Raw genomic sequence first — 144179 nt, 5'->3', positions numbered from 1 at the left:
TTGTACCAACAAAAGGTAGCTGCCTTCATTTTGAGAGGCTACCAAAGGATATGGGGTTGGGTGATAAGGAAATGCCCAAATAAAGGAACTCCATAATAGCAGAAGGTAAAAAATTCCTTTGGAACTTCATATGGCCATTGGCCTGTGCATGGTGGTCAGTGCACATGCAGAGACAGACAGAGGGCAATGAACATTGCCCATCGATAGTAGGAAAAAACTGAGAGACATGGTAAATGAACAAGGGGTTGACCTGCACATAAAGAAAGACTTCCTTGATAAAAGGGCCAGCAATGGAAGATATTAAAGGGGTTGAGAAAGCAAGTGTGGAGTAAATAATAAATTACAGGTGATCACAACTTTTAATATGATGTAATGCCATAGAGAAACAGGATCAGATAAGTCAGAAATGAAAACAATCATGACAGTGTCTATGGGATAGAATCATTGGTCCCAGTTCTTCACTCTCTTGCTTCATCCACACCCTTTGTCATGTGACTTTACAATTTCTCTCAGGGGAGTTGCAGTATATTTCCCCAACTCCTAATGTTAAACTCAGACATTTGAATGGCATTTGCCAAAGGGATGTGAGCAGAAATGACAACAAGCCAGTTCTGAGCCTAGAACTTAGGAGGCACCATAGTTTTTCCACTTGCTCTCTTTGTTCCTCTGCTATCACGTTGCACTGGTTAGCATGCTGGTTCTAAGACAATGAGAGATGTGCAGAACACACCCAGACCCAATGTGCAGCTTATGGCCTAGCCACCCAGCTGAGCCCAGCTCAAATCATCCAACCAAACACCAGGCAATCTGCAGATGCATGAGCAAAAATGATGTTTACTGTCATGCACCACTGAGATTTTGTGATTTTTTTCTAGGCCACGACAGCTACCTAATACAGTATCACAGGGATGTTCAGAAATATAGATCAGGAATTGAGAGGCAATACACAAAATGGTTAGGAGATCACGTTTTGGGAGTCAAGATCCAGCTCTGCCACTTACTACTTGTGGGAACTTCAGGAAATCACGCTCCCTGGGCCTCAGTTTCCTCATTTTGTGAAGTAGGGATGATGATAGTTTATGTGCGTTTTCATACCTTGTAGTGTTATTGTGATGATTAAAATAATTATATATAGGGGGCTGGCCCGGTGGCATAGTGGTTAAGTTCGTGTTCTCCGCTTTGGCAGCCCCGGGTTTGCCAGTTCGGATCCCGGGTGTGGACCTACTCACTGCTCATCAAGCCATGCTGAGGCGGCATCCCATATAGAAGAGCTACAGCTCTACAACTATGATACAAAACTATGTGTTAGGGCTTTGGGGAGAAAAAAAAACAAAGAAGATTGGCAACAGATGTTAGTGTAGGGCCAATCTTTAAAAAAAAAAAAAAATTATATAGAGAGAGTGCTAAGCATATTAGCTTGCACACAGGAATCACTTAAGTGTTTATTATGATTATGATTGTGATTGTTATCATCATCATCATTAGGGGTTGAAGATCCACTGGAATCTACGACTACTCCTTTTTTTTTTTTTTAGATTTTATTTATTTTATTTTTTTCCCCCCAAAGCCCCAGTAGATAGTTGTGTGTCATAGCTGCACATCCTTCTAGTTGCTGTATGTGGGATGCGGCCTCAGCATGGCCAGAGAAGCAGCGCGTCGGTGCGAGCCCGGGATCCGAACCCGGGTCGCCAGCAGTGGAGCGCACTCACTTAACCGCTAAGCCACGGGGCCGGCCCCCTAAGACTACTCCTTGAACCTGTCAAAGATGTCACAGGGAATTGCCAAAATGTACTACAAATATTCGGTTGCAATGTACCTTCTCCCCAACACAGTATGAAAGTCCTCATTTGTATACACCCTCACAACAATAAGAATTATAAATCTGCTTCTAACTTTTGCCAATCTGATAGTGGAACAACCACATTTCGGTGTTGTCTTTTAACGGCATGTCTATAAGCACTAGCCAGATGAAATGTCTACTTATGTATTTATAGCTTATTTTATTTCCTTTTCTATGAGGTTCCTGATCATATCCATGGCCTATTTTTAACCAGGATGTTTGTCTTTTAATATTTTATTTTTCAGAATCATTATATTATATAAAGCCAGCCTTTGTCTGTTCTTTATAACCCAAAAATTTCTCAAAATTTAGTATTTAGTTTATGGTGTCTTTCACCATAGAATTTTTTTCATCTACTCAAGTTTGCCCAACTTTTATAAATATGGGTTTTCTGTGAGGCTTAAAAGCATATTGAGTAAAAATAGCCAATCAACACAGGGGTTGTAAATACAAACTTACAATCAAGCAGACCCAATGTGGAATCCAGCTCTGCCTCTTGGTATAGGCATGATCTTAGGCAAGTTTCTTAATCACTCTGTGCAACAGTTGTCTCCTTTGTAAAATGGGCGTAGTAATACCTACCTCACACAGGAATGGCCATACTAGCAAATATGACTTGCAAATTAAGCATGAAAACATGCTTCTAATCACTAATATTTTTATTTTTTAAAAAAACACTAAACAAGCACAGTGATATCAGCATCATGGCAGAGTGAGCTCTTCCTTTAGACTCTCCCCTCTAAGATACAATGAAAAGGACATTCATAAACTAACAGAGGATATTCACACAGCACAATAGATGTCTGAGAGATCCATGCAGCCATATGTCTGAAGGTGCAGGTGCTGGACCCCCTGGGAGGCAGTGGAAGGAGGTAAGGAGGTCCCCTCTCCCTCCATGAATGGCAGCGACCTGGGGCGCAGGACCATGTGCAGCAGCTGGTGCGTGAGTCTGAGAGGAGGGGGGGGGAAGGGCAGACCTCTGTGGGAATCCCTTCCCTCTCAGAGTTGCCTCCCATCCTGTGGTAATGCTCCACACTGAGGAGGCTAAGCAATCACAGGGGCATCTTCACCAAGTAGAGCATCCCAGGAGGGCAGACAGCAAAATGAGAGGCGGAGCACCTGGGATGGTGCACTCTAAAGAAAGCACCCCTCCCTGCCTCCTGTCTGGTGCACCAGCTCAGCTGGTAAGCCAGAGCAGGGAACCCCCGCCAGAAACCTGCATGCCTATGTGTGTAAATCAGTGGTGGCCAGTGGGCAAATGCAGGCAGACCCTGTCAGCACAGCTTCCAAAGGACAGGTACAGCTGCCAGGGATCACCGTGGGCTCAGAATACACAGCTCCTGCTGACCCAGTGGTGGCAGGTGGAATCTGCGACCAGATACTATCACTATGCGAAAGCACAAATCCACCCCATGAAACAGCATGAAGAGGTACATTAACACTCCAGAGCAGATGGAAAATGACAAGTATCCAGAAATCAATCCTGAGGTCACAGAAATTTACAGTCTAAATGACAGAGAATTCAAAATAGCTATCATAAAAAAAACTCAAAGAGTTACAAGAAAACTCAAAAAGACAGTTCAATGAAATCAAGAATAAAATTAATGAACAGAGGGAATTCTTCACAAAAGAGATTGAAACTATAAAAAAAACAATCAGAAATGTTGGAGATGAAAAACACAATGAATAAGATAAAGAAAAATCTGGAGTCCTTAACTAACAGAGTTGATATTGTGAAGGACAGAGTTAGTAATTTAGGAGACAGAAATATAGAAATGCTTCAGATGGAGGAGGAGAGAACTAAGACTAAAAAGAAATGAAGAAATTCTCAGAGAAATATCCGACTCAATTAGGAAATGCAACATAAGGATCATAGGTGTTCCAGAGTGAGAAGAGAGGGAGAAAGGAGCAGAGAGCTTGTTCAAAGAAATAAAAGCTGAGAACTTCCCAAACCTGGGGAAAGAGCGGGAATTACAAGTAAATGAAGCTAATAGAACTCATAATTACATCAATGTAAAAAAGACCTTCCCCAAGGCATATACTGGTAAAACTAGCAAAAGTCAATGACAAAGGAAAAATACTAAGGGGAGCAAGGCAGAAGGAAATAATCTACAAAGGAACCCCTATCAGGCTTTCAGCGAATTTCTCAGCAGAAACCTTACAGGTAGGACAGAGTGGAATGATATATTCAAAATTCTGCAAGACAAAAACTTTCAGCTAAGAATACTCTATCCAGAGAAATTATCCTTCAGATATGATGGAGAAACAAAAACTTTCCCAGAAAAACAAAATCTGAGGGAGTTCATCACCACAAGACTCCCCTACAAGAAATGACCAAGAAAGCCCTCACATCTGAAAAAAAAGGCAGTTTACAAAGCCTTCAGCAAGGAGATAAATAGGCAGACAAAATCAGAAAATTGTAGCTCTCTATCAGAACAGGTTAGCAAATACTTAATTATAACATTAAAGATAAAGGGAAAGAAAACATCAAAAATAACTATAATCACTTCATTTTAACCACAAACTCACAACACAAAACAGAATAAGTTATGACAACAATAACTTAGATGAGGAAGAAGAAAGGGGTGGAACCTGCTTAGACTAAAGGAAATAGGACGCTATCAGAAAATGGACTATCTCATCTACGAGATCTTTTATACAAACCTCAAGGTAACCACTAACCAAAAAATCAGAACAAAGACACAAATGATAAATAAAGACAAAACTCAGAAAACAACCAACTGAATTGGCAGTCGGAAACACACGGAATGAGTAACAAGGGAAATACAGAACAACTGGAAAACAAATGATAAAATGGCAGTATTAAGCCCTCATATATCAATAATCACTCTAAATGTAAATGGATTGAATTCCCCAATCAAAGGACACAGAGTGGCTGGATGGATTTAAAAACAAGAGCCAACAGTATGCTGCCTCTAGGAAACATAGCTCTAAAGACAAACACAGGCTCAGACTGAAGGGATAGAAGACCATACTCCAAGCTAATGGCAAACAAAAGAAAGCAGGTGTTGCCATACTTATATCAGCAAAGTAGATTTCAAGATAAAAAAGGCAAGGAGAGACAAAGAGGGGCAGTATATAATGGTAAAAGGGACACTCCACCAAGAGGACATAACACTTATAAATATATATGCACCTAGCACAAGAGCACCAAAGTACATAAAGCACCTATTAACAGGCCTAAAATGTGAAATTAACAGCAACACAATAATAGTAGGGGATCTCAACACCCCACTGGCAACAATAGATAGATCATCCAGGCAGAAGTCAACAAGGAAATAGTGGAATTAAATGTAAAACTAGAACCAGATGGACTTAATAGATATATACTGAATGCTCCATCCAAAAACAGCAGAATACACATTCTTCTCAAGTGCATGTGGAATATTCTCAAAGATAGACCATATGTTGGGAAACAACGCAAGCCTCAATAAATTTAAGAAGATTGAAATCATATCAAACATCTTTTTTAACCATAATGCTGTGAAACTAGAAATCGACTACAAGACAAAAGCTAGGGAAGTCACAAATATGTGGAGACTAAGCAATATGCTATTGAACAACCAATGGATCATTGAAGAAATTAAAGAAGACATCAAAAAATATCTGGAGACAAAAGAAAATGAAAATACATCATACCAACTCATATGAGATGCAGCAAAAGTGGTCCTAAGGAGGAAATTCATAGCAATACGGGCTCAGCTTAACAAATAAGAAAAATGTCAACTAAGCAATCTTAAACTACACCTAACAACTAGAAAAAGAAGAACAAACAAAGCCAAAAGTCAGCAGAAGGAGAGAAATAATAAAAATTAGAGCAGAAATAAATGAATTTGAATCCAAAAAAACAGTAGAAAGAATCAATGAAACGAAGAGCTGTTTCTTCAAGAAGGTAAAAAAAAAAATTGATAAAACCTTAGCCAGACTCACTAAGAAAAAAAGAGAGTAGGCTCAAATAAATAGAATTAGAAATGAAAGAGGAGAAATTACAATGGATACCATAGAAATGCAAATATTTATGAGAGAATACTATGAAAAACTATATGCCAACAGCTTGGACAATCTAGAAAAATGGATAAAGTCTTAGACTCATAAAACTGCCCAAAACTGAATCAAGAAGAAATAGAGAGGGCCGGCCGTGGCTTAGCGGTTAAGTGCGCGCACTCCGCTGCTGGCGGCCCGGGTTCGGATCCCGGGCGCGCACAGATGCACTGCTTCTCCGGCCTCGGCCACGTCCCATGTACAGCAACTAGAAGGATGTGCAGCTATGACATACAACTATCTACTGGGGCTTTGGGGGGAAAAAATAAATAAAAAAAAAAGAAGAAGAAATAGAGAATCTGAATAGATCAATCACAATTAAAGAGATTAAAACAGTAATCAAAATCCTCCCAAAAAATTAAAGTCCAGGACCAGATGGCTTCTCTGGAAAATTGTACCAAACATTCAAAGAAGGCTTAATACCCATCTTTCTCAAATTGTTCCAAAAAACTGAAGAAGACCAAACACATCCTAACACATTCTACAAGGCCAACATCAACCTGATCCCAAAGCCACACAAGGACAACACAAAGAAGGAAAATTACGGGCCAATATCCCTGATGAACATAGATGCAAAAATTCTCAACAAAATATTGACAAATCGAATACAGCAATACATTAAAAGGATCATACACCATGATCAAGTAGGACTTATACCAGGGATGCAGGGATGGTTCAATATCTGCAAATCAATCAATGTGATACACCACATTCACAAAATGTGGAATAAAAACCACATGATCTTAATAGATGCAGAGAAAGCATTTGACAAGATCCAGCATCCATTTATGATAAAAACTCTCAATAAAATGGGTATAGAAGGAAAGTACCTCAACATAATAAAGGCCATATATGACAAACCCACAGCCAACAACATACTCGACAGAAAAACTGAAAGCCATCCCTCTGAGACCAAGAACAAGACAAGGGTGCCCACTCTCACCACTTTTATTCAACATAGTACTGGAGGGTTTTTCCAGAGAAATTAGGCAAGAAAAAGGAATAAAAGCAATCCAAATAGGCAATGAAAAAGTGAAACTCCTGCTGTTTGCAGATGACATGATTTTATATATAGAAAACCCTAAAGAATCCATTGGAAAATTGTTAGAAATAATCAACAACTACAGCAAAGTTGCAGGGTACAAAATCAACTTACAAAAATCAGTTGCATTTCTATTCTCTAATAACGAACTAACAGAAAGAAAACTCAAGAACACAATCCCATTTACAATCGCAACAAAAATAATCAAATATCTAGGAATAAATTTAACCAAGGAGGTGAAAGACCTCTACAATGAAAACTATAAGATGTTATTGAAGAAACTGATGACGACATAAAGAAATGGAATGATATTCCATGCACATGGACTGGGAGAATAAACATAGCTAAAATTTCCATACTACATAAAGCAATCTACAGATTCAATGCAATCCCAATCAGAATCCTCATGACATTCTCCACAGAAATGGAACAAAGAATCCTAAAATTCATATGGGGCAACAAAAGACCCCAAATAGCTAAAGCAATCCTGAGAAAAAAATAACAAAGCTGGAAGCATCACAATCTCTGACTTCAAAATATACTACAAATCTATAGTAATCAAAACAGCATGGTGCTGGCAGAAAAACAGACACACAGATCAATGGAACAGAAAGAAAACCCAGAAATAAAACCACACATGTATGGACAGCTAATATTTGACAAAGGAGCTAAGAACATGGAGAAAGGAAAGTCTCTTCAATAAATGGTGCTGGGAAAACTGGATAGCCACATGCAAAAGAATGAAAGTAGACCATTATCTTTTGCCGTACACAAAAATTAACCCAAAATGAATCAAAGATTCAAAGGTAAGACCTGAAACCATAAAACTCCTACAAGAAAATATAGGCAGTATGCTCTTTGACATTGGTCTTAGAGGGATCTTTTCGAATATCATGTCTACCTGGGAAAGGGAGACAAAAGAAAAAGTATAGTGAGACTTCATCAGACTAAAGAGCTTCTACAAGGCAAAGGAAACCAGGAACAAAATGAAAAGACAACCCACAAACTGAGAAAAAATATTTGAGATTCATATATCCGACAAGGGGTTAATCTCCAAAATATATAAAGAACGCACACAATTTAACAACAAAAAAAGCAAACAACCCAATCAAAAAATGGGCAGAGGATATGAACAGTCATTTTTCCAAAGAAGATATACAGATGGCCAATAGGCACATGTTCAACATCACTAATCATCAGGGAAATGCGAATCAAAACTACATTGAGATATCACCTTACACATCATTAGAATGGCTATAATCACCAACAGAAAAATTAACAAATGTTGGAGAGGATGTGCAGAAAAGGGAACTCTGATACACTGCTGGTGGGAATGAAAACTGGTGCAGCCACTGTGGAAAACAGTGTGGAAATTTCTCAAAAAATTAAAAATAGAAATACCATATGGTCCAGCTATCCCACTGCTGGGTATTTATCTGAAGAACTTGAAATCAATAATTCAAATAGACTTATGCTCACCTATATTCATTGCAGCATTATTCACAATAGCCGGGACATGGAAGCAACCCAAGTGCCCATTGAGTGATGAATGGATAAAGAAAGTGTGATATATATATATATCACACCTACACACACACACACACACACACACACACACACACACAGTGGAATATTACTCAGCCATAAAAAAGACAAAATCATCCCATTTGCAACAAAATGGATGCACCTTGAGGGTATTATGTTAAGTGAAATAAGCAAGACAGAGAAAGACAAACGCCATATGATCTCACTCATATGTGGAAGATAAACAAGCACATGGGCAAAGTGAACAGATTAGTGGTTACCAGAGGGGAAAGGGGGTTGAGGGTAGGCATAAGGGGTAAACGGGGATATATGTATGGTGACTGATAAATAATAATGTACAGCTGAAATTTCAAAATGTTATAAACTAATATGACCTCAATAAAATAAAAAAATAACACTATAAAGCAGACATAGAGATTATGAAAGACAAAGAAAGTTTGGAAAGGGAGAAATATGGGGCCTAGCACCTTTCTCAGAGTTGAGCCAAAAAAAGTGAGGGAATGTCACCAAATTCACTGTACATAAAAGCAATAAAATAATTTTATAAAAGGTTTAGTTTGTTATTTTAAAGTATTATATATTAATTGTCATATTGAGGCATATGTATTAAAGTGTTATGCACTTCCACTTCACGTGTCACAAGTGTGAGAAAATTTAAAAAAAGACCCTTTGGGATTCAGAAGATATATAGGAGACTTTTTATAAATGTTTCAGGGGACAACTTCCATTGAAAAGGTAGTTTATTATTCAATGTTCCCAACAGGAGACGGCATGCTGTGCCATGCAGGGCTACACGGGGAAGCACCAGGTTCAGTTAGGACCTAGAGAGGAAAGGGCAAAATGTGAGCAAGAGCCCTTACTGTGGTTTCTGTGGGAAAAAATGGGTAAGGCAAGGTAAACAGGCTTAGGATTAAGAAGTTTGAATAACTTCAGCAGGCTCTGGGATGTAGGGGATGTCCAGAGGTATCTAGTACCTGACTCTTGGGTGATTAGGGCAGAAGAAAATAGGCCCACAGTGTAAGAACACAAAAGACGTGGTAGAGGGGTGTGGGCTCTGGTTTAGCTGGTTTTCATATAAAAGATGTGCTCTCACTGCTTCACCATGTAATTCAACACATGAGAATTCATCTATGCAAAACATTCAGACACATAGTTTTATTATCTACACAGATATTCTTTTACTAGAAGAAAAATTTAGATTGCTGTGAAGATGGCGGCATAGGGGGACTCTAAGTTCACATCCTCCCAGGGATGCAACAAATTTACAACTACCCTTGGAACAATTACCTGTGAGAAAGAACTGGAAACTGGATAAAAAGAACCCCCACAACAAGGGACAGTGCTGATTGAGGTTGAAAAAGCAGAGATACTTTTGTGGAGAAGTAAAAGCCAAATCCTAGCCACAGCACTTCACAGCTAGGGGGAATCTTAAGGTACAAAGCTTTCCCTGGAATAGCTGGGGGTCTGAGCAGGATGCCTCTGCCACAACAAGCAGCTTTTGAACTCAGCACAACTGAGAGGAGTGTCATAATATCTGGATTTTCTAGATATTAACAACAGGGAATAACCCTAGAAAAGCTATTGAACATAAGAGACAGAAAAGCCTGTTGTTAAAGGGCCAACACACAAATACACCCATTCTGGAAAGTAACACATAGTCACCAGAAAGAAAGGTGCACAGTCCTTTGGTGAAAGAGACTCACTTGATAGGCTCTGAGCACATCTCAGAGAGGCGAGAGGCAGCTGTGACCACCTTCCCAGGGACTGAAACATTGGTGGCAGCCATTATTGTGACCTAGTACAGGTGTGCTTACAAGGATGCTGGCAGACGCCATTGGAGTTCTTCCCCTGGCCTGTTAGCCAGGGGCTTGCCCCACCACTAGAACACTGATTTAATCCAGCTCAAATAGAGCAGGCAGACTGACCAAGGGACTGGACCCACCCACCAGCAAGCCCTCAGGCAACTTGTGGGCCTGTATCAGCAGGGTTCATGGGTCTTCTGCAGCCAGGTGAGTGAGTCCACATCTGTGGGGCAGGGCATGAATGAGGGGCAGGCCTGAGTTGGTGAGGTGTGTGGGGAATCTGCAGTGGAGCAACTGGGTCCACTTCAGTGGGGCAGGGCACGCACATGGGGCAGGACTGCGTTGATGGGGTGTGTGAGCCTGTGGGCAGTGGGGCTTGTCAGCTGCAGCAGAGTTGTGCTTCTCAAAGAGCCACATAGGGGACCTGCCCCACCTTCCAATGCCAGAAATAATTGGGTGCTGCCATGCCTGAGGCCAGTCCCACTCAGCTGCACTCCTCAAAGAGATGACAACAGCCTCACAGGCCAGACGCCTACAGCAATTGTGAGCCCCTGAACCTAGCAACCAGCCACCCTGGGGGCCTACTCACTTAAAAGCAAAACATCAGCAGGTGTGTGCTATTAGACCTTGCAGCCAATTGTACTGGGGCTCCCCCTGCCCAATAAAGTGACTGAAGAGACTATAGCAGCCGTATGCGGCTGAGCCTTATAACCACCCAGCCAGGGAGACAGCCTAGCCTTCCCATGTACCTCCCAAAATAGCAACCCTGCTGCTACAACAGAAGGACACATATAGCTCACACAGGGGACATTCCTGGAATATTTGCAACTGGTGACAAGAGGGCAGCACATAGCTGGGCCTCATAAGGCATCTCTTACATAAGGCCACCTCTCCAAGATTGGGAGATGTAGCTGATCTACCTAAGACATAGATATAAGCACAGAGAAGTAGGCAAAATGAGGAGGCAAAGGAATACGTTCCAAATAAGGGAAGAGGACAAATCCTCAGAAAAAGAAGTAAATAAAACAGAGATAAACAATCTACCTGATAAAGACTACAAACTAATAGTCATAAGGATGCTCACTGATCTTGGGAGAAGAATAGATGAACATAGTGAGAACTTTAACACAGAATTGGAAAATATGAAAAATAGCTAATCAGAACTGAAGAATACAATAATGGAAAAGAAAAATTCACTAGAGGGAATCAATAGCAGAGTAGATTATACAGAAGAATGAATCAGCAAGCTGGATGAAACACTAGAGGAAATCACCCAAGCTGAACAGATAAAAGAAAAAAGAATTAAACAGAATGAGGACAGTCTAAGGGACCTCTGGGACAACATCAAGTGCACTAACATCGACGTTATAGGTGTCTCAGAAGGAGAAGAGAGAGACAAAGGGGCAGAGAATCTATTTGAAGAAATAGTAGCTGAAAACTTTCCTAACCTAAGGAAGGAAAGAGACATCCAGGTACAGGAAGCACAGAGAGCACCAAACAAGATAAACCCAAAGAGGCCCACACCAAGACACATTATAATTAAAATGTCAAGAATTAAAGATAAAGAGAGAATCCTAAAAGCTGCAAGAGAAAGGCAACAAGTTGCATACAAAGGAAACTCCATGAGGCTGTCAGCTGACTTCTCAGCAGAAACCTTACAGGCTAGAAGAGAATGGCATGATATATGTAAGGTGCTGAAAGGAAAATAACCTACAGCCAAGAATACTCTACTCAGCAAGGTTATCATTCAGGATGAAAGGAGAGATAAAGTTTCCCAGACTAGCAAAAACTAGAGGAGTTTATCACCAATAAACCAGTCTTACAAGAAATGTTAAAGGGACTTATTTAAGTGGAAAAGAAAAGACCACAAATAGGAAAAAGAAAATTATCAAAAAATAAATAAAATCACTGGTAAAGGCAAATATACAGTAAAGGTAGCAGATCAACCACCTATGAAGCTAATATGAATGTCAAAATACAAAAGTACTAAAATGATCTATTTCCATGATAAGAGGTTAACGGATACACACATACAAAAAAGAGGTTAAATATGATATCAAAAACACAAAATGGGGGAGGGGAGTAAAAGAGTAGGGCTTTTAGCAAGAGGTCAAACTTAAGAGATCATCAACTTAATATAGATTGCTATTTACATAAGATATTGTATATGAACTTCGTGGTAATCACAAACCAGAAGCTTATAATAAATACACAAAAAATTAAGATAAAGAAATCCAAACATAATACTAAAGAAAGCCATCAGACCACAAGGGAAGAGAGCAAGAGAAGAAGAAAAGAAGAGCTACTAAAACACCCAGAGAAAAGGTAACAAAAAGGCAATAAGTACATGCTTCTCAATAGCTACTTTAAATGTCAATGGACTAAATGCTCCAATCAAAAGACATAGGGTGGTGAATTGGATAAAAAAAACAAGACCCATGTATATGCTGCATACAAGAGACACACTTCAGACCTAAAGACACTCACAAACTGAAAGTGAAGGGATGGAAAAAGATACTCCACGCAAACAGCAATGAAAAGAAAGCTGGGTTAACAATCTTTATATCAGACAAAATAGACTTTAAAACAAAAACTCTAATAAGAAACAAAGAAGGGCACCACACAATGATCAAAGTAACAATCCAACAGGAGGATATAACACTTGTAAATAGCTATGCACCCAAATAGGATTCACCTAAATACATAAATCAATTATTAACAGACATAAAAGGAGAAATAGACAGTAACCCAATAATAGTAGGGGACTTGAACACTCCACTTACACCAGTGGATAGATCATCCAAACAGAAGATCAATAAGGAAACATCAGCCTTATATGACACATTAGATTAGAAGGACTTAGTAGATATATCAGAACATACCATCCAAAAACTGCAGAATACACATTCTTTTAAAATGCACATGGAACATTCTCCAGGATAGATCACATATTAGGCCACAAAACAAGTCTCAATAAATTTAAGAAGATTGAAATAATACCAAGCATCTTTTCTGACCACAATGGTACAAATCTAGAAATAAACTGGAAAAGCCACAAATATGTGGAGATTAAACAAAATACTACTGAACAACCATTGGGTCAATGACGAAATCAAAGGAGAAATCAAAAAATACCTGGGGACAAATGAAAATGAGAATACAACATGTCAAAATTTATTGGATATAGCAAAAGCAGTTCTAAGAGGGAAGTTTATAGCAATACAGGCCTATCTCAACAAACAAGAAAAATCTCAAATAAACAATCTAACAGTGCAGCTAAAGGAACTGGAAAAATAAGAACAAACAAGGTCCAAAATCGGTAGAAGGAAGGAAATAATAAAACTCAGAGCATAAATAAATGAAATAGAGACTAAAAAAAATAGAAAAAACCAATGAAACTAAGAGCTGGTTCTTTGAAAAGATAAACAAAATTGATCGGCCTTTAGCTAGACTCACGAAAAAAAGAGAGAGGACTCAAATAAATAAAATCAGAAATGAAAGAGGAAAAATTACAATGGACACCACAGAAATACAAAACATTATAAGAGAATACTATGAAAAGATATACACCAATAAATTGATTAATTTAGAAGAAATGGATAAATTCTTAGAATTATACAATCTTGCAAAACTGAATCAAAAAGAAATAGACGATTTGAATAGACCAATCACCAGTAAGGAGATCAAAACAGTAATCAAAAACCTCCCAAAAAATAAAAGTCCAGGACTTGGTGGCTTCCCTGGTGAATTCTGCCAAACATTCAAAGAAGACTTAATACCTATCCTTCTGAAACTCTTGCAAAAAATTCAAGAGGGGGGGAAGCTTCCTAACTCATTATACAAAGCCAACATTACCCCAATACCAAAACCAGACAAGGACAACACGAAAAAGAAAACCACAGGCCAATATCACTGATGAACATCAATGCAAAAATCCTCAACAAAATACTAGCAAATTCAATACAACAATACATTAAAAAGACCATACATCATGATCAAGTGGTATTTATTACAAGGATGCAGGGATGGTTCAACATCTGCAAATTAATCAATCTGATACCAATTAGTCTGAAATTTCCTGATCAACATTAGTGAACAAAAGACGGCCCTTGAATCTCCTTGGAAGGGACTATACCAGGTCCTCCGCATTACCCAGATGGCAACCAAACTTCAGGGACTTGAGCCTTGCATACATATCTCACAGCTAAAGAAGGCTCCACCTGACATCTGGTACTCTACAGACACTGGAGACTTCCAAATCAAATTGATGAGAAAGAGAAGTAGCTGAGATAGAGGCAGACTGCTTCCTCCCAAGATGCTAGATCAATACTTCATGCTTTAACCAAACAGGAAATCCTCTCTTCTTTTCTTTCCTTTACTCTGGCATTGGCCTGGAAAGATAACACCTTCATCCATATCTCCCAGGCCATTGCTAAGGGGGGGTAACCCTTTCAGATTGCTGGATTTGTCATGATGCAAAAGATCCCCTGGTGCTCCCTGTGACCGATTTCTCTTCTATTCCCAATGTCACTGCAAACTATAATTGACCCCTCTTAGAAGTCTCTTACCAAGTTCAACTTTTACGGCCAGAACAACCTGTATCGATTATAACTGTACATACTCAATTAGACACATTTACCTACATGAATCTTAGTAGTCTGCCTGATAAGACCCGCTGCCTTCCCCTAAGGGAAGGTGACCTTGCCTGAAATAATCCACTCTTTTAACCTCTTTGCCCCACCATCTTTCTGCCTATAAAAACCTTCTATTTTATACAACTCCTTGGAGCTCCTATCTATTTGCTGGATGGGATGCTGCCCAATTCATGAGTCACCAGATAAAGCCAATCAGATCTTTAAATTTACTCAGTTGAATTTTTGTTCTTTAACAACAGACACAGATTCAATAACTACTCATTGTGCCAGGAAACCAAGGTCCAAAGAGGCTAAATGGCTGTGCCATTTTGAACTAGAGTGGCACAGGATGGATTCATACACATGGGGGTCTCATGCTGCAAATCCTTTACTCTGTCCATGCTGTAAATGGACTTTTCCATTTTACCTTAGGGTGGAGACCAACTTGACCTGTAAACCTCCCAACAGTTGATGCTTCTAGACTCCCTGCCTCAGTGCCAGCTCCAACTCCCCTTCTCTGGGCCTGTCCAATTTCAATGCCAATAAAAGTGAGCTCAGTACACTCCAATTCCTTTCCCAGCTGGAGGTCAGGACCATCCTGACCTGGTTTCTGATTTATTCCTGTTCTCTCAAGTTTTGCCCCTGCTCAGATCCTAGAGGATTAGTTCCCCTCAATGTCCCAGCTCCTACCTGTGAACAGATTTTGATTTTCAAGTTCAATGCTTGGTGCATCAAGCTCACTCCCCTGGCCCCTGCATCTCCTGGAACTCCACAATTCTCTATGGCCTTCTAGGACACAAACTCTGGGCACTTCAAATTTGGCTGCACCCTTGTAGGTGGTGGGAGAGGCCTAGGCTGGTGAAGACTGCTCCTAAAATCTACATGCTCACCTGTTGTACTCTCAGAACCCTGCTGCCTGAGTGTTTTCCATCATGATTTCAAGAAGAACACCCACACACATAGTCATATACGGTTAGAGTCAAAGGGAACCTCAGCCTCAAGGTCAAATCAAGATCTTTCCCAGGTTGAAGACTTGTGTTTTGCCCCAAAGGCAGACCATTTTCCAAAAGTTTAAAGTGCTCCTTGCAGGGGCCAGCCCCATGGCCCAATGGTTAAAGTTCCGCACGCTCTGCTTCTGCAGCCGGGGTTCGCAGGTTCAGATGCAGGGCATGGACCTACACCACTCGTCACTCATGCTGTGGTGGCGACCCACACACAAAATAGAGGAAGATTGGCACAGATGTTAGCTTAGGGTGAATCTTCCTCAGCAAAAAATAAATAAGTAAAGTACTCCTGGCATCTTAAAATAGATGAAGCTTTAGTATTATTTCGTCCAAGCACCAGGAGCATGGTGGACTTGGGGAACTCCATCATAAGCCTTCAGTTCAATTTTAAATAAGCAAGCAGCACTATGCAATTTGGCCACTAGATGGCAGGACCTCTTTAACGTGAGTATAACATGAAACTGGCTCAGAACAACTCTAAGTAGTCGTTCTGGCAAGCCCCAGACAAAGCAAGAGGAATTTACCAAGTTTTTGTGAAAGAAGCTCTTCTCAAGTTTATTCTTATCTTGATAATGATGTTAGCAAGTGCAATTTTGATCATCTAGTTTCTTTCCACATTGATAAGTTTGTCCTCTTTACATCCTTTCTCCACATTTAAGAACTCTTCTAAGGAAAACTACTTTAATCAGGAAAGAAAATCTGAGACTTTTTATGGAAATACAGGCAAACACAGAGGCTCCACTTTTGTGGAAAAATGTTTTTCAAAAGAAGTCTCTAGGAATCCTCAGCAAGCTTCCTGAAAATGAGTCATTTCAAACACGGAGAAGAACTGATCCAAATTGCATTTGAAGCAATTATTCACAGTTAGATGTTTAAAATAATTAGTTTCATGCTAAGTACTTTGAACTTTTTCCAAGGGTGAAGTGGATGTGTTGCAAGATTGTATTCCTCTTTTTAGAAGATAAAGCCAGAGGAGATGAAGGAGTGGGCTGAAGGAAAACTAGAGACAAGGAGACCAGTTCTGGGCATGCGAGTAGGGGTGAAACTTGAGTGCATATTTTCATTGCTCTTCTTACAAAATACCTGGAGATGGAGGCAGTTGTTTCCAGTGTCAAAGAACGCCAGGAACCACCCATCTCTGTGGTGAAACATGTGGGGTTTATTGCCTATGAAGGAACATGGATTGACTCCATAAGAGGGGGTTAAAAAGACAGGACTTAAGTTAGGGTTTGGATTTGCAGGTGGTTTTAGAGAGGGTTTAAAGAATTAGTGCTTTGCTCTGGATTGGATGCTGTGATATAACAAGAAATAAGTATTTGGTCTTTGTCCCTGGTTGCTGGTACATAGCTCCTAAAACTGTTGAAGTCTCTCAGGTGGTAAGAGTGTCTTTTGTATGCTACTGAGATAACTGGTGTCTGGGGGCCTCCAGATAGCTTCAGGAGGTGGGGGGTGGGGGGTGGGGGGGCTGGTCCCAGAAAGACGGAGGCATGATTAGAGGTTGAAAGTTTCAACCTCATCCTCTGACCTCCAGGAAGGAGGAAGGGACTGGAGAGTGAGTTCAGTCACCCTCACCAGTGTGAGCTGGCGTCATCCAATCTGTTGGAAGCCAAAATAGAACAAAAAGGCAGAGGAATGGCGCACTCTCTTTCTCTTCTTGAGCTGGGATGTCCATCTAATTCTGCTGTCAGACATCAGAGCTCCTGGTTCTTGGGCCTTCAGACTCCAAGACTTACACCAGTGCCCCCCATTTCCCCCTGCTTCTCCTGTCTTGGGCCTCAGACTGGGAGTTACACCATTGGCTCTATTGCTTCTCAGACCTTTCAATTTGGACTGAATTATACCACTGGCTCTCCTGGGTCTCTAGCTCGCAGATAGTAATTAGTGGACTTGGTCTCTATAACCATGTGAGCCAATTCCTATAATAAACCTTCTCTTATATATATCTATATTTATCCCATTAGTTCTGTTTCTCTGGAGAACCCTGACTAATACAATCACCAACAGCCAATGATTCAATCAATCACACCTACATAATGAATCTTCATACAAACCCCTAAACAATGGGGTTCAGAGGGCTTCTGGGTTGGTGAACACATCAAGATGCTGGGAGGGTGGCATGCCTGGAGAGGGCATGGAAATTCTGCAGCTCCCCCCAACCCCTGCATCTCTTCCATTTGGCTGTTCCTGAGTTGTATCCTTTATAATAAAATGGTAAATGTAAGTATTTTCCTGAGTTCTGTGAACTGTTCTATTAAGTTATCAAACCTGAGGAGGGAGTCGTGGGAACTTCCAACTTATAGCTAATTGGTCAGAAGTACAGGTGGCTACCTGGGGACTTGTACTGGTGTCTGAATTAGGGGAAGTCTTGTGGGTCTGAGGTCTTAACCTATGAGATCTTTGCTAACTCGGGGTAATTAGCATCCAAATTGAATTGAATTGTTGGACACACAGTTCGTGTCCACAGAAAATTCGAGAATTGCTTGGTGTGGAAAATTCCAACACATTAAATGTCGGAAGTGTTGTGAGTGAAAATAGTGCAGAAGATGCTATCAGAAAGTGGAGTTAATTCTATGATTGGGAACCTCTTTTTAAAAAATTATTTTATTGAGGTCATATTGACTTATAACATTGTGTAAATTTCAGGTGTACATCACTATATTTCAGTTACTGTATAGACTGCATTGTGTTCGTCACTAATAGTCTAGTTTTTACCCCTCACCATACATTTGTGCCCCTTTACCCCTTTCACCCTCCCCCCACCCCCTTCCCCTCTGGTAACCACTAAACTGTTCTCCTTATCTGTGTGTTTGTTTGTCTTTCACATATGAGTGAAAATATACAGTGTTTGTCTTTCTCTGTCTGGCTTATTTCACCTATCATAATACCCTCAAGGTCTATCCATGATGTCACAAATGGGACAATTTTGTCCTTTTTTATGGCTGAGTAGTATTCCAAAGTGTATATATACCACATCTTCTTTATCCATTCATCTGTTGACAGGCACTTGTGTCACTTCGCATCTTGGCTATCGTGAATAATGCTGCAATTAACATAGGGATGCATAAATCTGTTTGAATTGTTGATTTCATGTTCTTTGGATAAATACCCAGTAGTGTGATAGCTGGATCAATGAGATTTCTATTTTTAATTTTTTGAGAAATCTCCATACTGTTTTCCATAGTGGCTGCACCAGTTTACATTCCCACCAGCAGTGTATGAGGGTTCCCTTTCCCTAGACATCCTCTCCAACACTCATTATTTCTCATCTTTTTGATAATAGCCATTCTGACAGGTGTGAGGGGATATCTCATTGTAGTTTTGATTTGCATTTCTCTAATAATTAGTGATGCTGAACGTTTTTTCATGTGCCTATTGGCCATCTGTATATCTTCTTTGGAAAAATGACTGTTCACATCCTCTGCCCACTTTTTGATTGGGTTTTTTTTTGTTGTTGAGTTATATGAGTTCTTTATATATTTTGGAAATTAACCCCCTGTTGGATATATGATTTGCAAATATTTTCTCCCAATTGGTAGGTTGTCTTTTGATTTTGTTGATGGTTTCCTTTGCCTTGCAGAAGCTTTTTAGTCTGATGTAGTCCCATTTGTTAATTTTTTCCTTTGGTTCCCTTGCCTGAGTAGACATGGTATTGTCTGGTATTCAAAATGGTATTCAAAAAAATACTGCTAGGGGCATGCCTGGTAGCATAGTAGTTAAGTTCACGCAGTCCACTTCAGTGGTCCGGGGTACACAGGTTCAGATCCCAAGCACAGACATACGCACCGCTTATCAAGCCATACTGTGGCAGGTGTCCCACATATTAAGTAGAGGAAGATGGGCACAGCTGTTAGCCCAGGGCCAATCTTCCTCAGCAAAAAGAGGAGGATTGGCAACAGATGTTAACTCAGGGCTAATCTTCCTCACCAAAACAAAAAAAAGATGCTGATAAGATCAATGTCAAAGAGTGTACTGCCTATATTTTCTTCTAAGAATTTTACAGTTTTGGTCTTACTTTCAAATCATTAATCCATTTTGAGTTAATTTTTCTATAGGGTGTAAGATAATGGTCTACTTTCATTCTTTTGCACATGGCTGTCCAGTTTTCCCAACACCACTTATTGAAGAGAGTTTCCTTTCTCCATTGCATGCTCTTGGCTCCGTTGTTGAAAATTAGCTGTCCATAGATGTGTAGTTTTATTTCTGGGGTCTCAGTTCTGTTCCATTGATCTGTGTGTCTGTTTTTCTGCCAGTACTATGCTGTTTTGATTACCATAGTTTTGTAGTATACTTTGACGTCAAGGATTGTGATGCCTCCAGCTTTGTTCTTTTTTCTCAGGATTGCTTTGGCTATTCGGAGTCTTTTGTTGCTCCATATAAATTTTAGGATTCTTTGTTCTATTTCCCTGAAGAATGTCATTGGGATTCTGAGTGCATTGAATCTGTAGGTTGCTTTAGGTAGTATGGACATTTTAACTATGTTTATTCTTCTAATCCGAGCATGGAATATCTCTCCATTTCTTTATGTCTTCTTTGATTTCTTTCAAAAATGTCTTACAGTTTTCAATATATAGGTCTTTCACTTCCTTGGTTAACTTTATTCCTGGGTATTTTATTCTTTTCGTTGTGATTGTAAATGGGATTGTATTCTTGACTTCTCTTTCTGCTAGTTTGTTATTAGTGTATAGAAATGCAACTGATTTTTGTATGTTGATTTTGTACCCTGCAACTTTGCTATAGTTGTTGATTATTTCTAATAGTTTTCTGGTGAATTCTTTAGAGTTTTCTATATATGGAATCATGTCATCTGCAAATCAGTGAGAGTTTTATTTCTTCTTTTCCAATTTGGATCCCTTTTATTTTTTTTCTTGCCTAATTGCTCTGGCTAAAACCTCCAGTACTATGTTAAATAAGAATGGTAAGAGTGGGCACCATTGTCTTGTTCCTGTTCTCAGAGGAACGGCTTTCAGTTTTTCACCATTGAGTATGATGTTGGCTGTAGGGTTGTCATATACAGCCTTTAATATGTTGAGGTACTTTACTTCTATACCATTTTATTGAGAGTTTTTATCATAAATGAATGTTGGATCTTGTCAAATTATTTCTCTGCATTATTGAGATGATCATGTGATTTTTATTCCTCATTTTGTTAATGTGGTGTATCACAGTGATTGATCTGTGGATGTTGAACCCTCCCTGTGTCCCTGGTATAAATCCCACTTGATTATGTTGTATGATCCTTTCAATTTTTTGTTGTATTTGATTTGCTAATATTTTGTTGAGGATTTTTGCATCTATGTTCATTAGCAATATTGGCCTGTAATTTTCCTTTTTTGTGTTGCCCTTGTCTGGTTTTGGTATCAGGGTTATGTTGGCCTTGTAGAATGAGTTATGAAGCATCCTGTCCTCTTCAATATTTTGGAGTAGTTTGAGAAGGATAAGTATTATATCTTCTTTGAATGTTTGGTCTGACTTTACCAGAGAAACCGTCTGGTCCTGGACTTTTATTTTTTGGGAGGTTTTTGATTACTGTTTCAATCTCTTTACTTGTGATTGGTCTATTCAGATTCTCTATTTCTTCTTGATCCAGTTTTGGAAGGTTGTATGATTCTAAGAATTTACCCATTTCTTCTGGGTTATCCAGTTTGTTGGCATATAGCTTTTCATGTATTTTCTTATAATCCTTTGTGTTTCTGTGGTGTCTGTTTGTATTTTCTCCTCTTTCATTTCTGATATTATTTATTTGAGTCTTCTTTTTTTTCTTGGTGAATCTGGTTGTTTGTCAATTTTGTTTATCTTCTCAAACAACCAGGTCTTAGTTTCTATATTTTTTTCTATGGCTTTTACAATCTCTATTTCATTTATTTCTGCTTTCATTTTTATTATTTACCTCCTTCTACCAATTTTGAGCTTTGTTTCTTCTTCTTTATCTAGTTATTTTAGGTGTACTTTAAGATTACTTATTTCAGATTTTTCTTCTTTGTTGAGATATGCCTGTATTGCTATAAAAATCCCTCTTAGTACTGCTGTTGCTGCATCCTATAAGAGTTGGTATTTTGTATTTTCATTTTCATTTGTCTCCAGGTATTTTTTGATTTCTCCTTTGATTTCTTCATTGATCCAATGGTTGCTCAGCAGCATGTTGTTTAGTCCACATATTTGTGACTTTCCCAGCTTTTCTCTTGTGGTTGATTTCAAGTTTCATAGCATTGTGGTCAGAAAAGATGCTTGATATGATTTCAATCTTCTTAAATTTATTGAGGCTTGCTTTGTTTCCCAACATATGGTCTATCTTTGAGAATGTTCCATGTGCACTTGAGAAGAATGTGTATTCTGCTGTTTTTGGATAGAATGTTCTCTATATATCTATTAAGTCCATCTGGTCTAGTGTTTCATTTAAGGTCACTGTTTCCTTTCTGCCTGGATGATCTATCCATTGATGTAAGTGGGATGTTGAGAGCCCCTACTATTGTGCTAGTGTCAATTTCTCCCTTTATGTCTGTTAATAGTTGCTTTATATATTTGGTTCTCCTGTGTTAGGTGCATATATATTAATAAGTGTTATGTCTTCTTCGTGGAATGTCCCTTTGTTCATTATATAAAATGTCCATCATTGTCTTTGTTTATCTTCTTGTCTTGACGTCTGTTTTGTGTGATATAAGTGTGGCTATACTCACTTTCTTTAGCTTGCAATTTGCTTAGAGTATCATCTTCTATCTTTTCACTCTGGGCCTATGTTTGTCATTAGAGCTGAGATATGTTTCCTGAAGGCAGCATATTGTTGGGTCTTGTTATTTAATCCATCCAGCTACTCTTTGTATTTTGATTGGTGAGTTCAATCCATTTACATTTAGAATGATTATTGATATATGAGGGCTTAGTACTGCCCTTTTGTCACATGTCTTCTGTTTGTTCTCTATTTCCATTGTTTCTTTTTCCTTATATTTCTGTCTGCCATTTCCATTTGGTGGTTTTCTGTGATGGTTTTCTCAGTTTTCTCTTTACTTATGATTTGTGACTCTGCTCTGATTTTTTGTTTTGTGGTTACCATGAGGTTTGTATAAAAGATCTCACAGATGAGATAGTCTATTTTCTGATAGCCTCTTATCTCCATTAGCCTAAGCAGGTTCCATCCTTTTCTTCTTCCCCTTCTATGTTTTTGTTGTCACAAATTATTCTTTTGTTGTTGTTGTGAGTTTGTGACTAAATTGAAGAGTTTGTAGTTATTTTTGATGATTTATTTCCATTTATCCTTTCTGTTATAAGTGTTTGCTAACCTATTCTGATATCGAGCTGCAATTTTCTGATTTTGTCTGTCTATTTATCTCCTTGCTCAAAGCTTTGTAAACCTTTGCCTTTTGGTTTCAGGTAGGAAGGCTCACTTCAACATTTTTTGTAGGACAGTTCTAGTAGCAATGAACTCCCTCAGCTTTTGTTTGTCTGGGAAAGCTTTTGTTTCTCTGTTGTATCTGAAGGATAATTTCACTGGATAGAGTATTCTTGACTGATAGTTTTTGTCTTTCGGTATTTTGAATATACCATTCCACTACCTCCTAGCCTGTAAGGTGTCTGCTGAGAAATCCATTGAAAGCCTGATGGGGTTCCTTTGTAGGTTATTTTCTTTTGTTTTGCTGCCCTTAATATTTTTTCTTTGTCATTGACTTTTGCCAGTTTTAATATTATATGCCTTGGAGAAGGTCTTTTTGCATTTAGGTAATCAGGAGTTCTATTGGCTTCGTGTACTTCTAAGTCCAGTTCCTTCCCCAGGTTTGGGAATTTCTCAGCTATTATTTCTTTGAACAAGCTCTCTGCTGCTTTCTCCCTCTGGGATACCTATAATCTTCATGTTGCTTTTCCTAATTGAGTTGGATATTTCTTCCAGAATTTTTTCAATTTTCAAAAATCTTAGTTCTCTCTCCTCCTCCACCTTAATCATTTCTATATTTTTATCTTCTAGGTCACGAATTCTCTCCTCCATATGATCTGCTCTATTTTTAATGCTTTCTACATTATTTTTTGTCTCTTTGATTATGTTCTTCATCTTCAGAATTTCTGTTTGGTTTTTTTTAGAGCTTCAATCTCTTTGGTGAAATCTTCCTTCTGTTCATTAATTTTATACCCGAGCTCATTGAACTGAGTTTTCCTGTAACTTGCTGAGTTTCTTTATGACTGCTATTTTGAATTCTCTGTCAGAGTTTAAATTTCCATGACTTCGGATTTGGTTTCTGGGAACTTGTCATTTTCCTTCTGTTCTGTAGTGTTACTGTAGGTGTTCATTGTGTTCGAAGAATTGATCCTCTGCCTGCACATTTGTGGTAGTAGTCAGCTTCTCTTATTTGGGTATGGCTTTGGTTACTTTGGCTCTGATCACCCGGGTCTCATGTTCCTCTGCTGTCTCTCCGCAGGCTCAGATGCTGTTGTCCCATGTACCACCTGTGTTGCTGTTCCCTAGTTGTTTGGGGGAGCTGGGTTTGTGGGTGTTGCTGTCACTGATGGGGGCTCAGGAACCCATGGAGTTGTACGCAACCCCCTGCTAATGATATTGTTTTCAGGGGTGCCTGTACTGGGGACTGGGTGCTCCTGCCATGTCTGCTCATAGTTGTGTCAGTTGGGTCACTGCCTCTGCTGCCACTCCACCAACTGTTGCAGGGTGAGGTCACCGCCACACCCCTGCCACTGCCTCTTAGGCATTCACATGCACACTCGCTTGCACAGGGCCACTGCTGACCTCTGCCACCTCCCCAGGGGCATTTGCATGCACATGGGGTCGTAGCCAGCCACCACTGGCCACCACTACTGCCTCCCTGGGGGGTTTGTACATGAGTAGGGCCACCACCACTTTGGGTGTGTGGGGCTGGGCCGCCCTTGCCTTCACTGACTGTCGTGTGGGCTACTGCATAAGGATCCATGTCCTGGATCGCTGCCACTGGGAGTGGAGGAGGGGGCTTCTCCTCTAGTTCCACTGCTTCCCGGGGGTCCACTCCACCCACCTTCAGATGTATAGCTGCCTGGATCTCTCAGGCGTCCTGTTGTGCTGTATAGGGAATCCTCTGTTGGTCAGTGGATGCCTGTTTGGATGTAATTTAGAGAGGAGAGACAAAGGGACCTCTCATTCTGCCATGAAGCTGATGTTACCTATGATTGAGAATCTTAATAAGTCTATCTAGACGGAGGCAAGAATATGGAATTTGTTAAAAAAAAAAAAAAAAGGAATAGTCACTCATTGTGATGGTTAATGTTATGTGGCAACTTGACTGGGCCATAGGATGCCCAGATATCTGGTTAAACACTATTTCTAGGTATGTCTGTGAGTGTGTTTCATGAAGAGACTAGCATTTGAATTAGTAGACTGAGTAAAGCAGATTACCCTCCCCAAGGTGCGTGGAGAATCATCCAATCTGTTGAATGTCTGAATAGAACAAGAAGGCAGAGGAAGGAAGAATTCTCTCTTTCTGTCTGAGCTGGGATACTAGTCTTCTCCTGCCCTGGGAGTGGGACTTATACCATCGGTGCTCTGGATCTCAGGTTTTTAGACTCAGACTACTAGAACTACATCACCAGCTTTCCTGTGTCTCCAGCTTGCAAACAGCAGATTGTAAGATTTCTCAGCCTCCATAATCACATGAGCTAATTCTCCATAATAAATCTCTTTATTAAGAAGTAAGCAATTGTGGGCTGTCTGTTACACTAGCATTCCGGGGATTGGCAAATTTATAAATACATTTCATAATTTCTAGAAGTATATTCTTCCTCACAGTAAATTTTTCAATGTGGCACAAAACATGTTTACTAATAGTCCCAAATATCTTTAGTTCCTCTTAAAAGGAAGCCAAAAGTGGATAAACTTATGTTCAGTAATTAATGTTTCAGTATTTTATCTTATTTGGAAATAATCTAGGTATTCAATGAATATCCATCATTTAACTTATCTCAGTATAATTTAAAGGTTCAAATTGCCAAAAAGATTTTGGAAACTATTTTCAAGTAGAGATAACATAAAGCATCATTACTGCTGAAAAGTTCATTTACAAAATTTTATCTTTCTTACATCTCTTTAATTGTTCTTGACAATTATGTTTAGACTACTCATGAAAAGTTTCATAAGACATTAAACAGTTAACCATCATCTTAAGTTACCTTTCTCACTGACAAATTCTGTAACAGAGATAATGTGAATTTATTTGTTGTTTAGTAAATCTTGGTAGAATAAAAGTTTTATGTTCAGCATTATATTTTTATTGTATTGTATTATCAGCATTACATTTAATGCTGATAACTCTAAAGAAGATGCCTGTTTAAATTAAACCAACAAACTTAAACTAGCTTTTATTTATTAAAGATTATCCCATATCATGTGAACTTGAAAAACATTGGGTTAGTTTCTGTGTTTCTGAGAGTATACTTGATTTATATAAATATTTAATTTTCTTTAAGCCAATCAAATAGAGCTCTTTATAAATTAATTTTGGCAATACCATCTGGAGGTAGAAAAAATCACACATTTATAACATACATACGTAGACATAAGTAAACATATAGACAGATGCAAACAGAGATCTTATAGCTTTGTTTTAAAAGTTTTAGTCATGAGGCCGGCCTGGTGGCGCAAGCAGTTAAGTGCACACGCTGCAGCGGCCCGGGGTTCACCAGTTCGGATCCCGGAGGCGCACCGACGCACTACATGACAAGCAGTAGAGGAAGATGGGCACGGATGTTAGCCCAGGGCCAGTCTTCCTCAGCAAAAAACAGAGAAGGATTGGCAGATGTTAGCACAGGGCTGATCTCCTCACAAAAAAAAAATTTTAGCCATGAGACAGGTACGATAATGCAAAACTTGCTGGTTTATAAAACTGTGTTTCTGACAGATGGAATAAGTTAAGTTTACCTGCTCAGACGGCTTAAACTTTTTACTAATATTTGTCAAGAAGATTTTTAAGACTTTTTTACGGCTAGTTTTCAAATAGTTTTTCCTTTTTTCGTGTTTCTTCTGATAAGAATTACCTCCCTGAAGTTTGCATTTCAAAGAGAGGGCCCTCAGTTCCTAGAGAAGGCCAGGTAGAACATTTACATCTCAAAGGCACAGAGAAAGAGTGCATGTTCCTTCAAGAAGGACATTTGTTTCCTAAGGCTAGAACTTTTATAATACCTACAAGCCTTTTGAGATGAATAGGGGAGATTTTGTGGTTGGTAAAAAGGATAAGTGGGCTTTGACTTGCTTCTAGAGCTGCATTTCTGTTCTTGTAAAGACTCAGTTTATCAGACAAAGACAGTTGTTTTTAATTTCTCAAAGAATTGTGTTGCAACTTGAATGACATGAAAAGGCTGCCCTACCCATCCAACCACATCATCTTAAACTTGCTTCCTTATATCAGCTGTTTGTCTTCAGAATGTTCTTTCCCTCTGGGTACATAGTTTCATTTAACCCAAGAGTTGTCCCCAAAAAGAGTGCAAAAGATACTACCCTCCCAAGACCCAGAGCTACTCCCAAGATGGCCAAAAGAAACCTAGACAATTCTCCTGAGAGCTGGCAAGTGGTAGGACCCCAGACACAAATGTAGTGCAATCCACATTTCTGCCTGGCCATATTTTTGGGGCTCCCAACCTGATGGTTGCCAAGCCAAGTTCTTAGGACACAGAACAAGACAAACAAGAAGGTAATAGCTGTCCCTAGGAGAGAAAGGATCAATAACCAATGGGTCTGGATTTGGAAAGGAAAGGATAACATGAAATTTACATTCCTCTCTCTCAACTGAGCACTACAAACAGAGATCTGGGACAGCTGACTTTTGTAAGAATTCTCACCCTTCACCAGTTTCAGCCAGTTTTCCCAAGATCCCATCTGCAGGCTCGGGAGCAAGAGGGGCTTATAGAGTGTAGCTCTGGTATGTACCAGAATTTTGACAAGGTTTTCCATTAATTTTAATTTTTGTTTTCCCTTGGCAGTGTAGGGGAGGAAAAATTTTCCCTTTTTCTCTTCTAGGTTCTTTGGCTTGTCTAATAATCAAATTGACATAAGACAGACTAACAGGAGAAAAACAAATTTAATTTTGTACATAGGGGAGCCCCACAAAGACACGAGACTCAGAGGCAGTCAGGCAATTGAGGCTGACATGCCATCTTGAGCTAAGGAGAAGGGGTAGGGGTCTGGAGCTTCAAAGGGGAGGAAGACAATTCACAGAAAGATGAGAAGAGCAAATGTTTGCTATGCTATGCAGATAAGTCTTCCTGATATAAAAAGTTATCTCTGGTAATAGCTCTCTTCCTGGTACAGATCCCCTATCTAAATTTTTTTAGGCAGGTAAGGGAGAGGCAAAAACTTTTCCTGAGTCTGTTGGGTTTTAATTGCCTTCAGCTCAAAACAATCCATATGCCAAAGTGGCACATTTTGGGGGTGGTATATTCTGCTCCCCTTCAGCTGTTTAAGGGAATAACTGGTAGCAGTTTACTGAAGAATCCCTCAGAGTCCTGTCAACCCTGGGAGAGGCCCATAAGAGGACCTTCCTTCAAGAGTAAATATGGGGGCATCTGTAAGGCCACTGACTTTGAGAAGACTTTTATTTATGGTCTTGGGGTATCTTCAGAGTGGAAAGGCCATTGAAATATAGGATTAGTAGACTGTGAGTACTCAGGGAAAGGAGGATGGACGGGAGTAGTAAGAGTCACATCAGTCTTGTAGTCTTATGTCTTTAATTTTTCATTAGCCTTTTGCAATGAATCTTTCAATGAAGCTATTTTGGAATTTCGAAGGCTTTTGTATGCCATTTAAATAGGTATCCCATTCTGTTTGATTTGGGAACCCTTACTTTCAAGTGCACTTCTTAAATGAACGAGCTTGTCTAATTGGAATATTCCCCATAATGGCCATTGTAATTCTAGGTTGTCTTAGTAAGATTTTTCCATTTTTGCTGTTAGCTACAGCTTCTGAGACCACAGTTCTAAGACATCAAATAAGCAATTGTGCCAGAAGGTGGCACACTCAATTCCTTGAAACTTGAAGATCCCATTTTTTTAGCTAAGCCTTGGATGTCTGAGCCAAAATAACACCTAAGAGGAATGTTCTTCTGGGTTTGGGATTTTGTGGTGTTTTACAGTGTATTTCATTGTACTGAAATTTTCCTGAGGTTGGCAGGTGACCTAGTATCAATCTAACCTGTTCCATGAACAACTTATCCTAGCATGGGAGTCTTAGATTTGGGTGGTGAGCTCTCTAACAGCTTTTAAGTGCTCAACCTGGGCCCACCAATTTTGTGGCTTTGGCTTCCAAGATTCCCATTGGCAATAGATCTATTATTTCTTTCATGAGAAGATTTCTTTGTAATGGCAGAGATCCTAATAGCTTTTAATAATCCAACTTGTGCCTATGTAGATTTTGATGTGCAGTTGGTCAAAACAGTCAGAAGTTCTTGTTTTAATTTATTTGCCAAGTCCCCCAGTGGTTTATGCTGTGGACTTACCTAGAGACTTTGTGACTCCCCTAATGGCTGCCATCTTGCTTTCTTAGGTGAGGGGCTACCCATTATTTTTTCTTGTTGAAATAATCCTCCCTAATTCAACCAGACTTACTATTTCTATCTTCTTGTGCACAGTCCCTGAGACCTGTCAGGACTTCTCAAAGGCAAGACTTACGTTGTAGATGAGGTTAGCTACAAACCCAAATGTTGTGGCCCATTAAGTCTTAACGTGAAAAATTTGGAGTCTCTCACACCCCAATTTTCCACCTGGAAGGATCAGGATAAACAAACTCAAAGAGCTCAGAACACAAAATAAGCAGAACTCCATCCAAGAGACACTTACCAGAGATCCTGGAGAGCAGCTGATGCGGCAGCGAACCAACGGGGCTCTGTGGGTACCTTCACCTGCGTCTAGGGGTCATTCTCGGAATCTTCAGCAGCTGTCTTCATGTCCCATCTCATCGCCAAAACTGTCAAATGACAAAACTGAAACAATTTTGTAATGAGTTTGATGTCCTTTACTCAAGAGAAACAATCCATGGATTGGGGGAGTGCAATGCCTCACAAGCAGTGGAGCACTCTTCCCAAGGGATTTTGGACAAGAGCAAGTTTCGTATAGCATTAGAAGGGGCATCGTATAAACAGCTCATGATCGGCTAGGAGGTCGGAGATTTTTTTATAAGGCTAGCAGGTCCTATTTTCTGGGGTAAATAGCTAAAGCTGAGTTGGAGCATTGTGATTGGAGTATGTTCAGTTTCCTTGACAGGTATTTCCCGTAAGTAAGTGCAGGCTGACTTAGGTTTAGATTTGCAATGTGGGCTGGGCCACGGGGGCAGCCTCCATTTTGTGGGTCCTGATATACGAATTAACTTGATCAACAGGTACAGTAAGGAGTGCTTGCCATAGCATAAATTCCCCCTTGGCTAGTTAAGAGGTAATCAAGGACTATGTGATTGTCAATAACAATCCTAATTAATGAGTTTAGACTAGTTTTCAGAGTTGAAGTTGTGTTATTTATGATTTTTGTTAGGGTCTAAGGTAAGTTTTGGGCCATGTTTGCCAGTGATATTATCTCTAATGGGGGAATTGCAACTTACATAGTATTCACGAAAGCAGAGTCAGTTATGCCTTCTGGGAGTTTTGTGATTTTTTTTTTTTTTGGTGAGGAAGATTGGCCCTGAGCTAACATCTGTTGCCAATCTTCCTCTTTTTTTTTGCTTGAGGAAGATTGTCCCTGAGCTAACATCTGTGCCAATCTTCCTCTATTTTGTAGATGGGACACCGCCACAGCTTGGCTTGATGAGCGGTGTGTAGGTCCACACCCGAGATTTGAACCTGCAAACCCCAGGCTGCTGAAGCAGAGGGTGCAAACTTTACTACCATGCCACTGGGCTGGCCCTTGTGATTTTTAAAATAAGCTTATATATACTGCATTTTGGAGATTTCTGGGTAGTATTTTTTTCTAGAGAAACATAATCCACTGGAGGGATGGTACTTTTAAATATTTAAAAGTGTCTCACAGTTATCCTGAATACACAGGATAAATTAGTGTGTGGCAGACAGGTGTAAGCCTATCCATATAAAATGTAGTACTCTATTTAGAGGTAAACTATATGGAAATATAAGCATCATTTATCACAACAGGAGTAAGCCTGTTTGGTGTCCCTCGAGGTAGACAAATTTTTTGAGTGGAGCTGAATAGTTCAGCAAAGCAGGATGAAATGTTTTCTGAAGAGAATGAACTGACTATAGTGGTCAGGAAAGCCTCAATATTGTTGTCTACTCCTGATTGGCTAGGTCTTCCTGATAATTTTATAACAACCTGAGCAGAAAGCATTCTGATAATGTGAGGTCAAGTTCCATTTTTACAAGGCTGAAGGTCAGGATTAATGATATGAGGGAAGCTTAAGTACCAGAAAGAGCCTATAAAAGGGAATCTACCTTCTGAGATGTTTAAAGGAATTGATATTAAATTATTGTCAGTAGGATTTGATGGAGGATGTTACATCCAGCAATCAGTTAAATTCAGAGCAGTAGCTATGGCCTGGGAAAGACATAGAGGAGAATTTTGTTTTCTCTTAAGCGGCAAGAGAGGACCATAGGGCTTCAAAAATAATAGGATAAAGATAAGGGAGATCACAGTGTTCTAGAGGGTATAAAAGTATAATAATAGATAATATTAGTAGAAGGGCAAAGGGACAGAAAAAGAGTGTTGAAAAATCAGAAAATTAGTCTCATTCTGTCATGTTGGGTGGAACCTATCCACTTCGGCTGTCAGCAGCTTTTGGAGGATTCCTAACAGCCTTCAGTTTAAAGTCTTCTGATGAAATGCATGTCCAGTAGTGTGGGAGGAAGTAATGTATATCTTTTAAGTTAAAAGTTTTATATACTTATAAAAATCTAAGTATCAATACCTTTACTGACATGTCAGTTGTTAACAGTATCAAGTAACAAGATATTTTTTATCAAATCTCAAGGGAAGTTTTATTTCTGTTGCCTGTTTCAGAAGACCAAATCTCCAGGGGGCAGATCATGCAGAGGACGTTTAGGTGTGTATTTTGAAAATGTACTGTGTATCCAATGGTCATAAAGCTGGAGATATTTTATGAGTCTCTTGGAATATTCAGTCACATTAGCCTGTAATATAGTAGAATCTGGGATTGAAAGTGAAATTCCCAAATGCATGAGGTGTCCTTTTATTAACATATAAGGAGATAGCTTATGGATCCTTGAAAGGTTTGACCTTATTGTCATCAGAACTAACGGCAGTACTTTGGGCCCAGGAAGATAGAGGGTTTTTGAGAGATTTGATAATTATAATTTTAGAATTCTGTTAGTTTTCTTTATTTTTTCGGAATTTGAATATGGTAAGCAGATGAATTGCTGAGTAAAATATAATAGTTTAAAGGGTTTTTAAATGAAAATACCATCAAAATGTGTGTCACTGTTACTAGAGAAACACTTTGGGATTCCCACATCAGAAGTGGCAAATCCTTTCACTCAGCTCTCCAACAAGGAGAGTCCTCAATCCACCCTAAGAATAGACAACAACATCCAGAACACTCTCATAGCCCATTTAGAGGTGTTTAAAGAGGCCCCAAGCCTTTGGTTCCTGTCCACATCCTACAGTCTTTCAGAATTGCACAATTGCAGGTCAGACTTGCACTGGAAACATCCTCAGCAATACCTCTTAACATTCCCCCATTCCCCCACTATTGTTGCTTCAGTATTGTGGCCAAACTATCTCTGCTATTGAGGGTAATATCACGAAGCATTTTGCTAAAAGCTGTTTTTATTATGGTTATCTTCTTAAATAATGGCAAAGCACCTCAAGGTCTTTTAGTTCACCATTTATTTTATTGGGGTTCCAGGAGAAGTCAGGAAATCTCTTTGTTTTTAAAGCATGTTGATGTCATGGACTGAGCTAAAATTATATGTTTACTATCAATGTAAAATATCCTCTTTTATATTTTGTCAACTGGTAAGTCTGGGCAATGGCAATTAATCTAGCCATCTGAACTGATTTAATTTCTATGAGAAGCTATATTTTAAGGGGAAATTTAAGTCTCTGATAACATATCCTGTTTACCACTTTTCAGTTTTACTTTTTATGTTTGAACCATTAACAAATACAACTAAATCATAGTTATTCAAGAGAGTCTCTAAAAGGTCTATCCAGGACATAGATAATCTCCTAAAAGAGATAAGCGGCCCTGGGGCTTTTCTGTTTCAGGTAAAGAAAGGACAGTGACTGGGTTTGGAGTATTGCAAGAATGGACAGTGTCGTGTGAAGTAGAAAGCAATAATATTTCTTAGGCAGGTAGGTAACTAGCTGAAAAGTGGCGAGCACTTTTCTTCCACAGAAGAGTTTACACAGCGTGGAGAAGCATTATGCTTAGTGAAGACCTTGGAACTAAGCTTATTGAAGTTCTTACATATTGTACTGCTGCTGTTATAGCTCACAAAGTGGATGTGTCTTGCTTACTGGATCTAAGCAATAGATCCCTCCTGAGTCCTAAGTAACTGAGTCATTACCGCCAATGCCTATCCACAAATATTTTGAACAGAAAAGAAAAATGGTTTGTGAATCCAGAATCCTGGAAAAATTTTTGGCAGCTAGTCATCGCATCAGTCTTCGTGCTTAAATGTGAGTATGTTTGTTTTAACTCAAAATGTATTTCATCCTTAAAAGATATTTAACTACTATATTTTATTTATGCATAACTATCATAGGAAGCTAAGCTCTTTTAATTTGTCAAGTTTATCATCATTATTATTATTACATTTGGCAGACAGAAGCTCTCATAACAGTTTTGACTTAACTAAAAGTTAGAAAAATTTATTCTTATTGTCCTTTCTTTCATAGGATTGAAGAGCAAATCTTTTCCGGAAACCCAAAGATAGTTTAGGCATAAAAGACATTTTCATAATTTTATTATTCTGAATTTGAAGCCTGGATTTGGGAAAGACAAAATCAAGAATAGTTGCTAGAGGAGACAAGGTGTAAGTCATAAGTGTCTAAAGACAAGAAATATTTATAATCAACATTGCGAAACCGCACTAGATTATACGGAGACTAAAGCTGTATAAAAAGACAAAATCAGCAGCAGTGTCTCCTGTTAGCCAGGAGAGGGGGAAGTTTGGTCATTTCTGAGACTTGGACAACGTTCATGTTTTGTCTGTGTTCAAACATGATAATGCAGTGGTCTTGTTTTTGTCTCCCTTCATCACCATCACAGAGCCTTGTCAGATGTTGCTGTTCTGTGAATTTGTTTATGATCACAGGAGAACAACAAGGCCTCGCTGTGAGTACCAGGTCAGCTCCCATATGTCAGAGGCTATTTTCCTCTTTCTCATCGGTGATATTGGACTGTGAGAGGAGAAATTGGTGATGCTGTTTAAATCTGTCTTACATATATTTTAAGTCTAAGCTGGCAAGCTTTATTGGGAGCGAGTTCCATGAAATCTAATGAGCATAGCACAGTTTTGAAATAAGATTTTGGAACCAGGGAGCAAGTATGGGTCAAATTTGGACCTCAAGAAGAAGCCTGCAGGATTTTTATTTTTTCTTTAGTTTTTTTGTTTGTTTGTTTGTTTTTCTTTGTTTTTTTTTTTCCCCCAAAGAAAGGCAGACTGCCACATGCAGTACCTCATTTGGATGTGTCTGGAGTCTTGGAAGCTTGACTACCCTAACTTCTACAAATGGACCTTGAGAGCTTGTTTGGAGGTTCTAGCAGGGGAGCGCAGCTACTCGTATACCCTTGACAGAAGAACGGTCCTCCTCTCTCAGGGAAGGTCGTCCTCTTCGCTGAGTGCACAGCTTTGGAAGGGACACACAGAACAGTGAGGGAGGAAGGGGACACTCGCCTAGCCAGCCAGATCAGCTGAATCAACCCTGGCTATCAGTGGGGTGACAGATGTCACAGCCAGATCACCCTCACATCTCCTGCAGGATTTTAAAAAACCTATCTGGGTCCTTTTAGCTCCAGTCAAACTTGTAAGAAACTACCAGCTGAAGCATCACTTCACACAGGGGATTTTGCAGACTACCACCATCCCTAACCCATATACATTCTGTCTACCACTGTCAAAATTTAGTCTTTCTGACTTTCTGCCCCTACTTGGTACAAACTTCCATTGTTACACTTTACTATGATAAGTGTTTGTGTCTCAGATACACAACTACAGAACTCAAGGAAAAGAATGTGTCTCATTCATCTTATTCAGGCCTTAGACAAAAGCCTGAGACAAAGCAGGCTCTCAATAGTGTTTAATTGATGAATTAATTTTTAACAAAAAATATTTTAACAGAAGACTCAATAGAAAATGTAACTTTGGAAACTTCTCCATTCACAGGAAGTATGTTAATAGAAAGTGACAAAAGAGGCAGACTGCAGTCCTAAATTCTTCACTTAGGGGCATTTCACAAAGTGAACAAAATCTGATAAATCCTTCATGAGTCACTGCAAGTTCCTATACCTGATGTTTAATGGTTTTACATAAAGATCTTTCACAAAAACTATTTGTTTTTCAGTAAGTGGTTGTCATCTCCATCTTGTTGGTCCTTTAAATATACCTTCCCATGCAGTGTTCCCAGGAAGATATATAAAGGACATAGGACGACTTCCCGTTAAATAAGCAATGATTGTTTTTTTCTTCTTAAAAAAAATATTTTATCGTGGTAAGAACATTTAACATGAGATCTACCCCCTTAACAAATGTTTAGATTGGAAGGGAAGAAATAAAACTTTCCCTATTTGCAGATGACATGATTGTCTATGTAGAAAATCCCAAGGAATTTATTAAAAAATTCCAAATAAAATGAAATACTTAGGTATAAACTTTTTAAAAATGTACAGACTCTGGATACTGAAAATTTTTAAATGTTGGTTAAAGAAATCAAAGACCTAAAGAAATGGAGAGATATACCATGTTCATGGATTGGAAGAGTTAATATAGTAAAGATGTCAATTCTCCCCAAATTGATCTATAGATTTCACACTATTCCTATCAAAATTCCAGCAAAATTTTTTTGTAGACATAGAAAAGCTTATCTAAAATGTATATGGAAAAGTAAAGGACCTAGGATAACTAAAACAATTTTGAAAAAGAAAAATAAAGTGGGAGGAGTCACTCGATCTGATGTTAAGGCTTATTATGTAGCTACAGTAATAAAGACAGTGTGATATTGGCAGAGGGATAGACATAAAGATCAATGAAACATGATAAGGAACCCACAAATAGACCCAGGGGTTAAGGATGAAGGGTGGTGGGTGTGGCTATAAAGGGGCACTAGGGAGCATTGATTGTGGTGATTGTTCCATGAATCTACATGATACAACTGCACAGAACTATATATACACACACACATACAAATGAGTGCATGTAAAACTGGTGAAATATAAATATGCTCTGTGGATTGTACCAATGTCAATGTCCTAGGTGGATTTTTGTTTTTCACATTTTTCACTGTACTCTTTCCCAGCTCCTGTTTTTTTTTTTTTAACTGAGCTATAATCGACGTACATTGTATTAGTTTCAGGTGTACATCGTAATGATTCAACATTTGTATATATTTTGAAATAATCACCACAATAAGTCTAGTTATCTGTCACCATATATAGTTACAAAAATTTTTTCCTGTGATGAGAACTTTTAAGATATACTCTCTTAACAACTTTCAAATACGCTATATAGTATTATTAACTATAATCACCATGCTGTACATTACATCCCCATGGACTTATTTATAACTGGAAGTTTGTACCTCTTGACCCCCTTCACCCATTTCACCCAACTGGTTTTTGATATTGTGCTATAGCTATATAAGACGTAATTACTGGGTAAAACTGGATGAAGGGTGCATGGGATCTCATGTTCATTTTTTTTTTTTCGTGAGGAAGATCAGCCCTGAGCTAACATCCATGCCAATCCTCCTCCTTTTGCTGAGGAAGACCGGCTCTGAGCTAACATCTATTGCCAATCCTCCTCCTTTTTCTCCCCAAAGCCCCAGTAGATAGTTGTATGTCATAGTTGCACATCTCTCTAGTTGCTGTATGTGGGACGCCACCTCAGCATGGCCGGAGAAGCAGTGCGTCTGTGTGCGCCCGGGATCCGAACCCGGGCCGCCAGCAGCAGAGCGCGCGCACTTAACCGCTAAGCCATGGGGCCGGCCCTAGAACTCTTAACATATTAGTGATTTTGCCCATTATTTAGAGGAAGGAAGAAATGGTTCAAGCCCACTGCTTTATATGAGCACTTAACTATCCAAAGGTGTATTCCTACAGACTGTGGGCCTTGTACAGTGAACCACCCAAGAAATCAGCTCCGTTTTTGAAGAAAGGGCAAGACAGAATAAACCTTTTCTATATTGCTTCAAAGGCATTTCAAGGTATTAGGGCCACAGTTACTTACAGAGAAGAACCTTTGTACTTGGAAGAAGAGAAGTGTGGGTAAGCACAGAAAATACAAGGCAGAAGACAGGTGATAAGATGTGATTGTCCTTACCTCATCAGTTAACCTGGCATATGTTTGCAGAAGACTTGTCTTTTATTTATTCATAAAAGTTGTTTTTATATTAAAAAAATTAAGAAGAGTGACGTCAGCATTATGGCGGAGTGAGCTTTCCTGTGAATTCTTCCCCCACAAGATACAACAAAAGCAACAGCCACAGACCAACAACGGAATCCCAGACAGTGAAAACCTAGAGCGGAGGGATCCACACTGCCGCACATCTGAGAGCGGAACGTGCTGGGCCCCCAGAGGAAGTGGGGAGAGGTAAGGAGAACTCCGCTCCCTCCCCATCAGATCAGCGATCCCGGTCCGCGCGGCTCCCAGAGAGGGGGGAGGGGCGGCCCTCGGCGGGAAACTGTAGCTCTTCGGGCTCTCTCAGCCAGTGGGAAACTCCTGCACAGAGGACTCAGAAGAGCCACAGGGCTACCATCAACATCTGAGCACCCCAGAGAGCATATAAAGAAGGGCAAAAGAGAAACCTCCCACGTCAGGGACCCAGAGGGCAAAAGAGAGAGCTCCCCCCTCCCTGCAACCCGGAGTCTGCAGCTCGACCAGACCTAGCGATCTGAGGCAGACCTGAACAAACTGGACTGGACCCGTGGATCGCAGTGGGGAAAAAACAAAACAAAACAAAACTGCGGATCGCAGCAGAAAAACTGGGGCAGCGCGCAGGGGGCTTAGACTACACAGCCCTTTACCACCAGACAGTGGCGGCAGGTGGAAATTGCAACCAGAGACTTCCAGGATGAGGAAAATCAAAACCAACACAGGAACCACAATGCAAAAATATATGAAATCACCAGACCAGAAACAAAATGACAAGCACCCAGAAATCAACCCCGAAGACACAGAAATCCATAAACTAAATGACAGAGATTTCAAAATAGCTATCATAAAAACACTCAATGAAATACGAGACAACACAGACAAACAATTCAACGAGATTAGGAGTTTCTTCACAAAAGAGATTGAAATCATAAAGAAAAACCAATCAGTGCTGATGGAGATGAAGAACACAATGGAGGAGATAAAGGAGAATCTGGAATCTTTAAAGAACAGAGTTGACAATATGGAGGAAAGAATTAGTACTTTAGAGGATAGGAATACAGATATACTCCAGATGGAAGAAGAGAGAGAACTAAGACTAAAGAAATGAAGAAAGACTCCGAGAAATATCTGACTCTATTAGAAAATGTAACATAAGAATTATAAGTATTCCTGAGGGAGAGGAGAGGGAAAGAGGAACAGAGAGCCTATTCAAGGAAATAATAGCTGAAAATTTCCCAAATCTGGGGAAGGAGCAGGAAATACCAGTAAGCGAAGCCAACAGGACGCCTATATATATTAACAGACAAAGGCCTTCACCACGACACCTAGTGGTAAGGCTAGCCAGGGTCAACGACAAAGAAACAATATTAAGGGCAGCTAGACAAAAACAAAAAATAACGTACAAAGGAACTCCCATCAGGCTCTCAGCGGATTTCTCAACAGAAACTTTTCAGGCTAGAAGAGACTGGAATGATATATTCAAAATACTAAAAGACAAAAACTTTCAGCCAAGAATACTCTATCCAGCAAAAATATCCTTCAAATATGATGGAGAAATAGTAACTCTCCCAGATAAACAAAAGCTAAGGGAGTTCATGGCCACGAGACCCCCACTACAAGAAATACTCAAGAAGGCCCTCAGGCCATGAAAAAAAGAAGAGAAAGGGAACACAAAGCTTGGAGTAAGGAGAAAAGTAGGTAGACAAAATCAGAGAAATAGTAGATCTTTACCGGAATAGGTTAGCAACCACTTAAATACTAAACTCAAAGATCAAAGGAAGAAATTCACCAAAAATAAATTTAACCTCATCACTGTAAACACACAGCCACAACACAAGATAGAATAAGGTATAACAAGAGCAACTTAGAAGGGGAAGAGGAAAGTGACTGAATTGACTTAGTATAAGGAAATAGGAGGCTAGCAGATAATGGACTATCTCATACACAAGATTTTTTGCCCAAACCTCAAGGTAACCACTAAACAAATAATCAAATTAAAACCACATATGATAAACAAAGAGAAAACTAGAAGAATCATAAGACAGAACAACCAAACTGAATTGGCAGTCCAAAACAAATGGGACAAGAAACAAAGGAAATGCAAAAGAACCAGAAAATAAGTGACAAAACCGCAACATTCAGCCCTCATATTTCAATAATTACCCTAAATGTAAATGGATTGAACTCTCCAATCAAAAGATACAGAGTGGCAGGATGGATTAAAAAGCAAGACCCAACAATATGCTGCCTTCAGCATAGTGCCTTTAGCACTAAAGACAAGCACAGGCTCAGAGTGAAAGGATGGAAGACAATACTCCAAGCTAATGGCAAACAAAAGAAAGCAGGTGTTGCCATACTCATATCAGACAAAGTAGACTTCAAGATAAAACAGGTTAAGAAAGACAAAGAAGGGAAATATATAATGATAAAAGGGACACTCCATCAAGAAGACATATCACTTATAAATATATATGCACCCAACATAGGAGCACCAATGTACATAAAACAACTATTAACAAACCTAAAAGGAGAAATCAACAACAACACAATAATAGTAGGGGATCTTAACACCCCACTTACAGCAATGGATAGATCATCCAGACAAAAAGTTAATAAAGAAATATTAGACTTAAATGAAAAACTGGACGAGATGGACCTAGTAGACATATACAGAGCACTCCACCCAAAAACAGCTGACTACACATTCTTCTCAAGCGCGCATGGAACATTCTCTAGGATAGACCATATGTTGGGAAACAAAGCAAGCCTCAATAAATTTAAGAAGATTGAAATCATAACAAGCATCTTTTCAGACCATAAGGCTATGAAACTGGAAATGAACCAGGAAAAAAAAGCTGGGAAAGTGACAAAAATGTGGAGATTAAACAACATGCTACTGAACAACCAATGGATCATTGATGAAATTAAAGGAGAAATCAAAAACTATCTGGAAACAAACGAAAATGATAACATGCCATATCAAACCATATGGGACGCAGCAAAAGCGGTCCTGAGAGGGAAACTCATAGCGATACAAGCCCACCTTAACAAACAAGAAAAAGCCCTAATAGGCAACCTTAAATTACACCTAACAGAACTAGAAAAAGAAGAACAAACAAAGCCCAAAGCCAGCAGAAGGAGAGAAATAATAAAAATCAGAGCAGAAATAAATGATATTGAGACCAAAAAAACAGCAGAAAGGATTAATGAAACAAAGAGTTGGTTCTTCGAGAAGATAAACAAAATCGACAAACCCTTAGCCAGGCTTACTAAGAAAAAAAGAGAAAAGGCTCAAGTAAATAAAATTAGAAATGAAAGAGGAGAAATTACAACGGATACCATGGAAATACAGAGGATTATAAGAGAATACTATGAGAAATTATATGCCAACAAATTGGACAATCTAGAAGAAATGGATAAATTCTTAGACTTATACAACCTCCCAAAATTGAACCAAGAAGAAATGGAGAATCTGAATAGACCAATAACAAGTAAAGAGATTGAAATAGTAATCAAAAACCTCCCAAAAAATAAAAGTCCAGGACCAGATGGCTTCTCCAGTGAATTTTACCAAACATTCAAAGAAGATTTAATACCCATCCTCCTCAAACTATTCCAAAAAATAGAGGAAGATGGAACACTTCCTAAATCATTCTATGAGGCCAACATCACCCTGATACCAAAACCAGACAAAGACAATACGAAGAAAGAAAATTACAGGCCAATATCGCTGATGAACATTGATGCAAAAATCCTCAACAAAATATTGGCAAACCGAATACAACAATATATTAAAAAGATCATACACCATGATCAAGTGGGATTTATACCAGAGACGCAGGGATGGTTCAACATCCGCAAATCAATCAACGTGATACATCACATCAACAAAACAAAGAATAAAAACCACAGGATCGTCTCAATAGACGCAGAGAAGGCATTTGACAAGATACAACATCCATTTATGATAAAAACTCTCAATAAAATGGGAATAGAAGGAAAGTACCTCAACATAATAAAGGCCATATATGACAAACCCACAGCTAACATCATACTCAACGGGGAAAGACTGAAGGCCATTCCTCTGAGAACAGGAACGAGGCAGGGCTGCCCACTCTCACCACTCCTGTTCAACATAGTACTGGAGGTTTTGGCCAGAGCAATTAGGCAAGAAAAAGGAATAAAAGGAATCCAAATAAGTAACGAAGAAGTGAAACTCTCACTATTTGCAGATGACATGATTGTATATATAGAAAACCCTAAAGAATCTGTTGGAAAACTGTTAGAAACAATCAACAACTACAGCAAAGTTGCAGGGTACAAAATCAATCTACAAAAATCAGTTGCATTTCTATATGCTAATAATGAACTAACAGAAAGAGAGCTCAAAAAGATAATACCATTTACAATTGCATCAAAAAGAATAAAATACCTAGGAATAAATCTTACCAAGGAGGTGAAGGACCTATACAATGAGAACTACAAGACATTATTGAGGGAAATCCACGATGACATAAAGAAATGGAAAGATATCCCATGCACGTGGATTGGAAGAATAAACATAGTTAAAATATCTATATTACCTAAAGCAATCTACAGATTCAATGCAATCCCAATCAGAATCCCAATGACATTCTTCACAGAAATAGAAAAAAGAATACTAAAATTTATATGGGGCAACAAAAGACCCCGAATAGCCAAAGAAATCCTAAAGAAAAAGAACAAAGCAGGAGGCATCACAATTCCTGACTTCAAAACATACTACAAAGCAATAGTAATCAAAACAGCATGGTACTGGTACAAAAACAGACACACAGATCAATGGAACAGAATTGAAAGCCCAGAAATAAAACCACACATATACGGACAGCTAATTTTTGACAAAGGTGCTAAGAACATGCAATGGAGAAAGGAAAGTCTCTTCAATAAATGGTGTTGGGAAAACTGGACAGCCCCATGCAAAAGAATGAAAGTGGACCATGTGCTATCGCCATTCACAAAAATTAACTCAAAATGGATCAAAGACCTGAAGGTGAGACCTGAAACTATAAAACTCATAGAAGAAAATATAGGCAACACACTATTTGACATTGGGTTTAAAGGAATCTTTTTGGATGACATGCCTACCCAGACTAGGAAAACTAAAGAAAAAATAAACAAGTGGGACTTTATCAGATTAAAGAGCTTTTATAAGACAAATGAAACCAGAATCAAGATGAACAAACAACCAACCAGCTGGGAGAGAATATTTGCAAAACATACATCTGACAAGGGGTTGATCTCCATAATATATAAAGAACTCACACAATTGAACAACAAAAAAACAAACAACCCGATCAAAAAATGGGCAGAGGAAATGAACAGACACTTCTCCAAGGAAGATATACAGATGGCCAATAGGCACATGAAAAGATGCTCAACATCACTAATCATCAGGGAAATGCAAATCAAAACAACACTAAGATACCACCTCACGCCCGTTAGAATGGCTATAATCACCAAGACAAAAAACAACAAATGTTGGAGAGGATGTGGAGAAACAGGAACCCTCATACACAGCTGGTGGGAATGCAAATTGGTGCAGCCTCTATGGAAAACGGTATGGAGATTCCTCAAAGAATTAAAAATAGAGATGCCCTATGATCCAGCCGTCCCACTACTGGGAATCTACCCAACGCACCTGAAATCAACAATCCAAAGAGGCTTATGCACCCCTATGTTCATTGCAGCATTATTCACCATAGCCAAGAAGTGGAAGCAACCTAAGTGTCCCTCGACTGACGATTGGATTAAGAAAATGTGGTATATATATACAATGGAATACTACTCAGCCATAAAAAAAGACAAAATCGTCCCATTTGCAACAACATGGATGGGCCTGGAGCATATTATGTTAAGTGAAATAAGCCAGAAAGAGAAAGACAAACACTGTATGATCTCACTCATATGTGGAATATAAACCAACACATGGACAGAGAAAACTGGACTGTGGTTACCTGGGCAGTGGGGGTGGGGGGTGGGCACAAGGGGTGAAGGGAGTCATATATGGGGTGATGGACAAACAAAAATGTACAACCCAAAATTTCACAATGTTAGAAACCATTAAAACATCAATAAAAAAAAAATTAATCCATCATATGGGTACCATAGACCAAATGTTTGTGTCTCCCCTAGAATTCATATGTTGAAACCTAATCTCCAAGGTGATGGTATTTAGAGGTGGGGCCTTTGGGAGGTGATTAGGTCATGAGGGTGGAGCCCTTGTGAATGGGATTAGTGCCCTTGTTAAAGAGACCCCAGAGAGCTCCCTTGCCCTTTCTACCATGTGAGGTTGCAGCAAGACAGCCGTCCATGAACCAGGAAGTGGGCCCTCACTAGACAGCAAATCTGCCGGTGCGCTGATCTTCCCAGACTGCACGACTGGAAGAAATAAATTTCGTTGTTTATAAGCCACCCAGTCTATGATATTTTATTATAGCAGCCTAAATGGACTAAGACAATGGGACTAAACTTTTTTCATGGTCCTCTATATTTTGACTTTGTTTATTCTATTTATTTATATACTTTTTTGCAAAAGCAGAATTGTCAAATTTATCATTCTTTTATTTTATGTCTTTGGGGTTTGTATCATACTAGAAAGGTCTTTCTTACTCTTAGACTATAAATGCAAAATATTTTATAATATCACCATGCAGTTCCTCAGAGCACTGCATTTCCTCTTACTCAGTCACACAAAGTCTTAAAATGGTACCATAAACCACTAGTTGTCAACTAGGGATGATTTTGCCCTCCACAGGACATTTGGCCATGTCTGGAGACATTTTTGGTCTACACACTAGAGTGTGGTACTGACATCTGGAGGGTAGAGGCCAGGGATACAGCTAAACCTTCTGCAATGCACAGGACAGCCCTCTGCCTCCTCCAACAAAGAATTTTCCAGCCCGAAATGTCAATCAATATTGATGAGGTTGAGAAAACCTGCCATAAACCATCTCTCCTCACTGGTTGTTCAGATCCCCATTGTTTTGGTCTTCTGTATATCAGAGAACATTGAAAAGATTGAGTGAGATGGGAAAAAAAGAAAAAGGGAGGGACTGGAGAAGGACATTTTTGGTAAGTTGAAGAAAACCATCTCATCCCATTGGTACTATCCTTAATTCAGTCCCTCTAATTTAGCTCCAAAAGCCTAAATTTAACAAAGATCATTCTACACGGTACACCAGAAAAAAGAGTTAGAATACTGGAGGAAAAAAAACTGGGAGGCCAGCCCGGGGTTTGCAGGTTCGCATTCCGGGCACAAACCTATGAAACGCTTGTCAAAGCCATGCTGTGGTGGCGTCCCATGTAAAGTAGAGGAAGATGGGCACAGATGTTAGCCCAGGGCCAATCTTCCCCAGCAAAAAAGAGGAGGATTAGCAACAGATGTTAGCTCAGGGCTGATTGTCCTCAAAAAAAAAAAAAAACTGGCAAACATTATTGGCATACTACTAAGGGACAGAAGCATGAAGACACTAATTATTATGTAAATGCCTTTATTTGAACTAATACATTGCTACCAGATTACATCACTTTTCAGAGTTAGAGTAACATTATGATCTTGAAAACTATAGCAAATAGCTTGACAAAGCAAGAGTACATTAAGTCCTACATATATATTTTTATTTTTTAGTGACCACATCTCCTTGTCTTAGGTGTAAAATTAGAAAATTTATTGTATACTTAGCAAACCTGGCCTACCGTATCCTAAGTTCTGAGCACACTCTCTCCTCAAAATGTCATAGTCAACAGCATTTCAAATCTAAAGAGAGAGTTTGATGATACAGGTTTTAAAACAAATAAGCATATATTGAACCAAGTGTTTTAAGACAAAATATGTCAATTGTTTACAGCTTGGGTGTGAAAGGGAAGATGCAAATTCAAGGTACGTTTTTCCTCTACCTACAATGTGTTTTTTACTTACTTGAAGACCCCTTAAAAAAGTAGCAAAATCAGCAGTCTTATTTAATGTAATCAAAATATTCTTAAATGTACAAAAAAGGATCATGTAGAAAGAATACTGTAAAAAGATACTGATTTTAAGAATAAAAGAATATGAAAAGCATCTATTACATTCTGCACAGCCAGTTACTTCTGCAAATTTTCAGTACTATAAAGATAAGCAAAGGATACTCATATCCAAATACCCTCTGACCACAGTCCTCAAATAAGAACTAGCATACTGGGTGGAAAGAAAAATTATTGTAATAATATTCATATCCAATCATCTAAGCAAGTCCCAGGAGCTGGACATTCTAAGAGGGAAAAAGAGAGAGAGAAATAACATACAGCAATGGGGAATGTCAAGGGCAGCAATCTAGGAGAGAGTAAATGATTTGGCTATGAGCATATTTCAGGTGTGCCTGACAAATCCAACTTTGACTATGGGAAAGAGGAGTTGTTTTTATTAGAACTCTTTCCCCGGAGAGCTCTCATGATGAGCTAGTCTTGTTAATCAAAACTAAAAGTCCTTTAAATGAGCAACAGTTCCTTAAGCCATGAGCACTTCACCTGGAAATAGCTGACCTAATCATGCACCTGGGAGCAAGGTTGTTTTTATTCAAATTGGTTATTTTACACTCTCTTCATCCCCCTGCCCATCAAGCATGCAAACACGGTCATGACCATCTTGGGCTTCACTTCCACAAGGTCTTCAGGGAGAGCGTACACCCTGGCTCCAATTCTTCTAGCCATCGACACTGCATACCTATTTTTTGAGGAAACAAAAATTAAGATGAAATTCTTGTCAGTCAAGGACAAAATACAAGACATCTATTTCCTCTTACATAATCATTTGGCTGGGAAGCAAAACGTCCATTTCGAAAGTTCAAATCACAATGATTTCACTTTTTGTTGTTTTGTTTTCTGTTTTATTTTGTTTCTCAGGTCACTCTTAAGTGACATCTGGTTTTTAAGCTCTACTATTTTGGACTCATAATATTTATTCACTCCTTTTCTCCAATATGAAATGAGAATTAATTTTGGAGCACTGATGACTTGAAATGAAAAGGAAAAAAAATATGTAAATATAATCACTCGGATTGGCTGTACAATCAGTGTTGACATTCTTGTTGAGCATGTAATAACAGACACTCTCATGTGATCTTAGAGATATGGGGTGGAAAATTATGCCAAATGTAAAATTCAAGTTGCTTTGGTAGATGCAGTGAATACTTCCAAATATTCAAGGGAGGGGAGAGAGTCTACATGGTACATGCACAGAGTGGCCAGAACAAGGAATGGAAAAGGTAGACAAAGGAAGGGAAGGAAGAACTGACGTGTTCAGCTGGGGAAATTTGCAGGAGCACACCTCCATTAATACATGAGGCATTTCTAGGTGTTTTGCAACAGGAATCTTTAAAGATGATCAAATTTCTGGAAAAAGAAGTTTCAAGAGTTCTCTATAAACTATGGATATTAAATCTGTATCATATATGGTACAAATATTTTTCAAGGAGGGAAGAAATGGTGTCTCGAACTCCAAAGTTTTGCAGTAATGCTTGTTTGCTATCCTATGAAGCCTTGCTGTGGGCTGATTTTCAGTGTATACTAGTAAAGCTTTCATGGGTTGCCCGTAAAACCAGGTCACAGTCTACGTCTTTGTTGAAGAAGAGAAGAGACAGGTGGAAAAGACCTTCTCAATATTGTTGAAATGCAAGAAACTTTCAAGGCATAGTTTTAGCTGAGTGTTAAGCATCCTGCCCACTTAGGGACCAAGACAGTAAACTCAACATATGTAGTAAGAGTGATCTATGCACAGTAAGAGAGACATCAGTGGATAATACAGTTAAAAAAGAGTGAGACAGACAGAAAAATACTCTTATCTGAGGCATCAATATCCTTAGAGCTCATTTTTTCCCTTGTAAGTTTGTAGCTGAGTTGCATTAAAACATACACTACATTATTTCTGTAACCCACTAAACCAACAACTGATTGACCACCTACTAGGTCAGGCACAATGCTAGGCTCTTATATATTTTATTCATTTCAAAATCTCTAAGGTAAGTATTATTGCTCCCATTTTACTGATGAGGAATCTGAATGAGAATGCAGATCTGCCTGGCTACAAAGCCCATGGTCTTGCCAGGATATTATGCAGTATTCCTCACTTGGCATTATTGTGCTTGTCATCTTCTGTTAGACTGCCGCTCTTAACGAGGTCATAGTTTATGCAGCCTGGCTGGATGGCGTCAATTAAATCCACAACTGCCAAACTGGAGCTGATCGTCTTGTCCTAGTGCAAAAGGACAATAAATCTGAGAATTTCCAGATGTACAAATTAACATGTAATTAATTATATAAAGTTGCCAAAAACAAATCCCAGCAAATTAAAGGAGAATCTTGCCATTAGCCCAACAATAATTCTCACTCACAAAGAAACCAAAGGTTATTCTTCAAAATTATAGATACTTTCTAGCAAACATAATGTTTATTAGTCAAATATGAAATTTTTACCTTAAAACTCTGAATGGAAGTTGATTTTCCAGCTTCACTCAATGTTCTGTTCACCCAACTTACAATGATGTCGTCATTAGCTTTCTGACCATCTCCAAGATCTTCCAGGACATTGAGGGTATACCTAAAAGAAGAAGCAAAGAAAAGGTCCCAATCTACTTTATGAGAAAAAATGCAAACATTAGAAAGATGCTTTAACTTCATTTCTTTTATTCCTCAGGGTTGAAGGACTAAAGATTTCATGGAAAGACATTCACGCTACTTACAGAAAAATATATTTCAAGTAGTAGTGGCTTGCCACTGATCTGCCCTTCAGTGGTAGAGGAGAAGGTTTTCAGTGCTTTAATGAGCAAGCCCAACAGTCTACTGCAGGCACACTTTGTACTAGTCCAACAGTGGTAATGACTTAAAATAGGCTATGCTTTGCCTGGTACCCAGTCACAATGAATGCTTTTCAGCATTACAGTTAAGAGATCTTCTTTTTCAAATGGATACACAGGATGTTCATAATTTTTACTATTTTTTTATTCACTGACACTAAATAAGGCTCAACTCTATGTGTCAGGCTTCCTATGAAAAAAAGGAAATATGTACAGTTCTGTGGCCTAACTTTCAAGGAGGCATCTCCCACTGAATATCCAACATATATTCATTATTTAAGCTCACTTCAGAGTCTAAATACAAAATTTTCAAAGGTGTAGTCATTGACACATTTGCTTCAAGTTAATAAGGACTGGATCACAGAACTGTATTACAGTGAAGCTTAAACAGCTAAAATTGTGTACTATACCTTCTCATCAGCTGCCAGACTAAAGCTAAAGTCAGGGTTTGGTTCCCATCATTCAGGTCTTGCCCTCCAATGCCAACCAGGGAGAATTTGGCAGGATGCTTCCCTAATTCAACAGCATAGTTGCAGTTTTCTAGCTGCAAACACACAAAAGTAAATGGTTAAAGATTTTCATTTGTTTAATCTCTATATGTGTAGGTGTATATGTATGTGCATATAAGTGATGCTAGGTGCTTAGCACACAAAAATAAACAAGACACAGTTCCTGTCCTCAAGAAGCTCAGAGTCAAGAGTTTTCAAACAAATAGAGAATCTGAACAGACCAACCACACGTAAAGATACTGAAATAATAATCAAAAACCTCCCAAAAAACAAAAATCCAGAACCAGACGGCTTCTCTGGTAAATTCTACCAAACATCTGAAGAAGATTTAATACCTATCCTTTTCAAACTCTTCCAAAATATTGAAGAGGACAGAATACTCCCTAACTCATTTTATGAGGCCAACGTTACCCTGATACCAAAACCAGACAGGAGCAACACAAAAAAGGAAAATTACAGGTCAACATCGCTGATGAACATAGATGCAAAAATCTTCAACAAAATATTAACAAATCAAATATATCAAAACATTAAAAGGATCATACACCATGATCAAGTGAGATTTATTCTAGGGATGTAAAGATGGTTCAACATCTGCAAATCAATCAATGTGATACATCACATTAACAAAATGAAGAATAAAAATCACATGATCATCTTGAAAGATGCAGAGAAAGCATTTGACAAGATCCAACATCCATTTATGATAAAAACTGAATAAAATGGGTATAGAAGGAAAGTACCTCAACATCATAAAGGCCATATATGACAAGCCCACAGCCAACATCATACTCAATGGTGAAAAACTGAAAGCTACTCCTCTAAGAACAGGAACCAGACAAGGATGCCCACTCTCATTATGCTTGTTCAACATAGTATTGGAAGTCCCAGCCAGAGCAATCAGGCAAGAAAAAGAAATAAAAGGGATCCAAATTGGAAAAGACGGAGTAAAACTGTCACTAATTGCGAATGACAAGATTCTATATATACAAAACCCTAAAGAATCCACTTGCAGGGTACAAAACCAACATACAAAAATCAGTTGCATTTCTATACACTAACAACAAAATAGCAGAAAGAGAAATCAAGAATACAATCCCATTTACGATCACAACAAAAAGAATAAAATACCAAGGAGTAAATTTAACCAAGGAGGTAAAAGACCTATACACTGAAAACCATAAGACATTATTGAAAGAAATCAAAGAAGACGTAAGGAGATGGAAAGATATTCCATGCTCATGGATTGGAAGAATAAACATAGTTAAAATGTCCATACTACCTAAAGCAATCTACAGATTCAATGCAATCTCAATCAGAATCCCAATGACATTCTTCACGGAAATAGAACAAAGAATCCTAAAATTTATATGGAACAACAAAAGACCCTGAATAGCCAAAGCAATCCTAGAAAAAATAACAAAGCTAGAGTTATGACACTCCTTGATTTCAAAATATACTACAAAGCTATAGTAACCAAAACAGCATGGTAATGGTAGAAATACAGACACACAGATCAATGGAACAGAACTGAGACCCCAGAAATAAACCCACAAATCTATGGACAGCTAATTTTGACAAGAGAGCCAAGAACATACAATGGAGAAAGGAAAGTCTCTTCACCAAATGGTGCTGGGAAAACTGGACAGCCACATCCAAAAGAATGAAAGTAGACCATCATCTTACACCATATTTAAAAATTAACTCAAAATGGATTAGGAACTTAAATGTAAGACTTGAAACCGTAAAACTCCTAGAAGAAAACATAGGCAGTATGCTCTTTGACGTTGGTCTTAGCAGTATCTTTTTAAATATCATGTCTCTTCAGGCAAGGGAAACAAAAGCAAAAATAAACAAATGGGACTATATCAAACTAAAAAGCTTCTGCATGGCAAAGGAAACCATCAATAAAATGAAGACAACCTACCTACTGAGATAAAATATTTGCAAATCATATATCTGATAAGTGGTTAATATCCAAAATATATAAAGAACTCATAAACTCAACAAGAAAAAAACAATCTGATCAAAAAATGGGCAGAGGATATGAACAGACATTTTTCCAAAGAAGATATACAGATGGCCAACAGGCACATGAAAAGATGCTCAAAATCACTAATCATCAGGGAAATGCAAATCAAGACTACAACGAGATATCACCTCACTCTTGTCAGAATGACTATTATTAAAAAAAACCAAGAAATAGCAAGTGTTGGAGAGGATGTGGAGAGAAGGGAACTCTCATACACTGCTGGTGGGAATGTAAATTGGTGCAGCCACTACGGAAAACAGTGGAGATTTCTCAAAAAATTAAAAATAGAAATACCATATGATCCAGCTATTCCATTTCTGGGTACTTATTCAAAGGACACAAAAACATTAATTCGAAAAGATGTATGTACCCCTGTGTTCATTGCAGCATTATTCACAATAACCAAGACTTGGAAGCAACCTAAGTGCCCATCAAGGGATGAATGGATAAAGAAGATGTGGTATATATACAATAGAATACTACTTAGCCATAAAAAAGATGAAATCTTGCCATTTGGGACAACATGGTTGGACCTTGAGGGTATTATGCTAAGTGAAATAAGTCTGACAGAGAAAGACAATCACTGTATGATGTCACTCATATGTGGAAGATAAAGAAACACAGACATAGGTACGGAGAACAGATTAATGGTTACCAGAGGGGAAGTGGGTGGGTGGAGGGTGAAAGGGGTAAAGGGGCACATGTGTACATGGACAGATGGCAACTAGACTTTGGTGGAGAACATGATGCAGTGTATATGGCAGGTGAAATATGATGATGTACACCTAAAATTTATATAATGTTATAAACCAACGTGACCTAAATAAAAAATGTAAAAACAAAAATATAAAGTTAACATAGGTTATCTTATTAATGGCATTGAGATCATCAGCATTTGAATGTTTCAAGATCAGGCCAAGAGTGTTTAAGTTCAAAACAGCGTACAGAATTGTAGTTGCTTGTAAATATGATCATACATGCCTAACACATCTTACTTGCTGAGTATATATTTTATCAATCCTTTATGAAAGCAAGACATAATAATAATAAAAACCTATTCTATAAATAAAAAGAAGAGTTTTCAAACAAAATAAACAAATTGAGAATAAAAACAGCCTGTAACAAATACATGCAGCAACTTAATTATCTACCTTTTTCATGTTGGCTCCAAGTTTCGGGTATGGAGGTTTATTAACCTTACTCCAGTCAACAGGAACTTTAATTCGCTCATATAGCTGTAAGATTACCAGGGCATCTTGCAGGTCACTAATGATTTAAAAATAATTTGATCAGTGTTTCCAGGCAGCTAGGTCTTTGTTTCCTTAAAAACATAACACTACACTATTAAACAAGATATATAAAACCATAGATTGATAATACCTAGAACTCATATTTTCTATCAATCTGTGCAGAAAATAGAGCTAACATCATCCAATTCACTCAAAAATATTTATTGAGTTTATTCTTTGCAAGGTACTATTCTAGAAGCTGGGCACACAGAACAAAAATCCCTGGCCTTACATTAGAGTCAGAGAGAAAGATAATAAACAAGTATATGGATAAATGGATAATATGATTTTGAGGTGTATTTAACGGCTATGAGGAAAGAAAGAACTATGGTTAGGGGTTAGGGAGTGGTGGGTGGTGGGTCTGGATCTGAATCAGTTGCTTGAATATAGTAAGAGAGTAAGGTATTTGATGTGGAAAACAACATTACAGGCTGGGAGAACAGTGAGCACATAGGCCTCGAGGCATCATGGATGGTCTACATGGATGGTGTTCCCTGGTCTCAGTTTCAAAATATAAAGTATCTTTTCCCTAGTATGTTAGAAAGACATTTATATATTCTTTTACTTAATGTTAATTATCATGTAAAGAAAGAATCTGGGCTTTTATGTATTTGGAAAATGATAATGGAAGTCACCACTCAACATTTTCCAACATAAATAATCACTCCAAACTAACATTTAGAAAATGTTTAGAGCTGTAATTATTTGTGTAGCATCCATTCCTGATGTTCACAACTGTTTACAATAGCAGTAGGAAGGCTTACGCATAGAGATGGTTTACATGGGGATTAACACCAAGAGAGTTCATCCAGTTACGGAAGGTTCTTTCTTCACGAGTTTCTCCTATTAAGAATATTCAAAATTTATATGTTCATTAAACACCTTGTATATGTGCATTTAAAATCAACCCATATACAAGATTATTTTATTTCCTCTGTACAGATCTAGAGGTTTTCACCAACATGAATCTCCAAGTATTCTCCCTAAATACATTCTCTCTAAATACATGGTTATTTTTTTAATTTTCTTGAATTTATTTTAAAGAATACAACCTTATTATAAGCAGTTACGCAATTTAGAGGTTTATGAACTTCTTATAATCTCCTTCCCCCTCTAATCCTTCTCCAATTATCTCCCCAAATTCCCACACCTCAAAAGTAACTGATGTTATCAGTTTAGTTTATATTTTAAAAATCTGCTATGGTCATATGAACCTCTATATTCATATTAATTTATGGCTTCTCTCTATCCATTTTTAAATACTAAGCTACATATGAATACTCCTTTTACATGCCTATATTACAGCAACAAATTACTTGAAATTTCAAAAGCATAAAATTTAAGGATTTTATAGTAATGCCAGTGGATATTCAACAAACTTATTTACAGTTGTTAATTTTTAAGTAGTATTGTTCATGCATATATAATCTGGAAAAGGTAATCTCTGCCTTTCTCAAACTTAAACAAATAATTACTCTACATTATTATTATTTTTCGAGTAGGTAAGTGTGAAAGGAACTGAGGCTAGTTCCAGTTAGTCTGACTGTGGAAGAATAAAACATAAATACTGTACATTTATAGGTCAAATTTTACGCATATATGCATTTTTCTGGTGTGAAGCTTAAAAAGTGATCTAATTCTAAAATATTAAGATAAAACATTGGTTTACTAACTGGACTTAAACTAAGTGACCCTAGACTACTTGACTTTAAAAGTTCCCTTGTATCATCCTTTTCTATCAGCTGATACTTTTTACTCAGCCCTTGTTTCTACTTCTAGCAGATATTTACTAAAGGAAAGTGGATAAGGAAATTTACTAAGTCAAGATTATGAAATCTTCGTGGCCTATGTATCTCTACTCTGTAGACCCACACGTTAGAATTTGAGGAATCTTTAGTTACCTTCTAACAGAGTCCAGTCAATATCCTGGTTCTCTGGCTTAGTTAGTGCCGGGTATTTATTAAACAAGTTAGCCACAAAGGCTAAGTTCAGTTTGGGGTTTCCACTGACAACATCAGCAGGGGTAACAAACTGTCTGCAACCTAATTTGTCTGCTTGTTGAAGCATACTTTCAGCTCTCTTCAAGTCATCTGTTTCCTGTTGAAGTAAAAGAAGACATTTTTTAAAAAGCCATACTAAAAATATAGACATGTTTCTCGACAATGATAGGCTGGATATACAATTCCACTTTCTCTTACCCAACATATGGCACTTATAAAATTGTTTTGAATGCAAAAAAAAAAAAAAAAAAAGTTGGCTGAGCTGGATATGCAGTACCTTGAAAATACCCTAGGTGGCACTAGATCATACATCTAAGGACAGAATACATTTAACTCAATCGGGATTACATCTCATGCCAAAACTCATCAAGAAAAAAGCTAAAACTGTTCCGATTTTTAAATTAGGCCCTAAAGAAGGTATAAGGCTGAAAAATATGAAGGAATTATGATAAAATATTTTAAACATAATAATCAAGGATACCAGGTTCCAATAATTTAATTTCAGGTTTGCCTATTTCAAAGCGTAGTTTTTCTCTTCAACTATTTTTTGTTTTATTTGACTTAACTTTTCCACCCAGGAAGTAAAGTTGTCCTTTTCTATAAAGAATACTTACTTTCGACTAATTCCTATGACTCCTAACTTGTTACCTTCTTCCTCATTCCATCTTTTTTTTCTGGAAAGATGCATGCTGATTTCTTGATTAACATAGGGTTTGGTGAGGAATTTGTTATAGATACAATGATTTCAGACCAATGTAAAAAATACGGTTTCCCAGGCGCCCGCCATTCCCACCTCCCAGTGCTAAAAGGAAAAAACTTGGAGCTGCAGGAGGAACAATTGCTTGTGGATTTTCCGTTTCCAGTGACCTACGCCCGGAAATGGATAAAGCAGCGCTCTTGGCAGTTACTACAGACATCTCCACCCCAGTCTGCCCGAGGGCAAAAGTAGCACTTCTGGAAAACAGTGTCATGTGAAAAAGGTTTTATAATTGGGGGGAAAAAGAAAAGAGATAAAGGAAATTTGAGGAATGTTCCTTATAAACCAATGCTGCTCAGAATGTATAATTTGACAGTCTTAATTCTGTCTTTAATGGGTGATGCTATCTTTAATTAGTTTTTTAAGGTCCAGTGAGGTGCCTTGATTGTATAGGACTCCAGAACAATGCGTATTTATTGTTAGCCTTCATTGTTACCCTCATCCGTATCAAGGGTAACCTGAGCCGGTGAGTTTCATATTTAACATACAGACAGAAACATAAGCACCCAAGTCAGTTACAAATTCAGTTCTGGTAAGGGCAACGTAAATGGCTTAGCGAGGGTTATCCACTCAATCCTACTGCATAATAGGCTAGAAATGTGGATTTTTAAAATTAGTAGAATGCGTTCCATGTCTAATGGATACAAAGAACCACAGGATCCTAGAAACTTGAGACTAAATAGTGTAGCCCAACTCCCTACTTTATGGATGAGCAAAGTGAGATCCAATCTTGGGAAGGAACTTGTCCAAAGTCACTGAAAAAATGAGTGCTATAACTAGGCAACATGGTCCATGACAGTGACTCCCCAAATTGGATTTCAGGGATCAGGAGTTTGTAAACATTTTCACGTTACCCTCAACACGCGAATACTACAGATGCATATATGAATATGTACTCATTAAATCTATCACTGTGATTATAACCCAAATACTTGGAAAAGGGTAGTCTCTAGTGCTTATTTCCCCACAGTTGCTTTGAATATTTTATGCCATCCATATAAACCAATACCACCATAATTATGGAACTCACTACTAAACTATCAAAATAAATCAAAGCTAGTCTTTCTGCTTCTGAATTACACCTATAGCAATAAATTTTATAATAATACTTAAAACTGTCAACACCACTACACGCAATTATAAAGATTCTTGTTTTTATAAAAAATTGATAACAATTTTGTAAGACTGTAGAATTCAAAAGAAACACCAATACTTACATTGAAACCTGACATGTTAATATCTATCCGTGGTTCACCTTCCTTTTGTCCTTTTGGTGCAATTTGATTGAGGAGATGGAAATAGGCTTTGGAATCCTACAAAGGAATTGAAAATGTCAGTGAGATCACATTTACAAAGAATGAATGTATCCTATTGTCCCATGTTTGGAAGGATACTTGCATTGGATTTTGTGAGAATATATAGCAGAAATCTCGTCTCCTAATTTAACAGATCTTTTCCCCAGAAAAATCCATCTCTCTGGCTTTATGTCTGCCTTGAATATGGATGAACTGGATTTTGTCATGACTTTACAATTTTATTGAAGTCATCAACACAATAATGCTAGTAAACACATAACTAGTTCTGTACCTTCACTGAATTACTGAAGTCAATAAGCTTGGTAGATAACACAAGCAAGAAAAAAAGAGCAGAAATCCCGGAAGCATAGGGAAAGAGAAAATAAACAGGTTACATCATTACAGAGCACAATATAAACTATAACCTACGGAGAAGAGATCAGCTGGGTTAAAAATTATTTAATTGTAAATTTAAGTGACAAAAATTTTTACATGAGGAACATTTGAGTAGGTGAAATAACATTTAACCCTTTATGATCTGAATACACTGATCCAAATAAGCTTCTCTTTTTATTTTAAGCTGCTGAACTCTTTCATCACTTGAACACTTTTACTTGGAATCCCAATACCTAAAACAAAGTGGCATCGCTTGTATCGGGGGTGGGTTGGGTGGACACTCCACAGAACAAACTTGAAAACCATTGTACCAGTGCAAACGCTTAATAAGGGTCTTCAACACACATGTCACGTAAAATTCTGCCTCTCTGGAATACTAGAGGACAGGAACTGGAGTCAAGATTCCTTAATCCTGCTGTATCTAAAGGCTACCTTCCCAGCTATAATGGTTTTCTATTACTGAGCCTTGACAGTCCAGACAGGCTATAAAGGAATGTTTCTCACAGTAAACTCCATAGATTACCTGCATCCTAATCCCCCGGGGAAGTTGTTCAACATACAGATTGCTGGATCCAACCCCAGACCTACCAAACATGAATCTCCGTGAGCTGCCCAGAAAGCTGCATCTTACACGAGCTACCCAAGCTGAGTTTGATACACTCACCATAAGTGATTCTAAGAATGAGGAAAATCCGGTGAGTGCAAGCCATTTCAGAGCAAGTCGTGAAATGCAAACCCAGATCCTACCATTAGTGGGCATGGGATTTATCTCTAAGGAATAGTGCATTACAGTTGTGAAAGTGCTTTCACGTAAACAACTACCTACTAAAGGTGCATAAACAATTCATAATCTAATCCTATGCTCTTGAGAAAAAGAGGTAAAGAGCAGACCCAGCAGTCTGTATTTACCACCCTGAAAAGGGCTTTACAGGTGAAAATTCGAACTTGAACATAGATGAACCGGAAGCTCCTTTTCACATTACCAAACAATCCTTTGCTTTTTAAAAATATTCAAAGCAGGCTTCATTTTTAAATAAGATTTCCTTTTGTACATTTAAAATATGGCCCAGAAATAAAATCCATTTACGAATGGCTTTCAGGAACACATCTAATGCATAAAGCAAAATATACCTGGCCAAACAGGTGTAAGGTAAAAGAAGGTGTGGGGCCAGTTGGTCTTATAATTTTGGGGCTATTCTTAATTTCCACTGATGAAATCAGGAGTGCAAATATCCCATTACTTCCTCTCACCACTAAACAAATTGATATGATCATAGACTATTGTTTTCATAGCGCTGTTGGGTCAGTGATAATCTGGTGAAGATCCTTGAGTTTGTGCCCTGTGTTCCAACATCCGGATTTGAGAGAGTCGAGTCAGTTAATGAGAACTCCACGATATTTGCTCTGGTAACTTTGGCCCTCTCTCCCTGAGAAGCCAAAGGCAACATGTGGTAAATAACTGCTACCAATGTCTCCCTCTCTTGCTAGTTTTTCCCTACTGCTCATCGTGAGAAGTGAGTGCCAAAATTCAATTCAACACAAGAAATCTTTGTGGGTCTTTTATGTGCCAGGTGTTGTGTTAGAGGTGGGCTTTAGTAGGAGGGCACTGGGGCAGGGGCTGAGGAAGGAGACATAGACATATATAAGAGCTCATCACTGTCCTCAAGAACTCAACATCTGAAGGAGGGAGCACACGACAGGAGAGAAGCCACACAAGAAAGGGAAAGGGGAATCCTGAGCCCCTTTCTCTCTCTTCTAGGTCTTTTTTTTTTTTTTTTGTGAGGAAGATTCACCCTGAGCTAACATCTGTAGCCAATCTTCCTCTTTTTGCTTGAGGAAGATTGGCCCTGAGCTAACATCTGTGCCAATCTTTCCCTATTTTGTGCCAATCTTTCTCTATTTTGTATGTGGGATGCCACCACAGCATGTCTTGATGAGCATTGTGTGGGTCCTGCTGGGATCTGAACCTGTGAACCCCATGCCGCTGAAGCGGAGCATGTGAACTTAAGCACTATGCCACCGGGCCGGCCCTCTTCTAGGTCTTTAACTAACAGGTACACCTAGGACTAGGAAAGGCAGTTAGAAATAGAATAGTCATGGCCCATCCTTTCATAGTCCATGTTCAACAGTAGGCGGAATATAAAATGTTAGGACTATAATACATTTACCCTTTTCCAAAAAATGAAAGCTAGCCTTGGTGCTAGGGCTCTTTACTGGTCTCCACCTCTCTACTGAAATCTACCATCAGAGCCAAGAGGCAACAAGGCTTGGTGATTACTGGGAGGATTTCCCTCTGTTAAGCTGGGATGAAATCGCCCAAGTCATTATATCCCCCCAAAGTGTTAATGCTTTCTGCACCGTTACCTTAATGTCAGCACTAAAGTTGTTGATTTTTTGCCAGCCCGAGTTTTCCAAATGAAAGTTTGCCCATCTAAGCAGAAGCTCTTCTGGAGACAATTTCATAAGCTCCTCCAAAGTCTCACCATCTCGAAGCAAAGCAGCCAAGGCTATAAAAAAAAAAAAAAAAAACCCCAAACCAATATATTATATGATAATGGTCACTACAAGTTCATTCAGTCTTTTGACATTTTGTTAAGTATAGAGGTGTAAAAACTAGTATGCCCTAGTTCTTGGTTTTCAGGTACCCATAGTCTAATAAAAAAGATAAATATTTATAAGTAGATAATTATAACATAAGATGATACAGATATTGTATTATGAGAATACACAGCAAATATATAATAATATAATTTATTATTTTATTCTTCTTCACATTCCAAATACCAAATAAGTTATAGCTTTTAAGATTAACATTTTCATATCATGTCATATATTTACATAAATTGTCCCTGTTTAATAATATTAAAGTAAGAGATTTGGGGGAGAATGTTTTTAAACATTTTGGAGGCTTTTACATAACCTTTTGATTAAAGGAGTACAGAAACAGTATGGTATACATATACATAAGTATAATTAACTCTTGAAGGGTTAAACTAATTTTTAAAAGAATATAATTCAACTTTACATTTTCTATGGCACCTAATAGGTAAAGGCTGCTCAATAATTTTTTGTTGTTGAATTGAATGTGTGGAAGAAGCCAAGGGTTTTTTGGTAAATATTCCCATAGGTAATAGGTAGAGGCTTGGGTGTCTGTGTGGAGAGCTGTCTAAATTTAAGCATTGTTTTATGAAGAAGTTGTGTAGTCCTTATGCAATAATTACCTCCCATAAAATAAAAGGAGATTTATATATATATTTTAAAGAAGTTTTATTTTATTTATTTTTTGTGTGTGTGTGAGGAAGATCAGCCCTGAGCTAACATCCATGCCAATCCTCCTCTTTTTGCTGAGGAAGACTGGCCCTGGGCTAACATCCATGCCCATCTTCCTCCACTTTATATGGGACGCCACCACAGCATGGCCTGACAAGCGGTGCGTCGTTGCACACCCGGGGTGTGAACCCTGGCGGCCAGCAGCAGAGCGCGCGCGGTTAACCGCTACGCCACGGGCCGGCCCCAGGAGATTTATATTGAACAAGACGGAAAGTGCCTGATTTACGAAGAGGGCTAAGTAATACCCATATCAGGCACATTTAATCTCTCGTGGACTCCACTTCATGCCACGTCATTTAGGCACTGAGGGATTTAAGCAAGTGCAGAGGCAGCGTGGTCATTTGTGCAGCACCCTCCTTCTGCTCTCCATCTCCACCAAGTCAAAGCCTAGGAAGGATTACACAGCCTGACATTTATGCACCTGAGACCTTGTCAAAGATAAATCATTTCATTTATTACATGAGCCAATGTAATTTTATTTTGTTGTTTCACTTTCCTTTTTCAATGGACCTCAACACCTTTAATAAGACAAACACTGCTGTGAAGAATAATTACAATAATTTTATTTGTTCAAATATAGGTACCTTTGAGTGAATTGAAAGCGTAAATGTAATAAAGTCTTGGGAGTGCAAGAAAGTATTGTAATGGATAAACGTGCAAAATAAGACTGTTGACAGATATTCTGAGTCCTTGAAAATACTGAGAACCCCAAAAGTGAGGATTGAGATAGTGATTTCTGAAATAAAACATGCATATTTGGAGTGATGCTTAATATTTTAAACTTTATATGAAGAGGATAATGTAGTACTTCCTAGGACCCCATGTCAACTGTATTGCATATGCATATGCTTATACATTCTAGAAATCGATACATGATGTGATATAAAAACCTATGCCATAAGAAGGATTATGCTTCTACTGGTTCAGGAAATATGAGACCATCAAGGGCAGGTTAGAATATTTTTAAGAGGTCTAAATCTATGATAGAATATAAAAGGTATTAAAAATAATAGGAGATGGTCCACAGTGGTAGAGCTGAGGGTGGTGATGGGGTGGGGGTTGTATGGGCAGAGCAGAAAAGCATAGAAAACAAGTTTGGGAACCTTGGGAAAGTTCCTTAAACTCTCTGCGCTTTCGTGTCTTTATTGTAAAATGAATTCTAAAGTGCCAGACAAATGTTAATTACTACTAAAGAAGACAGTTATAATTAGGCTGTTTTCCTGAATAACACTATAGCATTACCTTATGTTAATTCTAGTTATCATCTAATCACCTCAATTAAGTGAAAGCATGACAGTCTACATGACTAGAAAAAACAACCAATGAACAACTTTCAAAATAATGACCGTGTTCCATTACCTTCATTTCTGCTTAATTCAATGTCAGCAAACAAACCGATCTTAATGATCTGCCAAAGCAGTCCCAAAACCAGATGAGGTTTCCCAGCCCGCAAATCCTCTGCACCAATGTTCACAACGTGACATCCAATGGCAGAAGCAGAGTTCAGTGCCAAGTTCAAGTTTTCCTGCAAGACAGCCAATTTAAACACTTGCTTCTTGACCTTTCCATCTTTGGGGAGTCTACTTCTCCCTTCACTGAAAACAACATTCAGTGAGGAAATTAATACCTCGTATTAATTTCAGCCATACGTGATCCACAGAAAACAAATTCTAGACTTTGGTGTTAAAGGGATAGCTAAAACAAATCTCAGCCTCATGGCTATCGTCTTTTCCAGAATTCCATGGGAAGTTAACTTGGTATTTTCATTTGGTCCCATTTGAAGTACACTGACACTAAAGGAAAAGGCTGAGTGACTGGAGTAAGTATAGCCATGTGGGTTAGGTTTTGTATTTCTAAAAATGCCTCAATGAGAGGTCTATTGCATACACCTGAAAGAGTTCTATAAGTTCTCAATCTCCGCATCCCAAGAGGTGCTCTTGCCTGAGGGAATTTTGCTAATAGTGTAATACTCACGTGATGGAAAAGAAAAATGCTCCTTTCCTTAAGCATACTAATTAATTAAGAGTTTAAATATTTTTGCATGTTTGAACACAATACATAATAAAAAGAACATAGGGAGTTAGACCTGGATTTGAACTTCAGTTCTAACAGTAACCTCGAGCAAGCTCAGAAACTTGAGTCCCAGCTCTCTTTGTAAAATCTAAATAATAATCCTAAACTCAGAGTTTTTATAAGAATTAAATGAGAAGATACAAAGTGCAGAGCCTATGGTCTGTATAATAGGTCCTCAAATAGTAGTTTCACGGAAGAGGGAGGGGAGAACAAGGCATACCTGAATGATGAAGGGTGTAAGTTTCTTCTTGTTGATTGCTCGTTCATCAATTGTGTCAGGAACTGAAAGGTTGATCATTTTACTGAAACAAAAATTTAAAAATGAGTTGGTTTACTTTTAAAAAGTCTGTAAATATCCACAAATATTTTGTCTTATTATAAACATGTCTCTCATGTAATCTGAAAAAATGAATGCAATATATGACTTTTATCATGGTGATCAGAAAAAACTATACATATGAAAAATGCAAATTAAAAAAAAGACCAAAATGTTTATAGTAGTTCGGTATTTCTGAGTTGGGGATTGGGGCACATTTTCTCATTTTAATTTGTTTGTATTTTCCACATTATTTTAAGAATGTGTAACTTGGATATTGAAAAAAACTTTATTGAATAAATGTTAAAAACAGATAAAATCCCACATTGAAATTGTGTCTCTTCTAGATTATATAATTCGCAATTTAAAATCACCATTTATCCACAAAGAGGTAAAAGTAGTTGAGCATGAGATTCTTTCATTCATCAAATATCTGAGTGCCTACATGATGAGCTGGGTCCTGTATTTGGTGCTGGTAATACAGTGGTGAGAGAAAGAAAGGTTATACTAACCAGCCTAGAATCTGCGACTTATTAAGGAAGAATCTCATTTGGTAAAATCTGGAGCTAGACTCTAACATTTTACATGTTTATAATACTGCCCACAAACTTATTCTGCATAGGGAAAACCATGCTTCTTTCTATGCAAAATTTAAATATTAAATAAATAGTACCATACGAAAATCTCTGGGAATTATTTCTTCAGTGCCTATAAATGGACAAAATAGGGGATATCTTACATTTTTAAAATAAGATTTTCAAACAACCAAAATGATCTTATTGCAAAAAAAGGAATTTTATAGATTGTACATTGTCATCTGAAATGTATCTATTGCACTGCTCTAAGCACTCTATAGGGAGTCACTTACTCAATGCTCTCAACAGCCCTGCAAGGTGAGTACAATAATACGGGGACCATAACAGATAGAAACTGACAGGCAAAGGGGGTGAATAGCTTGATTACAGTTACACAGCTACTGAGTGGCAGAGCCTGAATATGAACCCAGGCAGACTGATTATGGGGCATGCTCTAAACCACTGTGCTGTACTGCCTTAATAAATAGGTGCAAAAACTGACAAAGTGTTGATAATCTTATATTATTTCTGCCACGACACTGTTGGCCCTGGGGCAGTAACAGTGACAAACACATTTTTCAGAAATAAGTAATTGGTGAGTGAGAACTCAAGAGTAGCCTCTTTTTTTCTTTTGGAAGCTATGGTACTTTAGAATAAAGAGATACTGACATACTTAAGTTCAACAAAGTTGTAATGCTCTGCTTGCTCCGTGATGAGAAGAAATTGGAAGCTGAGAGCTTCCCTACAAAGAGGTCCTCAGTCTAAATGACTGAGTTTTAGATTCGTATTTTGATGGTATTTCTTTTTTTTTTTTTTTGTGAGCAAGATCAGCCCTGAGCTAACGTCCGTGCTAATCCTCCGGATTAGAGCCGGAAGACCAGCTCTGAGCTAACATCTATTGCCAATCCTCCTCCTTTTTCTTTCCCCCAAAGCCCCAGTAGATAGTTGTATGTCATAGTTGCACATTCTTCTAGTTGCTGTATGTGGGACGCGGCCTCAGCATGGCCGGAGAAGCGGTGCGTCAGTGCGCGCCCAGGATCCGAACCAGGGCCGCCAGTAGCGGAGCACGCACACTTAACTGCTAAGCCACGGGGCCAGCCGGATGGTACTTTCATAGAGAGACCTAGAGATGAAATGAGCAGAACCTAGACAATTTTCAATTCTAATTATTTCCCGAGGTGAAGCTGTCAAGCATCCAGAAACAAATATATCAATTACGTGGAAGACTATTTTTGGAAATCTGGACATAAAATAAACCAACATCTTACCAAAGCACAATTCCATCACCAACAGCTTTGAACAGGTCATCAGTATTTGGGTTCATTGGTATAACATGTCTGCAATCAGGATCATTTTCCAAGGCTTTGTTTATCCAGTTAACAAAAGCATATTTTTCTTCCTCTAAAATTACGTTGAATAACAAGAAATTAGTTCATCCTCTAGGTTAAATATTTGCCTCCAAAGCCTAAAATAGTTGTACAGTAGTGCTGACTGTTAATGTGTCACAAACATGTGGTTATTCTCTTTGGAAACTCAGACACTTGAATGCAACACAGTGGCTACTGGGAACTACAAAGTTAACAAAAAGAATAGAGCAAGGTTAACTGAGCCTTAGAGTAGTTACATAATTCTTTAAAACTTATATTTATATTACTGTAGAACTCTACTATAACGAAGCCTATCATTGCACATATTGTATTGCGTCTCTTGCAAGCTAACAAAGGCATACAATAAATACTGATAACGCCTTTACAGCAAGTATCAGTCCCAAGTCCAAATACATGTCACAAAAGACTTCTACTGAATTCTTAATTAGGAGGCAATGTTTTTCTAGAGCCCCTCCTTGACATTAGAGCATGCACTCTACTTAGTTCATTGTGTTAAACTAATGCACGTGAAACGATTACCTGAGTAAGAGTGCTGGGTTCCTTCACTGGACAGCTCTGACGTTCCTCCCAGAGCACAAATCCCTTCTTTCCTGTTGATTGCTTTGCGAAAGGTTTTGGCAATATCACTGCTTTTTACCTCTTGGAAAATCTATTAATTAAAATATGTTGTTGATTCACAATTAATTTTAAACCAAGCACAACAATAAGCATGTTTATCTTCTTTATACTCTGATCACCTACATTTTCCTTCATAGGTGATGAGTGTTAAAAGATACAGAAAACTGGGCTTGAGTTTTTAAAATGCTAAACAAGTACTACAATACTGCTCTTGAAAACAAAGCGTCAGCAAGTCAATTGCACACACTTGTTGAAAACATTAAGTGCCACATGCATTGAATTCGCTTTAAGCCGAAAGCTAGCGTGGATCAAAGGCATAGGTACATCTGTTAATTGAGTAAGGCTTTGTCCTTTTCCTGGAGAGAAAAGGCTGAGGGATCTCCTTTGTTTAATCATAATTCTTAGTGCAAAGAAAGATGAAAACCTAGGAATCAATAAAAATAACTATTTTTTGGCATAGTGGGGTAGCTCTGAAAGAGTGTGTTGAATCAAAATGTATAGAATAGGGGCTGGCCTGGTGGCGTAGCTGTGAAGTTCGCGAGTTCTGCTTTGGTGGCCCAGGGTTCTCGAGTTCGGATCCCGGTGCAGACCTACTCATCACTCATCAGGCCATGCTGAGGCGGCATCCTACATAGAAGAGCTACAACTCTACAACTATGATACACATCTATGTACTGGGTCTTTGGGGAGGAAAAAAGGAAAAGAGGAAGATTGGCAACAGATGTTAGCTCAGGGCCAATCTTCCTCAAAAAAAAAAAGAATAGAATAATAAGGTGAAAAAATGTGTTAAGTTGGCAGCAGTAGATGACCATTGAGATAAACACAGAAAAGAGGCTGTCCAGTGATTGTCTTGTGGGAGCATTTACGAAGTCCAGCTTCTCTCCACAATAAGAAACACGGCTAACGAAATTTAACTTGTACCATCTAATTGTACAAGAGCAGGTTGTAACAAAGCAAATTTCACGTGCTACTCTAACCACTTGATTGAATGGACATTCTAAAGGACTGTTTGTATATGTCTTAAATACTGGAACTTACATAACCCCAAATTTGTTCCTGATCTACCAATGTGCATGGTTAAATTAGCCACTGCCAGTAAAACACGAGCAAGATGTAGCATCTTCATACACATTTCTTTAAAAAGTGTTTAGAACACATAAGTGGACTTACCGAAAGAAACTCACGACCCTAATGAAAAAGTTGCTGAACAAATAAAAAATAACTCAAGGCCTTTAGCATTATTGACAAGTACATACTCACACACACACATTTCAGGAGGTGCAGCCTGTGTTTGAAGTTCATAGAACAGGGTCACAATATCTAGCAGTTCAGGGTGAATCCGTGAGAGCAGGCACGAGTAGAAGCTGAAATCCAGCCCATGCTCCACTAACCAAGCCTTGTGTCTTGTACAAGACTGTGTCAGTCCGAAAGCAGGAGTGCCTTTCTATACGTAGTCTTTCCAGGAGGGCTTCTTTTTATAATTAATCCACCCAGAGACAGTGACTTTTTGTAACTGTCAGAAAAGTTGCTGTAGGTGTTGTCAGCGGCCCTATCACCAAGTCATCTTTTCCTGTTACCTTTCTTAAATTCTGACTTTCCTTGGACTTATAAACCCAATTTTATTTAGGAAGATAGTAAACAGTAACTTTTACAAAACCAAGCTTACTCAATTTCCAGAGCTGTGATTTTATGCTATACCTGTAATTTCAGAGGTAGAATTTTAGCATGGATGTGTGTCTACGTCTGTATATGGATATAGACACACATACACAATGACTACTCTAAATATGGCACACAACCAAGGAAATCACTTTCCCTCCTCTCTGGCCATTATACTGACTCTTGTTAAGTATCAATAATGTGGAGCTGACTCACGTACTCTGGTTAACTTTCAAATTATTAAAATTATTTTTACTTACACTCTGATTGTTTTAGTCCAACTTTAATTTCATTTAATTTACCTTAACTTTCAAGCCAAGATTACACAAGAAAATGTTTACCTGGGAATATGGTGATGCTAACTGTGATGCATATCGTTCCCATAGCTCCCCCTGTGATAACTACATATCTGCTCGGTGAAAAAACAATCTTCACCGTTCTACCTCATTCTTCATTTGGTAAAACATTGTCTAGTAAATTAAAATCATAAATGTGTGAATTTTCTCATGACTGACATACCATCAATCACTGGAATGACCAAAAATGTCCAAAATGTTACTGCCTCAGAATAACACATGGAAACTTATTTTTCTTATTATGACTATCTTTGCCTCAAGGATCATTTGCTTCTAAAAATTAAGTGGTTTCCATGATCACAATTTCAGCCGAAAAATAAATCCAATTTGTATACAGAAAAGAGGAATAATACAAATTATAATAAAAAAAGAATATCTGCTGTATAATATCCTAATGCAATTACTTACACAGCTCTCATTAAACTCCTAAGGCTTGGGAATGACATACAAAGTTGCAATTAAATTAGTTAATTTTCAATTGTCTTACAAAAGTTACATGACCTTCATTTTCTAAATATTTATAAATAAATTATTCCAGCCAAGCTCAAATGTTCAGGTTCACAGTATTTTCTTCTGTTCCTTAGATTAAAAAAAATTAAAATATAATAAAAATTAAAATAGAAGGTTTATGTATCTGTTAAATTGATTCACTACGCAGGAATTTGCATTTTATTTTCTACTTGAGTAAAGAAATTGCTCGAGTGGATGATAAAGCTATTTGAGTATAAGCCTTGGCTTAACAAGAATCTCTGAAATCAGAGATACACAAGGCCAACTACTGTGCTGGAGGCTTCTCAATGAAGCTTTTCAAAGCTGCCCGTGGTGATACTAACGAGCTCACTGTTTCGTGCTGTTTTCCCTCCATGAGGAAGGACTTGCTTTATCATGTGTCAACAAACTCTGGGTGGACACTGCTCACGCTGGTCCTGTATATCTTTTCCAGTCTCTTTTATGGAGTACATATGTTTCTTGTTCCTTTTAAAAGTTTCATCACCTTTCTAGCTCAGCACAGGACTAGTGGCCAAACCAAAGCGACCCAGAGGCATATGACTTAAGAAAAAGGAAAGATTTCAGAAAGAATTGCAAAAAAATATTGACTGGCTTCCAGTGTTTGAGGCTTGCTTCCAAAGTGTTTCCAAAGTAGCAGGTTTGAATTTTTCCTTTTTTTGGAATCTGTTGTAGGCCTAAACTTAGTAATAATAGGAAAAGAACACCACTTAAAAAAAAAAAGAAATAACTACTCCAACAACTAACACCTATACTATATAGCATTTGCTAGATAGCTGGCACTGTGCTAAGCATTTTACTTATATGAAGTTATTTAATTCTATGAGGTTGATACTATTAGTAAAAGTCTTAAAACAGGTCAACAACTTATTACCATTATTCAAGGGCAAGTTTCTCACTATGAAAATAAGAGTTTAATGCAGACATCTCTGCTGAAAGAAACTGACATACCAGTCTTTTTATAGATGCAGGAAAAAAAGCCTATTACCTTTTAAGTATAAAAATCCAGTAACTTAGTTTTGAAATACTTAGAAGAAACAAAATCAAGGTATTAAATTTAATTTTAATGTTTGAAGTTTACGTATAATTTAGGGACTCTTTCCACCCTATATATATTCTTCTCCAAAATTAACATAAACTGGTTTTGTTTGTAGTCTGGTTTGCAATTAACACCTCTTAAGCAGTAATTTAAATAAAAACCAAAAACCTAACGTGCAAGAACATGTTTATTTCTATTTCCTTATGTTAATACTTGACAGGAATAACGTGCTTCCTTTCTCAGGTAACTAAGATCTACCTATGCTTTGTATAACAATTTGTAAGATGTTTCATTGATGACAAAGCAGATGGGAGCGGACAGACATTTGGTTAAATGCCCATCTTTCTTTCAGTACAGTCATGGTGGTATCATCCTGAAACTCCAGGCAGGTTATTTTACTGTCCTTCATATTTCAAATTTCTTGAATAGAAAGGAGGTAACTGGAAAAAGCTGTGAGTACCCTGTGTAATGTTGGGCAAGTCTTCCTTTTTCAGGAACCCAGGCTTTTTTTTTTTAATTTGCAAAATGAAGGAGTATAAATATATTGATTCCTTCCAATTCTAAAATGTACATTTTAACCTAAAATGTCCTCATTGCTATCTTATTTTTTAAAAAATCCCTGGCAATGCTAAAATTATTATGCATGTTCTTTACTTTTTAAGAATATACTAAGATAATCACATCTCCTCACTTAAAAGCCACAAACAGCTGTGCAGAAACTGCAACGTTTCAAAACATACGAAATTAAATATTTCCCTAAGATCCTTTTTCTCAAAGACACTTTCATGATTTTGCCCTTAACAACACTGGCACACTGCAAATCTTAATGATTTGTCTGTTCTTTCTAGTAGATTAAAAAATTCTGAGCAGTAAATCATGTGAAAATGAACACTTCATAATTAACTACTGCTCTAAGCTGCTTTAAATTCACAATTAAACATGCAGTTACAAGAGGAGCAAGTTATACACCAGAGGACATGCAAGTGCTCATATTGCAAGTCAATTGCAACTTACTATCGAACACAGAACTCAAAACAAAAGGCTTTGGCAATAACTGGAGACAAAAACGGTGGGGAAGAAATCAGTATTTCAAAAGATGATGAGAAGAACAATATCATTATAATTATGACACATGTCTGCATTCTGAAAACTGGAACTCCCCCCACAACATGCTATCAGCTGAGTAGACATCATTACTTAGTCAAGTTGCTTCTTGAACTCTCGTGGTGTTCTAATGGAGTTAATTCTAATTGGAGAGAACATATCAGAATTGGACTTGCTATAGTGAGCCATGTTTACTGATGGGAGGATATGTCATCATTTCAGGTGTCTTGGGCAAAATAAACCACGGAAAAGGAGGATAAGAGTGCTAGGAAGTTTGTGATAAATATTAGGCACTAATTACCTGTTTGCAATATACTCTGAGGAAGGCCTAATTAGATCTAGTCAAACTCAGCCTTAAATTAATAATACATAAAACCAATGAAATCTGAAGGGTGTCCTTAATTGAGGGAAGAGGCCACAGCTATTCTTTAACATGTATCTCAAATGCTCTGTCAGTGAATACAGACGGAAAATGGCCTATGTCTAGAAAATCTAGACCTCGCTCCCCAGCAGCTAAAAGCATTAGGCTTCAATAACGAGTGCTACACACACACTCCAAGCACTGAGTACAGAACAGTAAACTAGGTGCTTGGGGATCGAAGAATTAAGAAATCAGCCCCTAACCTTTAAGAGTATTTGACGATACTAGAGAAGAAAACAAGAATTTTAAATGCCTCTTCCAATGGACTAAAAAGATATGCTTCTAACTTTTAATTATCAAAATTATCATCCTAGAGAATGGTACAGTTAAATACTACTACCACGAGAGTGGCAAACATCTTTTTAATCAGAAAGTTCAACTCAGGAAGCTTCCAAGACTGTGAGTCAGGGTGTATCATTAAAATTTGGGAGCACCCGTTCACTGAGGTAGATAGAAAGAGCACTTTAGGATGTCAAGCAGCACCTTGAAAACCGCCCTTTAATGATGCCCCCAAAAGAGACTGCTGACCTTACACAGCGAGCAATGTGTTATATTTTTGATTCTTTTTCTCAATTCTTTTGTTAAGATATTCTAATGGCTAAAAGAACTAAAAATGTACTGGGTGGGATGAGAGAAACGTTATTACTTATAACAGTACTAATATGATATATTTAGGAACTTAATATAATAGGACTTATGACTATAAGATCCCACTAGACAAAGGAACGATCATTACTCTTAACAATGGTGGATTTTCACATACTTACATAAACAAATTCGTCAAAGCTTATCTTCCCATCTTTATTCCTGTCACCATCCAGCATGAGTTTCTGAATAATCTCTCTCACTTTATATCCTGGTAATGGCATATTGGCTTCCTTGAAAAGCTCATGGAGTTCATAGTCACAAATGAATCCATTGCTGTTGAGATCTTTGTAAAAAGGGAGAGCAAGCAAAAAAGGAAACGAAGTTTTAGTAGAAATAAGTTAACCTTTTAGAGTATTTTTCTTCATTTGAGGCTCAGCTCATTAGTTCGAGAGCTCACATTCTAATGACAACTAATAAGCAAATAACATATAACATGAGGCACGACTATAAAATTAATATAATGTAATATAACGTAAGTGCTATGACGAAAATTAAAGCAGCGTAAGGGGTTAGACTGGGGGCCTATTGTGCCTCCCAGGGGACATTCAAAAATGTCTGGAGACATTTTTGATTGCCACAACTGGAAGTGTGGGGTGGGGAGAGGATGCTCCTGGCACCCAGTGTGTAGACCCCAGGGATGCTGCTAAATATCCGACAATGCATATGACCCCCTCCGGCCCCCACTCTGCAACACCGAATTATGCAACTCAAAATGTCAATAGTGCTGAAGCTGAATAACCCCGGATTATAGTGACAGGTTGGAGTGGGGGTCATGGTGGGGGTGCTGTTTCGACAGAATGGTCAAGGGTGTCCACTTTGATAAGGTTATATTTGAATGAAGGCTTACAGGGGGTAAGGGGGCAAATCATGTGGCTATCTAGAGGAAGAGATTCAGGTAGAGGAAAGAGCAAATGCAAAGTTTGTGATGTGGAAGAGTGTCTGATGTGTTTTGGGAAAAGCAAAGGTCCAGTATGACTTGAGCAGAGTCAGCAAAGGAGAAAATCACAGATGAAGTCAGGGAGCAGATCATAAAAGCTGTTATAGGCCATGGAACATACTTTGGATTTTATGCTGTGTGATCTAAGCATAATTCATATTAGCCAATTTTTTCCAATTATTAAAATATTAAATCTCCTATATGAAACCATTCTCCCAATATTTTGAAGGTGGATGAAATTATATGTTTAGTTTTAATGTGGTATATTTCTAGAGTCAAATTTTCTTAAACATAGATTACTATATTTTAAATCTATCAATTAAAATATCTATATTTTTAAAACATCATCCCTAAACTACTCAACACTTCTGAAAATTACTAGTATTTCCTCCTGGATAAGGTACTTAATTCCCCTAGGGCACATCTTCACTTTCTTTGCTTTGAATTTATAAAAGGTCATACATCAAACACTTTATTAGAAATCAATCCAGTAATAACATCTGCAGTTGCTAAAAAGAACAAAGTAATCCACATGACACTATGGCAAGATTTTAGCAACTTTTGATAAATAAAATTCTTGGATTTAAACATACCTTCTCCCATGCATATACCAATCTGCTTCTCCTATTTTCTTTAAAGTTAAAATAGAGTGCAGTACTAGGGAGCAAGTGTGGCATAGTGAAAGACACGCAACACAGTTGAAGGGACACAGGTGGGAGTAATGTAACAGGATCTCATTTCATCTTGGCTACTAATTTGCACAATTCATCTCTCCAGGTCTTAGTTTTCTCATCTGTAAAAGGAGTGCTCTGGATCAAATGATCTCTAAGGTCCCTTTTTGACTTGAACACACTATGATTCTAAATTCAAGTACACAGGATTTCACAATCCACACGCGTGCACGTGCGCGCGCACACACACTTTAATAAAAAAAAACCTGGAGATAACATCATAATACATATTAAAAACAAATATAGAGTAATAACATTCTGATCGCTGCTACACCTCATTATCTAAACACAATAGTCCTTCAGTTTTATGATATCTTTATTGAAGGAGATAGCTTATTCTTTGCAATTATCAAAACGTTGTCCACTTCAGCAATTTCCGATAGAAAGATATTTTTAAATGTATTCTATTTTTCCCTGACTTCTGAAACGACATATCTGAGCATAATTTAATTAGGTTATTTACTCCAGTTTAGACCTAGCATACCTAGTAACAGGTTCTTTTTGCATTCTCAGTGATATACTTGAAGTGGAAGGTAGAAATGTTTAAAAATAAATATTGGAGAACTATAATGAATTTAAGAGCTGCATGAAACTGACCAAGGCCCTGAGAGTCTAGTCTATCAGGCAGTTTATTCACATCAGGCAGAACAGAGATGTTGGCAATGGGGACAACTACCACTTGCGTGAGCCCTCTCTGAAATAACCTCTCTTGAGCATTAATTAGAAGCTCACTGATGTGATTAAAAGATGCCAGGAAGTAGCCACCCTAAAATATAACTAACATAAAATAACCACATGTGGAAACTCCATTTTGAAGTAAGTGTAGTAATAACAGATGCTTTTAGTAACTGATAGGAACATTTTAAAGGGGGTTGGAGGAATAAGAACTTGTCATTACATGACAATCTTATTAGGTTGCAAATCTCTTGATAAAGATTCTTCTAAATCTTTTTCTCTCCCAGCCCAATATGTAGCACATAATACATATGTATATAATAAAGCAATGGGAAAAATTATTTTCGTAGAATCATTGATTCTCAAATATTAACCAGGAAAAGAATGCTCTAATCTACTGAGCATTTTAAAAACAAAATTAAACAAACAGTGACAAAAAATACAGAAATAGTACTAAAAGACTGAATAGCAATTCATCAGGAAACCATAACGACAGAAATATCCCTAAAATAACATTCAATCTCATTCCCTTTGTTCTAATCCTGTCCCTACCCAGTAGCCTTCAGATCTGTAATTTGGTTTTCTAAGTGGACACACCCACCAAGGAGTACCCAAGTAGACAGCCAGTGATGGTTGTCAGGTCAGGACCTCTCTCTCATTCTAAATGTGGAAACCTGCTTCGACTTTATTAAGAAATACCATGTGCATTTGTTGAGCATGAGTCAACCTCCAGAACAAACTGAGTACCTACTCTGTGGCAGGTACTGAGCCAGATACCAAACATACAGAAATTTATCAGCAGAACCCTTGGTTCTTACTTGAACCTATGGCTTCAAAATCCTTGTTAAAATGTTGAGTCAATTGGAATATCTATCCTATACCTTTCCTGAGATGGGAAAAGAATCTTGAACATGTCTAGTTTTACCTATTTTAAAAGTTCTACCTATTCTGTAATTTTTCCATATTTTAGCAGCAGATCTAGCTTGTATGACCTCACGTGATCAAAGGCATTTTAGTGTTAGTACTAGTAAATTATAGCAAGCCTTTCTTAGAGCTCCTAAATCATATCTCTTGAAGAAAACAATTTCAATTTCAATAGGAAGGCAGAGGGAGCCTAAAAAGGCGGCTTGCAATTAATTTTACAAAATCTCCCAGCTGGTAAAGTATTTGAAAGACAAAATAGGGTGCAATTATTTTTAAAGAGTTTTATGCTAATTTTATTTCTAGTCTGCAGCCAACACACACACACACACACACACACACACACACACACACATCCTTGAACAATATCAGACATCTAATGTGCTGTGCTTCGGAGGGCCAGAAAATGAGATTGCACAATGGCATTTTAGAAAGATTCTATCTAATCAATGATGTTATTAGCTGGGAGCTCAAAATTATGTTTGATGGTGAACTTTTCCTATTCTGAGTTTTGACATAAACATGAGAATTTAATAATAAACTGACCCAAAAAACACAGACCTAGATTGACAACAGTTTTACAAAACTAAATTCACAACCTCCTGGCATGATGACAGTCCTTTATTTTCTCATTAAAGCTGCCAATATTCTGGAACCCCTTTCTGGCTCACTTGCCACTTTTTCATTAACTACACATTGGCACGAGGTGGAACAGATTCTGCATTTCACAGACTCCTCTGTTCCAGCATCATATTTTCAACTACCTGATAAAGTAGATATTATCGTACAGCCTATGTTATCCAGAGCATTCTCAACGTTTCCTCAAGCACATGCCTCAACTTTTTGGTTTAGAAAATATGGTCAGTATGTGCAGAGAGAAGCAGGCAGCAGGAGAAAAGAAACTCCACCTACCCCTGAACAAAGTTCCTGCAGAAAGAGCTAAATTTCACTAAATTGACCATATGTTCTTATTTTTAAAGAAAAATCACTATACTTAAAAAAAAAATCACTAAGAGGCTCCCAATGCTGTACCAGAGAGGCCCGTCTTTCATATTGGCTACCGAATTCATCAGAAAGGAACCAACTGTTTGTAACAACAGATTCTGTCTGTCTCTGCGTGTGTGTCTCTCTCCCTGATGACACACGTAGGTTCACAGCTGCATTCTGTTTTAAAAGAAACCTCCTTCTGCTCTTGTACTAAGTATTATTTTAAATGCCAGTTAACTCTCCCAACACCCTTCCCCCAAGTAATCTTAAAGTAAATAAACTTATTATACAGCCATGTTCCTGCAGAAGTTTGAATCACACCAAGAATGCATATCCTTAAAAGGAAATGTTTTCCCTCCCCTTGCATCCTGTTATTTAAGCTATTTTAAGTACTTGTCTGGAGAAAGCTGAGCCAGAATTCAAGTGGTTTTGATTTTAGCTGCTGTTTTACACTGCCCATGTCCAGGTGGTATGTGGTGCAGTCGATCACTTCAAACGCATCTTTTGGGGTGCTACTTTGTCTTATAAATCTGACAGTAAAAAAGACTGGGATTTCCTTTGACCTCCAGGTTGTATGTGTATGTTGCTTTAACCAGCCTTGAATCTGTTTAAATCTAGTGTCTTGCTTTATAAAGAGGTCGCATATGTTTGCCCTCATCTGCAACACACATGCAACCTCTTTACTAACCCACTACGGACAGTGCTCATTTGGACTTAAAGAAAAAACCAATTAAGTGCAGATACACATCCTTTCAGAAAAGCTGGGTTTAAAAGTTCCATTTAGTTTAACCAGTATATTCCACAATCTTTTTGTACTAAAAAAAAAATGACAAAAGAAATCTATATGTCTAACAATAATGGATTTACACACACACACACACACACACACACACACGATCTTGAATGCCCATGAAAGCACATGAAACATTGATTTAAAAGACTCAGCCAAAAGACTTGTGCAGAAGAATTTAGATTATATTCCACCCTAAGATCTAAGCAGTAAGGTCAAGCTTTCATTAGACATTAAAACCTTAGAAAAGATAGTTGCTAAATATCTCCAGATGCTTAGCTAAACATGGGTTTTGCCTTTCACAGCTTTTACCTTTTGAGGTAGCTCATTCCAGCAAATATAAGAGGCAGTTTAATGAGACCCAGCTAAGGGTAGAATAGAGGTCGCTACCTAAGAGCTCATCCTAATAGTGGATCCCCAAAGGTGGAGGTCAAGTACAGCTGAATGCTGGACAAGGTTGGAGGGCTGAGACCAGGCAATCAAAAATGTTGTCTATCAATCCTTTTCCAACTCACAATTTCCAGCAATTTGGCCATCATTTTCCACTTGCTGCCACTGTCTCACTTTAAAAATACATACACACGGTGGCCGGCCCCGTGGCTTAGCGGTTAAGCGTGTGCGCTCCGCTACTGGCGGTGCTACTGGCAGCCGGAGTTCGGATCCCGGGCGCGCACCGACGCACCGCTTGTCCCACCATGCTGAGGCCGCGTCCCACATACAGCAACTAGAAGGATGTGCAACTATGACATACAACTACCTACTGGGGCTTTGGGGAGAAAAAGGGAAAAAAAGGAGGAGGATTGGCAATAGATGTTAGCTCAGGGCCGGTCTTCCTCAGCAAAAAGAGGAGGATTAGCATGGATGTTAGCTCAGGGCTGATCTTCCTCACACACACACACACAAAAACATACACACCTACACACATGCTCACATGAGTGCATTCTCACACACATGTGAGCTCTTGCTCTTACTCCCCACACCTGCACACTTGTAGTCCTCCTGTCTTCCATGCCAGCAAAACAAGTTTTTCAGACTATCCCGAGACCTTCATTACTAATATTCCATCGATAATTAACCAGATGGCACAGCAAAAGAGCACTGGTTAGTTTGTTTATTTTTTTGGTTGTGCTATAGTTTTTAAGTCATAATTAAACAAATATGCACTGGTATAGTTTTACTGAATACTAAAAGTAAATTAAACTAAACCACCATGCTTTTTGTGGTGTCATCTTGATGTGGTTTTTATATTACTAGAGAATATCAAATAATTTGAAACAACTCAACTTCCTGAGATGAGAAAATCTGGTACAGCTACAACCACCATAACTAAAATGTTTTGGCTTAGTTTGGTGGGCAGCCTCAAAGGAATATAAAAAATATTATATTCCTAGTCATTCCACACCATTCTTAGTCATTTACAAAATCCCATTATTCTTTTATTTCAAAAGTGCTGAATTCCTGTTTAAAAAAAAAAAGCTCAGTAGCAATTGCTTAGGAGAGAAAAAAAGTCAGATATAAGTATTTATAAGACTAAAGTCAAACTGAAAAGATTTACATTACATGAATTTATCTTTATGCCAAGTAATCAGCCAAATGACCTCTAGCTTCCACAAGATTAAAGTCTCAGAATGTAGAAGACATTTTCTAGTTGGTAAAATATTTACTTCCTAAGTGTTCTGAAAAGTTTTATTTATTCTTTAGAAAGAACTTATGTAGCATTACAGTATTTACATTAAAACAGAAACATTATGAAACAGGAAAAAATGAGAGCAAAGGCTTCTGCTATCCCCCAGTGGGAAATACTGGAAACAAAGGTTGAGAAAATTAAATGAAAATATACTGCTTGGAGCTTAATACTAAGCAGGTGCAGAAAGTGAGTGAAAGGAGAACTTTAAATCCAAATACTCAATTTATTGCTAGTAAAGAGAGTTTCAAAGCACTATTAATTGATTGAACAAAACCTATGATTAGTGATAATTACAGAGATTTTCTCCACACACTATGATTTTGCTGAATTTCTAAAGAGATAATCAAGGCTATTATTGTTAAAAGATGGGAAAAATCATATAATGATTTCCATATTTTGTCACAATTGAACTGAGACAAAGTAGTCCTCCCTACCCCACCCCCCAAAATAAGAAAGAATTGTCCTTGACAGGAAAATAAGTTATAGAGCTTGTTTTTAAAATCTAGTTTCCTTGAATGAAAGAAAAAGGATTTCCATAACACCTTTGATAGTTGCCTGAGGGCTCCATAACTAACGACAACTAAAAACTACAAAGATTTTAAAGGAAAATCAAAAGATTCAGCTGGGTCTCTAAACGCTTTTCTAAAAGACAGACTACACACTAGCCTTGTGCTGAAAACTATATATAAATTTTATGTGCTACAATGTAATGGCCAAAACCTGTAGTAATAAATTCCACCATGAAGAAAATCTTCATAACAAAGCCCTTTGAGTTTACAGTTGATAATGACAAAATCCCAGTAGATGAAAAGACTATGTATAATTCCTTGGGATTCAATCAATTAAAGCTTTATTGAGAACTTAACATGTGTGCAACACTGAGCTAGATACTGAAGGGGGAGTACAAAAGAATAATATGCAGGAACAGGCAGAAATTTTGGATTCCAGAATTTCTATTTATAGCATATAGGGTAATAAGAGTCTGCATATCTTAGGAATATACGCCTGGTGGGGGCTTCAACAAGACATATGGTCCAATCTCCTGCCTTTGGGAAGCTGTTTGCCTACTCTACACCCTCCAAGATGTATGACTTAAAGTAAGACAGTAGTTCCACAATGACTCTTTCTTGCAGTCCAAGCTCTAATTGATCTCTCACTTAGTGCAATTTAGCCCCATTTCCTCCGTGAAGATAATTGCTCAGCTCTCTTTATATCATTAAGCTTTTAAGGAGCAGTTAAGCTCTTTTACTGATAAAAGTATTCCAGTCCCATCAGGTAAACAGTATCTGAATTAGCTTTAATTTTTTAAAAATATTGCACAAAAATATTTCCAAGATTCTGCACATGAGAACAAGGCCTGTATTCAACAACAAACATTTATTTGAGGAGGTGAGGCCTTGAAGACTAAACAATAGCAATAATAAGTTATGGTCCCTATCCCCAAATTCTATTCATAAAGAAACAAATCAGGCTGTCCCCAACACTGAAAGATGAATGTAAATAAAACAGGAGGTTCAAAGGAAATGCAATCTTAAAACACTTAGGATAGTGCTATTTCTACAAAATAACGAGATTTAAAAAATCTTGCAACCAAGAACTCACCTGCTATTGTTTCATAATCAATCTACTATCAGACTGTGTAGTACTCTTCTTATAGTAAGTGGTACCTATGGCAAGTTAATCGACTGCCTTTTTTTCATACAAACACACAAAATTGTGTTAGATGTAGGACTATTCGATTTTTTTCTAATTAGAATTCTGATGGAATTATGAATAGTCATTCTGGCTGGGGGTCATTATTCTTCCCAAGGCATGCTGTTACTACTAAATGCCTTCATAGAAAATATTGATTTTCCACATAGGTCAAAGAGTAGATTCTGATTTAAATAACAAATTATTATGATCTAACTTTATACCCTTTAAACAAGGAGATGCCATATAGTAATAGTCTACCTCTCTAAGCACATGTTGATTTACGTGAGCACATGCATCAAGAATCAGTTCTCACTCTGTTTTCTCATTATCTTCTACTGACTTGACCTGAGTACTGAAATTTGGAATGTAAATACTATAAACTGTTTCCATAGCTACTGAACTCTAAGACATACTATATGATGTTAAAGGATAAACTAAATGGCGTGCTATGCCTTTTCATCTTATCCTGATGCTATAATTTAATGTGAGAAGGTAGAACAGTCTGCTTTATCCAAAGGCACAGATCCATGAAAAAGGCAATAAAGCCAAGCTAATTAGGGAAAGGTAAAAGATCATCTAACGGTTCTTAACGTTTTCAGGGGTCACACATCCCTTTGAAAATATGGTAAAAGCTCCAAATCCTCTCCTCAGAAAATATGATACACCAAATACTATAACAATACAAAATTTGTCTAAAAATTTTAGGAGCCACAGCAGCCCCCAGTTAAGGACTGGGTCCTTGGACTAAAAACATTTGACTACATTAGATACTAGATATAATTAGAAATAATACAGTTTAGGGCCAGCCCCGTGGCTTAGCAGTAGAGTGCGCGTGCTCCACTGCTGGCGGCCCCGGTTCGGATCTCGGGCGCGCACCGACGCACCGCTTCTCCGGCCATGCTGAGGCCGTGTCCCACATACAGCAACTAGAAGGATGTGCAGCTACGACATACAACTATCTACTGGGGCTTTGGGGGGGGGAAATAAATAAATAAAATCTTTAAAAAAAGAAATAATACAGTTTAAAGCATAGCTTCTAAAACTCTATCCCATCAATTTAACTATTTTGCCCTAAGGTTTGTGATTAACCATTCATATAATGTTTTAGATCAATAATTTTGATTAGGGCTAAAGGTTGCTTTACTATAGTTACACCACAAAAAATACTTACCAACTTTTGCAAAGGCCTCTTTGAGCTCATCAAGCTCATCTTTGGAAATCTGAGTGGTAGCCATCTCATCCATTTAAAAAGGATCTAAAGAGAAACCAAAATGGTTTAAGACTTTCAAAAATTTGGGGGATGAATACATTACAGTCACTCCTGCGAAATTCTCTTCTCAGGGATAATTTAAACAGAAATGCAAACTACTAAAACCTCTGAATAGGTTCCCACATTTGTAGCTACAGCCATAATAAAGAAAAATGAGAAGTCATCTTTTATCAAAAGTTATTCAGAGAAAAATATTTCTGAATCTTCCTTCCAAGGCCAAAATCTTATATTACGTTCAAAGAGTGTAAGGAAGGGCCAAGGTAGCCAGCAATGACAGGAAAGAGATACATAATAGAAATTCTTGGTGATATGTGCAAAAACTAAAATTACATGACCAAAGATTTACGTAAAATGTAACTTTTCCATTAAGCCTTTATCTGTCTATCCATCTGTCTATTCATTCATCTATCCATCTATCTATCTTACTGTTTATTTCCATTTTTTCCACTTTATTAAGATATAACTGACATATAATATTGCAGAAGTTTAAGGTGTACACCGTGATGATTTGATATACGTATATATTGTGAAATGATTACCACAATAAGGTTAGGGAACATCCATAGTTACCGTTTTTTCCATTAAGCCACTTTAAAATCATTCACTATGAAAACACTAATTTTCAAACAGCACCCTAACACTTATCAGTCACTCCCATTAAAGGAGTCAACTAAAACAAATTCTAATTGGCTTTGATATAGAAATACACTCAATGTGTGCTAATGAACACAGCCTTGTGCACATAACTTATTATATTATTTGAGTTTACATCCTTGTGATTTGGTCCTATTTTACCTATTTAATTGATAGAGAGGGGTTAGCACACCATGGCCTGTGGGCCATAATCTGGACCACTGCTTATTTTTATATGGCTCCCAAGCCAAGTATGGTTTTTACAGATAAACATTTGCAGTCAATTTTGACGATAAGACATATTTATTTTGAACCTCAATTAAGTGAAATGTTATCTCAGAAAAAAAAGAATTCCATTCTTCTCATCAGTAGATCTGTATTACCAAAAATAAGTACTGAGTTATTAGCATACTTTGAATTTTGTCAGTAAAATAGAAGTAGAAGTAGAAGTATATTACTTTGTAGAAGTAATATACTATATCCTTGATATTAATAATATAACATTCTTGCTTTTGCCTCTGGGCGCACAATGTTTATGATTTGGACCTTCACAGAAAAACTTTACTGAGCCTTGCAATAGAGAAAGGAGGTCTGTATCACAATGGATAATCCCCAAATACAAACATATTAACAGTTTTTGGACAGAAGGAAATGAAAATGATTATGTGTTGCCTTTTTTTCCTCTCTTTTAATCTTTTTTAAGGACCTTACTTTTTAGAATAGTTTTAGGTTCACAGCAAAATTGAGCAGAAAGTACAGAGAATTCAGTTCCCATACACCCCCTGCACTCACACACACACAGGCTCCCCCGTTATTAATACCTCCCACCAGAGTGGCACACTTGTCACAGTTGATGAACCTACATTGACCCATCATTATCACCCAAAGTCCGTAGTTTACACTAGGTTCATTCTTGGTGTTGTACATTCTATGGGTTTTGACAAATATATAATGACATGTATCCACCATTAAAGTACCAAACAGAATAGTTTCACTGCCCTAAATGTTTTGCCTTTTCAAAAAAGTATTCTACGTGTTAAATTTCACAAACTGTACAAACTTACAAAATACAAATTTGAGACCTTATATTTATCCCTTTTAGACACTTTTATTAAAAGTTAAAAAAGTACTCACCAACTCATCATTTTGCCATTCAGACTAATACTCAGTACTACTCAGTACCCAGAGGCTCTCAGAGAGCTGGACCACATCTGTCTTTTCACAGCCACAGCTGTCATCTCTAGAACTTACCACAGCCCCAGGCACACAGTAAGGCACTCAATAAAATAGTACTTTAATAAATTCATCCATGCAACAACTATGTGCCAAGCAATACAGTAGATAAATCCATATTCATATTAATTCCCTGAACACTCAAAACAGCCTAATGAGGTAAATATTCTTACCTCCTTTTTTCTTATTAGATAACTTAGGTTCGGAGAGACCGCGGAACTGGAATTCAAACTCAGATTTCTCAAATCTCTGAGTTTTAAAACGGCCGTATGATACTATTAGCTAAGTTTCCACCATAACGCAATACATGTTCACAATGACTGGTATTTTACAAAATTAAATAAAAATAGACTTTTAAAAAACATAAAACAGAATTTGTCTGTTCATAAACTTTTCTTACCTGTGATTTTAAGATGACGCTAAAGACAGACAACTTCTCAGGAAAGTTGAGTAAAAACACCTTTCAGAGGCTCTATAAGGTAAACAAAGATCTTCAGGTAGCTATCAAGTCATGCATTTTAAAGATTAAGAGTAAAAAGCAGGTTTTCATAAGTTAAGCTGCAACCTAATGACAGTACTTGAAAAAAGTATTCTATATTTTACTAATATGATGTTCAACATTCCTGATTATAAAAATACTATACAAGATTTACTCCAATTTTCTTTACCCATATTTTAAGTAATCATGTTTTCAATACGAAATTATTTCCCATGTCCATGAATTATACCACGTAGAACAATCGCACAGAAAGTCTGAAAGTGACACCGTCTCGGAAAATCCAAAACATGTGGCCTCTCCTTTATCTCTAAAGGTCCTTTCCAGTTTGGGCAGTTTGTGAGTAATAATCTAAAGTATGTGACTTTAAAAAAAAGACAATTGATTTTATTCTCATACTACTGTATTGCTTCTATACAAAAGAGAAAATTAGACAGAGATGGTTCTGGACATAACACCTCCCCATCCTCCCACCCCCCTTTCATCCCTGCTGACTAGTGGGTTCTGACTAAATCCTTCTCTCCCACTTCGCCCCTTTGCAGGCAGCAGGGCTGAACCGAGTAGAAATCTCTCCCTGTTCTTCATACTCCTCCTCAACACACACTCCGCTATCCTCACACAATTTTACCACTATTTTAGGCATCTGTTATATGCCTAGCTCCTGCCCTCAAGGAATTTACAATCTGGGGAAGGCAAACATATATAAATAATTATAATTTGATACAAAGTGAGTTAGTGGCTGCAAAACAAAGTATAGAAGGGAGAAGGCTCTGGAGACTTTCAGGAGTATTAATTCCTTCTCAGGTAGGCCAGGAAAGCAGTGCTGTTGTTCTTCCTACTAAATTAGGAAATACTTAGATCTCATAGAAATGATTTCAAGGCACCTGTTTACTTAAAAAAATATACTAATACAGGGCCGGCCCCGTGGCTTAGCGGTTAAATGCGCGCGCTCCGCTGCTGGCGGCCCAGGTTCGGATCCCGGGCTCGCACCGACGCACTGCTTGTCCAGCCATGCTGAGGCCGTGTCCCACATACAGCAACTAGAAGGATGTGCAGCTATGACATACAACTATCTACTGGGGCTTTGGGGGAAAAATAAATAAATAAAATTATAAAAAAATATATATATACTAATACAACACAGCATTAAACAAAACCCAAAATATACTTCCAAGTTGTCTAATTTCTTATTCCTGTCTAACTTGTCTTAATGAAAGCCTAAAATGACTTCTTTTACACCTGTAACTCAGATTTGTCATCTACAGGAGACATGAAGAGGCACACCTGAATAAGAATAAAAGGAAGAATTGGAACAGGCATATAGCCCCAAAACAACATTTCCAGGCAAGTTTGGTCCAGGATAACAGAATAATTTAGGAGTCTCTCACTTAAATAAATTTCATTTATTTATAATTATTTGAAAGTAAATAAATAAATGCTACCCAGTAATACCTGAGCTAAAACTAAGAAACACAAAGTCAAATTTAAAAGGCTCACAATATATGCTTTAGCTGATAAAAATCACAATTTTTAAATTAGCTATTTAATGCAGATGTTTCCCACACAAGGTTTGTCCTTAAGACTACTCAGAGGTGCTTGTGCTTGAGGGTATCTTTAAGGAAATCAAACAATTAAGTACTATCTTGGGAGAAAACATCACATTTAAATAACTTAGGAAAGACTGCTAGGTAGGTAGCATCATCAGATTTTTAAAAATTAAAATCTTACAAACTAAAATTATGGAAGCTCTATTCCTCTTCATGGGGCAGTCGTACTTTAGGGCCTTTTTCACTCAAAGCAACTAAAACATTCCAGACTGGGGCTTACGAAGCAAAACAGGATTTGACATCATTACTGCCCTGTAGACACTTCATTCAATCCTCACCCAAGGAGGTAGCATGCTATAATGGAGAGACTGTGGGATGTGGATGTGGAATCACAAGACATCAATTAGTGCCCCGACTCTGCTATTTCCTAGCGGTGTGTCCATAAGCAAGATTATTTAATCTCTCTGAGCCTCAGTTTCTTCATTTGAAAATAGTGATAAGTACCTACTTCCCCAGGGTCCTCATGAAGATTAAAGATGGCGTATGTGAAGGCACATTGTAAATTATGTATAAAGTATTATACAGCAAGTTGAAATCCTTAATGAAAGAAAATGGGGAATAAATGAATGTCTAAGTAATTGTGAGAGGCTATATATATATAAGGCATAAGTTCTACTAAGAACTTTTTAAATGGGATATATGAAAGGTTATCCCCTTTGCCCTATAATTATTGACTACAGAGTATAATAGATGTCCTTCATATATAACAATTATAAGCTTTCAATCAAAGTAATTTAAGAAGGATGGGCCTAAAGAAAACCTCTCAGCCACTTTTTACCCATGATTCAATTTGGCTCCTTCATAAGGCCAGTTTCTAAACACAACTTGAAGAGTGGCCAGAAGACATAAAACAAAAAAAGTACAAATTTTACTTCAAATGTTTCGGACCACTTTTAAAAATAGCTAACAGTTTGTCAATATTGTCACATTCCTCCCAATTTGCACATTTTTTTCATGAGCAATGAAAGATAAAAGGTGAAGAGGTAAAAAGTAAATATTACTTGCTGAATAAAAGTTTAACTTCAATTTCACAGTACGTGATTGACAAATAAGAAAGTCTGACTTTCGAAATATGTCCTTTTCCCCGTCTGTCTTCCCACAAAAGTGAGCTTTATTTACATGGAGGAAGACAGAGAGACAGCGTGCTGATATTAAAAAAAAAATAGAAATATATTTTCCCTCCATTTAAATTTAGCAAATGAAATACTAATCAAAAATAAAAGCTGCCAAGATCTCTGCATTTTTCTGAATTCTCTCATCTGCAAAGCACTTTGATCTGTCCCAAATTCTGTTTCCTCCCGAGCGCCTGTGCCTGCCTCCTCTATAAAGGGAAAGCAGCAGAAAAAAAGCAAACTCGCTCACTCCCTAAACATCCAAGACACAGGAAAACAGATTTTCAAATAAGGGAATAAAACAAAAGCAAACAAAACCTTGTTTGTTTGTTTTTTCATAAAAGGATATGGTGTACAACTGGGTCTGAATTCAGGGCGTCACCCATAGAGGAATCTTATGCCTATGAAGTCATCCCTAATTACAGAGTTTGACTAACAATACGGCAATTATGAAACCACTCCACTGGCTCACTTAACTATACTTAAACCCCCGAACACAAATCTTTGCTGAGAAAGGTGTAGCTACAATTAACTACCTGAAACTATTACTCAAATTCAAAAAGGAATTTGATGGAGATGAGGAGGGGTGCCTGTTTTCATCCCCTAAAGCGATTCACCTTAGGAATGCAGCTGACTAAATAATCTATTTACTACTCTGTGTCACTCGGTACCACGTGGGTCAGGAGGCAGGGCATACACATTGGGAAACTCATCCATAGATAATTATAGTTGATTATGAACTTCATATTTTTTTTCTTGAAATCGAAAGGCAACTAAAACATAAAAGCAGGGATATTCACCACAGACTTGATCCCAGCCACCAGTATGCCCGGTAAGTAGAATTGGGCAAGAGAGGCTGACTACTTAAATCAGAGATTTGGCAACACATACTTAAGCTCGTGTCATAAAGAAGAGAGCAACAAAGGGTGGCCAAAACATGAAAGAATACATTATTTCACTACAAATGAGAAAAAAAAAAGACATTGCCACTACTATGTGTGAACAATTCAACAGTGGTCAACAAAAAAAGTGTATTTGTCACCTTCCTCAGTCCAAAACGAGCCGTGCTTTGGAACACCCACACTTCACAAACCTACCTGTACCAACAGAAACTGCCACCCTGCCTCTTCCCTAGTTAGGTAAGTCAACAGCACTAGTCTCCAGGCCAGATAGGTGTGCGACACTCTTGAGTGAGCTAAAGCTCATCTACTCGTACTATGATTACTCAAGCTCCGGTCCAATAACTTTAGAAGATTTCCATTTGAATGTCTACCATATTCACCAACTTACTCATTTATATTCAACCCATAATTGAAGGCTTAGTATGTACGTGGCACTGTGTTGGGTGCTGCCGATAGAGAGAACTAGGACCCAAAGTCCCCTTCTCTCAAAGAGCTTACTGTCTAGTGGGGGAAATAGATAGAAAAACAAAGACATAATATTAGTGCTATCATGCTATTATAGTCATATCTACTGAGTGGTGGGCGTCCGGGAAGGTTTTCCAGAGAAGATGACTTTTGAACTTTATCTTAGAACATAAGTAGAATTCCTCAGATAGACATCACTGTAAAGGCATTCTAGGCACAGAGACATAAAGAGATGATATTCTGGAGCTGGAGAAAGATAGTGTGGTTGGAGCATTGTGCCTAGGGTTTGTGACAGACACAATTGGAGCAGAAGGTCAGAGTCCAATTTAGAAGGGTTACACTCAAAATCTGGACTTGAGAAGGAAGGTAAGTGAGGAGGACTCCAGTCAGGAAAGTCTAAGTGTCTACAACTGAACTTATTGCCACATTATTTCCCCCCTTTGCAACTCTCTCTCCTGCCAAATCAAGTCTCCTCTTCAATTTCCCCACTTTCCTCAGTCTCCACGTTTACAAATTTGAGACCAAAGTTTGCCCACAGGAAACAAAGGGAGGTTGAAGTAAATCACTAAGCACTCTGGATTCTTCTATCACATCCTTCATCATCTCCTGTCTGGCCTATTCCAAAAGGCTTTTAGCTGATCTATCTACAGGCTTGTCTCCCTTCAGTGTGATCTTTACACAGCTAACTTCCTGAGGAGCAGATCTATAACATATTCCATACAAAAGAAAGACCCAGCTTCTAAGCACAACATTCAAGGCCCTACACTTTTCTGTATTGATATCTGCCTATCTTTCCAATGTTACTTCCCATTACTCGCACTGCACCCTTGAATCACACTCCATAAAGATACCCTATTCCCCCCCAAGCAGGCCGTGTATTTTTCCACCTCCATTCCTTCTCCTCTGTGGTTCTCTCCAGTGGAATGCTCTTCACCCACCTCCTATTTACTCTTCAAAAGCATCTTTGAGGAAGTCTCTTCAGATTGTCCCCACTTGAGATAAAAATTCTCTCTTCCCAGTACTCTCACAGAACTGTGTGCTTTCTTTATTACAGCCAGTGCTGGATTCTTTCAGAAAGCTCCAATTTTCAATACCTTGTTTTACCGTCAGACTATAAGTACCAATTTTTGAATGAGAAAATATGTTACCACAAGGATAGCATTTAATACTATTATATAAAAGTCATTGATGGAAGGGACCATATCCCATTCATTTTCATATTCCCAGCCCCTATTCCCAGTGTCTACAGAGTAGGTAATAATAAAAATAATTAAGATAATATAATAACATATCATTGTAAGTTTACATTATAGCAGCTAACATTTATGGAGGACTCATTATTTATATGGACTGTGCTAAACGCTTTATATACATCATGTAAGTTACTTCTCAGAAAAGCTCTATGAACCAGGTAATACTGTTATTCCCATTTTACAGAAGAGCAAACAGGCTTAGAGAAGTTGAGTAACTTGCTCAAAGTCACACAGCTAGAGAGAAGTAGAGCCAGGTCTCAAACTCAGGTCTGCCTGACACCAAAGTCAGTATTCTCAGCCATGATGCTATATACTTAGCCTCCTCAAGAATGGCTTATTGAATGGATTTATTTTCCCAACAAGACTATAAACTTATTAGAGTAGAAATACAGTTTACTCATCTCTGTATTCACCATAGCATTTAGTATAATGCATGGATACAGTGCATTCTCAGTAAATATCTTTTGAGTCAAATATCGTCCACAACCATTTTGATCATGTCAGTCCCCTTTTAGGAAGCTATAATTGCTTATGCCTACAGAGATTAGCTAATCTCTGCCTATTATTCCAGGTCCTCTAGGGTGGTCCTACTAGTCACATCTAACCACTTTTACCTTTCAACAATACTCAAAATTAGCTTTTGGATCACAGCCATCCTCCTGAACATGTCCTGTTAATTCCTACATCAGTACCTTTCATTTTACCCTGCCCCACTTCCTCTTTCCTTCTCTCCCACTAAGGACTCTCTCTGTATCTACCTCTCACACTTATAATGCCCTCCTCTTAATTTTTCTTCTCTCCCTATCCAAATTCTACTCACTCTTCAAGGTTCATCAGAAGCCTCATCCTCTCCCAAACCACATTTCGCAATGAGTCCACCCCCTGCTGATCTCTCTCTTCAACCCCCACAGGATTTAGAATCTTGCCACAAAATTTAGCAATTTAATTACAGACTTTCTCCTATAGTTATATAAGTGCATGTGAGGACAGTCTGGCTGGGACATCCTACTTGCTTCAGTTCATCTGCCTCCTCCACACAGATCCTCAAACTTGGTCAAAGAGAATAAACTTCCCCAATAAAAGAGAACCATTCCTTATCGACAGCACACAAATACTTGTTTAACTACTTGCTCTGAAAGTCTTATTTCAAGATTGTTTGTTTCTCAAAAACAGAGTCTAAACTTCATCTTCTTCTCATACACTCCCACAATAATAATCCATTGCTGGATGCTGGGTACAGAGGCATGGCTCAAAAATGTTCCAACTGACCGCAACGTATCGAGGGTAGTGATAAGTCCCAGCATGTCCAATATCCAATGATTACTGAAATTGTATTAGGGAAGAAACAAGAGCCTAGGGTAGTTAAGTGACTTTGCCCAAGACAGAGAGCTGTGCGGCAAATATAAAATTAAAAGAGCGTGTGAGAGAAGATAATTAACTACTCTTACCATAAAAACAAAAACAAAGAGGCCACACTCCGCCTTGTGGAAAGAAGGCCCATGCCTATTATAGCCTATGGAAGACAATTTACAAGCTCCTGACAAATGTGACCATGATATTGAGAAATATGAACTGTTGCCACAAAATGTAAATAGTGACCCCTCTAGCTAATACTAACTCGTTTTCGTTACTTAAAGGATAAGGGATTCACTTAATTCTTGAACTGAAATCACCAAAACTGTAATTGTGTAAAACAACAGGTTTAGTAAAGACTTTACATTTTAGAGTTCTAAAATTTCTTTCTTCAAAACATTGGTGTTAAATGGGTACTGACAATAAAACAGGTCATACTTCTTAAAAAAAAGGCACACAAATGCTTACGTTCTCTTGTGGCACATTTATTCCTATTTATGATATGCTTTTGCTTCACTGTATTTAATATTGCTTAATTTCTGCTTCTTAAATGCTAAGTACTGTGAACAACCACTCCAATTGTATCAGTGCTAATAACTTAGTATAAACATAACCAAACACTCAAGTATCTATGTGACTTACTTTTTATTTAGGATTTTTTTTTCATGCATAAGCTGTCACTATGGTACCCATAGTTTTTTAGTGATTAGTTTGTAACCTTACAACTGATTTTTCTCAAGAAGCAAGCGGTTGGAGTTCTGTTTGCCTCCTTTGAGAAAATTTTAATGGAATCTCAGTAAAGGAGAAATTTTAATAGCTTAAGAGGCTATATGCTTCTTTCTCAATTTAATGATTTGTTGCTCTGAAAGTCAAAACAAGTGAGTTACACCCTGAATGTCCTCATATATGTCACAGGTTCCTAGTCCTAAAAGTTTAGGAGACGTTAAAGCAGAAGGAAAAGGGGTGAAGGATTTTACTGTTTATGATTCTAGCACCTCAGCATTATTAAAAATTGCTTGTTATAGTCAATGTGGAGAGCAAACTTCTATGAAAGCAATATTTGACATGCACAGCATACTTTACTTAGCGAGGTTATTTTTCAGGCCTACATCTCCTGGTAATTCTACCTGACATTTCAGCCGCAAATTGGTAAAACTAAACAGAGGACACCACTAGATAACCCCAAATAAAACTGACAGTATTTTCCCATGAGGCACTGGTATATACGCTGTTAGGTTATACAGTATTCGGGACTAGAGAATAAAGCAGCTGGCTGATGGAACATAAATCTGGATATATTTAGCAACTATGCTTCTACAGTTCATTTAGATTAAAATAATATGAACACAAAAAAATAATATGAACACAAAAAGTCTCATTTCAGAGATTTCTAAGATGTACTGTTCACTAGGGGAAAAAGGCGAGGTATAGAACAGTGTATATAATATGCTGCTATTTCTGTTAAAATGTGGGGGCAAATTACACATAATATTCACTTACATATGCATAAAAACAGATGGCGAGATGCACTAGAAATTAATAACACTGGTTACAGTGTTGCGGGGGAGGTAGGCAGAAGCAGAACAGGGAGGGAGGGAGACTTTTCAATTTATACCTTTTCAAATTTTTCATTTTGAATCATATGTATTAATTATTTAAATAAAGATAGTTACTTTTTTGAAAAAAAAGAAAAGTCTCATTTCAGGTAACATAGGATACCATTTCAGGGACATTTGTGAAGTGACCCGAAAAACCTTACCTACTATTTCCATGACAAAATATGTTTCAAATTCCAAATAAATCGAGAAACGAACTTTGGAAGGCTCTATCAGTGACTGAAGGCTAACTCTACCCTTTATCCAACCCCAAGTAGCTGCTTACCCATAACTGCAATTTTGCCTTGGATACACCCAAAAACTTTAAGGAGACTTAAACATTAGCTTACTATTTAATGTGAAGAAGAGATTGCTATCTCCCGCATGTATGCTGCTCCAACAATGCCTACAGATGCATGAGAGAGGTAGGAAGGATTATTAAGAAGGGCAGGAGAGCAGAGATGGCTGTTATTTGCAAAGTCACGCATGGGGGACTGCACAGAGTCCAACTAAGCTCTCTCAGCCCTCTTCCTACTTCTCTAATACCTACAACTAATTAAGCCATCTCAAATTTTCTGTTTGTCTTGTTTTAAAGGAGATGCACTATAGAGTCATAGTTGCTAACCAGCAACTCCCTTTCAGCGTGTAATGACCATCTACTCCTCAATCTCCTCCACTAGTCTGTGAGCTCCTAGAAAGCAGGGTTGGGATCTTACCTGACCTTGTATCTTGGCTCACAATGAACACCTACCAAACGTTTGTTGAATAAATAAACTCTGATGGAGGCAAGTAGGGAAAGTGAACGGACTTAAACATAATGCAGGCTAAATAGCTGTCTCACGTGGTTTTAAAAATGCATACTCTACAGAGAAAGCTGTGAACAAAATAGTCAAGACATATTAATGTTCCCACATTCTTCACATGCAATTGGCCTGTTAGCATGCTTTAACTATCTACTCTTGTTTAATACTTCAAGATACCAAAACTCTTCAAGATGTTTGCAACAGTCCTTTGAAGTTAGCTGAAAGTCAAACAGAAAGTTTTTTTTCAGCAACAGTTTTTACTTGCCGTAATTTTGGCAACCAAGCACCACATTTCACCTGTATAATAATATACATTATGCACAAATCACGTTTTGACAAACCTGCAATTTATAGATAAAAGTAACATTTAGAAATGAATGTAAATTGCCTCAAACTAAAGCTATACTTAAATTTTTTGTTATGAAAATTTTCAATATATACAAAAGAGAAAATAGTACAACAAATGCCCATAAACCCATCATCCAGATTTTACATTTATTAGGATTTCCCCACAATTGCTACATCTATTCTCCCTTCTTGTCCTCTCTCTTTTTTTCCCCTCCTTCCCTGTCTCTCTCTCTCTTCTGAATTATTTTAAAGCAAACCCCAGACATCCCTTGATTTCACCCTACATAGCTATTAAGAAATGAGTTCATTTTCTGGAAATATCCCTATTCTATTCTAGAATCTAGCATAAGCTACATTCTAATTGATCTTTTTTTCAAGTACCAATATCTATGAGTCACTTAAATCCCAAAGGGTGCCCAATCCTGTGTCATTTCCTGGAGGACTATCAAATATCTCCATTTTAAGTAAAAGTTTCCCTTTCCTCTTTTGGTCTTGATAAAAAAAGATAAGATCTTAAAGCAATGGCTATTTAAAAATAAGTTAATAACTTTTCCAATAATAGAAACATTCAATTCAATTTAGTCAGATTGAAAACATTCTTTAAATTATTGCCAGGCAAGAGTTTTGCAGATATTTAATGTACATCTCACATTCTAAAAGCCCCTTCTCCTGTGATGAAGAATTCTACATCAAACTCAAAGACACAACAAAATGACACCTCTCCTTCCCCTATCTTTACAAAGCTAAGGTTTATTAACTCCATGGATTTTAAAAGGTCTAATCCCTTCCATATTTCCTAGGTAAACTTGGACACTTTCCAAAAATATCTGAATAATTCATAAAAAAATATATCTGCTGCTAACGAAATTAACTAACCTTCACATCTGAGGGGTATTTCCATTCTCCTTTCCTATGAAAAATAACTTTGAAGCCAAGGGCAACCTTCAGGTATATATATACAGATATCACAAGGCAAGATGAGACTAGTTAACATACTTCAACTGAAAACAAAATATGATGTGCAACTCAGAAATCACTAGAGTTACAATTGCAGCTTAAACTTTGAGCTAAGCCGAAAGCTTATCTAGTAGCCGCTGCAAGTGCCTCCTGCAGTGTTACACACCTTGCTTATACGTTCTCAAATATAGTACTTGTTAACTGAGAAAACTAAACTCTTTTGTTTCATACTTCACTTTTTTTACTTCATACGAGTGTACTAAATACAACCAATCTGAGAGGTTACCTTTAACGCAGAGTCGGGATTTATATAACGAGCTGTATTGAAAAAAGGAAAAATAAAACTTCTATGATCACCATGTGACGGAAAACCCTGGTGAGCTTGTGAGCACTGGAAATCACTATCACTATCATGTTATAGTAACACCACCAAGATTTCAGCACCAATGATTTTCATGTATTTTGTAAAGTATAAACAAACACTAGGACAACTGTGTCATAAGTCATTTTGTAGGAGGAGAATACCAATCTAATCATGACATGCTCTGTCATGACAGCTACCTCAACTTCTATTTCACAGAATTTTGAAAAACCATTTACCAAAAATCAAAGGCATTTGAAATCCCATCTTCCTCTTACCCAAGACAAAAAGTAATAGTTTCTACATTTAAACCTTTGGGTATTTAACTTGATAGATACAGCTATATAATTAGAATCTCAAAACCAATTTTAAAAAAGTACAAAGTCCCTAAAACATTCCCAAAATAAAGAAAAGACAGAATATACAGAGAACAGATTAGCTTCTAAACTTCAAAAATTTCTCTTAAGACAAATTTGATTCTACTTGAATAAATAAGATTTAGAAAGTGTCTCCAAATGTTTAACTACCCAAACACATAATAAGAATTCCAAGATTTTTTAAGTAAATTTCTGCTTTAATATTCAGTAATCTAAAAGTTAGAGCCTAAGAAAATAATATTAAAATAGTTACCCTTCTGTGAGACGAGAGCAAACCTGTTTCTTTCTCTCGAAGCACTAATAGAAGGAACCTCCCACGCCCAGAACGCCAATCTGGAAACCCAACATTCTTCTTACAATTGCAACTTTAGAGAGCAAGTCGTAACACTTCCTGCTAGAAAAAGAGAACACCCTGACAAAAGAATGATACAATACTTACGAATCCCCTTCCTGTCAGCCCCACAGTATTTGCCAAGTATTAATAAATTCTGACTTCACAATATTTAGAGATAGGTTAATTTTTTCATCCCAGCTCCACTGAAATCATGCAAGAGCACAAGGGAATTTAAAGTTGGTTCAGGTCAAACAGCTACAACCCACATACCTATTTAGAGTTTGAACATTAGCCAAGTAACCTGCTTATTTTAGAACACATGGAACCATCTTCTCCCCAGTGCCCAAATCACTTGTTCGTAGTAAAGTACATTACTTAGAAAGGCAAGTTAACTGTCTCAGACCACTTAACGTTCTCTATTATTCATTTCGATCCATACTTATTCACGCCTTCACACAACGTTTACACTCCACATTCTAGGTGTTATAGCATTTATTGTATCTACATCTTGTTTTGGGTTGAAAATGCAAGCTATTAAGTGTAGGAACTATATTTTCTACTGGCATAGCATATAGGAAGTAAGCCAATACTTGCTGAACTGAATTTTCTATTGAGAGGCAGTCCTGCAGAGTAGTTAAGAGCTCTGGAGCCAGATTGGGTTCAAATCTGTTCTCCACAATTTTCTAGCTGTGTGTGTCCTTGGACAAGTTGCTTAAGCTCTTGTGCCTCTGTTTTCTCATCCAGGGATAACAGTAACTACTCTGTACATTGTTGTGACACTTAAATTGATTTAATATGTGTTCAAAATTTAGATCAGAGCCTGGCACATGGTAAGCATTAGATTGTGATAACTGCTGTTCGTATTATTGAAATTTGCTTTTTAACTGGTCTAGCAATTCTAATCAGTTAATTGCTAAATTAAGCAACTGGTTAGTTGTGAGTGCCGTTTATGGGAGAGAACAGAAAATCAATAGGAGTACTGTGCTAGTCTCAGGAGGCCATTTAGAATACCGGCATAGAGCAAGCCAATCATTTGAAAGGAAATGGAATACAACGGCAACATCAGGGTCTTAGGAGTCTGCCAGACTGGAATGGAAGTCTGTGTGACCTTGAAAAAAATTACTTAGCTTCCCTGAGTCCTAGGTTTGTATTTTTAAAAGTGGAGTTAATTCCACATACTTCACAGGGTTGCTATGATGATTAAATGAGACGATATAAGTACATAAGAGCATCTGTCTCCAGCAAGGTGCTCAGTGAGTGGTGGAAATTATTATAATCTGTCTGGGATATAACATGCATAATACCATCTGCTCTATCTACGTAATAAGAATGAAAGTGGGATAACAGACACTCCAGTCCTTTATAAATAATATAAAACAAACAAAATGAAGCACTTTATGATAACATATTGAATTCTCAAAATAAGGAGGCAATCACACTGCACTCACTTGTAAAAAGGTTTGGGATAGTCCACATTATGAGGCAGTGTTCTCCTGTCTTCATCACTAACCACCATTAGCAGACACTGGATTACATTTTGTCTCTTTAGTGGAAGCACTTTAATTTATCTCATCAATAACAAAAACTTCATGAAATATCAAAAAGGCAACACAATTCAGAAACAGAAGGAATACAGCGGCAGGAGCCAGAGGGTGTGTTTTTCCATCTGTTTTCACTGCTGACTTACTATGTGAAGCCTCTTCAACTTTCCCCAGTCCCAATTTCACCATTTGTAAAACAAGCATAGCACCGTCTGCCTGTGATCGTCAGGGAATAACTGAGATAGAAAGTAACGCTCAAGCACTTTGAGCTAACTGGAAGAAAGGATATACATGTACGTATTATCATGCATTTTACAGACAGAGAAAATTGGGGCACAGGAAATTGTCTCGGGTAAGAAGATAGGATCAATGTTAGAGCAGAAATTCTGGGTTTTCCCAGCCTTACCTTTTCTTCAGCCACATTTGTCCCTGCAGACCACTTAGAAGGGTCTGTCCCAAGTGCTACTAACTTCTTCAGTGATAATGCCTCCTAGAAATGGCTTCCATGACTTTCCCTTTCATGGTCATCTGAAATGTGCATGCTTTCTAGCTTTCTGAACTCTAAGGCTAATCTTTGATGGAGTGAAATCTGTCAAGACCAAGTCGCTGATTTTAAAGTCTGTTCATAACAGAATGGAACTCATTTAAACTACAAAACATTGTGGTGAAAGTTCTAGAAATGGATACTCCCTTCAAAAATGCACATCTTCTACTTAGTAAATACTAGGACATTTCCTGAAAGACTGTTCTATCACATCAGTAGTTCAGCCAGTTTTAGTCTGGGGCCCGTTTTGTAACCTTCTAAATGTCTCACTCATCATCTGAGGTCTGTGTGGATGTGTGGGGCTGGGTTGGGGGAAGAGGAGGAGTGTGTTTGTGTATGCTATGCGCATGTGTGTGACTCTGTGTGTGAACTGAATCTCTGTTTTTACTACGGGTAATGAAAATTGGTTTGGGAATAGAAAAATGGTGGCAAAGCTTGTGTAATATGTTTCATATTTTTATAAGCACGTCACAGAATGAAAACAACTTTTACACTGCATTCCAAATTCACCATGATGAATGCTGAGGAAAGCCAATGGAAACCAAACTATGTTTTATCTGCACACGTAAAGCTCTCAAGTTCTCTCTCTCTCTCTCAGATGTTACAAACAAATCCATAAAGTTAAAAGTTCACACACACACACCTGTGTACACACACACACACACCTCAGGTGGATAGGAAGGAAAGAGGCACGCCCAAAGTCGCACGAGTGTTTCATAGACAAATCAGGGTAGTATGCAGTTAGAACACTAGATCTAGGCATAGTATTTTTAGTCTCTTCCAATCTTCATTCAAACATCATGCTCCCCACCACACCCAGTACCAGGTATATTCTTTCCATGTGTGACATACACATTGGAGGCCTCTCCCACACTGCTTAATGACATACCTCAATAACACTGATCTATTGTCCTTTAATGAAACAGGATTTTACCAAACTTCATGACTTATAAAGCAAACAAATAACACCCACAGTGAGTGAAACATTGAAGTACAGGGATCTAACATAAAGCAGGAACCAAATTAACATGCAGCAAACTGCCACTGTAATTTTGGACTATAGTGGAAAGTTTAGGAAATTTATACTAGGAGTAGTATTAGGTACACAAACTTCTTGTTGCATGGATGTGTCAAGTTTTAACAATCAAATCGACCTGGTTTATGTAATCATTTTTTTTCACATTTGAGAAGAAAATAAGCCACAAAAATATCTTAATTTCAATATTCCAAGGAATGTCTTCTCAACAGTAAGTATTTATTAGCTCTGTCTTATTATACACTAAATTATATACCTTGTCCTAAGGCACTAACACAAAAGGCTGAAATAAACAGAAGGTAGTTTTAAGTACAAGTCCTCCAAAAATTATCAACTGAACTACACATGGGGCAAGAAACTGATTTTAAAGACATCTATGGTGACTATAGTTAACAATACTGAATTGTATATTTGAAAGTTGCTCAGAGAGCAGATCTTAAAAGATCTCATCACAAGAAAAAAAATTGTAACTATGTGAGGTGGTGGATGTTAACTAGACTTATTGTGGTGATCATTTCACAATATACACATACATCAAATCATTATGTTGTACACCTGAAACTAACATAATGTTCTATGTCAATCATATCTCAATGAAACTAGGAAAAAAAGGACATCAGTGTTCTGTTCATAGCTAATAAAATCATACAAAGGAATAACTCATAGGCTCTACACCTTTCTATCCTGAGGATGTCTCATTCAAAAAAAGAAGGGGGGCCGGCCCCGTGGCTTAGCGGTTGGGTGCGTGCGCTCTGATGCTGGCGGCCCCGGTTCTGATCCCGGGCGCGCACCGACGCACCGCTTCTCTGGCCATGCTGAGGCTGCATCCCACATGCAGCGGCTAGAAGGATGTGCAGCTATGACATACAACTATCTACTGGGGCTTTGGGGAAAAATAAATAAAATTAAAAAAAAAAAAAAAAAAAGAAGGATAGGAAAGGAAAGGGGAAAGAATAGGAGACAGGAGAGGAAAAAGAAAAGAAGAGGAAACAACAACAAAAAACCCAATTAACTCAGCAGTTCCTAAATTTTTGGCCTCAGGACCTGAGGACTCCAAAGAGCTTTTTGATATGTGGGTTAGATCCATCAATGCATTTATCACGTTAGAAATTACGACTGGGAAAATTTTAAGGTATTTGTCTATTTAAAGACAACAATAAACCCGGTACATGTTAACTTAACATTTTTAAGTGAAAAATCACTATATTTTCAAAAAAATTAGTGAGAAGAGTGTCCTGTTAACATTTTTGCAATTGCTTTATTGTTTAACTTAATACAATGACAGTTATATTTTCATTGATACTGCTGGATTTTCATATCTGCTTCTGCATTCAACCTGTTGCAATATGTTGTTCTGGTTCAAGTATATGAAAAAAAAATGGCCTCCCACAGATACATTGTTAAAAGAAGTATTTTAAGAGCTTTTCCAGATAAGTATGAATATTCTTCTTTATAATACTACACCAAAACTCAAGAAGTGGTAGTTTCTTAAATGTTAGCTGCAGTGTGGAATCTGATACCATATCAATGAATTTTTCATACTCTATTACATTAAAATCCATTGGTCTACCTTGCACTTTAAATGCTTAATTTTTTATCCATGCATGATTTTGTAACATCATGCACTGATCATTTGGAACAATACCGTTTGACAAATGCAAATCTTCCAAATGTTGTGACACTTTATTTTACAATATGTGACAAATCACTTTCATTAAAAACACCACCAATCTCATTAGAAAAGTCAAATTATTGACACTTGGTGGCTGATGCAAGTTTTCAAAACTTTGAATTTTTACTTGAAAGTTCTAATTTTGTCATTGACAACAAATACTCTCAGTTGCTTTCCTTGCAGTGACAGGCACATTTAGTTCATTTTTGATAAAATATCTGCCAAATACTCAGATCTGAATAATTAGTTAATGTGTCATTCGATCTTTCAAGTAAAAATGGTTTTCTATTTGCAAAAATGCAGCTAGTTTAGCTGGCAACTCAAACAATTGCCCAAGTGCTTTTCCTCAAGACAGCCACTGTACATCCACATGCAGCAGAAATGCTTTATGTATGCTTCCCATCTCATCATACAGAACATTAAAAAGATGTATACCCAAGAGCTGAGATTTAACAAAATTAATTTTTCCTGCTTCATCGAGGACATCTGTAAATGAAATGAATGTTGTAGGTCTTTTTTCAATGGTGAGGAAACTGTTCAACACCATCTCTTTCCAGTGGTGTTGAAGACAATGACTAGTAACGCAATGTGGTGCCGCTGCCTTGCTTCCTGCTAAGGCACCAGCAGTGTTACCCACCACTGCTTTTGCACCACCACTGCAAAAGTCAACACAGTGAAAAAGCAAATAACATCTTAGTGTTATTATGCAAGTAATTTTAGGTCCCAAGGGCCCATATGCCACATTTGTTTTTGAGAACTGGTGCTTTATTTACTAATATTTATGATGTAGTCATCCAATTTTAGAAAGACAAAAAAAGTAAGGTCTGAAGGTTTTAACAAGAAATTTCAAAACTGAGAACACATTACCAGAATCACATATATAGGTTTTAATGTGAGTTCTGTAGCTGTTGAACTGTGAAAAGAAAAATTAATTTATTAATATCGATTCTGAGGGGACCGATCTACAGCTTATCTACTCCAAAGCAAATTTTGCAGAATCAGGTTCACGTCCATAAGACATAAATTTATCATGATAGTGCAGCTTAGAAACTTTTAATAAAAATTTTTAAAAGATTAAGAAAGGTAATATATTTGTTATGAAACTACTTAAAAATAGCCAGCTCATATGTAGCAAATCAGATTTTTCTTCTGATAAACGGTAAGAATTTCCTTCTCTATCTTAAACTAGAACAGAAAGGGTTTAAAAGTTAAACTCTGCAGGAATGCAGAGATTATAACTATTTTAAAAATATTAAAAACTAAGTGCACTATAGTATTTGTGGGTAAAATAATACATGGGTTATTTTAAAGCAAATCCCAAACAACAAATAAAAAAGAAGGGGGGAGAAAAGATGAAACAAGAATATCAAATATTGATAATCGTTGAAGCAGAGGTGTTCATTATGCTATTTTGCTTTGTATGTTTGAAAATTTCCATAAAAAAAAGTTTTAAAAAATTCCGTGTGCTTACAAGAATTTGGTATTTTGGAAAGCAAAAATAAAACTCCTGGCTTGCATTCATTCACTAGACAGATACTGACTAGCACCCACTCTGTAAAAGGCACTGTATTAGATGGCATCTGGAAAAATAAAGATTTATGAAACATGCCTTTCACACCCAAAGGGGCTCAGAGTGTGTGTCTATATATGTAATTAATTCCCTAAAATGGGTATAATGCCTCCAGTATGACCATTCTAAGGGGTACTTATGCTATTACAAAGCACAACTTGAGCCAACTGAATTGTAAATCATTATAATGCAATTTTAAGAAAAAAGAAAGAAAAATGGCATGAAAAGGAAACAAAAAAATAAGAAATGAGACTCTCTTTGGTTTTCCTCTATAAAAGGAAACGAACGAGAGATGTGAGCAAATATGGGCATGACCACATCATTTTTCCACCACAACCCATCATCTTATTTCACTTCAGGACAGGAACCATCATGTCATCTCCTTTGAGTCAGCTCTTGTACTACTCACATAGGCAAAAATAACTGAGCAATACATTCATTTTCCGTGGTGAACATTAAATGCATTAAGTATTCGATAATGCTTCAAATGACAGAAGACAATGTTTACAAATGCCACACTGTAACATTAATTTCCAGGACTACTAGGTCCTTTCACCATCCTCCTCCATACAAATTCAGCCCATCATAAAGAATAAATCCACAAGTTAAACGAGTAACATTCCTCAGTTACTCAAGGGGTTCAATTATAACACTGATAAATGACAAATAAAAGTGAGAATCAAAAAATCAGATATTTATTTTATCGGCTTCTAGCTTATTGCCATATATTCCAAACAAAATGTCAATTTTTCCCTATTCAAACTTCAAATAAAATGTGCAAGAGTTCTCAAAACTCATTCAGTGAAAGTCTTTAAAAGCTGAGTGATAGCATTAAATTACTTAAAATGGCTCTAGTGTTTTAATATTTAGTATTTATTAAGCTCTATGAGGGCAGTGATTTGTCTGTTTCATTCACTAATCTATCTCAAGCATCTAGAACATCGCCTGGCACACAGTAGACAATAAGTGTCTGTTAAATCAATATATGATAATGACATTGCATCCTAAAGGAATTAAACTCACTGTCATTTGCTATAGTGGTTGATTACATAATCAAGAGCAAACTTTTAGCACTTTTAATGCAAATCAAATAAACATAAAAGACATCTACATTGAGTAACTCTACAAAATACGTGATTCCTAAGAGCTAATGTGGCCAAACAAATAGTAGGTTACATCTTTCTACTGGCACCGAATCCATGATCATATTGGCAGTTGAAATGATTTTTTTAATTCTCCACTTTTAGAAAACAAAGGCATTTCAGATGAAAGAAGTGGAGTGGAAAGTATAAAGAACTCTGAATTTTAGTGTTTTCTCTGAAACTTGCCACACAAAAAAAGAAAGAAAAATCTCACTTAGGTGTCAAGATATCACTGCTTTAGCTTTCTAAACTTTAAAACGACTACTTTTTGACCTCACAAGGAATAATGAAACCTTCAAAAGAAAGGGCTGCGTTAGCATTTCCTGCCTGCCTACCCTAGTCCAAGATTAACCTTGTCAGTTCTTAGGAAGACATATAAAACCCCTTTAAATGACTAATTCAGATGAAGTGGTAACGTGAAGCCATAGTTTATAAGACGCTGGTTCCTATTTGTTACCAGATGTTGCCATCGCTTCAAAGTGTTAAATGCATTCTTGAAGAGGTTCAGAGATATTTGCATGTGAAATATTTTCTGTCGTCCGCTATTACTGTGGAGACATGTTCCCAGAAAAATTGTTGCCTCATTGTCTAATAAAACGTCCTTAAGATTGCCAATATTCACTTCAAGAACCACCAAGTACCCTATGTCAGTCTAATTCTTCCATGTAATTCTTGAGCAAGCACATATATACACTTTCAAAACACAACACAAATTAATTCCATTTCATTGAGAGTTTGTCATGAACAGCCTACTTAAAGGTCTAGCTGAAAAATCCGAATTTGTGTATGTGTATACTTCTGGAATTGCTTTTTTAGACAAGTAAATAGTCACCAGCTCTACACAGCTGAGGGTTCCTTTGCCAGGTGTAATTCAACAAATGCACTATGTTATCTGCTTCTACCATTCTTCTCTGGTTATGTTAATTTCTTTGGTTATGTTGCCATTAAAGTTTTATTAGCTTGGGCTGGCCCCGTGGCTTAGCGGTTAAGTGCACGCGCTCTGCTACTGGCGGCCTGGGTTCGGATCCCCGGCTCGCACCTACGCACCACTTCTCCGGCCATGCTGAGGCCGCGTCCCACATACAGCAGCTAGAAGGATGTGCAACTATGACATACAACTATCTACTGGGGCTTTGGGGGAAAAAAAAACGAGGAGGATTGGTAATAGATGTTAGCCCAGAGCCGGTCTTCCTCAGCAAAAAGAGGAGGATTAGCATGGATGTTAGCTCAGGGCTGATCTTCCTCACACACACACACAAAAAGTTTTATTAGCTTAATTAAAAATTTTTTAATCTCCAGAGAGAGTTTAATTCAACAACAATGGTTGCTATTTTCTAAACATAATGGTCGTTGTTAAGTTTGGCCCAACAAAGAATCCTGAACACAATGTCAATTTATCCTTAAGATTGGCTGCAAAAACACCATGGTCTCATAAAGTATTATATGCCCTTACCATTCAGATGTATGGGAGATGCCCCATAAATTTTATTAATTTTATTTTTGCTGAGATGCCCCAATTTGTATTTCTTTGAAGATGGAGTTGAATTCATAAATATAACACTATGCTGGCTCAGATTTCTAAAGAGTCAATTGTAACTGACCAATGTTGCTTGCTCAGTGTTTTATTTGGCAATCTGTTACCTGGTACAGCTAAAAAGTCTCATTATAATTAATTCTGCCACAAATCAAACGGCTTTTGTGGGCTTCACTTGCTAAAAATCATCCACGCAAGAGTAATTTCTTCCCTCTCCCAATTTAACCCTCTCCCTGGTGGTGCTATATTGCCTCACAAACTGGCTAAAGCCTTTAGCAGGGTTCTTTTGAAGTTGTATACTGTTCTAGGCTCAGTGGCTCTGAGAATTCACTGCTTTAGAGAATGAGCTTTTAAAAGTCTCTCATTAGACCAAATAAATATAAAAAATGCAGATAACTTATATGTGAAGAAAGAAGCTGGAATATCTGTTTCTGATGAGTACGATTATATTGCATTCTTCCTTAAACTACACTTTTTTCAATTACAGCAAAGGTTATGCTGCAGGTGGAGAAGAAGGTAGGTGGAGAAGAAACAAATTGCTGATATTAGTGGTAGTAAATTTCAATCTAATGATTATACTAAAACTATGACCCCTATGCTTTAACTTACGGAAGTTTTCATTACTGAGAATTCTGTTAACTGTATTTAAGGTAGTATAATTGGACTGTGATTTTAAAATTCTTTCTTTCTAAGTCTAACCACTTAATACCATATTCATAATGTTCTAGGCTACCAGTGATAAATTTTATTAAAACAATAAAAGCCAATTTAGAACATAAACAGGATGGGAAAGAGAGCCAGGTTTTTGTGTGTGTGTGTGCCTCCACCCTGAATCATTAAACAGAAAGAAGGGTGGAAAAGCTTTATCTGGAGAAAGCAAGACAGAAATTAAAGCATGATCTCTTTCACTTCTTCCTCACCCAAAAGCAACAAGGTGACATTTTCTCTTGAGTTCTTCTTCAGCTCTAATCAGTTTAACAGTCTCCTTCTTTTTTTTACACCTAAGAGTAAGTTTCCAAGTGTGCTTTTTAAATTAAGAGGTTTACCAGATTCTTTTCGTAATTTTTCAGATTTTATTTTGCAGAATCAAAGATCAAAGCATGAGAACGCACAAAGTTTTCTCTTAAATCTTTAGATTTACTATTCACAAATAACATAAGCATCCCAAACTCCAATACCCTAAATCCCAATGCTTCAGTGGCATATTCTATTTTGCTATTTTGGGAAAAGTATTTGTTTGAAACAACAGAAGAAGTAAACCATACTTTCCTTGAGGCAGAACAATAGGTTTAGAAACCTTGTAAACAGAAATCCAATGGAGGGAGGGGGTCTTAAAAATTCTGGAAGTAACTCTTCAAAAAATTTTTAAATTCAAAAACAATCAATGATTTACAACTTGAGAGTTATATACCTAAATTAAGGATGTATCATTCCTTTGGGGGGAAAAAAGCTTCAATTTTGGCAATTATAAAAAGACATCCAAATTACATCTGAAGAGAAATGACCAGTTAATATTCATTCAATGATTTAGAAATCATAAAAATAGGCACCATTTAGAAAATAAGACCTAACATGAGATTATAGTAGAAATTAAATTTTCTTCCTTAATGGAATTACCATTTTTAACTTAACATTGCACATGCAATCTCAAAACTCTAATTCATTAATGCAATTCCTATTAACACCCTAACAGAGATTTTTGTAGTCATAGACCAGCTTATTTTAAAAACGTATGTGGAAAGAAACAGGTCTTAGAACATTAGAACAGGTAAAATATATGGAAAAATAAAGCGGGTAGAATCATTCCGCCTGGTGTTAAGTCTTACCTTGTAGCTATGGCAATCAAGACAGTGTGGTATTGGCAGAGCAAGAGACATGGAGCAATGGAACAGACAAGAGAATCCAGGAATAGACCTACACAAATATGCTCAACTGATTTTTGACAAGGGTACAAAAGCACGTAGGTGGAGGAATGCTGCTGGAGCAACTGGACAACCAAAAAGAAAACAACCAAAAAAAACCCCCTTCAACCTAAACCTCATGCCTTTACACAAAAATTAACTCAAAATAGGTCACGCACTTAAATGAAACACAACACCATAAAACTTTTGAAAAAGATTTTGAAAAATTCTTCAGGAACTATGTTTGGAGAAGGGGGTCTTAGACATGACACTGAAAAGATAATTCTTAAAAGGAAATATTGATAAATTTGGCCTCATCAAAATAAATCCTTTTGTTCTGTGAAAGATCTTGTTGTCTTCAACAGTTTGAAAGACAAACTAAGACTAGGAAAATAGTTGTATACTACAAATCTAACAGAGGATTATTATCTAGAATATATAAAGACCTCTCATAACTCAATATTAAAAAAAAACAATCCAATTAGAGAACAGGTAAAAGACATGAACAGACATTTCACCACAGAGGATACAGAGATGGGAAATAAACACATGAAAAGATGTTCAACATCATTAACCATTGGGAAATGCAAAATTAAACCACAATGAGATATCACTACACACCAATCAGAATGGCTAAAATAAAAAAATGACAATACCAAATGCTGACATAAATGTGGAAAAACTGGACCACATACATTGCTGGTAGGAGATTAAATGATATAGTCGTTCTGGAAAAACATTTTGCCAGTTTCTTATAAAACTAAACATGCAACACTCATATGACATACCCATTGCACTCTGTGGGCATTAATCCTAGAGAAATGAAAACTTACATTTACACAAAAACCTGTACACAAATGGTTGTAGCAGCTTTATCTGTAATAGCCCAAACTGGAAATAGTCCAGATGTCCTTCAATGGGTGAAAGGTTAAATAAACAGTGGTACATCTACTCCATGGAATACTATACAGCAATAAAAAAGAGGTACTAATCTACACAACTTGGATGAATCGCCAGAGAATTAAGCTGAGTGACAAAAGCCAATCCCCAAAGGTTACATACTCTATGATTCTATTTATATAATTTTTTTTTTTTGCTAAGGAAGATTCACCCTGAGCTAACATCTGTTGCCAGTCTTCCTCTTTTTGCTTGAGGAAGATTCACCCTGAGCTAACATCCATGCTAATCTTTCTCTATTTTGTATGTGGGTCACTGCCACAGCATGGCCACCAACGAGTGGTGTAGGTCCATGCCTGGGAACTGAACCTGGGCTGCCAAAGCAGAGTGCACTGAACTTAACCACTAGGCCATGGGGCTGGCCCCTATATAATGTTTTTTAAATAACAAAATTAGCGAAATGGAGAACAGATTAGTGATTACCAGGGGTAGAGATGGGGGGCGGGGGAGGAAGGAGGTGTGTGTTGTTTAAGGGTAACAAAAGAGATTCTAGTGGTGATGGAACTGTTCTGCATCTTGACTGTATGTCGACATCTTGGCTTTGATATTGTACTATGGTCTTGCAAAAGGTTACCACTGGGAGGAACTGGGTAAAGGGTACACAGGATCTCTCTGTGTTATTTCTTACAAGTACATGTCTACAATTATCACAAAGTAAAAAGTTTAACTTAAAAATCTAATTCGGAATTAAACACAGAATATAGTATAACTAAATTGATAGGGAAAAGGGAAGAAAAATCTACTTGCAATCATTCCAAACCCTGTTTTAAACATTATTCCCACTAATCTTTCCAAAACATTATTGACATAACTACTGCTATTGCCTTAGCATATATGGTCAATTCATGACTCCATTAGAGTATTTGATCTGGGTAAAAGATATTTTTTTTCTGTTCAATACCAAAATAAAAAGCTGATATAAAGGAGAATTTCAGGGCTAAAATCCATCAATGCATTACAATTTAGGTATCTGTTATTAGAAATATTTCATTGTTTAAGTGACACTTTTCCCTAGATGTTCAAGTGGCTCACTCTTTGATCTCCTTCTGTCTTGCCTCAAATTATTTCCCTTTCAGTGAAGCTGTCTGTGAGCACACGTTTTGAAATGGCAACACCCTTCTTCCCACTCCCTATACCCTTAATCCTGCCTTAATTTTCTCCATAACACATTACCATCAAATATACTATATCATTGTTTATTTTCTATCTCCCCCTTGTAGGATGTAAGCTTCATAAGGGTCGTAATTTTTGTTTGTTCCAGTCACAGGTATAATCAGTCTCCAGTGCCTAGAATAGTACCTGATCTATAGAAAGTGTTCAGCAAATATTTGAATAAGTGAATGAAACAGAAATTTTTATCTTGGTGAGGAGTAATACAAAGGGGAAATACTGGCTCTCTCAGAGTAATAAAACCCAGTTTAGAAGAAATCAAGAGTGATAAATCCTATAATGTATATCCAATATATTGGCATTAGAGTTTTCAAAATCTTTTGAATGCATTATGATATACGAAACTCCTTGAGATCAGTGATCATGACCGTAGCTTTGTCAGCATAAGAATATTCTGGATTAAATATATGACCGAGAAAAATAATTTACCAGTTTAAAACTATTGTTAATGAATTTCCATTAGCTATAGAAGAGTAAAACCAAGCTGCTCAAGTTATAGGTGAAGTGAGTTTCAGAGAGTTCATATCAACTTTAAGGACATGACACCTGCCATTTTGTTAACATCTGAAAGAAAACACCAGTTAATATAAGCTGATTCAGGGAGGAAGAGGCATTCTTATTAAACAAAGTTGGACTCCGGCTGTGCTGTTTAAATTTATGGTGATAATAGTGATGGATTAGGTTTCAGGAGACCCTGTCCTCCATCACTGTCCTCGACCACTGTATGCTGGGGCAAGTCAAAATCAATTAGACCTCTGTCACCTCATCTGTAAAAATCAGTGACTGGATTAGACTCTGAGCTCTTCAAATGATGGCACATTGTTTTATTTATCTTAATGATACCAGTGCCTGGCACACTGCTGATAATTGACAAAGGCCTGTTAAATGAATTAAGTAATTATATAGGAAATTCCAAATGGGTCTCCTGGAAATTGTATTTTTTCTTGACTGAACTACAGCCTTCCTCTCTCAGGGAAGCCTGTCCTTCCCTAATGGGCCTGCAAGGTACTAACTGCTCATAAGAGTAAGGAGATTGGGTCCAGGAATTTCTCTGTGGGTTGAATCCAGAAGATAATGGCCGAGTTGGGTTCTAGGTGTCATTAGCTATTTTGACCTGATGCCATGCAGGTGAATCTGGGGTCAAGGGTCCTTGAAAGAAAAACTCTGATCTGAAACTGAAGGTGATTCTTTTTATCATCCTTTGATAATCCCTCATTCTCACATTCACCCCTAAAAAGTCAAAAGATAAAGACTCCCTCAAACTTAGTGCCATACTTCCCAAATGTAAAACATCAAGCTCTTCTGAAAATGTCAAATGTTAAATGTACTCAATACTATTTCTGGATGGATATGCAAGAAACTAGACTAATGGTCACCTCCTGGGAAGGGAAATGGGGGATTGGGGTCAGGGGTGGGAGGCTTATTTTCTTTTCTTTATGGCCCTTTACAGCTTTTGAATTTTGTTCTATGAATATATTTCGTATTTGAAAAGTAAATTTTAAAAATAAATATATTAGACATGTTCAATAATGCTTTAGGATGACCGAAACCATGTGTTTCAAAGCATTTATCATTTACTTCTGCACTACTTAATACTGCTTACCTTTGCTTCTTACAGTAGGTGTTCAATAAACGTGTATAAACAAGGCATTTTGTATATATGTTATTACAATGTTTTAGAAAAGGTGATTATACAACTTTTACAGGTTTTCCATTATTCGAGTAAAAATATTACTAAGGAAAAAGGTATTGGGAACAAGTTGATAGTAATAAGCTACTAAGCATCAGGAAACAAGAAAAAATTAGCTACACTTAAGATGCAGAAATCAATATTGCTCAGAGTCAATCAAAGCAAGGATTTACATTAATAGCAGAGTAGTGACAAATTGCTATCTTGTCAATATCATCTCTAACTCATTAGCTGACCTGTGGTTAGACATTTAATATTAACATGTCCCATTATTCATAATAGCCCAAAAGTGGAAACAACCCAAATGTCTATCAATAGATGAATAGATAAACAAAATGTGGTACATCCATACAATGGAATATTATTCAGCCATAAGAAGGAATGAAGTATTGATACATGCTACAATGCGAATGAACCTTGAAAGCAATAAACTAAGTTAAAGAAGCCAGTCACAAAAGACCACATAACTATATGTTCCATTCATATGAAAGTCCAGAATCGGGAAATCTATAGAGACAGAAAGTAGATTAGTCATTGCTTAGGTTTGGGGGGGTGGGAGACTGGGGAGAATGATAGCTTTAAGAATTTGGGGTTTCTTTTTGAGGTGATGGAAATGTTAGAAAATTGACTGTGGTGATGTTTTGTACATACTGTGAATATACTAAAATCCATTGAACTGTACACTTTACATGAGTGGTATAGAATGTGAATTATATCTCAATAAAACTGCTTTAAAAAGTGAAAAAATATTAACATGTCCCAATTTCCTCTTTGATTCTAAAGTTAAGCAGTTCTCACAATGAAAGCACCATCCATTACATTCACTCCTGACCATTCATTTAAAACAACTAAAAGAAAAAGAAAACCAAGGAAGCCATTTGCTTAGTCTTCTTATTAAGTTGACATCATTTTGTATTTTATTCAATGTGATTTATAAGTTACTAATTTGCTGATTAGGTTTTCACAATTTAATCTTTATCAGCAAGGACCATTCACGGCCATTTATTTTTCACTCTTTCAAATGCATATAAGGAGACCTGCTGTGCACCGGGTGGACTGTGAAAGAACTAGGGGAATGGGGCTTTCCCCTTAGGGCTTATTTTCTTTTCTCGCTAGAAGTACAATTCTTTCCATGGAACATGGCAAGAATTTAGTACTGTCTTTGAAGAAAACCATATACAGTAAACATAGTACATCCAGACATAGTACATCCATTTGATCCTCTCCCACTAAAATGAAACAACGATCAGATTTGGAACCCCAGGGTTTTCTGCTCGTTTTCAAGTCTGTGACAATCAAGAAGTTCAAGAAATTAAGGTACAGCCATACCTGTAGTGACTTGCTATTATCCTTGAGTCAGATAAAACTGAACAGAATACCATACTATAGAAAGTATGAGAGCCGCATGTACAAGTAATGGTGAATCAATGTTTTTAGGGCTTCTGCATAAATGGATATTTCCACAGCTGCAGAACCAACTACTGCAGAAGTACATGCTGTGCACAACATCTACAATTTAGTAAAGCTGGAAAGAATTTTATTTTTGCAAAAACTAAATGGGGTGTGGCTCATTTTCTTGCCAAAGGGCTATTTTATTCCAAGACACTGGTGTCTGCTGACCTTCATTTATAGGCTGAGCAATGTTCTATTTAAGTAAAATTAACTCATAGTGGGCTCTTTTTTTAGGATGCAATAATTATTGCAAAGAAATAACAATGTTTAAATTTGATTTGTTCTTAGTTTAGATTTGATTATATTGGATTACAAATGAATATCTTTGTTCACACAAGGTTTAAATTTAGAAATTATTTTATGTTGAGAAAAAAGGCCATATTTAAGTTCATTTTCTACATGTACGAATATTTTTAGTTTCATGAAATCCAATATTACTTTTGTGTTTTTCTCTTCTACTAGACTGCAGGAGTATCTTATCCATCTTTATAGCTCTAGCACCTAACAGTCTTCATTAAACTTTTAATTGAATGAATGATGAAACCATTCCACATAGACTGATTAAGGCATTGTCCACGTTACTATCCTTGGCTAACTATTACTCCATCTGTAGTTTGTACTATCTCAACATATACTTGAGAACTCTGAACGCATTTTAAAAGTTTTCCTGAGTTTTACATCTATTTATAAATGGCCTATAGGCTTTCTTTTACATAATACCTATTTCAAGGCGCTTGACATATCAACCTTCTCTTTATCTTTACACAAATCTCTGGTTAGGAAAATTTTCCCCCTTCTGCTAGCACCTGTATATATATTCTAGTTTGCTTTTTTTTCAGAGGGCCAACTAATACAGCAGTACTTTGGTTTAGGATAAGACACCAAATGTATGGGTTTGCTTATATTTTTAAACATGTAAATCTGTCAATATTACTTTTTTGTTACCTACACTTAATGACAGTTTGGCTATATTTGTTTTTTTTAATTATCATAAGACAAAATATAAAATTTTAATTATTCATAACCACTTGCAAAAATGATTCAACTGTGGCTTTAAACTGGAGACCCACAAACCGCTCAAAATATTTGTTGAATGTGTCAATGTCCTTCATCGTTTCCTGGCTTTTGCTTTTGAAAACTTCCACTAGAGGAAATAATGGACATCATAAATTTAAGATTAATATGTTTTGGATTCACCCATTTCTAAAGGCTACATGTCATCTTGGAAAGATATTGATTTAATTTATAACCTTCTGCCTTCCCCAGCATTTTAAGTTTTCACTAATTTATTTTCTCTTTTCTCCTATTTTTTCAAAAGTAAATTTTCTAACATTCACATTTCTACTATTTCTACTATTGTAGAAACACTGAAGAACTCTGAAGCATTTTTTTCCTCCCTCCAAATCAGGCATCAACATTACCTATTACCTTTCATCCTGATCTAAGCTATATTTGTTGGTTGCAATGAGTTTATAATGGTTTTTGTGATGTATTAGAAGAGTCATGTTTCCAATTTTTCTTTGAGGACGAGTTTAGACTGTTGGATGGCATATCCTCACAAAAGGATAAATTAAATGGTAAATAGATTTCTTAGCTAAGCCAAGAAGCTTTTTCAACCTGGAACTTCATTAAAATTCTTCACATTCACAATGAAAAGCAATAGAAGCAAAATTTTCACAATGCCATTAAATAAAACAGAAAAAATAAACTATCTTATTTATCTTGAATGGTGATACTTAAGGAAAACGGGTTTGAATTAGAGGAAAATGAAGAGGTAAATATAGATACCTGACAAAGATTATCTAAGGTAACATTAACTGACCTATAAATGGGGGCATTTACTGAGCACCTACTATATGCTAGTTTCTTTATAAATATTCTCATTTAATTCTAAGGCCAACACTGAAAACAAGTGGTATTATCCCCATTTTATAGATGGCCAAATTGAGGTTTAGAGGAGCTGGGGAACTCTCCCAATGTCAGAGATATAAAATAGCAAAGCCACTGGACCCCATTATTTTATGCTAAAATCCATTCTGACTATGAAACATAGCACGTCCATGATCCCTTTGAGGAGAAGAAAAAAAAAGAAGGTGATGACAACAAATTGTCAGGTCAGATAAACCTTCCACATGGCTTCTGGGTCATCATGGAATGCCCAGACCAACACGGCCTTAGTGAGACTGGTGAACTGAAGGAAGGAGAAAAACATCAGGGAAGGATGTGTGAAGCAGCATGGGATTAGCTTAGAGAGGATGTGCAGTATACAATGAGCCAATCAAATATACAAAATATTTGTTAAGTCAAGTGTTTGTAATTTAGGTAGTCACCATACACTGAAACTAGGCACCAACTAAGTGGTGGCATCAGAATTTTTACTACTATTGGATCTCTGTTTAGTTACTTAGGCAATCTGAATGAAATATAAAACTTTGAGTTTATTGAGTGATGTCAAAGTCATTTAAGAGACAAACAGCCTGAGATAAAAAAGCCTATCAACAAACACAGTCATTTAACCAACTCCAGGATTAAAAGTTGCTTTAGGATACAGAAGGTTTATGGTCACAAATAAGCTCTGTAACTTGAACTGAGTTTTATAGCAACCTGAAATCTAGAGGCTGCTTAAAAACAAACCCATCTCCCTTCCCCCATTAACAGTTCCGTTTTAAAAAATAGAACTTCCTTTGATTGTATACTCCACAGGATTCTACTTCATCCTGCTTTGCACCTGTTAACTAGATCAGAGGAAACCAAAATATTTCCAAGACATATACTTTACCTAAACCAGCACCAGTTTAGAGTCACATACAATACACTATATAAAGAACAGCTTTTTTTTTTTTTTGAGTGCCACTGTTTGAAATCAAGGCTTTTTTTGCTTAAGCCAATGTTTATATTTCAGAGATTGTCGAGGGAATTCATCTTTAAAAACAAAAATCTTTGGAATTTCTCTTCTAAACATTTATCTCAAAGAAATAATCGCAAAATGGTTTTTGAAACAACACAAACTTCCGACAACCTGGTATTAGTGAAATAAATTATGAAATATCCATTATATAGAATATCATACAATGATTTTAAACATTTTCAAAAATATCTGATTATGTGAAAGCATCTTCATAATGTAATAAGTGAAAAGAATGGGATATATAAACTGTATATACAATATGATCCCAATTTTAAAAATATCTTTCTCTCTACACAGGAAACAGATAAAAAAATATGAACAGGTGGTACAATTATGAGTAATTTTTATTTTCTTCTTTATAAACCCTTTTATGTTTTATTTTTACAATGACCTTGTATTTTTTTGTGTGTGTGTGAGGAAGACCGGCCCTGAGCTAACATCTGCCAATCCTCCTCTTTTTGCTGAGGAAGACCAGCTCTGGGCTAACATCCATGCCCATCTTCCTCCACTTTATATGGGATGCCGTCACAGCATGGCTTGCCAAGCGGTGCATGGGTGCCCGCCCATGATCTGAACTGGCGAACCCCGCGCCGCTGCAGCGGAGCGCGCACACCTAGCCGCCTGTGCCACCAGGCCGGCCCAACCTTGTATTTTTTAAATCCAAAGTAAAGTGATCGAAAACATCTTAAGTATGCACTACTTAAGACACTTTTCCAGTAGACTAACTAAATCATACATACATACGGACTATTATAGCAATAGGATATACCCCAGGAACCATTTCCTACTATCATTTTCACCTCTGAGAAAACACTTTGCAGTCTATAACAGTAATTCTCCCTGACCTGAAATACAAGCCGGAAAATATTGAAAAGAACAGTAAGAGGGCCGGCACGGTGGCGCAAGCAGTTAAGTGTGCGTGCTCTGCTGCGGCAGCCCAGGGTTCGCCGGTTCGGATCCGGGGCGTGCACCAACGCACTGCTTGGCAAGCCATGCTGTGGTGGCGTCCCATATAAAGTGGAGGAAGATGGGCACGGATGTTAGCCCAGGGCCAGTCTTCCTCAGCAAACAAAGAGGAGTATTGGCAGATGTTAGCACAGGGCTGATCTCCTGACACACACACAAAAAAGAACAGTAAGAAATGGCAAAAATGGGAATATACAAGCAAATTAAGAAATACAGAAAAAAAGCTTAAAAATTACATTCATCTGTGAAAGACAGTGTATTATTCAGTATCAATAGCAGAACATCAATCTGAGTGCAACACTCTGTAATTAGAGCATATAATGTAGAATGCAATGATATGAATATTCAAAGCTACTGTCTTGCCCTAACGAATTTTATTTTATAGAAAGTAAAAACTTTATATATAAATATAAAAATATTATTTACATATATTAAACAGCTTAAGAGAATCAGAGTTGTATTTTCAATGAAAAGGTTACAAGATTACAAAAAATGATTTGTTATTGAATCTTTTAAACCAGAGATGGTAGAAATAAGAGATCAGACTTTACAAAAAGAAATGATTTCTATTAGCAAAAAGAACCTACTGTTCAGATCTGGTCATACGGTACCAGGTTATTTCAGGGCTTTCTGTTTATTTCATTTTAATTAAGTACTATTACTTTACAAATGATATTTTAACAAATGTTATCAAACATAATTTTAACCAACAAAATAAAAATTCATGATAATTCAAAGAACGACAGAGTTAAAGAACCACCATATAATTGGCATGATAACAAACATTGAAAATTAATTCCAAGTTAATAGTTTTGAGGCTGGGGGTTGAAAATGACCTCTCAGAAGTCATCTAGCCCAACATGTTTGCTTTTCCAATGAAGATTTACATTAACTTCTCACCTTTTCTGTGTTAATGACGGCATATCACTTAAATATACATTAGACACTTTTCCATACCTACATGTTGTCCTCTTTTAGAGAGCAATTGTAAGGAGAAACACTGTTTTTCGTGAGCAGTTTTACGCAAAACCTCCTATTATGGGCAATCACAAAACTAAGAATGAAATATGATAAGCCAACGGATTGTGTAACAGTTACCAATGAACACCAAAATACTACTCAGTGGTTACTTGAGAAGGGTAAAAAAAAAAAAACCCAACACCACATTAATGGTTTTAACAGGCTACTTGGCACAATATTTGAGGGAAAATATATAAGTATTACATATAGGTTTTTATTCTCTTGTTATCGACCATTTCTCTTATGTTTCATTATATTATGTCTGGCTTTATTTCTCCTTTGCTTATAAAATTGGATGGCTGGAGAACATTTACAGGCAAATAAAAATGCAGCAAGACTTAAGTGATGAGAATTCTATCATTTCTGTTAACTCTTGTTAAAGCTTTAGTGTTCCTATAATATACTACTACAGTACTTTGAATTTATATAGCACCTGTCTGCTGAAGAGCTAAGGCTTACATAGCTCGCTTATCCTTTCAGCATGCCTGTGAAATACATAGATTGGAAACAGATGGCTTACAAATAAAGTAAAAATCAGATATGAACACAGAGAACTTCCATGATTTACTTAAGATGGCCCATCTGTCCAAACTGTAGAGGACTAAAAGACCCTGGATTCCACGCTTAATGCCTTTTCCAATAAACGACACTACATCCTTACCATCAAACAAATTTCTAGACTGTTAGGAAAAATTAAGCTTTCTCATAATATAAGACCAGTAGGTTTAATGTGCCAAAAATTCTTGTTAAGAAATGATATAAATGATAGTTATATAACTATAACTATAACTATAAATGATAGTTCTCTATATTTTAAAGAACTAACATTAGTCATGGTATAAGCCAGCGGTGAGCATCTTCCTGAAGAGTCACCAATTTGCCAACAAAGTATTTAGCTTGGTTCAATATAGATGCATTAAAATTTGAAAAATCAACTGATAAATATAACTGAAATAAGCCAGACTCTAACCATTTGAAAAAAAATTCCCAGGAAACGAAAAACCTTGAGCCATGCCCTCATTTTATAAATGAGAAAATGCATGGTGTCTGGCATATGCATGTACCAATGTTAGTCACCAATATAATAATTTGAAGTGACTTTCTCAAGGTCATGCTATGAGTCAGTGGCAGAGTCATGTCTAGAACCCAGTTCTCCTGAAGCCAAGTCCAACATACTTCCCCCTTAATATTTTAATTTTCATTTAACAACAATGCTCTTTCATCCCTAAAACAGTTCGAACTTACTGATATTTGTCTTTCAAGCATTAAGAGCAAGGCAAATTCAATATTATTAAACATATTGAATTTTTGGAAACTGCCTCGCCTTCATAACTGCAAGTTGGACAAAGTATTATCAGATCTTCTCCTGAGGCTGACATTTCAGGATTAGGCAGTTTTTTATATTTCTAAGCCATACTTTAACCAAAGCTCTCTCATAACTAAAAGCAGCTAGTCGTGACCACGGGTATCTAAGAGCTTCCAACAGTGTAACGTATCCACAAATCTTTTGAAACTTCCAAGGCATTGAACATACGTTATTTGGTATATCACTCTCTAGAATAGTTACACAGACTCAAAACATAATCTTGCTGTTTTCTTCTAAATTGAGTTTTATTATTTTCACAGATCAAATTTTCCCCCCTCTGGATTACTGTTTACCAAAAGAAAAACTGTCATATGAGCAAGAACAGAATGATTCTAAAAACAGATACCCAAGTTGTCATGTACTGATAGATGTTCATTTTCAATTTTATACCAGCTACTTTTGGAATCTGTACTAAACAGCAAAAAACAGTTTGGAATAGACATTCCATCTAGATTATGCTACATCAAACACAGTAGCAAATTCATGAATTTATCATATGTGCTAAAAATATGTCAGTAAATTTCTTGGAAAGGCAAGTAGAAATAATGCCTAAAACAAACATGGAATAGTGGCAAGTGGACTTTCTTCCTTTTCCTTGTCAGTTTCACCAAAAAGAATCACTTTAGTGCTCAAGCACCATGGCCAAGCTATCCCCTTCTTTTCAGTAACAGTCACGTTGCTTGCACAGCAGCAAAATTTCATTTGGTTTCTGATAGTGCCCTGGATACTGACATTCTGCCAGTATAGTCATGGTCAAGTCTAATGTGCATGTAACCATTTGTAGAAGAGATTTAATCTCAACCAAAATATTACTCACTAGTTATAATTAATCTTACCCAAAATGCCATAAACCTGGACAATTTTAGCAATGGAATCTAAATGATGGCATCAGACTAGAGACCTTGGACTTCCATGTTGACTGTATTAAGTCAAGGTAGAGCATAATTGTTTGGTTCTCCACCCCATGTAAAGAAAAAGGTTGAAAACTTGCTAGATCTAACAGTAGAAATTAAGAATTAGACTCACAACTCCCTAATTTTAATAAAACCCGGGTTCATTAGATCATACCACTAAAAAATGAAGTCAGTGGTTTTAAATGAGTGGACATCTGAAGACAATGAAATGCTGTGGACCGAGAACCTAGGGATGATCCTATTTTGACATCAGTTAGTAATATTTTAAAAAGAGCTTATCTCCCTACCACTGTAACCTAGTTGGATAGTTGTACTCTCCTTTTTTTGAGGTTAATTATTTGTTAGTTCAGTCTAAAATTATATTATCACCTCACTTCCACTAGGGGGGTCTATCTCCCAGTGTAGTTAACTCCAATAACTCAGGTGCAGATTAAATCCACTTCCAACTAATCTGTGCCGCAAGGCTAGCCTTGGGGTCAGAACTATGTGCTTTAAAGTAGTTCTAGTTTTTAGGCTCAGAAACCCATGCACAGCGTGGAAATGGAGCGCTCCAGTCATTCAGAGGTTGCTGCAGTAGTCAAAGGGTTTTTGGCTAAAGGCATACAAAATCTCTTAAATGTTCCCAGTTTCATTTTTAGCTGCCCTAGTTGTTTTCAAGGCTGAATTATGTATCAACTGGATCCATTTTTGTAAATAAGGAAAGCTTTTAAGCTCCTGACCTCACGAGATTTCTCTGCCCATTTCTATACTCTGTAATATATAATCCAAATAGCAAAACTGCCACGTTTTTCCAACAGTAACCTTAACTTGGGCCACATGGGCGGGTATTGGTCAATATGGGAGTTGTTTGTGTCCTCTTATTATTCTACCCAACTATTGACAGGCAAAAACCCAACCAGCTGGATTTATCAAATTTATTGTCCACTGTTTTTGTGCCTGATTTCTGATCTAATTAATTCCAAGCCACAATAACTGATAGTTAATTTTAGTCAAGAGATTATCCACCACCTTCAAGCAGATGCCTAATATAGAGACCAGTTCAATTAGAATATAGGGCAGACCCAGGAATGCGGACAAAGCCTTATTTTTTTTAACACTATCTTATGGTATATGGTTTCAAATCTATTATTTAGGGATGAAATAGGGCGTGACTAAAAGGGCGATTTTCCTAGAAAATAATTAGTAAGATATTTTTAAAATTTAGAAAAGCCATAACTAGATTGAAGGGCCACAAGGGAGAGAGATGTCCCAGCACAAACATATTTCAAGACCTTATTTTAAAAACAGCTCCTGTTTTTATTTTGGATAAAATCTGAGCAACAAATTCTCTTTCTGTTCCTCTCACCCAAATCCAAGCAGAATTCCCTGGAGTAGAGGCTAGTTCACACCCCCCTCTCCCTTTTTTCGTCGTGGTAATTTTTGGAAAATGGGCTTCAGCCATTACATTCCAGTTTTCAAGTCAAAATAAGTCATGTGACCATTACCCTAGGGGCATCAGATACTTGGCTCACGTGACGCCAATTGGCGTGTGTGGGACTTCGGCCACTTTGTTGGAATTTACTGTAAATTGCATCTCCAGGATCAAGTTTAGGCTCCCAAATACATTGTGACATCCATAAAGTAGAGTAAGTGCTTAACCTCTCAGTAGTTTTTAATTTCACCTATGGTTTCTACCTACTGTGCGGCCAGCCAGGCTCTCTTCCCCACCCCTCACCCCTCGTAACAGGCCGGCCCCCCCTCCAGCATCCCGTCTGTGTGATCTTACATGGCGAGGCTCTCCAACCCAGTTAGTTCTCAACTCAACCTTCTGCACCACCAGGGATGTTGTACAGATCAAGTGAGGAGCAAGAAGCATTGCGTATGGCAAGTGTCAGATAGCATTAACCCCACTCCACCTCCCAGGCTGGGATCATCTCCTGCCCTGGAGCCGAGCCGTCGGACCCGCCAGCACACTAGAGCAGTAGCAGCAGCAGCGGCGGCGGCGGCAACTTTGGGACTGGCGAGAAGCCAGGGCGGGGGTGGTCGGCGTCCCCCGGCCTCTCATTAGAGCGCTTAAGTACTGCGGGTGGAGAAAAGTAAACACCGGCAAGTGCAGCTGTGTGGGGGGAGGGTGGATGTTATCCCCCCTCCCACCGCCCCTTGGGCTCTGCCTCCCAGCGAGCCCCGAGAGGTCCCGGGCTGCCGCTGCCGGGACCGCGCGCTCAGGGCTGCAGAGCCGGAGGAGCTGAGGAGGGAGCAGACAGGCGGCGCGCGGTCTGGAGAGAGGAGAACGGAAAGGTACTGCCCAAATGGCCCGGAGATGTTCTGCTACTGAAAGGAAAAAAGTGCTTACTCATAGGGAGACGCGGTGCGATCGCGACGCTCTCGCTAATGGCAAGGGAAGCAGGCGGAAAGCAGGCAACCGGAGCCTCGTTCCTTCCGTGGGCCACGGCACCCCCTCAGAGCCCCGGGGTCCGGGTGAGCCCGCGAGGTCACCCGAGGCGGGCAAGCGGGGGCTGGAGGCGTCGCAGGCTGCCGGCTCTGGGATTTCCTGAGTCCGGAGCGAGAGTTGGGGGGGGGGTGGCAGTAGCTGGAGAAGGACGACAGAGGGAAGTTAGGCGCTCGGTTTCCACTTTGGGGCCGCCACCACGGAAGGGGAGAAGGGCAAGTGTTGGCGTCAAGGACTCCAGCGCAAGGTTGGCAACAAGTTAAGAGTAACTAGTGAGAAAGCACCATTTCTATAGTTAAGACAGAAAACGTGTTTGCGGCGGGGTGGTGGTCGTGGGGAACACTCTGTCACTCTCACCCATCCTTCATGCGAAGGATCGCTTTGGCGCCCAAGGGCTAGAACTGAAATTTCTCCAGCCTCCCTCTCTGCCCCTCGCCCCCCATGCAGGCACGTTCCTGCTGAGGTTCCCGGAGATGCTCTCCCCTGGACCCACTCCTGCCCACGCCCAGGGAACCCCGCTCCCCTTGTGCCCTCCCGTGCCTACAAAGCACTTACATAAAGTCGCAGAGTACCGGATCTGGCCCGACAGCCTCCGATCGACGCACTCGGACAACTTCTGCCTCTCGGAATCTTTGCTGCTGTGGTTCTAAAGCCAGCGCTCCCTCCCCTCCTGCCAGCCCCCTCCGCCCCTCGGCTGCCGCCATTGGCTCGAGTGGTGCTAGCAGTCGGCCTGGGAACCAAGAAGGGGATTGGACCACGAGCCTGTCACATCAACTGGGTGGGAGCCGGGAGAATCATCACCGGGATGGGCGCCCAGGAGGGATGGGGACTGTAACTGCGGCAAGGAGCGGAGACTGGTCCCCCCGCGCCTGCTTCTCCTTCTCTCTGGCTAAGAACAGATTAGGCGTCCATAGTGCCTGGCTCGGAGTACATATTCAAAAAAAATCTTGTGGAATAAATGAAAAGATGGGAATGTCGGGAACGAGAGTTTGAACGTTACCAAGCCCCTATTTAAGTCTGTGTAGCGTACAGTTTCTCCCCGGCATCGTGAAGAGAATCTCGGGATGGGAAGGGACATTACTAGTAGTTTCGTCTGCTACTCATCAGCCCAGGTGTGGAACAACGCAGAGGGAACACCTCAGCAATCCTCCTTCTCCTTACGAGGTCTAGGGAGCAGAATATGGACAGGACGGGGCTCTCATGTCTTTGGCTTCGTGCCAAGTAAATTGTTGCCCCAAATCACCTGTCTGGTGTGTTTCTCCGTGCAGAAAGGGATGAGAGGTGGAGGTTCGAAGGGATGGTGGACGTAACGTGGTTCCACTCGTTTGACTGGACATGGATGTCAATTCTCATCAGTCTCCTTTCACCAGAGAAAACTTGTAGACGTGCTCCTGCTTCCCCGAGTACCTTTTCTTTGCCCACGAGATTGCCTCGACGTCATAGCTGACCTCTGTCATTAATACCCGCGGAGGTTTCTCCGCCTTATCTGCATTCCAATCCTTTGGCTCACTCCAGGTCCAAAGTCAGCTGCGAGGGCCAGAGTTTGAGGGATTCTCTAGGGTCAGGTCAAGAGATTGGCTCGTGGGACAGCTGTAGAAGAGAAAGTCTAAGTTCTTTCCTGTTCCAGTCGTAACCATTTTGTTCAGGAAATGTGTGCCTGGAAACTTTTTAAGAATTTAAAATTGCTTCAATTACATTCCATTTTACATGCACTAGGAAAAATGCTAAATTAAGAGTGGCCTGAAAAATTGAATGCTGTTGTAAAGGAACCCTCACTTCATCTGCTATGATGAATTTCCTTAGAGAAATTAACCTGTAGTGAGTGCCAGGTCTTCTTAAATGAGAAGGAATGGGGAGTTCATATACTGCCTAAAGGCTAGACAAGCAGAGAAGGACTTGGCACTGGAAAAAAGCCTCGTTAAATATTAATTAATGATTAACCAACTGGAAGAACTTATGAAAGGCACAGGAAGGTGAAAAAGAAATGAGAGGGCAATCATGCTTTCAGAAAAATTAAATTTCTGTTATGAGAGATTTTGTACTGGGTTAGGTTTGGGTCAGCACAAAAATACTGATTTCAAAATGTTGGTGTTGGGTTGACGGTGCAGTGCATTGCCACACACATTTACGGTAGGCTCCAAAATGAGATTTTTGGCTTTCAGTAATTGGCCCAAGGTTTGGTATGATTTCTGGAATTCTTTACACAGTTTCTAGATACACTAAATATGGTACTTCAATTTTCTACCTTTTATAGTGTCTGTAAGTGACCAGTGAAAGCTTCCACCTGCTTTTAAACTTAAATTACAGACTTAGTAGGGTGAAGCAACTCTGCAAGCTAAGTTTTCAAGTATGGATGTATTTGTCTCAATTACTTAACTTTGTATTCTATTTTAGTTTATTTTTCAAGTTTTAGAATTTAGAATAAGTCAAAATATGAAGAATCCTATGCATATGCTATTTATGCTTTCCTGTTTCTTAGTCAAAAAAGCTCACATAGAAGCTTTACTTTAATAAAAGGCTTCATTTACCACTAACACTGAAGATGTCAGGATTCAGCAAGCGTTTGTTGTTAAGAAATGTCACTTTAATGGAAGTGCAGTGGTCCATAGTTTCAAAGCAGCCAGGTGGTGGCACCGCCTCTCATTGCCTCAGTAATTTCCAACAGATAAATCATGCCTTAAACACGGATGCACCTATTTGGATACTAGTTGAGATTCCTGTTTTACAAGCTCAACAATATAATCCAGGTAGAACTCCATTTTAATGGATACTATTAAGATAGGCATTTTGATGTAACTAAACTACCTTTGTGTTGCCCAAAATCTGAAAGGCCTTTTCAAGGGTTGGCATTTTCTCTAAGAAAGGAGCTTCAGACTCAGAGCTCTGTTCAAACTGCATTTCTTTCTGATCGTTTACACCATCAATTTAACTCATATAGGATCATTCACAAAGTCACCCAAAGTTGGTAGATTTCCTATCTATATAAAAAAGGCTTGCACAGATGATCCTCAGGGTCCCTTCCAGTTGCTTACAGTCAGGTTACAGGCTCTAATGCATCTTAGCAGCACCTTGCATAGCACCTGGCACATAGGAGTTCAGTAAATGTTTGTTGAACTGATGGTTATTTTATGGTTCTATTCTTGTAAAAATAAAAAAAAAGTATGTATATACACATAGGTGTCTCACAGATCCTGTGAATCAATAGCCTAAAAAATTTTGCCCTTTCCTTCCATCTCCAATTTTCAGTCTCACGCATCTTTGTAATAAATAACTTAAAATCAGTATCACAGGGGCCGGCCCCGTGGCTTAGCGGTTAAGTGCTCGCGCTCCGCTACTGGTGGCCCGAGTTCACATCCCGGGCGCGCACTGACGCACTGCTTCTCTGGCCATACTGAGGCCGCGTCCCACATACAGCAACTAGAAGGATGTGCAACTATGACATACAACTATCTACTGGGGCTTTGGGGAAAAAAAAAAAGGAGGAAGATTGGCAATAGATGTTAGCTCACTCGGTCTTCCTCAGCAAAAAGGAGGATTGGCATGGATGTTAGCTCAGGTCTGATCTTCCTCACAAAAAAATAAATGAATAAACAAAATCAGTATCACAAACTTTTGAAAGTTGTTTCTTCTTTCTGTACTCCTCTGATGTCATAGGAGCTCCAGTTTCCCCCGTGGGTTTTATCTCTGTCCAGCCTACCTTTCTTTCCTGCTTTCCACAAGCACATCCCCTTCTTTCTCTTTTTCCCGTAGCTCTGCCCAATACGCTCCCCAGACCAGTTCACAATTTATTATGTGCACATAGTCTGAGTTTTTTGCTGAGATTTTTGTAGGGTGAATTATCTGTTTCCTTTTTGTCCATTTTTTAAAACCTCCTTTTTATAGCCTACTAAAAGGTGATTTTGCTACACAATCATTATATAATAGAAGTAAAAAATAATCTTGATCAATTCAATACTAAATAATTTCTTCTAATTCACCTAATTGTTTTCTCAGTGTCTAAATGTATAACTGTGTACCAATCTATTTAAATTAATTGCTTCTTAATTTATCAGTTAATTTCCAAGAACAAATCTATTTTTCTTTCATCTTATGGTTTATATTCTATTCCATGTTATGATATTTTAGGTTCTTGGATTGGTCCTAAATTCTCTTTATTCCACATGTTATATCTTGTGAAAAATACAGCTTAATATCCACAGCAAATAGTGACATGAAATTTTTTAAAAAATTAAGTGTGATTTTAAAGGTTTCTTTTATCCTTAAAATATTAGACATGCAGGAAATCTTGGTAGACCTGGAAAATTCTTAAAAGTTTTTGATTCAGAATATAAAAATTTGAAGTGTTTACTAAGTGAGAGGTGTTATGTTTTCAACTCAAAATGTACACATGTACAACACATGAATGATAATTCCTTGACTAGGCACTTTCAAATATTTTTTAAGCCTCAGAGGTTGCTGTCATCTGAATGTCTGCTAAAGCATGCCAATTATCTTATAAGAACGTTTCCATAAAGAAATTATTGTGACATGTCCAAGGGTATTTTCAGATATTCACTTGTTAAAAAAAGATAAAAGACAAAATAATCAAATGGCATGTCTTTACTAGGGGCCAGCCGGTGGCATAGTGGTTAAGTTCAGCACATTCTGCTTGGGAGGCCTGAGTTCATGGGCCCAGAACCCGGGCCCGGACCTATACCACTCCTCAGCCATCAGCCATGCTGTGGCGGTGACCCACATATAAAGTAGAGGAAGATTGGCACAGATGTTAGCTCGAGGTGAATCTTCCTTAGAAAAAAAATGTCTTTACTAGGATTAGGACATATTTGATCAACATTAATGTTTTATTATGTAGATCCAATGAAGGTCACTATCATCACTGGAAATGCTCAAAATTGAAATGTTTCCCCTGGGTTTGCTGTCTGTTAAATACACAATTAGTCGACAACATTCTTTTAAGTGCCTATTATGTTCTCAGCATTGAATTAAGTATTATAAGCAACATAGAAAAAGCATGGTCTCAACACACAGGGAATTCATAGTCTGATAATAATTCAATAGCAAAACCAACATGCATGAAATAATGAGAAAACAATTCAAGATAGAATGTATAAGGGATGCTGTAGGAATTCTGAAAAGACTGAGAATGACTGGGCTGAAGCAGTCAGAGAAGGCATCTTTTGTGCAATGAGACTTGAGCTAGGCTTTAAAAGATGCATAAGACTTGATAAAGCTAAGTGGAAATGAAAGGCATTCCTTTCCTGGAAAGAAGGCAAAGGGACGGTTTAAGATGAGTTTCGGGGATTGCGCTTCCTTTCCGGGCATCTGCTTCATGATCAGTAAAACAAAAGCTTCTAATTTGCCTATCATAAAGGTCCAGTGATACCATCAGTTGGAAAGAAGGTTGAGATTTCGTCTATTTAATCCATTTAAAAGATAAAATATTTGTTATATTTACTTTAGAGATTGAAAAGACTTCTGGATCTTGTTTTATAATGATTAAACTGAAAGTTACAGAAGGTCTTGCTTTTGGTTACAGCAATTCTGACAGTTCCTTTAGATAGAGCCATATTAACTCCCCCCATGAGGTTTACATAATGAATTGGCACACGTCACATTTTTAAATTTTATTTTATTGAGGTCATTTTGGCTTATAACATTGTGTAAATTTCAGGTGTACATTATTATATATCAGTTTCCATATAGATTGCATCATGTTCACCACCAGTTGTCTAGTTTTTATCCGTCAACATACATCTATGCTCCTTTACCCCTTTTGCCCTCCCCCTATCCCCTTCTCCTCTGGCAACAACCAATCTGTTCTCCTTATCTATGTGTTTGTTTGTTTATCTTCCACATATAAGTGAAAATATATGGTATTTGTCTTTCTCTGTCTGACATTTTGCTTAGTATGAAACCCTCAAGGTCTATCCATGTTGTCACAAATGGCACGACTTTGTCTTTTTTATAGCTGAGTAGTATTCTATTGTATATACATACCACATCTTCTTTATCCATTCATCCATTGATGGGCACCTTGTGTTGCTTCCAAGTGAATAATGCTGCAGTGAACAAGCAGGTGCATAAATCTTTTTGAATTGGTGATTTCTTGTTCTTTGGATAAATAACCAGTTGTGTAATAGCTGGATCATATGGTATTTCTATTTTTAGTTTTTTGAGGAATCTCCATACTGTTTTCCATAGTGGCTGCACCAGTTTGCATTTCCACCAGCAGTGTATGCGGGTTCCCTTTTGTCCACATCCTCTCCAATATTTGTTATTTCTGGTCTTGTTAATAATAGCCATTCTGACGGGAGTGAGGTGATATCTCATTGTAGTTTTGATTTACATTTCCCTAATAATTAGTGATGTTGAACATCTTTTTATGTGCCTGCTGGCCATCTGTATATCTTCTTTGGAAAAATGTCTGTTATATCCTCTGCTCATTTTTTGATCAGGTTGTTTGATTTTTTGTTGTTGAGTTGTATGAGTTCTTTATATATTTTGGAAATTAATCCCTTGTCTGATATATGATTTGCAATTATTTTTTTCCAGTAGGTGGGTTGTCTTTTTGTTTTGTTCCTGGTTTCCTTTGCTTTGCAGAAGCTTTTTAGTCTGATGTAGTCCCGTTTGTTTATTTTTTCTTTTGTTTCCCTTGTCTGAGTAGACATGGTATTTGAAAAGATGCTGCTAAGACTGATGTCAAAGAATGTACTGCCTATATTTCCTTCTAAGAGTTTTATGGTTTCAGGTCTTACATTCAAGTCTTTAATCCATTTTGAGTTAATTTTTGTGTATGGTGTAATATAATAGTCTACGTTCATTCTTTTGCATGTGGCTGTCTAGTTTTCCCAACACCATTTATTGAAGAGACTTTCCTTTCTCTATTGTATGTTCCTGGCTCCTTTGTCAAAAATTAGCTGTCCTTAGATGTGTTGGTTTATTTCTGGGCTCTCAATTCTGTTCCATTGATCTGTATGTCTGTTTTTCTGCCAGTGCCATGCTGTTTTGATTACTATAGCTTTGTAGTACAATTTGAATTCAGGGAGTGTGATACCTCCTACTTTGTTCTTTTTTCTCAGGATTGTTTTGGCTTTTCAGAGTCTTTTGTTCTTCCATATACATTTTAGGATTCTTTGTTCTATTTCCGTGAAGAATGTCATTGGGGTTCTGATTGGGGTTGCATTGAACCTGTAGGTTACTTTAAGTAATACGGACATTTTAACTATGTTTATTCTTCCAATCCATGAGCATGGAATATCTTTCCATTGCTTTATGTCTTCTTTGATTTCTTTCAATAATGTCTTATAGTTTTCATTGTATAGGTCTTTCACCTCCTTGGTTAAATTTATGCCTAGGTATTTTATTCTTTTTGTTGCAATTGTAAATGGGATTGTATTCTTGACTTCTCTTTCTGCTAGTTTGTCATTAGTGTATAGAAATGCAACTGATTTTTGTATGTTGATTTTGTATTCTGCAACTTTGTTGTATTTGTTGATTGAACATGCCTGTAAATGACAGGGCAAGGTAGGTGAGTGCAATAGCTCACATATGTATCTTGACTTCATCATTTTGTGTGTCTGAGTTATGAAAGCATTCTTTTGGGTGACATATTCAACCTAAACCTTCAACAGAATGTAATTTCAAATATTGGAGGTTTCCTATGAGAAGGGTCTGTTAAAGATATACTAGATAAACCAATGTTACCTCATTAAAAAAAGATGTACTAGAGACCTTTCAGAATAAATTGTAGAGCATATTTCAAAATTCATAAGGATTATACATAATTTTCCACACCACTAATCAGCGTCCTAAAGAAATAGTCTGTCTAGCCTATTATGTTTGATTGCTTGATTCCCGAATATGTTAGGCCAGATTTTGGTGAATTTAGGAGTGTCTGTCTGTGTGTGTGTGTGTGAGTCCACTTGTGTGTGTGTGTGAGAGAAAGAGAGAGGAAAAATATGATCAGATTTTAAAATGCTATAAATATTTGAGTCTGTGTCTACTAAATACGCAAAATATGATTTTAAAAATGACAGTGTTACAACATGGATGAACTTTGAAAACATTATGCTAAGTGACAGAAGCCAGTTACAAAAGGAAGAGACTGTAGGTTTGCATATCCAACAGGAAGGTATTTACTACTTATTGTATGATTCCATTTATATGAAATGTATGAAAATGGAAAATCCCTAGAGACACAAAGTAGATTAGTTGTTGCCCAGGGCTGGGGGCAGGGGGCAGGTGGATTTGGAGGAAAATGGGGAGTTACTGCTAACGGGTTCCTTTTTAGGGTCTTGAAAATGTTCTAAAATAGATTGTGGTGATGGTTGCAGAACTGTGTAAATACACTAAAAACCATTGAATTGTACCATTTTAGCTGGTGAATTGTATGGTATTGTCAACTTAAATGCAAATTGGCCAGTTGTTTTACCCACAAAATGAGTTTGTTCTGGAACAACCAAATGAATTGCAACTCAGTAAGTGCATGCTATGGCAGACCATAGGCAAATCCAGAGAGACAAAAGAAGAGACTTGCTTTTATAGAGGAAAGGGGGGGGGTTGGGAGGGGCTGTTCTAAAAGAAAGTTCATTGGAGGAAAGTAAGAGTTCAGGGTGGCAACGGCTTCTCATTGGCTGCGCTGTTGCTGGAGGGGGAGAGAAATCTTCCTCTCTTCTGCTGCATAGTAAAGTAGTAAACACCTTCCTGTTGGGTGTGCAAGCCTACAGTCTCTTCCTTTTTGGAGTAATTGACCATGTATGCTAGGGCATGAAAGCTCCCCCTACAGGCCTTCCTGACTAATTTAGTTGACGTTTCTTTTCTTAATCCTACAGTATTGTGAATTATATCTCAATAAGGCTGGTATTAAAAAAAAGAGATTGACACAATTAGGCTGCTTAAGCACAGGAAAACCATACTAATGAGGATATACGTGTGATGGCAGAAAACAAGTATAGAAAAGATCTGTATTGTAAGAGACAAACTAAACTCAGAAATCGAAAGGGCCTTGGAAGATAATCTACCTCTTGGTCAGCATGATCCCTTGTTTGCCACTATCATTGAAAGGACAAAACACTTCAATTTACTGGAAAAGAGATTTAAACATTACCAAAAACATTTTAAACAAATCAAGTAAGCCAGAAACAGAACTTGGATGGCAAAAGATGATATATTTCTTCTTTGATACTTTTTAAAAAGTTTAAGTAATCATATTACTATATTGGTTCAAAGATTTAAATCATGCCAACGTTTTAATAACTAATTGCAGTTAGAAATAATTGGACATTTGGTCTAAATACAAAAAGGTTACTTAGAAAGTGTCACAGAAGAGTTGAGGACAGGAAGTTTCAATTTGAATCAACAAACATCTCTTTGATAATTCAGAACCAAGAATGCTTCCACTGGTTTGTTTCTTTATCAATGCCATAGGGTCACCTGAACGAGGGGGTCAATAGAATGTAAAGCTGTCCATTCAGAGAGGCATGCCCTTTCACACTGGTCAGCATTATGGTAAGTTACATCTCATTTAATGGATGGAATGGAGTAGGCCTATAACTAACTAAGCTTAACTAAGCTTTTTAAAAATTTTTCAATATTCTGTAATCCTCTAGAAAGGACATCATGTGAAATGAGATCCGACTCCTAAGGACTATTCTAAGTCAGGAGCCAATAAACATTGTCTATAAAGGGCTGGACAGTAAATATTTTTGGCATATAGGCCGTACAGTCTCTGTTGCAACTACTCAACTCTGCTGTTGTAATACAGAAGCAGCTATAGGCAGACAATATGTAAACAAATGGGCATGGTGGTGTGCCAATAAAACTTTATTTATGAGAAGAGTGGCAACAGATTGAGCCTGCCGGCTGTAGTCTGCCAACGAACCCCAGTCTAGGTTCCTGTGCTTGCTCCAATATGGACTTGGCATCTGGATGGAGTTGTGTTCTTAAAGGGGTATTTAAGTAAAAGTTGGTTCACAACTGAAGATATGAAACAGATTAAGATAGAAATTAGCACCCTTTCCTTATTACAATCCTAGGTCTTCACAATCTTTGATACCAAGCAACTGATGAATGGCTATATTCTATTCTTGTTTCTTTTTCATCTTTCCAATTTGAATGTAATCACAACGGCAAAGTTCCCCCAAGGGGAAAAAATGACAAGAGCTACAACTACCTCTTATGGAACTCCTTCTATGTGGTAGGATTTGTACTAGAAACTTTATATATATCATTTCATTTAATGCTAATACCTGCTTCATGAACAGAAGCGTTATTATGCCCATTTTCAGATGAGAAAACTAAGGCTTACAGAATAAGTAACTTTTGCCCAAGATCATTTGGCTTGTAATGCAGGAGCTGAGGGGTGCAGGAGTGGAGAGGAGAGTATTCCATCTCAAGTCTGACTCTACAGCCTGGGATTGAACCACAGGATCTTACAGGAAATGTTCACTATACTTTATCCCAAGAAATAAAGCACAGGAACTCTGCTGATGATTTCACCTTTCTTCTCACTTCCATGAAAATTGGTTAGCCCGTTAGTGGTAAATCTCATAGATAAGCAGGCATGTTTATTACACTCATGCCTAATCCAATGTTAGCTGTGTATAGTAGCATGTATTTATTTTTGTAATTCTACATGTGGTGTTTTCATTCCACCAAATGGCACTGTCAACTTTGAAGAGTAAGTCAGTGGATCCATGTAATAGCAATTTATGCCAATGGCAGCAGGAAGAATATAATTCCAGCTTCCTTTTTAGTAATATTTTTAGGTGATGTCCAGGATTGATAACATAGATCTTTTGGTACTATGAAGACTGGAAGCAAAGGGTGTTTTATTTTCTATTTTCTATATTCTATATTCTGCAGGAATATAATATAAGATATTATATAATTATAATATATAATTAGCTATTATATAATATAAGAAATATAAATAATGTCTATATTTCTATATTCTATGGGATATTAAAATATAGGATAATTTCAGTGAAAAGTTTATCAAATCAGTTTTGTTTGTTACAAATACAAAATAACAGATTTTCCTCTAGGCAGGATATAGACAGAGGCAAAATTTATCAAATTATCCAGAAAATACACCATTACAGCCCAAGTTGTCCTATCTGATGAACTCTGAATTATGGGTCACATAAATCATTGTGGGGGTGTAGTTTGAAGCAAGTTAAATATATTCTAAAATAAATGTGTTGATAACAAAAACACCCATAGCATTTGGCTGACATTTTATTTGATTTTATTTAACACAGGGTCTCTTGAAGCAACAAATTTAAAAGTAAAATAATTTGATAATTAAAATCATAGACTTTTTGTATTAGAAGGAATATTATGGGCTATCCCCCTCACTTTACAGATTAGTAAAACAGGGGCCCACGTGAGCCAAATGACTTGCCCTAATCTTTTGGTTTTTCAAAGTCCTTTTATAAAGTTACTTTAACAGGTGGCATTTTGAGGATTATAATTTTCTTTCTATGTTATTCAATTTTAAGTGTGGATTTGCAGATAAGCTAGATAATGATGCATTCCAGTGACATTGCTATAACTTCTGTCATGTACTACAGTGGAGTCCCTTCCAGCTGTCAGTTTCCTGGAGAAGGGAGGTCAACAATAGGGTTCTGGCTGAGGTCAAATAGCAAGTAGGGTGTAAGTGTGTCGCCAAAGCCCAGCACCTATAGAGCAAAAGGTAGGGCCAGCATTGACCAAGATCAGGAACTCTGTCAACCAAAGGAAATGCGAAATCCAAGCTTTAAGGACCTAATCCAAAATGAAGGCTTGAAAAGGACACAAGGTAAGGCCGAGGAAACCTGAATAGCACCTCAGCGGAGAGACGATTCGCTAGTTTTGAGACAGTGCGCCCCACAGATCACACAATGCAAAGATCCCTTATTCGAACTGCTCTTTGAGTCTGCTCTCTAATTAATGACTCCGAGTCTAAGAGGCATGAAAATCACTACATTATTCCTTGGGAAGCTGGAGTAAATGATTCACGTGATTAGGAACAGCTCAGTGTCTGCAAAGAGGTCACTTGTCAGGTCATTCTGCCACACAATGGAAAGACTTCTGGTTTGCTTCCTTAATTCTCCTTTCTCCCTTACCTTATTGTTGAGTATACAAAATTCTTTCCCTTCTGGTAAAGGAAAATGAAGCCCTTTCTCTTCATCAAATCTGGGAAATAGATTCTAGCCTTATTTATCTTTTCCAATTTCTTTTTTACCTTGATTGAAGCAGGTACTGCTCATTAAAATGGCATAATCATTCCAGATGAGTGTAGGTTACAATTTTAACAGAGCAGAAAACCCACCAAGGGAGAGAGGCATAGGTAACAGAATGCAAAGAATTGGCAGTACTTCCGTTAAGCCCAAATATGAATATCAGCCTCTCCTACCTCCCAGCAACATATGATTATGTGTTGAATCTCCCCAGATACACAGAACAGATATGCAAGACTAGAACCAGTTGTCCAGGATTCTTTCTTCTTTAAAATTTGTCTTGGAATATTTAAAATAGTAATGTATATCATTCTTTTGACTAGAAGTGATTCAAAACATTAAGGTCTTTCCTATGCCTTCTTTTCCATTTTGAATTAAATATGAATTTTTCAAAAATGAATCAATACTTCCATTAATATTTATATCAACTCAATTTTTTTGTGGAGAAAAGAAAATCCTCTGAAGGTTTGGAACAGCTCAGCCTCCAAAGTGCAGGTCAGAAAATTGGGATAATTGAATGCTTATCAGTAGTAGTATAGTTTTTTCCAAATGTCTCATAGCGTTTTATAAATAATTAGAAGAACAAATTCAGTTTCTAAAAGGGAAATCAATACATAATTTATAAAAATGTGTATGATGTCTATGAAAGCATAAAGGATAATATAAATTCAAGAAATGCGTAACCATTAGTAGGTTTTTCAATTATTTAAAATTATATAAAACGAAAGTGCCATGTTCAGAGCAAATTTCCATGTTTTCAGTTATTCCTATTAAAAGCCATTAAATTAATTATAATGCTTTGGTGCTCCATGGAAGCTAAATATTTGCTTAAACATTAACATCTACAAATTTAAAGCCAACATCTGAAGTCTCAGTATACGGTACAATTTTTTTCCGTGATCACTAGGATAGGTCATTTCAATTACCTCCCTGAAGGCTTAATAGAAATCCCGTGAAATGACTGTTGGTTTGCGCTACTCAATAACTCAATCTTTATCGCAAAACACTTGCTTTTGTAACACTATTTAACACATTTATAGATCATTTAACGAGATTTAATTTTATACAAAATGAGTTTTCAAGGTATATGCTGATTTTGGCAATGTTTTTTGGAATATGAAATTACATAAACACATTACAGTTATGATGCAACATGAAGGCTGTTGTTTTTATTTGGTATTCTTCTCCATATTTGCTTCAGACAGCTGTTCCCTTATCATTGGTTGGGTTCTGGCATATTGTCTGGAAAGCTGGGTGATAAATATTCATGATGTTTTAAAGTAATTGCAAGTAAAAAATGGTTGCATTGAGAATCAATTTTAATTCCTTCTTGGTTTCTTTTCCTCCTCAAAGTTGTGGGGTCAAAAGTTTCTAAAAACTTTAAAAAGTTATTATTTTACCTGTTCTAGGATCTTCTTGGAAAGGCACAAAAGAGGAATTATTTCTCCTTTTCTAAAATCAAATGCAAATGATCAGATATGTCAACCTCAACATGCAAATTAGTGAAACATTCCACAGATTTTCTGTTGCCACTTCCCACGTCCTCCCCACATTCCCTTATATTCTAGCCAAACCAGATATTTCGTCATTTCCCAAATATGCCTGTATACCTATATAATCCAGTTTTGGGAGTGGAATGGAAAACATGTGTGTTTATGAGACAGTCTGAACTTGGTTTGAATCTGTCTCCTACCATCTGTGTGGCTTTGGGAAAGTCACTTAGTCTCTGTATGCCTTGGCATCCTCATATGAAAATTCAGAGAATTAGCACTTTAGCATAGTGCTAAATTGTGTATAGCATGTGCTCAATTGTTATTGCTGAAGGGTCAAATATAACATATATAATAGTATCAGTAAATAGTACCTCTTATCATTTATCCTCTGTCCCTCTATGAGGTCTCCTTTCATGTTCTTTTTTGACCTAACAAATCTCTTAGCATCCTTCAAGTCCCACATCAAATGATATGTCTTTGGAGATGACTTCTCCAGCCCCTCCTGGCAGAGCTAAGGAGTCTATCTCTGCATTCTCATAACATCTTATACCTGACTCTCAGAGCATTGTGTTGTCATTATTAATTTGTCTATTTACCCAGCTAGATATAGGAAGCTCCTTAAGGGCAATGATTCCACCTTATTGGATTTTGTGTCCCTATTTTCTAACTAAGTCTCAGGCATGTAATATAGCAAATAAATGTTTGACAAAAGATGATGAAGAGACTGAGTTGTCTGCCAGAGCTTTTACTAGAATGTACGATTTGACTATACTTTTTAATTCACATATCTGTCTTCCCCACTAGACCGTGAAATCTAAGGGAAGGCTCCTTTCCTTGTGTTTGCAGTGGCAACACAGTGCCTGGCTCAATAAATGTCTCTTGAATTAATGTAGGCAAAATCTATCTTTAGAGCTCTTTCACCCATTCTTTTCCTTTATTTGAGTAACTCTCCTCCACTTCACAAGATCCTCAAAAATATCTGCCTTTCCATGTGTGCTCTTAGTCTCTGCCTTCTTGTGCTAAATACCAAAGGATAGGTTTGAATTAGATAAATTCATCTCTGCTAATGTGTTATTAGCTAACTCCTTGCTATCCCTCCCAATCTGTTTCTCAATCCAGCTATAATGTAAATACCCTGGCAAATGATGGTATATCAGGCCTCATGACAGGCTGTTTGAGGGGAGTGGGGAAGGGAGACTTGAATGCATAATCCCTAAAATATTTTTCAAATTACATTGAATACAGTGGCTACCCAGTGTGTTAGTTGGCATGTCTAGCCCTGGGCAGAGGTGTGATAAGTTAGATATGGTGCATCAACCTGTGAAATCCCTTAGTTTTGAGCCTGTCCTTTTAAATTTGGAGAATTAAACTCACCAAGTCTAATTCCCTGCTTTGAGTTTGGGAATGCTCAAGTAAAGACGTCCTATGGAGCTGGGAGAAAAATCCTGGCACTACCTCCCTTCCAGATTACCCTCACTTTGTTTTCATTTGTCCAGCAACCAAGAAGGGGCCCTTTTCCATGCTGATTTTAATATGAAGAAATTGGGTTCTAGGTGAGTGCTAGCAAGTAGTGTACTAGAATTATCTCTCTCCCATCAGTCTATCAAGCGTGATCAATACAAAATTAATATGGATGCCTAAGATTCTTTGGTATTTTCTCATGTAAAGTTAGTCCTTGTTGGGGTGGGTCAAGTATCCCACGTCTTCCTTTTTAGTCTTTTAATTACCCAAATTAACCCCTACCCAACCATCCAACCTTCAAGGAAGGAGTAAGACATTTCTCTAATGATTACAATTTAAAATTCTTGAAGGAAAGCCTTTTCTGTTAAAAAAAAAAAACCTCATAAATATTAATGGTGTCATGTTGAGCAATTGGTGTACCGGATTGTACAAAGAGAAACATTTTGGTCCAAGAGTTCTAAATCAGAATATAGTTAGAATATAGGATTGTTAGCAAAAATTTCCTTTCGCTTTATCCTGATACTTGTTTTATCTCCCTTCAGACATCTGTTCCCGGAGACTGTTGTCTTTACTCCATATCCCCCTCTTGCAATTAGGGAGACAGATAAGCAGTTGTCTTGCGAATATAAGGTCACTGGCATTCCATAAATGGATTCCACTGCCTGCTACAGAAACAAGTGGTGAGTGTTCTCTGTCACTTGCAAACTATAAATTAATTAAGTTGACAACTTTTCCTTCTTTATGTTATGCTTTCAGAGGGACTTTTGAAATACCATTTGTTGCATTTTCTGATTATAAAAGTAACATATGGTCATTGCAGAGAATTGATAGTACAGAAAAGTACTTAGAGGAGAATAAAAATCTCAACACCTAGAGATAACAGCTGTTAGCATTTTGATTTATTTATAGCTTTTTTATGTGCATATAAAACATTTTAAAAGAAAATCAGGATCATATTATATATAAAATGCTATATCTTGGCTTTTCAAAGTGTCCTTACATTTGAAACATGTTCAAGTACCATTAAGTATTTGAAAACACCATTTTAAATTGCTATATAACATTTTGTCATATGAATATAAATATACCACAGGTTGTTTATTAAAAATAACATTCTTTTATTGTTGAACATTCAGTTTGATTCCAATTTTTCCATTTTAAAAATAATTCTGTACTTGATCTTTGTCTGAATTTCTGATTGTTTCTTTAGACGAGAATCCTACAAAGAAACTTACTGGATCTAAGCGTGTGATTTTTTTTCAAAAAACAATAATGATAAGAATTATAAAATTGTTTTAAAGAAAATTTGTACCAATTTACTCACTCACCAGCAGTGTTTGAGTGTGCCCATCCATTTCACTGAATTCTCTCCCAAATAGTCATTTAAAAATTCCTGATTTGATTGACAAAAATGATATATATCACTACTATTTTAAAGTATTGAACATTAAAAACATATGTCCGTTAGGTTCTTGAACTTGTCTCATGTGTATTTATCTCTGTTCCTGTTCTTTACTCATTTTCCTTTTTGATTTAAGAGTGAGCTTTTTATTTTTATTTTTTGTTTCTTTTTTTTTCTTCAATAATTTTATTGAGATCATAATGGTTTATAACATCGTGTAATTTCGGGTTGAGGCGAGCTTTTTAATATTTGAAATCTATCATCCCTTTTTAATGTTCATTGCAAATATTTTTCCCAGTTTGTGGCTTGTCTTTTAGGTTTTCTTGTTTAGTAATGGCTTTTCAGCTTCATTTTTTTCCATTTTCGTGCAGTTCAAAATACTACATTTTCGTGTAGTATTGATTTTTCCATTTGCAATTTCTTCCATGGCTTATATGTTTAAAAATTCCATTCTTATTCCATAGAGTTTTTTTGGTAGTTTTAATTAGTCAAACTTATAATTTTAAAGGCAATGGATTTGTTCTACACAACTGCAAATATAACTATAGCTGCACTTTGTTCATTTTAAATATTTTATAGACATATTTGGAAGTGTTAGTTACAAAAGTAGGAGCAGCTGTAATTCCTTTTAAACAGGACCGTGTGTGGAGAGAGTAATTTTTAAGAAGTCTTTTGAAAAAAAAGACTTGAAACGTTGACATTTTATTGCAGTGAACAACTGTGTTGATTGAATGTTCTACATTTTTCATTTCACATTGTGTAAGAGCTCTGTAACTCAAGGCAACACACACTCAAATTGAAGAATTCCTCAGCAACTTACACTATGAGGATTATCTGATTGTAGCCTTATTTCCAAATAGCTAAAACAGTGTTTCTCAAATGGTGGTCTTTGGACTCCCTGCATCATAGTCACTTAGATTATTTGTTAAAATGGAGATTCCTGCATCGTTCCTCCAAACGCACTACATCACATCCCTTGGGGCTGAGGTCTCAGAAGCACATTTTAACAAGCATCCCAGAGTGCATGATTCTGGTGCACTCTAAAGTTTGAGACTCTCTGGGCTAGGGAGGAACATTAGTTTAAAAAGTGGACCCATTAGAGGCAAAGAACAAAAAGCAAGTAGGTGGGAACTTTAGGTCAAAGATCTGAAACCAGTATATCAGTCAATAGGCAGAAGGGACAGTCAGAATGCAACAGGGCATAGGTGAAAGAGCACTGTCAGAAGATGAGAAAAAGGAGCGCTGCTACTTAATATCCTTGTGTCCTAGGACGAGTCACAAATCTTCAGGCCTCTTATCCTTGAAATGAGGATAAGAAATACATGTACCTAAGTATAAAGGATTGTAAGGACCACGTGAAATAACAAATGTAACAGTGCTTTGTAAAGTTCATAGGTTTTATTGTCAATAATAGATTCAAAGGAAGTGCCGGTGTGGGTCAACATCTGGAAGATGTGGCACCAGGTACCAGTGACTCAGTGTTGACAAGTGTTAGAGTTCAGGGTCAAGAAATCCAGTCCCTGGAAGGACTTGAAGTGGGGGGTGGTGGTGAGGGAGGGAGAAGGCAGGACATCAACTGAAGGGCTATAATGGAAGGAGCACAAGTTATTGGCAGACCTACATCAGAGAAGGAACAAAGCTGTACGGCTCTTTCAGTGGCCTCAGTCTACTGAGTGGTGTGAATAAGAGCCACCAAGCTCCTTTATCAGGCTTCACACCGCACCTCCCCCCATTTAGAATCAGGATTGGGTCAAGGTATGAGGTGAGGACACACCTGTAAGGGGTGATTAAGTTAAACTGGTTCCGAGAATTAGAGGATTGAGAGCTATGGGGGTTGAGGGGAGGTGGAAGGAGTCCAAGTGTGGACTTCTGTTGTCACAACGTCAGGAAATGGGAAATATGCCTACTCAACAATCTAATTTCCCTTTTGAACTTCTCTCCTCTATGGGGTTTCAGTAGCTTTTACTTATTGCAAAGTTAATATATTCCTGTGTTATTAAATCTCAGGGGTAACAAATAGACTATACAGCACTAAATATAGATATAGCACTAAATATGCATATACATAATATAGATATACATACATACATATACATTCAGCCTGATGCAAGCTCTGTTCATTCAGTGGAAAGAGCATGGGCTTCAGTCTGTCAGAATACACCTGAATCATTCCTGAGTTGGAATTCTCTCTCAATTTTTCACTATCTGTGTGATCTTGAATAAGCTGTATATGAGCTACTGTTTTTTAAGTCTGGAAAATGGAGATAAAAATTTCTACTTGCATACTTCTTTGAGGATTGAATCAGATATAATAGTAAAAGAACATGCTATAATGACTGGTACATAGTAAGTGCCCAGTATCTTTTTTTAATTGATTAATCAAATTTCAATAATCCCTGTCTGATTTTCTAATATAGTGCCTGAACTCATTACTTTAGCCCTGGTCCTATGAGATCCACAATTCTTCCTCCCTAGCTTTAGCCCTTTTTGCTTGATCCATCTCTTTGCTCTCTTTCTCTTTCATGTTTTCTCCCTCCCTCCCACCTATATTTCTAAGGAAGTGAGGTTCCTTTGTTCTGGAACCTAGGACCACTTCTCTCTAGATGAAAAATTCTGTCCTTAGCCTCCTAAATAATGAATATCTTCCTCTGGTCTTCGACTCAGAGGAATCTCTTTAAACTAGCCCCATACTTTTTTATGGCCCCTTCTAAAACTTTCTTATTTTGCATCATTTAACCTGCTGTTGTATCAAAGGTTTTTTAAAAAATCTCCCCTCCCCTTATTCCAGATGAACTTTTCTAGCCCTCCAGGGTTTGTCATCCTCTTCTGGCCACATTCAAGTCCAACTACAGATATGCAAACACATGCTGACCTAAAATCCAACTAATGATGGATGATGTCCAACCAGCTGGAGTTGTTACCACTTGGCTTTGAGAGGATGATAAGAGACCTGTTTTAAGTCTCGAGAATACACTGCATTTACAGTCAATACTCACTTCAGCTAAAGCTCTCTAGTTACCCACAGGGAGTGGGTAATAAGTTATTCTTATGCCCAAGAAGTTATTCTAGTTGCCGAGCATTACTTCCTTTTTAGACTTTGTCAATGGGGAAAACGCCAAAACCTTTCTCTTCTTTCTCGCTACATCCAAGTAGTCCTGAATAACAGAACTGCAAAGTCTTTTATTTTGAGTTAACAAAGGGAAAAAACTCCTTTCTGAGATATTTTCTTCGAAGCCCCACACATCTGGGTATGCCTCTGATCATGCTGTGGTTAGTACAAAATAAAAACAGTTCACACATCCATTCAACAAATATTTATCAAGAATTTATGATATGCAATGTAAAGTTCTGAATGAGAGGATTAAGATGAGTAAACATGGACCCTGCTGAGATAGCACAGAGTTTATCCTTGAATAGGAGAGAGAAGCCACAAACAACTATAATACACAGCACAAAGGGATAAATGCCATGGGAGGGGCACAAATGAAATAGAATGCATCTTCAGAGAAGGGAGAGACTCCTCCAGGCTGAAAACCTCATGTGATTAGTTTCCCTCAGTGACTGACCAAATGATATGTCAGTCTCATGAAGCCAGTTTAAGCAACAAGATTTTAAAAGATTTCAACTCAATATAAGAAAAAAATGAAATTCGATTGTCTCAACAATAAGCATAGTGTCATTGGATGAGGGCAGCCTGTGGGCACCAAAAGACCCTGACCATTGCAGTGCTCCATCTGTAAAGCCTTCTTTCTTTTCCTCAGGTTGTGGAAATAAAATAAAACAGTCCTCAAAAAGAGCAAAGTGGAGAATTTCCAATTTTGTCCTTTAATAAACGGTTTGTTGGCATCGAATAGAATGAAAGTAATGATACGTCTTTTGCCACCAAAGCATAATGACCCTTGTGGCCTTTCTCCTCACTCTGTACCCTGTACTTTAGATGGTAAACAGCAATTTGAGTGGCAATATTGAAAAAGATTTTAACCCTCTGTTGCTCAGCAAGCTTGAAGCAGACACAGAGCCCACATTGTGCTTACTGAGCCAGGACTAATAGCAAAAGGGTGTTCTTGAATTTTCTCCCTTCCCCCAAGCTCACTGAAACAGAAAGTCTGGTATTAATAGATATAGGGCCCTGATTAAGAAGCCAGAGAATCCATGGATAGCCAGAAAACTTATAAACCTAGAACTTACTGTTACATTGATATTGATACTGCATAGGAACTTAGAGTCTAAATTCTGTAGATGACATTATTACCACCCTCAACCTTTAGAAAAGTAATAGAACAGTTAGATTTTAAATTTGTTTACTGGCAAGAAAAATAACAGTTATTTTTTTCTCCACAGAGCAGTGTAAAAACTCTGTTTTTTAAAGATTGTTAAATTATAAAACCTGACTCTGAATTTTAAATGTAGCAGATGTGATGGAATAACACCTTAATAGAGTGGCCAGATTTAGCAAATAAAATTACAGAGGCCCAGTTAAATTTGAATTTGAGATAAACAATAAATAATTTTTTAGTGTAAGTCTGACCCATGCAATATCTGGCAACCCTAACCTTAGAGAGCATTGCTTGATTCTATAATATTCCAGTGGGCTGGTTAATTTTTAGGAAGCAGGTTTGCTTTAAGTCCCCGGGTTTTCATCCTTCTCCATTTCTGCCTGTCTCCTTAGCATACAAGATTTCTTTGAATGAATGGAAAGATCTTCTGTGAAGAAGACTATTCATTTCATAAACAAATTATTTTAAAGCCCTGCACCCCTCTGCAAAAAAAAGTGAACACAAAGCCTCTTTTTGGTCGCCTTTTTGTACCGGCCCAGTTGCTCTTCACTTGTTGATCTGGGTTGACTCATTCAGATAAGTGCCTCAGCTCTCTACCGGTCTTGGCGTGAAGGCTCAACCCGAATGAGGCAGGGGCGGGGCGAGGCGGGGGAAGGAGGAGTCTAGGAACTGAGTCAAAAAAGTCATAATATTTTAAATGAGGATTGGAGAGCACCCAAAATGGATATGGAGTGAGACAAAATGTAGACCTCACATGGAATTTTCCTTTAATTAAAGAATCTCGCCTCACCAAATATAACTCAGATGCTGTACCTGTTCTGATCATTTCAATGAACATGCAATTCACACTTCCAAGAGAGGGTTCAAAAATGTCTGAAAAGTTGATGATGCTGCATTTAATTCTTACCAATTTTACAAGGAAAAATACATCTTCTTCACATTTGATTACTTTGATGTCTGCTTCCAGGATTACTTAATTACTCCTCATCTGAAAAGGAGATTAGTTCCCTCCCCCTCAGGTGATCCCTGAAGACAGTTTCTAAGTATGACAAGTAGAGCAAATGAATATGAATAACCTAGACTGTTCCCTAAACTTATAACAATTTTTGGAGGGACATCAAATTATGCAAACAAAAACTGTAAGAAATATTACAGATTTCAAGTAGTGTTGCTTTATTGTATCATAATAAAACCGTTTTATGAAACCCTGACACAGCTTATCAAGGTTCTAACTCTATTATGACAGATATCCTTGATGATGAAATAACCTTAAACATCATATTCGATTTTAAAAATTATTGCTTTTCAAACATTTCGTATAAATTCTTTAACCATTTAATTTAAAAATGATTTACACACTCCCTTCTTTTGTTTATATGCTTTGTTAAAACACACACAGTACTTTTCTGTACTGTACTTACTTGAAACTCCATGCGTTATTGAGTTATGTAGGTAATATTACTTTATTTCACTGATGAGAAATATTGAGGTTCAGAGAGGTTAAGTGATTTGCAAAAGGACACACAGCAATAAATGCCTGAGCTGCCTCCAGAAATGGGTAAGAACTCTATTTAGGCACTTTCAGATGTAATGTCTGCCCTTTCAGGAATATTTTAATGGAAAAATATTGGTGTGCTTCTGTTTATGATGATTATTAAATCTTGTGTTCAACTCCCAAACACTACAAAGGCTCAAAAAGATATCATGCCCCCAAAATGCTGACATAAGCAAAAGCACAACTTCAGATCAAGCTTCAATGTTGATTGGAAAAATATTTTTCTATATGTGACTTTACACCATATACATTATACAGTATGTCTTTTGTCCAAGGAAGCTTCGAAACTAAATTGAAATAAATGCCTACATGCAGATAAAAAGATATTTTTAAAGTAATTTAAAAATTTTCCAGACCATAAAATACATATATTTGACAATAGTATTGGCATTTAAATAATTATGTACAACAAAGCAACATTAACTAAGATTCTAATAATATAAAATATATGATAAACTAGTTATAAGTTAGCCTTAAGTATATATTTTTATTGTCATTTAAAAAAATTTGCCAAGCAAATTAATCAGGTCCACAGTCCTTAACACATGAACTCTGAGAACTTTTCAAGCACACACACACACACATGTGCACATATATATATTAACATACTGATTGTAGACTATTCTTTTCAATAAAAAAATCTTGACAAAGCTTTGCATGAAAACTTCATTAGCTTGGTTTAACTTAATGTACATCCTCAAAAATAAAAACTGCGTATTTTAACATACTGGAAGTTCTAGTCAGAGCAATTGGGCAACAAAAAGAAATAAAAGGCATCCAAATTGGAAAGGTAGAATTAAAGCTATCTGTATTTGCAGATGAGGTGATCGTATATGTAGAAATCCTAAAGAATCCACAAAAAAATTAAAGTTAATAAATGAATTCAACAAATTTACAGGATACAAGATCAACATGCCAAAATTAATTGTATTTCTATACAGCAGCAATGAACTATCCAAAAAGGAAATTAAGAAAACAATTCCATTTATAATAGCATCAAAATGAATAAATTCTTAAGAATAAATTTAACCAAGAAGGTGAAAGACTTGTACGCAGAAGTTTCTGAAAGACATTAAAGAAGCCCTACATAAATGGAAAGACATCCTATGTTCATGGTTTGGAAGACCTAATATTGTTAAGATGGCAATCCTCCCCAAAGTGATCCACAGATTCCATGCAATCTCTATCAAAATCTCAATGGCCTTTTTTGCAAAAATGTAAAAGCCAATCCTCAAATTCATATGGATTTGCAAAGGGTCCCAAATAGCCAAAACAGACTTGGAAAAAAATAATGTTGGAGGACTCACACTTTCAGATTTTAAAACTTACTACAAAGCTACATTAATCAAAAGAGTGTTGGACTGACATAAGGATAGACATATAGCTCAATAGAATAGAAGAGAGTGTCCAGAAACAAACCCTCAAATTTACGATCAATTGATTTTTCCCAAGGTGCCAAGAACATTCAATGGGGAAAGAACAGTCCTTTGAACAAAGGTGCTGGGGCAACTAGGTAGCCACATGTAAGAGAATGAAATTGGACCATTACCTCACATTATATTAAAAATTTACCTCAAAATGGATCAAAGACTTAAATGTAAAAGACAAAACAATAAAACTTGTAGAAGAAAACAGACAAGCCAAATCTTCATGACCTTGGATTTGGCAATGGTTTCTTAAATACGATGCTAAAAGCATAAGAAACAAAAGCAAAAGTATATAAATTGGACTTCATCAACACTAAAATCTTTTGTGCACCAAAGGACACTACCCAGAGAGTGAAAAGATAAGCCACAGAATGGGAGGAACTATTTGC

General features: G+C 37.4%; 1 protein-coding gene across 2 annotated transcripts; it reads right to left on the bottom strand.

The window, feature by feature from the left end:
• Window positions 1–44953: 44953 nt before the first annotated feature.
• PLS3 (plastin 3) lies at window positions 44954–120589 on the bottom strand. Of its 2 annotated transcripts, XM_058536559.1 has the most exons (17): window positions 120510–120585; window positions 82581–82652; window positions 80216–80299; window positions 70741–70904; window positions 64789–64918; window positions 64150–64282; window positions 62211–62292; window positions 61277–61442; window positions 58952–59094; window positions 56114–56209; window positions 54041–54236; window positions 52904–52982; window positions 52002–52116; window positions 48720–48853; window positions 47930–48053; window positions 47584–47708; window positions 44954–46181 (listed from the first exon to the last, which is right to left on the bottom strand). In XM_058536559.1, the coding sequence occupies exons 3-17, from the start codon at window positions 80286–80288 to the stop codon at window positions 46049–46051; spliced, it is 1893 nt and encodes a 630-aa protein (XP_058392542.1). In that variant the 5' UTR covers window positions 80289–80299; window positions 82581–82652; window positions 120510–120585; the 3' UTR covers window positions 44954–46048. The 2 variants fall into 2 exon arrangements, with proteins under 2 accessions (XP_058392542.1, XP_058392541.1); XM_058536558.1 differs by lacking the exon at window positions 82581–82652 and having other exon boundaries at window positions 120510–120589.
• Window positions 120590–144179: the final 23590 nt, after the last annotated feature.

This window comes from Diceros bicornis, chromosome X, assembly GCF_020826845.1.
Source record: "Diceros bicornis minor isolate mBicDic1 chromosome X, mDicBic1.mat.cur, whole genome shotgun sequence".
In the NCBI taxonomy this organism is placed as follows: Eukaryota; Metazoa; Chordata; class Mammalia; order Perissodactyla; family Rhinocerotidae; genus Diceros; species Diceros bicornis.
Note: the sequence above shows the minus strand (reverse complement) of the source record. Positions and strands in the feature narration are given on the sequence as shown.

Coding starts and splice junctions, on each gene's coding strand:
- PLS3 (XM_058536558.1), bottom strand. CDS start 80,288: ATGGATGAGATGGCTACCACTCAGATTTCCAAAGATGAGCTTGATGAG. Junction 64,283..64,788: donor AACCCAGCACTCTTACTCAG/GTAATCGTTTCA, acceptor ACGTAATTTTAG/AGGAAGAAAAATATGCTTTT. Junction 61,443..62,210: donor TTACACCCTTCATCATTCAG/GTATGCCTTGTT, acceptor GCTGTCTTGCAG/GAAAACTTGAACTTGGCACT.